Genomic DNA, 144,179 nt, shown 5'->3' on the forward strand with positions numbered 1-144,179 from the left:
TCTCGGAGAGCGCACAGAGGATGTTTATTCAAATTGTACCAGGGACTTCAGGTTTTTTTTCTCTCTTTCATTGGATGTGGACATCATAGAGTCATAGAGGTTTACAACATGGAAACAGGCTCTTCCCCCCAACTTGTCCATGCCACCCTTTTTTTTAAAACCCTAAGCTAATCCGCATTTGGCCCATATCCCTCTATACCCATCATACCCATCTAACTGTCTAAATGCTTCTTAAAAGACAAAATTGTACCCACCTCTACTACTACCTCTGGCAGCTTGTTCCAGACACTCACCACCCTCTGTGTGAAAAAATTGCCCCTCTGGACACTTTTGTATCTCTCCCCTCTCACCTTAAACCTATGCCCTCTAGTTTTAGACTCCCCTACTTTTGGGAAAAGATATTGACTATCTAACTGATCTGTGCCCCTCATTATTTTATAAACCTCTATAAGATCACCCCTCAGCCTCCTGCGCTCCAGCGAAAAAAGTCCCAGCCTCTCCTTATAACTCAAACCATCAAGTCCCAGTAGCATCCTGGTAAATCTTTTCTGCACTCTTTTTAGTTTAATAATATTCTTTCTATAATAGGGTGACCAGAACTGCACACAGTATTCCAAGTGTGGCCTTACCAATGTCTTGTACAACTTCAACAAGATGTCCCAACTCCTGTATTCAATGTTCTGACTGATGAAACCAAGCATGCCAAATGCCTTCCTCACCACTCTGTCCACCTGTGGCTCCACTTTCAAGGAGCTATGAACATGTACCCTGAGATCACTTTGTTCTGTCACTCTCGCCAACCATTGTCTGAGTAAGTCCTGCCCTGGTTCAATCTGCCAAAATGCATCACCTCGCATTTGTCTAAATTAAACTCCATCTGCCATTCGTCAGCCCACTGGCCCAATTGATCAAGATCCCATTACAATCAGGGATAACTTTCTTCACTGTCCACTATGTCATCAATCTTGGTGTCATCTGCAAACTTACTAACTATGCCTCCTATATTCTCATCCAAATCATTAATATAAATGACAAATAACAGTGGACCCAGCACTGATCCCTGAGGCACACCGCTGCTCACAGGCCTCCAGTTTGGAAAACAACCCTTTACAATCACCTGTCTTCTGTCAAGAAGCCAATTTTGTATACATTTAGATACCTCAGCCTGGATCCCATGAGATTTAACTTTATGCAACAACCTACCATGCGGTACCTTGTCAAAGGCCTTGCTAAAGTCCATGTAGACAACATCAATTGCACTGCCCTCATCTACCTTCTTGGTTACCCCTTCAAAAAACTCAATCATATTTGTGAGACATGATTTTCCACTCACAAAGCCATGATGACTGTCCCTAATCAATCCTTGTGTCTCTAAATGCCTGTAGATCCTGTCTCTCAAAATACCTTCCAACAACTTACCCACCACAGATGTGAGGCTCACTGGCCTGTAGTTCCCAGGCTTTTCCCTGCAGCCCTTTTCAAACAAAGGCACAACATTTGCCACTCTCCAATCTTCAGGCACCTCACCCGTGATTGATGATCCAAATATCTCGGCTAGGGGACCCGCAATTTCCTCCCTAGCCTCCCACAATGTCCTGGGATACACTTCATCAGGTCCCGGGGATTTATCTACCTTGATGCGCCTTAAGACATCCAGCACCTCCTTCTCTGAGTATTTGTTGCCCATCCCTAATTGGCCTTGAACTGAGTGTCGCATTTAGCCATTTCAGGAGCAGTTAAGAGTCAACCACATTGCCTTAGCTCTGATTTGATTTGATTTGATTTTATCATTGTCATATGTATTAGTACAGTAAGAAGTCTCACAACACCAGGTTAAAGTCCAACAGGTTTATTTGGTAGCAAAAGCCATTAGCTTTTGGAGCGCTGCTCCTTCGTCAGATAAGTGGGAGTTCTGTTCATAAACTCCCACTTACCTGACGAAGGAGCAGCGCTCCGAAAGCTAGTGGCTTTTGCTACCAAATAAACCTGTTGGACTTTAACCTGGTGTTGTGAGACTTCTTACTGTGTTTATCCCAGTCCAACGCCAGCATCTCCACATCATACGTATTAGTATCCAGTGAAAAGTATTGTTTCTTGCACGCTGTACAGACAAAGCATACCGTTCATAGAGAAGGAAAGGAGAGAGTGCAGAATGTAGTGTTACAGTCATAGCTAGGGTGTAGAGAAAGATCAACTTAATGCAAGGTAGGTCCATTTAAAAGTCTGACGGCAGCAGGGAAGAAGCTGTTCTTGAGTCGGCTGGTACGTGACCTCAGACTTTTGTCTCTCTGGAGTCAAATACAGGCCAGACCAGGTAAGGATGGCGGATTCCCTCCTGCTGCAGGTCATGGATGAGTGAGATGGATTTTTACAACAACTTAATGATAGTTTAACAGTCACCATTACTGAATGCAAATTTCACCAGCTGTCATGGTAGGATTTGACCTGTGTCCCCAGAGCATTAGCCTGGGCCTCCTATTCAAACATGAAAGGCTTTGATGTTGCTTCATAGGACAGGTGCTGAGGGGATGTTTCCCCTCGCAGGGGAATCTAGAATCATAGAATCTTACAGTGCAGAAGGAGGCCGTTCGGCCCATCGAGTCTGCACCGACCACAATCCCACCCAGGCCCTATCCCCATAACCCCATGCATTTACCGTAACTAGTCCCCCTAGGGGGCAATTTAGCACGGCCAATCCACGTAATGCGCACATCTTTGGACTGTGGGAGGAAACCGGAGCACCCGGGGGAAACCCACGCAGACACGGGGATTACGTGCAGACTCCACACAGACAGTGACCCAAGCCGGGAATTGAACCCGGGTCCCTGGTGCTGTGAGGCAGCAGCGCTAACCACTGTGCTACCGTGCCTGCCCCAGTTGAAACAAGACTTCAGTACTTTCATACTCCACTCCCCCTTCCAACAAAGGACAACATTCCATTTGTTTTCCTAATACTTGCTGTGCCTGCGTGCAGCTGACCTTCCGGTGATTTATGTATGTGGGCAGCCAGGTCTCCTCTCTGTACCACGGCATGTTGCAATCACTCTCCATTGAAGTAATTTTCCATTCTTCTATCCTTGCCAACAAAGTGGACAACCTCACATTTTTCCCAAACCAGCCTCCCATCCATTGACTCTGTCTACGCTTCCCGCTGCCTCGGAAAAGCAGCCAGCATAATCAAGGACCCCACGCAACCCGGACATTCTCTCTTCCACCTTCTTCCGTCGGGAAAAAGATACAAAAGTCTTGACACCATATATCAACTGACTCAAGAACAGCTTCTTCCCTGCTGCTATCAGACTTTTGAATGGATCTACTATATACTAAACTGATCATTCTCTACACCCTAGCTGTGACCGTAACACTACATTCTGCACTGTCTCCTTTCCTTCTCCCCTATGTACTCTATGAATGGTATGCTTGTCTGTATAGCGCGCAAGAAACAATACTTTTCACTGTATACTAATCCACGTGACAATAATAAATCAAATCAAATCCAGTCTGCCAAATTGGTGCGGACTCACTGAACCAATCTATATTCCTCCACAGACTCTCTGTGCGGGATTTTCCAGCCACACTCACCCCAAAACCGGAAAATCCCTCCCGATGTCAGTGGATCTTTGCACGGTCCTTGTCCCGCCCGTAACAATTCCTGTGGCAAGCGAGACGGGAAAATTCAGCCCTCTGTGTCATAGATCATAGAATCTTACAATGCAGAAGGAGGCCATTTGGCCCATCGGGTCTACAATCCCAACCAGGCCCTATCCCCTTAACCCCATACATTTACCCTAGCTAGTCCTCCTGACACTAAGGGGCACTTTAGCATGGCCAAGCCACTTAACCTGCACATCTTTGGACTGTGGGAGGAAACTGGAGCACCCGGAGGAAACCCACCCAGACACGGGGAGAATGTGCAAACTCCACACCGACAGTGACCCAAGCTGGAAATCGAACCCAGGTCCCCGGTGCTGTGAGGCAGCAGTGCTAACCACTGTGCCACCGTGTCGTCCTCACAACCTGCTTTCAAAGTAAAGTTTATTTATTAGTCACAAGTAAGGCTTACATTAACACTGCAATGAAGTTACTGTGAAATTCCCCTAGTCGTCACACTTCAGTGCCTGTTTGGGTCAATGCACCCTAACCAGCAGGTCTTTCGGACTGTGGGAGGAAACCGGAGCACCCGGAGGAAACCCACGCAGACACGGGGAGAATATGCAGACTCCACACAGACAGTGACCCAAGCCGTGAATCGAACCAGGGTCCCTGGCGCTGTGGGTCAGCAGTGCTAACCCACTGTGCCACCGTGCCGCCCCTCATGTGCCCCAGCAGCAGAATAATGCACCGTGCGTTCCATGGGGTAATGCTTCTATCTGCATGGAACGCCACATCCTCTATCCTATTGTATGTGATGTCAGTGAGACATGTGTCTCTGATCAAAGAATGTCCTACAATGGATTTGGTGGAAGTGGGAGAGACATCGAAAAATCAACTAAATTAGGTTTCTGCCACTGAAAAGGTCTGTGCAAATATGAGAGCTTCGTCAGAACCTATTAAACTATTCAGTGGCTGGTATAATAGCTTTTAAAAGATTTTGCAATTGTGCACATTTCATTTTCATAACAGCACAATTTGCATTTTGTTTGATCTGCTATTCTCAAGTGCACTAAATTAAAACAAAACAGGCTGGACTAGCACCAGTCCCAAAGGACGCCTCCCACTCTCTCTCCCTCTTGGGTCTCATTCGCTTCCTCGGTAACAAGCTGGACAAATGCAAGTCAACACGGAGGGCAACGCGCTCTCTCCACACAGCTTCCCATTCGCGCCTAGTACTTGTGGATGTTACTTGCCATTTATCAGCCCAAATCTGAATGTTGCCAGGTCTTGCTGCATATGGACATGGACGGAATCAAATCCGGGTCCCCGCCTCACAGCGCCAGGGACCCAGGTCCGATTCCAGCCTTGGATGACTGTCTGTGCGGAGTTTGTACGTTCTCCCCGTGTCTGCGTGGGTTTCCTCCGGATGCTCCGATTTCCTCCCACAGTCCAAAGATGTGCAGGTTAGGTGCATTGGCCGTGCTAAGTTGCCCCTTAGTGTCAATTAAAGTAAAGTTTATTTATTAGTCACAAGTAAGGCTTACATTAACATTGAAGTTACTGTGAAATTCCCCGAGTTGCCACACTCTGACACCTGTTCGGGTCAATGCACCTAACCAGCACCTCTTTCAGACTGTGGGAGGAAAGCAGAGCACCCGGAGGGAAACCCACGCAGACACGGGGAGAACGTGTAAACTCCACACAGACAGTGACCCAAGCTGGGAATCGAACCCAAGTCCCTGGCGCTGTGAGGCAGCAGTGCTAACCCACTGTGCCACCGTGTCAGGGGATTAACAGGGTAAATGCGTGGGGTTACAGGAATAGGGCCTGGGTGGGATTGTGATCGGTGCAGACTCAATGGGCTGAATGGCCTCCTTCTGTGCTGTGGGGATTCTATGATTCTATGTCTGTGGCACTGTAGCAGGCAGGGCACACATCCCTCTACAGTGCCCCTTGCTCCTTTATTTTTCAATATTTGTTCCTGGGAGGTAACAGAGTCAGCCCATTCCTCACTGCCCTTTAGAAGGCAAGCTGCCTTCTTTTACACCCACACCTGCAAATTAATATTTGATGGGCATTTGTGTCTAAGTAATGAACGGAAACAGTGGAGTAAGTCACCCACTGTGGTGAGTGCTTATAACTACACTGCATTAAAAAGTGGATTACATTGGGATATCTTTGAACTTGTATAGTGTTTGAATTGATACTTGAAACTTGTCCATCTGATGTTCTAAGTGTAATTTTACAAGATGTAAATTTGAAATTTAAAGTTTAAAGGGAACCCCTCTTTGTTCCCAGTTTGATACGATGCGGAGATGCCGGCGTTGGACTGGGGTGGGCACATTAAGAAGTCTCACAACGCCAGGTTAAAGTCCGACAGGTTTATTTGGTATCACGAGCTTTCGGAGCGCTGCTCCTTCATCAGGTGAATGGCTAGTTTGTGAAACTTGTTTGACACAACTTGCGTGGCTCACTCGGCCATTTCACAGGGCGGTTAAGAGTCAACCACGTTGCTGTGGATCCGGAACCACACGTCGGCCAGACCAGGTAAGGACAGCAGATTCCCATCCCTGAGGAGTTATGATAATTAGCAATGAGGTTAGTATTTCAGATTTATTAATTGAAAGTAAACCGCTCCCCCGGCCCCCCCCCCCCCCCAGCTTTATGGTGGGAGTTGAACCCACCGCTTTGGGGCACTGATCCAGGATTACTCGTCAACATTACAAGAGCGGCACGGCGGCACAGTGGTTGGCACTGCTGCCTCATGGCGCCAGGGACCTGAGTTCAAGAACAGCAATCGAGGACGACCCTCAGAGGCAGCACTGAGGGAGTGCTGCACTGTCAGAGGTCGTGTCATTTGGATGGTTCATTAGGCTCCGTCTGCTCACTCAGCTGGATATAAAAGATTTTTAAACAAACCAAAGAAGAACGTACAGGGTAAATGGTAGGACTCTGAGGAGTGCAGTTGAACAGAGGGATCTGGGAATACAGGTACAGAATTCCCTAAAAGTGACGTCACAGGTGGATAGGGTCGTAAAGAGTGCCTTTGGTACATTGGCCTTTATAAATCGGAGTATCGAGTATAAGAGTTGGAGTGTTATGGTATGGTTATATAAGGCATTGGTGAGGCCGAATTTGGAGTATTGTGTACAGTTTTGGTCACCTAGTTACAGGAAGGATGTAAATAAGGTTGAAAGAGTGCAGAGAAGGTTCACAAGGATGTTGCCGGGACTTGAGAAGCTGAGTTACAGAGAGAGATTGAATAGGTTGGGACTTTATTCCCTGGAGCGTAGAAGAATGATGGGAGATTTGATAGAGGTGTATAAGATTTTGATGGGTATAGATAGAGTGAATGCAAGCAGGCTTTTTCCGCTGAGGCTAGGGGAGAAAAAAATCAGAGGGCATGGGTTAAGGGTGAAAGGAGAAAAGTTTAAAGGGAATATTAGTGGGGGGGGGGGCTTCTTCACGCAGAGAGTGGTGGGAGTGTGGAATGAGCTGCCGGATAAAGTGGTAAATGCGGGGTCACTTTTAACATTTAAGAAAAACTTGGATGGGTTCATGGATGAGAGGGGTGTGGAGGGATATGATCCAAGTGCAGGTCAGTGGGACTAGGCAAAAAATGGTTCGGCACAGACAAGAAGGGCCAAAAGGCCTCTTTCTGAGCTGTAATTTTCTATGGTTCTATTTCAAAGCATTTTATCAAAAGACGTTTAAAGTTTATTTATTAATCACAAGTAACACTGCAATGAAGTTACTGTGAAATTCCCCTAGTCGCCACACTCCGGCGCCTGTTTGGGTCAATGAACCCTAACCAGCACGTCCTTCAGACTATGGGAGGAAACCGGAGCACCCGGGGGAAACCCACGCAGACACGAGGAGAACGTGCAGACTCCACACAGACAGTGACCCAAGCCGGGAATCGAACCCGGGTCCCTGAGGCTGTGAGGCAGCAGTGCGAACCACTGTGCCCGGGAACAGGAGTTCTCCTTGGTATCCTGCCCAATATTTATTCTTCAAACGACATAACACATGAGCATCATCCCATTGCCAGTGCTTTTCACAAACTAGCTGCCACGTTTCCTACATTTCAACAGCGACTACATTTCAAAAAGGACTTCATCGGGTCTGAAGTGCTTTGGAATGTCCTGAGGTTGTGCAAGACGCTTTATAAATGCATGTTTTCCATATTTTTATCTTTGCAATGTTTTTGTGGTAGGTGTTGAGATGCTATCAGGGGAGGCAATGACCTTGTGGTATAATCGCTAGACAATTAATCCAGGAACTCAGCTAATGTTCTGGGGACCCGGGTTCGAATCCCGCCACGGCAGATGGTGAATTCAAGAAAAAAAAATTCTGGAATTAAGAATCTACTGATGACCATGAAACCATTGTCGATTGTCGGAAAAACCCATCTGGTTCACTAATGTCCTTTAGGGAAGGAAATCTGCCGTCCTTACCCGGTCTGGCCTACATGTGACTCCAGAGCAACAGCAATGTGGTTGACTCTCAACTGCCCTCCAAGGGCAACTAGGGATGGGTAATAAATGCTGACCCAGCCAGCGACGCCCATGTTCCACGGACGAATAAAAAAAAAAATCTATATCCATATGCAAATCCTTTCGTTGCAAGAGGAACTTTCGACCCATCCCAAAAGCTAAGCCGGAGGAGCATTCCAGGGGAGGACTCATTGTACAAGGGCTGTCAGAGGCAGTGGGCTTGATGGGCCGAATGGGCACCATTCACTCATCACATCTTGTCCCAGGCTTCACCGTGTTTGAACAGTTGTCAGACATGGATGGCAGTGTGAGAGAGAGAGAGAGCGAGGGCTTGGACAAGGAAGGTATAACACTCCTGGAAGCAGTTAAGGCACCATCTGGGGCGGTTCGGTGAAGAAGGAATTCATACCCAACAGCTGTTGACTTATGTAAGTATTTTGCAAACTAGGAGTGCAGCTGGTCTCACCAATGTGCAATTGATCATATTATGGGCTAACAAATGAGCTTTTACATAACGCTAACAGAGAACAGCACAGTGAATGAAGACTGAACACCTACCTACCATGTTATTCATTATCATACTGGCTGGTGGCATATTGGAAAGAGGATTGTACTCTCGATGCTGTTATTTCTACGTGAGGCTCATACCTCCATTACAGAGTGAATTAGACACACAGAAACTAGGAGCAGGAGGAGGCCATTTGGCCCTTCGAGCCTGCCCTGCCATTCAATATGGCTGATCCTCTATCCCAACACCACACCCCCCTCCTCTCCCCACACCCCTTCGCAGTCTAGAAATCTCTCTGTTTCCTTCCTAAATATATTTAGTGACTTGGACTCCACAGTCCTCTGTGGTAGAAAATTCCACAGGTTCACCACCCTCTGAATGAAGAAGTTTCTCCTCATCTCAGTCCTAAATGCCCAATCCTCTATCCTGAGACAGTGCTGCCTTGTTCTGGACCATTAACCCACCTTGTTCTAGACTTCCAACCAGAGAGACAACATCCCTGCATCCAGTCTGTCCAGCCCTGTCAGAATTTTATATGTTTCAATGAGATCCCCCTCTCATTCTTCTGAACTCCAGTGAATACAGGCCCAGTTGACCCAAACTCTCCTCATCTGACAATCCTGCAATCCCAGGGTTATTTTATTGTACAATATACAGCAATGTTAAACAGGGACACAATATTATAATATAATTTCAGTTGATCTTACATGACATTGTTTAAAGTAAAGTTTATTTATTTACCAGTCACAAGTAGGCTTACATTAACACTGCAATGAAGTTACTGTGAAAATCCCCCAGTCGCCACACTCCGGCACCTGTTCGGGTACACTGAGGGTGAATTTAGCACGGCCAATGCACCCTAACCAGCACGTCTTTCAGACTGTGGGAGGAAACCCATGCAGACGCGGGGAGAATGTGCAAACTCCTCACAGACATTGACCCAAGCCGGGAATCGAACCCGGGCCCCTAGCACTGTGAGGCAGCAGTGCCAACCACTGTGCCACCGTGCCGCCGCATGGTTTGTGGTCTGAAGCAAAATTGTGATGCGAAAGTCTGTTGAGTTGACTGGGGTCTCAGGTATCAGCTGGAGAGACCCCCCCCCCTGCCCTGCATCACCTCTTTTCAGAAAGGCCCATTGCACCTTATATCACTCGGCCACTGGGGGGGTCTTTGCACAGGATCAAAGGATCTCTGAAGGAAATAATCATCAACTTCAGGAGGCGTAGTGGAGGGCACGCCCCTGTCTAGATCAATGGGGACGAAGTGGAAATGGTTGAGAACTTCAACTTTCTAGGTGTCCCGATCACCAACAACCTGTCCTGGTCCCCCCATGCCGACACTATAGTTAAGAAAGCCCACCAACGCCTCTACTTTCTCAGGAGGCTAAGGAAATTTGGCATGTCAGCTACAACTCTCACCAACTTTTACAGATGCATCATAGAAAGCATCTTTTCTGGGTGTATCACAACTTGGTATGGCTCCTGCTCTGTCCAAGACTGCAAGAAACTACAAAGGGTCGTGAACGTAGCCCAGTCCATCACGCAAACCAGCCTCACATCCAATGACTCTGTCTACACTTCCCGCAGCCTCGGCAAAGCAGCCAGCATAATCAAGGACCGCTCACACCCCGGGTATACTCTATTCCACCTTCTTCCCTTGGGAAAAAGATATAAAAGTCTGAGGTCATGTACCAACTGACTCAAGAACAGCTTCTTCCCTGCCGCCATCAGTCTTTTGAATGGACCTACCATATATTAAGTTGATCTTTTTCTACATCCTAGCTATGACTGTAACACTTTATTCTCCTTTCCTTTATAGGAACATAGAATCCTACAGTGCAGAAGGAGGACATTCGGCCCATCGAGTCTGCACTGCTCACAATCCCACCCAGGCCCTATCCTCTTCATCCCATGCATTTACCTTGGCTAGCCCCCCCTTACACTAAGGGACAATTTAGCATGGCCAATCCACCTAAACCGCACATTTTTGGGCTGTGGGAGGAAACCAGAGCATCTGGAGGAAACCCACGCAGACACGGGGAGAACGTGCAAACTCCACGCAGACAGTGACCCAAGCCAGGAATCGAACCCGAGTCCTTGGTGCTGTGAGGCAGCAGTGCCAACCACTGTGCCACCGTGGCCATCCACCGTGTCTCTGTGTCCTAAACTAGCTGCCCCTTTTCATTGTCAAAGTGCGAGAACTGTCACGACTGTCGCTAGGTTTAACTTTGATCTTTTCTTCTTCCAGGGTAACCAGATCACATGGGCCTGTTTCCAGGCAGGGGCGGTTTAGGATGGTCATCATCTGCCCTGACCAGAACATTATGTTTCACTTTAAGTTAAAGGTAACATTTTAAAACATAACCTTCTTGCAAAGTCATAAGATATAGGAGCAGAATTAGGCCATTCGGCCCATCGAGTCTGCTCTGCCATTCAATCATGGCTGATATTTTTCTCATCCCCATTCCTCTGCCTTTTCCCCATAACCCCTGACCCCCTTATCAATCAAGAACCTATCTATCTCTGTCTTAAAGACACTCAATGACCCGGCCTCCACAGCCTTCTGCGGCAAAGAGTTCCACACATTCACCAATCTCTGGCTGAAGAAATTCCTCCTCATCTCTGTTTTAAAGGATCGTCCCTTTAGCCTGAGGTTGTGCCCTCTGGTTCTAGTCCAGCGTCTATAACATTTTAAAATATGTTTTAGTACATTAAAGGTGCTACACAAATGCAAGTCATTGCAGTTGTATACATGACATTGCATATCCCTCCATCCATACTTACACAGGAATGCTATATCTCTAGCAGACTGGATATTAACGTCTCCTGGAATGATTAAGGCTGGAATGTTACGGCCAGTCATTCCGGTGGGATTTTCCCATCCCGCTGCGGTGAACAGAGATTCGGCTGGGCGCCAAATTCTCCGACCTCGCTGCAGTGGGAGCGTGGTGTGATTGGCCGGTAAGATCGTGCCCCCATCACATCATTTTCCGACGTATTGTGTCCTTCCTCAGATCAGCACAAAAATACACCCGAAACATTTCACATCCAACACCAGGTAGACCGGCTCTGCGGAAAATAAGTTAAACCCCGGATAAAACAAAATGAGGTGAAAACAACTGGTGCCATCGGCTGGATGGTGGGATTCTCCAGGTACACCACAGACCCTCACCATCTGTCAGAACTATCACAAATACCCCACGATATAAGGTAAAGGGAAATGACATAGAAGCTCATTATATCACTAATCTTCCCGTTTAAATAATACAGACTGGCTGGTTTATTTATACAGCTCTGAGCTTCTCCTAACTGAGTCTTTGTGTGTGTAGGTTTGTCTGTGTGTATGCTTGTGCGTGCATGTGTGTGTGTGTGTGTGCATGTTTGTGTGTGTCTATCTGTGTGTGTGCCTGTCTGAGTGCATGTCAGTTTGGTCTTTGTGTGTCTGTCTGTGTCTCTCTGTATCTATCTGTTTCTGTCTGTGTCTCTCTGTGTCCGTGTGTCTCTCTGTGTCTATCTGTATCCGTGTGTCTCTCTGTGTCTGCGTGTCACTCTGTGTCTCTGTATGTCTCTCTGTGTCTGTCTGCATCTGTGTGTCTCTCTGTGTCTCTCTGTGTCTGTCTGTCTCTTTGTCTGTCTGTGTCTCTGTGTCTCTCTGTGTCTGTGTGTTTCTGCGTGTGTCTCTGTGTCTGTCTGTGTCTGTGTCTCTGTGTGTCTCTCTGTGTCTGTGTGTCTCTGTGTGTCTCTCTGTGTCTGTGTGTCTCTGTGTGTCTCTCTGTGTCTGTGTGTCTGTGTGTCTGTGTGTCTCTCTGTGTCTGTGTCTCTGTGTGTGTCTCTGTGTCTGTGTGTCTCTGTGTCTGTGTGTCTCTGTGTCTGTGTGTCTCTGTGTGTGTCTCTGTGTCTGTCTGTGTCTGTGTGTCTGAGCAGAATTGGACTTTACTGTGATGATTTATCCCATCGATAGTCCGTGTGTGTAAGACACATGCTCACATACAAAGTTTGACCTTCTGGTCATCATTGTCTTTAGGAGAGAGGAAGGGGGGGAAATTGGAGGTGGGGGTGAGAGGGGAGGGGTGGCCAGAATGTTACTTACTCTGTACCCTCTAATTGGCCACCTGAGATAGCAAATGTACTGAGAGCACAACACAGTCTGGGGTTCAAACCCGTGACATCCCCGCGCTGTGTGTCTCTACTCCAGACTTGTGAACTCGGAGGTACAGAGTTACTTTGGGGTGAGGTTGTAGATGGATGTGGACCACATTCTCTTCGTCTGGTCACTCTGTAACTGCAGCTGGACATTCAGCTTCTCCGTTCCTCTTTACTTCCTCCTTTTTCAAAAAAGATCCCTGAAAATGCCCGAAAATCTACACTCCGGTATGGATTGGCCCAGAAATCTCCAGTTACAGTCAGTGGGCAGGAGATGTCAGCAAGACGGTGATAGACACAGACAGACACAGACAGACACAGAGAGACACACAGACACAGAGAGATACAGAGAGACACAGACAGACACAGAGACACAGACAGACACAGAGAGATACAGAGACACAAACAGACACAGAGACACACAGACACACAGACACAGACAGACACAGAGAGACACACAGACACACACAGAGACACAGACAGACACAGAGAGATACAGAGAGATACAGAGAGACACACAGACACAGACAGACACAGAAAGATACAGAGAGATACAGAGAGACACACAGACACAGACAGACACAGAGAGATACACAGACACAGATAGATACAGAGAGACACACAGACACAGAGAGACACACAGACACAGATAGACACAGAGACACAGACAGACACAGAGACACAGACAGACACAGAGAGATACAGAGGCACAAACAGACATAGAGACACAGAGAGACACACAGACACAGACAGACACAGAGAGACACACAGACACACATGCACACACACAAACACACACACACATACACAGAAAGACGCACATACACAGACAGACCTACACATACAAATAGACACACTCTCACAATGGGTTACACTCAATGGGTTACATTCCCACAGTGAATACAAGAGTTGGGAAATCCTGTTGCAGCTATATAAAACCTTGGTTAGGCCGCATTTGGAGCATTGAGTGCAGTTCTGGTCACCACACTACTAGATGGATGTGGAAGCTTTGGAGAGAGTGCAAAGAAGGTTCACCAGGATGTTGCCTGGTCTCAAGTGTGTTGGCTATGAGGAGAGGTTGACTAAACTAGGATTGTTTTCACTGGAAAGACGGAGGCTGAGGGGAGACGTGATAGAGGATCTACAAAATTATTAAAGGCATAGACAGGATGGAAAGTCAGAAACTTTTTCCAAGGATGGAAGTGTCAATTACAAGGAGGCTCAGGTTCCAGGCGAGGGGGGAAAGTTTAAGGGAGATGTATGGGGGATGTTTTTCACGTAGAGAGTGGTGGGTGCCTGGAATGCGCTGCCAAAGGAGGTGGTGGAAGCAGGCACATTAGCAACATTTAAGAGGCATCTGGATGGGTACATGAATAGGGAGGGAATAGAGGGATACGGACTGTGTAAGGGCAGGAGGATGTTTCTTTAGTTTAGTTAGGGCATCATGATTGGTACAGGCTTGGAGGGTCGAAGGGCCTGCTCCTGTGCTGTACTCTTCAAACACACACGTACAAACACACTCGGAAAAACACACGCGCAACCACACACAGACGCAAACACACACACACAAACACACATGCACAAACATACACAAAAAACACACACACACGCAAAAACACACATGCAAAAACACACACAAAAACACACACACACAAAAACACACGCACAAAAACAAACATGCACACAAAAAACACACACATGCAAAAACACACATGCAAACACACATGCAAAAATACACACAAGCAAGCAGCCACACGCAAAAACACGCACAAACACACGTACATGCAAATACACACAAAAAACACACATGCAAAAACACACACAAGCAAGCATACCCACGCAAAAACATACATGCAAGCGCACACACACAAAAACACACACATGCAAAAACACACAAACACACACAACTGATTTACAGTTCCCAGTTAATGTCTGCAGAGGTCCCTTTGAATTTTAATCAATTTTTTTGTGAACATTTCTCGGAATGCCTCAATCTATGCATGTTGCTGGCCTCATCAGCCACTCCGCTACAGAACTGATTCAATGGGAAATGAAGACGGCGATGGTAGAGTCTCACGGATGTCAGGCATTCAGGGGTTAAACAGCGACGTAAGGATCAGGACATCTTCACTGCTCCCTGATTGGGGCTGGCAGCTAGTGTAATTGTGCCATCTAGTGGCAGAAGCTTATTCTGTGCCCACCAGTCGCCGCCAAGGCGCATCCATTTCTGCTCAGTGTTTTAATTAATGTGTTTGCTTTAAGTGACTTTAACAAATTCTCAGTGTGATGTTTTCTGTCTGCGTAACCAGTACCCGGAGCAGATATTCAATTAGCTTCTCCAGGAAGGGAAAGTCAGACTGAAAAGCCCATTTGTTCTGTACGAGCCCCCTTCGATTTCCGAAACCTTGGAGTGCCTCGGGTTAGAACTGGCGACACAAAAACTGGAGGGTCAAGTGCTGATGGTGCCATGCATCAGAAAATGAGCACATTCCCCTGGGGGAGTCATCGTCGCCACAACCGCCTCCCCCACCCCAACCGCCTCCCCCACCACAGCCGCCTCCCAGCCACATTCACAATCACAGCTCTGTGCACAGTATAGATCTATGGAGAATGGGCAAAGCAAGCCGCCTTTACTTGATCATTTAGAACCTGCTGCCTCCGAAGGTGGTGGAAGCGGAGACAGATCGATGATTTCAAAAGGGTGGCACAGTGGTTAGCACTGCTGCCTCACAGCGCCAGGGACCCGGGTTCAATCCCGGCTTTGAGTCACAGTCTGTGCGGAGCCTGCGCGTTCTCCCCGTGTCTGCGTGGGTTTCCTCCGGGTGCTCCTGTTTCCTCCCACAGTCCAAAGATTGCGGGTTAGGTTGATTGGCCAGGTTAAAAATTGCCCCTTAGAGTCCTGAGATGCGTAGGTTAGAGGGATTAGCAGGTAAATATGTGGGTGTAGGACCTGGGTGGGATTGTGGTCAGTGCAGACTCGATGGGCCGAATGGCCTCCTCCTGCACTGTAGGGTTTCTATTTCTATTTCTATTTCCGAAAGACGTGCTGGTTAGGTTGATTGGCCGTGCTAAATTGACCCTTAGTGTCAGGGGGGATTAGCAAGATAAATGCATGGGGTTACGGAGATAGGACCTGGGTGGGATTGTTGTCGGTGCAGACTCGATGGGCCGAATGGCCTCTTCCTGCACTGTAGGGATTCTATGATTCTATGAAATTGGATGGGTGCATAAAGGAAATAACTTTGGGGGAGATTGAGGGCGGGGGTGGGGATGGAGGGGGTGGTTGTGTGTTGGGTGACTGGACTGGTACTAGTATTTTGCCATGAGTTCTCACACTCACCGGACCTTTCAGTCTGACCTGCTCCCAAGCCACTGGTTCTGTGATCGATTACTGGGAAACGCGACATGACACACAGGCCGGAATGTCCAGCCAATCACACCGACGGGATGTTCCCATCCCGCTGCAGTAAACGGAGACCTGGCTGGGCGCAGCGGGAGGGTGGCGGGAATGGCCGTAGGCACGCGCCCATCATCTCTGGATGTCCCAAACAGCAAGTGGTGGCACAGTAGTACCGTCACTAGGCTGGCGAGCCAGTGTAACGATCTGGGGCCCCGGGTACAAATCCCACCACAGCAACGTAGTGAAATCTGAATCCAAAAACATCTGAAATTAATGGGTTAGTTTTATGGATGACCTTTGTCCCGGGTCATTCATCTGACATTCTGCTCTGAGGTTGACTCTTAGCAAGTCACCCAGTTGAAGGCATTTCCCATGAAGGAAGTACTTCTGAAGTGTTTGGCAGGTCTGGTATTGTCTGATGAAGGCTCACATAGAAACATATAGACACAGAAGATAGGAGCAGGAGGAGGCCATTCGGCCCTTCGAACCTGCTCCGCCATTCATCACGATCATGGCTGATCATCCAACTCAATAGCCTAATCCTGCTTTCTCCCCATAACCTTTGATCCCATTCGCCCCAAGTGCTATATCCAGCCGCCTCTTGAATACAGTCAACGTTTTGGCATCAACTACTTCCTGTGGTAATGAATTCCACAGGCTCACCACTCTTTGGGTGAAGAAATGTCTCCTCATCTCCATCCTAAATGGTCTACCCCGAATCCTCAGACTGTGACCCCTGGTACTAGACTCCCCACCATCGGGAATATCCTCCCTGCATCTACCCTGTCTAGTCACAATCCCAAACTCTTGCTTCTCTCTGCATGCTGAGCATTGCCTGTTTTTCTAACCGGATCCAATTTTTGAATTGCAATCACTGTTGTAGCTAGGAAATTCAGCAGCTAATTTGTGCACAGCAAGATCCCACAAATTTAATTTGATTTGATTTATTATTGTCACATGTATTAACACACAGTGAAAAGAATTGTTTCTTGCGCGCTGTACAGACAACGCGTACCGTTCATAGAGAAGGAAAGGAGAGAGTGCAGAATGTAGCGATCAGATAATTTTTTTTTGGGGTGTTGTTTATGGATTAAGTATTGGCCAGGGCTCCCCTGCTCTTCCTCAAAATACTGCCGTGGACTCTTTTACATCCACCTGAAAGGCAAATGGATCATCAGCTTAACATCTTGTCTAAAAGATAGCACCTTCCAGTTTTTAGGTGTCCAGATCATCAACAACCTGTCCTGGTCCCCCCCATGCCGACACTATAGTTAAGAAAGCCCATTAACGCCTCTACTTTCTCAGAAGACTCAGGAAATTTGACATGTCAGCTACGACTCTCACCAACTTTTACAGATGGACCATAGACAGCATTCTTTCTGGTTGTATCACAGTTGGTATGGCTCCTGCTCTGCCCAAGATCGCAAAAAAATAAAAAGGGTCGTGAATGTAGCCCAGTCCATCACGCAAACCAGCCTCCCATCCATCGACTCTGTCAACACTTCCCGCTGCCTCGGCAAAGCAGCCAGCATAATTGAGGACCCCGCGCACCCCGGACATTCGCTCTTCCACTTTCTTCCATCGGGAAAAAGATACAAAAGTCTGAGGGCACGTACCAACTGACTCAAGGACAGCTTCTTCCCTGCTGCTGTCAGACTTTTGAATGGACCTACCTCACATTAAGTTGATCTTTCTCTACACCCTAGCTATGACTGTAACACTACATTCTGCACTCTCTCTTTTCCTTCTCTATGTACAGTATGCTTTGTCTGTATGGCGCACAAGAAACAATACTTTGCACTGTATACTAATACATGTGACAATAATAAATCAAATCAACATTCATCAATGTAGCACTCCCTTAGTACGGCGTTGGAGTGTCACCGTTGATTTCTTTGTTGTTGCAATACTCTGGAGTGTAATGGCGTCTCACAGATGTGGGGTTTGCAGGAGTCAAGTTTAGCAGGAAGGATGAGGATATTGTGCTGGAGTGAGATTGAAACTCACTACCTTGTAGCTCTGAAGTGAGAATGCTCCCAGCTGTGGGCCCAGGGTGATTGCCTCTGCAACATATCTTCCTTGTCAGGAGCTTTACTGTGTGCATGGCGTGACAAGCTCAGATCCCAGTGCCAAACACTTCCAGGTAATTCATGCCTAGTCATCATTTTTATTCCCCTCCATTTCCTGTCCATTTGAACAGTTGGTGAGTGAGAGTTTGCCCATCAACAGGCTGACAGGGAGAGAAACAGAACTGGACCAGCCATGTCAATACTGCGGCTACAAGAGCAGGCCAGAAGCTAGGAAAACTGCGGCGAGTAACTCACCTCCTGACTCCCCATAAGCCTGTCCACCATCTACAAGCCTGTCCACAAATCAGGAGTGCGGTGGAATACTCCCCACTTGCCTGGATGGGTGCAGTTCCAACAACACTCAAGAAGATCGACACCATCCAGGAAAAAGCAGCCCCGCTTGATTGTTACCCCTTCCACAAACATCCACACCCCCACCATCAACGCATAGCAACAGCCGTGTGTACCATCTAGAAGATGCACTGCAGGAACTCAGCAAGGCTCCTTAGGTGCGTGGACTGCGGCGCTCACTGCCACCTTCTCAGGGGCAATTAGGGCAACAAAACAGGCCGGCACGGTCGGTTAGCACTGCTGCCTCATTGCGCCAGGGACCGGGGTTCAATTCCCGGCTTGGGCCACTGTCTGTGCAGAGTCTACACATTCTCCTCATGTCTGCGTGGGTTTCCTCCGGGTGCTCTGGTTTCCTCCCACAGTCCAAAGATGAGCGGGTTAGGTGGATTGGCAGGGCTAAATTGCCCCTTAGTGCGAGAGGGACTGGCTAGAGTAAATGCATGGGGTTACAGGGATAGGGGCTGGGTGGGGGTTGTGGTCGGTGCAGAATCGATGGGCTGGATGGCCTCCTTCTGCACTGTAGGGGTTCTATTCTATGATTCTATGAATGCTGGTGCTCAGATCCCATGAAAGAATATAGAAAAGGAGATGAATCCCAGATATACCAGCACCCAAACACAGTGTTACAACAAAGTAATGCCCAATTTTACTACAGTATTCCAGCATTAGTTAGAGTGGACAACTGGTTCAGACCATGTTTATTGACAATTCGTGGATTAAAACATTTTAAGCTGGGGTGTGAATTGTGCATCGAATTTCATGCAGCTTATCACATTTACTGGCCTCGCAAATTTACTCAATAACATCCATTAGATGGAAATTCTGAGGCACTAATTAATTAGTGAGATGGAGCTGTTCAGAAAATTGCACCAATTCTAACTCCAGTTTCCATTATGTTTAAAGAGCTTTGATTGTAGCGGCTTTTAAGGAGAATCAGTCTGCTATTAAGCAAATAAGTCTGATTACGTGAGATGGCACTGAGCTGAGGAAGATTAAAGAAAAGGGGAAACATCTTTTGGTGGCTCGGTTTACCCAGGTGGCACGGCCGCACACCAGGACACTGCTCCAACTAACTGCGGCATGGAGTGGCAAGGGGATTGCCTACTCCAGTTGCCATGTAGCGAGTTGCCAATCTCAACCAGGGGGCACTTACAGAGAGGGTTGGAATAGGTCAAGACCGACTGGTTGCGTATGGCTCATCTGCACTCCCAGGTGGCTGCCATGTGAGTGATAGAGGTCAAAGAGTAATTGCCTCAACTGACTGGGTTCTATATAATGTAATCACGTATGGTGCATAAGGAGGCCATTCGGCCCATCAGGTCTGCACTGACCACAATCCCACCCAGGCCCTATCCCCATAACCCCATGCATTTACCCTAGCTAGTCCCCCTGACACTAAGGGGCAAGTTAGCACGGCCAATCCGCCTAACCCGCACATCTTTGGACTGTGGGAGGAAACCGGAGCACCCGGAGGAAACCCATTTCCTGTTCCTGCAGACACGGGGAGAACGTGCAAACTCCACACAGACAGTGACCCAAGCAGGGAATCGAACCCTGGTCCCTGGCGCTGTGAGGCGGCAGTGCTAACCACTGTGCCACCCTCCTAGAAAATATCTGGGAAATATTTTGTGAAGGCTAAAGGGAGGTGGCACGACCACAGCAGATGTTACTTGCTGAGTGAGCCAAATCCCAGAGGGAAACTTGTTTTACTGATCATAACCTTTTTTTACTCTATTTTGAAATAAAGGAGGAAAAGCTACTGATTCCAGAAGTATAGAATGCCAGTTTCACCATCAGGATTTTAAACATTAAAAGATTTATTAACAAGAAGAAAAAAACTGAAGCACAGTAGCACAATGATTAGCACTGTTGCCTCACAGGGCCAGGGATCCGGGTTCAATTCCGGCCTCGGGTCACTGTCTGTGTGAAGTTTGCACGTTCTCCCCATGTCTGCATGGGTTTCCTCCGGGTGCTCCGGTTTCCTCCCACATTCCAAAGATGTGTGGGTTAGGTTGATTGGCCGTGCTAAATTGCACCTTAGTATCAGGGGGACTAGCAGGATAAATATGTGGAGTTACGGGGATAGGGCTTGGGTGGGATTGTTGTCAGTGCAGGCTCGATGGGCCGAATGGCCTCCTTCTGCACTGTAGGGAATCTATGATTTTATGATAAGATTAAATTAAAACAGTCCTACAAAACATTCCCCCAAAAACCCATTTATTCAGAACACTCAAGTAAACACTCTCTTGGCAACAACTTCAAATAGATTTTTAACAATAAAAATCCAGCAATACTACCCAAGGCAAACGTGCTGTTACATTACAAATGGTATATCATACAACTCCTCAAATATTTCCACTCTGCTGTGGAAATCCAAGGAATGAACATCTTTCTGAAGCAAAAATCTTTCCAGCCTGACTGGGTGTTTCAGTTTTCACACCTTCTCTTAGCGCAGGGCTGTGCTCAGGAAATCTTCCCCCACATCAATCACAACAACTCAGCTCAACATCTTTCCTTAAATATCCACTTCCCCTTCCACCTCAGATTCCATTGTCCTCCTGTCTCCTCTTTGGAACCCAAAGATGTGCGGGTTAGGTTGATTGGCTAGGTTAAAAATTGCCCCTTAGAGTCCTGAGATGTGTAGATTAGCGGGTAAATATGTGGGGGTAGGGCCTGGGTGGGATTGTGGTCGGTGCAGACTCGATGGGCCGAATGGCCTCCTTCTGCACTGTAGGGTTTCTATGATTTCTATGATTCTAACTTTTCCAAAATAGAAAAATCCTTCATGTTGCTCCCACGTTCGGGTCAAATAAAATTTAAAGAACTTCCCCTGTTTACTTATGAAACCTTTGTAAGTTGTAAAAGTCTCGTAAACACCTCTTTGAAACTTAACAGCCGAAAAGCCAAGTCCCTACCTATCCCCTAATGCAAACTTTTATAGCCCAGCCTATTTACTTGTAAAATTAACTTCACCAAATGCACGCATCCAGCACCTTTACCCCTTTATCTCTCAACTCTCACAGACAAGCTGTCTCTATTAACCTTCCCCCAGTTTAATTGACCCGGAACACACACATACAGACTTCTATTCAGGATACCACCATATTCCCAAAATATATACTTTATAAAAAATATCCTCAGAGGGAGCTAAGAGAAATTATGATTTGATTTGCTTTATTATTGTCACATGTATTAGTATACAGTGAAAAGTATTGTTTCTCGCGCGCTATACAGACAAAGCACACCGTTCATAGAGAAGGAAAGGAGAGAGTGCAGAATGTAGTGTTACAGTCATAGCTAGGGTGTAGAGAAAGATCAACTTAATATATGATAGGTCCATTCAAAGATCTGATGGCAGCAGAGGCGGAGCTGTTTTTGAGTCGGTTGGTACGTGACCTCAGACTTTTGTATCTTTTTCCCGAAGGAAGAAGGTGGAAGAGAGAATGTCCGGGGTACGTGGGCTCCTTAATTATGCTGACTGCTTTACCGAGGCAGTGGGAGATGCAGACAGAGTCTGGTTTAAATGATGGACTGGGCTTCGTCCACGACCCTTTGTAGTTTCTTGTGGTCTTGGACAGTGCAGGGGCCATACCAAGCTGTGATATAACCAGAAAGAATGCTTTCTAGGACACATCTGTAGAAGTTGGTCAGAGTTGTAGCGGACATGCCATATTTCCTTAGTCTTCTGAGAAAGTAGAGGCGTTGGTGGGCTTTCTTAACCATAATTTTGGCATGAGGGAACCAGAATAGGATGTTGGTGATCTGAACACTAAAAACTTGAAGTTCTCAACCCTTTCTACTTCGTCCCCATTGATGTAGACAGGGGCATGCCCTCCACTATACTTCCTGAAGTCGATGACTATCTCCTTCATTTTGTTGACATTGAGGGAGAGATTATTGTCATCGCACCAGTTCACCAGATTCTCTATCTCATTCCTGTACTCTGTCTCGTCATTGTTTGAGATCCGACCCCCACTACGATGGTGTCATCAGCAAACTTGAAAATCGAATTGGAGGGGAATTTGGCCGCACAGTCATAGGTGTATAAGGAGTATAGTTGGGGGCTGAGAACACAGCCTTGTGGGGCACCGGTGTTGAGGATGATCGTGGAGGAGGTGTTGTTGCCTATTCTTACTGACTGTGGTCTGTTGGTCAGGAAGTCTAGGATCCAGTTGCAGAGGGAGGTGCCGAGGCCCAGGCTACGAAGTTTGGAGATGAGTTTCGTGGGAATAATGGTGCTGAAGGCTGAGCTGTCGTCAATAAATAGGAGTCTGACATAGGTCTGACATACGGTGCATGTCTGGATTTTATTTCCTCGCTTTGTAACAGATTTCACCGTCCTCAGCTAACATCATACTGTGCAATCAGATATCTTAATGTGCATTCTTTATAATCCGTCAAGTTTTATTTTCAAAATCCAGTTGAACTCCGATGGCTTTGCTCATGGTTAGTGTGCAGCCTGGAGAACAACCTCTCATATTTTTGTTATATTTATTCTTGCATTCCAGCGAGGTAAAACTGCTACCCAAAGTTAAAGTTTATTTATTAGTCACAAGTAGGCTTACATTAACGCCTCAATGAAGTTACTGTGAAAATTTGATTTGATTTATTATTGTCACATGTATTAGTATACCGTGAAAAGAATTGTTTCTTGCGCGCTATACAAAGCATACAGTTCATAGAGAAGGAAAGGAGAGAGTGCAGAATGTAGTGTTACAGTCATAGCTAGGGTGTAGAGAAAGATCAACTTAATGCAAGGTAGGTCCATTCAAAAGTCTGACAGCAGCAGGGAAGAAGCTGTTCTTGAGTCGTTTGGTACGTGACCTCAGACTTTTGTATCTTTTTCCCGATGGAAGAAGGTGGAAGAGAGAATGTCCGGGGTGCGTGGGGTTCTTAATTATACTGGCTGCTTTGCCGAGGCAGCGGGAAGCGTAGACAGAGTCAATGGATGGGAGGCTGGTTTGCGTGATGGATTGGGCTACATTCATGACCTTTTGTAGTTCCTTGCGGTCTTGGGCAGAGCAGGAGCCCATACCAAGCTGTGATACAACCAGAAAGAATGCTTTCTATGGTGCATCTGTAAAAGCTGGTAACAGTCGTAACTGACATGCCAAATCTTCCCCTGGTTGCCACACTCCGGTGCCTGTTCGGGTACACTGAGGCAGAATTTAGCACGGTCAATGCATCTAACCAGCACGTCTTTCAGACTGTGGGAAGGAACCAGGCAGACAGGGGGAGAACGTACAGACTCTGTACAGACAGTGACCCAAGCCGGGAATCGAACCCGGGTCCCTGGCGCTATGAGGCAGCAGTGCTAACCATTGTGCCACCGTGCCACCCATAATACATGCAGAATAAGTGAACAAAAACATTTTTATACTGGCTAAACAAAAAGGAATGCACAGGTTCCACCTTCTGGCCAATGTAAACAGTAAAAGCAATGTGTATTGATATTGCTGCTTTAATGCAGAAAAGTCTCCTCAGGCACTCATTGTGATGCAATAGATCAAACTAAAATCCATTTCCTAGGAGATGCTGCAATTAGTTTCCATATATTGTAGAACATCTTTCTATTCTCATTTGAGTGCCAACTTTACAATTAATAATTTACAATGAAATTTGCTATGTAAACTTGTCACACTGTAATTACACCTTTTGCCAGTGGTGGAGCTGTAGATCCTCAGTTTTTGCATCTCCGGGTTCCTATCAAAATGAATGCTGGAGCAGGCTCGAAGGGCCGAATGGTCTCCCCCTGCTTCGATTTTCTATGTTTCCATGCGCAATCCAATGCTATTTCATCATTTCTCAATTTGCTGTAATTTTTAATGATAATAAACAAAATAAAAACACACTCAGGAAGTAACCTTAAAACAGGGACTGAATTAAACCTGTGCCTTTGGGTCCGTTATACCCTGAGCTCCACCCCCACTGAAGGCGACACTCAGTGTTGACTCCCTGTGAGCCAAGAGAAAGGAGGTCAATTAATTTATTATGTTTAAAGTTAAAACTTTTTATTTATTAGTCACAAGTAAGGTTTACATTAACACTACAATGAAGTTATTGTGAAATTTTCCTAGTCGCCACACTCCGGCACCTGTTTGGGTCAATACACCTAATCAGCACGTCTTTAGACTATGGGAGAAAACAGAGCAGCCGGAGGAAACCCACACAGACATGGGGAGAACATGCAAACTCCACACAGACAATAGACCAAGCCAGGAATCGAACCCAGGTCCCTGATGCTGTGAGGCAGCAGTGCTAACCACTGTGCCACCTGCTAGTTCAGTAAAGCATAGAATGTTGACACTCAGGATTACCATTTTATTGTTGTGAGCTGCTCAGTTCAGATTCACAATGCTGTCTGGTTCGGGGTGGACAGCTACAGGACTTGGTATCCCCATCATCAACAAACCCCAGTTAGGAAAGAAATGCCCAGTAGCGGCCCCTATGGGAAGTATGCAGTAATGACACTAACTTTCTGAATCTCACAGAATGTACTAGATGATAAGAATCCCTACAGTGCAGATGGAGGCCATTCGGCCCATCAAGCCTGCACCAACTTTCTGACAGAGCATCCTACCCAGGCCCCCTCCTCCACCCTATCCCCGTAACACCCACACATTTCCCATGGCTAATCCCCCTAACCTTCACATTTTGGGACTCCAAGGGGCAGTTTAGCATGGCCAATCCACCCAACCTGCATATATTTGGACTCGAATGGCAGTACTGATCAGCTACCTGGGGCGGAACAATGGAACAACAGTTAACATTGCTGCCTCACAGCTCCAGGGACCCGGGTTCAGTTCCTGCCTTGGGTGACTGTCTGTGCGGAGTTTGCACATTCTCCCCGCGTCTGCGTGGGTTTCCTCCGGGTGTTGCAGTTTCCTCCTACACTCCAAAGATGTGCAGGTTAAGTGGATTGGCCATGCTAAATTGCCCCTTAGTCTCCCAAGATGTGTAGGTTAGGGGGATTAGCCATGGTAAATGTGTGGGCTTACAAGGATAGGGCGGGGGAAGAGGGCCTGGGTAAATTACTCCAGAGAGTCAGTGCAGCCTTGGTGAGCTGAATGGCCTTTTCTGTACTGCAGGAATTCTCTGACTCTATTCCAGTTTTAAATCAATTATAGTGCATGAGAAATAATACTTTTCACTGTATCCCAATGCATGTGACAATAATAAAACAAATAATCGCTACAGTACAGAAAGAGGCCATTCGGCCCATCGAGTCTGCACCGACCACAATCCCACCCAGGCCCTACCCCCATATCCCTACATATTTACCCAGTAATCCCTCTAACCTACACATCTCAGGACACTAAGGGCAATTTTAGCATGGCCAATCAACCTAACCCGCACATCTTTGGACTGTGGGAGGAAACCAGAGGAACCTGGAGGAAACCCACGCAGACACAAGGAGAATGTGCAAACTCCACACAGACAGTGGCCCAAGCCGGGAATCGAACCCAGGTCCCTGGAGCTGTGAAGCAGCAGTGCTAACCACTGTGCTACTGTGATGCCCTTTTGAGATTCCTGTTCTCCCACAAACCTCTGAAACATCGTTGGGAAAAAGATACAAAAGTCTGAGGACACGTACCAACCGACTCAAGAACAGCTTTTTCCCTGCTGCCATCAGACTTTTGAATGACCTACATTATATTAAGCTGATCTTTCTCGACACCCTAGCTATGACTGTAACACTACATTTGCACCCTTGCCTTTCCTTCTCCCCTATGTACTCTATGAACGGTATGCTTTGTCTGTATATCACGTAAGAAACAATACTTTTCACTGTTGCCCCAATATATGAGACAATAATAAATCAAATCAAATCAGATGGTGAAATTTGAATTCAATAAAAAAATCTGGAATTAAAAGTCTACTGATGACCATGAAACCATTGTCCACTGTCGTAAAAACCCACCTGGTTCACTGATGACCTTTAGGTTAGGAAATCTGCCGTCCTTACCCGGTCTGGCCTACATGTGACTCCAGAGCCACAGCAATGTGGTTGGCGCTCAACTGCCCTCAGGGATGGGCAGTAAATGCTGGCCCAGCCAGCGACACCCATGTCCCAAGAACAGGTAAGAAAAAATGGGAGCAATTTCCCAAACGCAAAATGTCTGATGTGGAGATGCCGGCGTTGGACTGGGGTGGGCACAGTAAGTAGTCTCACAACACCAGGTTAAACTCCAACAGGTTTTTTTGGTAGCACGAGCTTTCAGAGTGTCGCTCCTTCATCAGGTGAGTGCAGAATGTCTGGGCATAACTGATTCCACTCCACATCTGAGAGACAGGTAACAGGGCACTCTTACTGACAATTACAGATGGTCCCAAAATGTGATACGTTTATTTTAATCACGATTACTCAAGTTGCTATTTTTAAACAGCAAGCACACTGTACCAGAACTTAACAGCTGCATGGGGTTCTATGTCTCTCAACAGGATAGTAAGAAGTCTCACAACACCAGGTTAAAGTCCAACAGGTTTATTTGGTAGCAAATACCATAAGCTTTCGGAGCGCTGCTCCTTCGTCAGATGGAGTGGTCTCTGTTCTCAAACAGGGCACAGACACAGAAATCAAATTACAGAATACTGATTAGAATGCAAATCTCTACAGCCAGCCAGGTCTTAAATGTACAGACAATGTACAGACATGACTTTAACCTGGTGTTGTGAGACTTCTTACTGTGCTTACCCCAGTCCAACGCCGGCATCTCCACATCATCTCAACAGGATTCCAGGGCTACTGTACCAGACTGGGCAGTTAGAGTAGTCATACTGAGTGTTGCCTCAACTTTTTGCCTGTGCCTTCTGTGTCTCTGTTGGGAAGGGTTGAGGGGAGGACACCAGGAGGGAAAAATAAGGTGGGGGGGGGGGGGGACAAGAACATTTTCAACCTCATTTATTGTCCACACACCTGATCCAGGGGTTAAATTCCAGTCAGTGGACTCGGTGTCCCGTTGTGCCCTGGTGTCCTCCCCAGTCACACCAAATAGTTCATTGTGCCATTCCGATCCCAGCCTAAAAGACAGCTTGGCTTTCTCCGCCGATGTGTAGCTCACTCAATACAATCAATCCCCTGCCACTTTCCACAGTGACAGGAACCGATTTAAAACCCGAAGTCTAATCTGGCCTCTGTAAAATCTGTTAATTGTTTTTCTGTTTAGTTTGCAATGCGGAATGATTAAGCAGGCGTGTGCACAAAGGAGGGTAAAAGCGATTATCAGGAGGCTCTGCGGGGAGCCGCGAAGATTTATTGTTGTCGTTCAATGAGTTTTTTGCTGGCTGACGGAATCTCGAATGCTCGACCTGTCCTCTCAATAACCCTTTCCATCCCTCCGCTCCCCCCAAACCGGCATCGAAACACCACATGAAGCAGCTCCAACTGCTCACTTCAGTGACCTCCTTCCATAATTCTTATCATCTAGGTGGGTAACCTCCACCTGCCCGAGAGACCTCTAACTAGTGACCACACACTAGGAAAAGGGCAAGCGAGGTAAATGGAAGGTAAAAGGAGACTCGGTAGTGAAAAGGGCCAGGGGGTTTAAAAAAAGAACAGCTGGAGTTGCTGAACTATATATTTTGGCCGTTCTAACACAAGGGGCAGCAAGTGGAACACCTCAGGATAATCTGTCAACAAGTTGATCACATATACAAGCCACGCTCCTTCACTCCCTGTCATCCTCTTCCTAATAAACATTCAAAAGTCACCCCCCCCCACCGTCCAAAATGAATATAACTGAAGTCTCACAAGCAAATCAAATGGCTGTTTTGTCCACTGGTTCTTACTTTTCATACACCAATGGGACGTGGGTGTCGCTGACTAGGCCAGCATTCATGACTCACTTCCAAATGCCCTTGAGAAGGGGGTGATGGGTCGCCGCCTTGAACTGCTGCAGTCCGTGTGGTGCAGGTACACTCACTGTGCTGTTAGGATGGGATTCCAGGAATTGTACCCAGCCACGATGAAGGAATGATGATATCTGTCCAAGGCAGGATGCTGCGTGATTTGGAGGGGAACTTGAAAATGGTGTCCCCATGCATCTGCTGCCCTTGTTTTTCTAGGCAGTCGAGATCACGAGCTTGGAAGGTGTTGACAAAGGAACATAGAAACCCTACAGTGCAGAAGGAGGCCATTCGGCCCATCGAGTCTGTACTGACCACAATCCCACCCAGGCCCTACCCCCACATATTTTACCCGCTAATCCCTCTAACCTACTCTAAGGGACAATTTTTAACCTGGCCAATCAACCTAACCCGCACATCTTTGGACTTTTGAACCTTGTCAGGTAGCGCACTGCTGCCACTGTGCATTGGTGATAGAGGGAATGAATGTTTAGGGTGGGCCACTGATGAAGCAGGCTGCTTTGTCCTGGAAGGTGTTGAGCTTTTTTAAATTTAACTTTTATTTATTAGTCACATGTATTAGTATACAGTGAAAAGTATTGTTTCTTGCATGCTATACAGACAAAGCATACCGTTCATGAGAGAATGCAGAATGTAGTGTTACAGTCATAGCTAGGGAGTAGAGAAAGATTAACTTAATGTGAGGTAGGTCCATTGAAGTCTGATGGCAGCAGGGAAGAAGCTGTTCTTGAGTTGGTTGGTACGTGTCCTCAGACTTTTGTATCTTTTTCCCAACGGAAGAGAGAATGTCTGGGGTCCTCGATTATGCTGGCTGCTTTCCCAAGTCAGCGGGAAGTGTAGACAGAGTCAATGGATGGGAGGCTGGTTTACGTGATGGACTGGGCTTCGCACACGGCCCTTTGTAGTTTCTTGCAGTCTTGGAGATTGAGTGTTGTTGGAGCTGCACTCAACCAGGCAAGTGGAGAATATTCAATCACATCCCTGACTTGTACCTTGTTGATGGTGGACAGGCTTTGGGAGGTGAGTTACTTGAGAATGCTCCTGTAGCTGGTCTAGTTTAGTTTCTGATCAATAGCAACCGCAGGGGGTGGATTTCAGAGATCTTAATGCCATTGAATGTCAATGTCGAACATTAGCAAGGGGAAATATTTCTACAATCTAGGCCAACAACCAGCAGCTTTGGAGGTGGACCTACCCATTCAGTAACCCAGGTGGACCCGGCGGACGGACCCAATCTCCGCCTTTCTCAAGATGCACCATTAAACACAACTGGGCTGCCTTCATGTAGCTGCACTTGTGTTGTCGGTACGGAGATTACTTGATAGTCACTTTGTTTAGAAACAAAGCTCTCATCCAGCTGAGAGAGACAGAGACAGAGAGCTGCAATCTGTTCAAGAGGCTACTCACAAACACTTCTCCCCATGAACAATCACTCCACCTCAGAATAATCAACATCAAACTTGGAGCAAGCTTTAAATTGGTCAGGGGAAAGAGGAGAAAAGGATGCCATCTGAACGGACAGGTATTTATGTAAAGAGATACATTCAGGCCCACGATTCAAGGTCAGATCAGAAGCGCTTTTGGTTTCAGGCAGATCAGAACTTAAAAAGACAAACACAAAAGGAGATAGCGTCCGATATTTTTTGTGTTCACCCATTGCCCGCCGGAACAGAGCAGAGTCAGCAAAATGGAAAAGGGCAGAAGAGGGATTCGGCTGCACAATTCATCCAGTTAGGGATCGGATGAAGTGATCATTCTTGCTCACCAAGTGGCCACTCAAACAGTCGAACATTAGCAAGGGGAAATATTTCTACAACCGAGGACAACAAGCAGCAGCTTTGGAAGTGGACTTTGCCCATTCAGTAACCCAGGTCATTGAGAAACACGTGACTCCCCAGTTCTTAAGCTTCCAGCAGGAAAAAAAGAATGGTGGCACAGTGGTTAACACTGCTGCCTCACAGCATCAGGGACCTGGGTTCAATTTCCAGCTTGGGTGACTGTCATAGAGGTTTACAGCATGGAAACAGGCCCTTTGCCCCAACTTGTCTATGCCACTCTTTTTCTAACCACTAAGCTAGCCACAATTGCCCACGTTTGGCCCATATCCCTCTATAAGATGAGACGTCAAGGCTCAGTTAGGGCGCTTGAGAGTTACAAGTTAGCCAGGGCGGACCTAAAGAGAGAGCTAAGAAGAGCCAGGAGGGGACATGAGAAGTCTTTGGCAGGTAGGATCAAGGAAAATCCTAAAGCTTTCTATACGTATGTCAGGAATAAAAGAATAACTAGGGTAGGATTAGGGCCAGTCAAGGACAGTAGTGGGAAGTTGTGCGTGGAGTCCGAAGAGATAGGAGAGGCACTAAATGAATATTTTTCGTCAGTATTCACACAGGAAAAAGACAATGTTGTTGAGGAGAATACGGAGATACAGGCTATTAGACTAGACGGGATTGAGGTTAATAAGGAGGTGGTGCTAGCAATTCTGGAAAGTGTGAAAATAAATAAGTCCCCTGGGCCAGATGGGATTTATCTTAGGATTCTCTGGGAGGCTAGAGAAGAGATTGCAGAGCCTTTGGCTTTGATCTTTATGTCGTCATTGTCTACAGGAATAGTGCCAGAAGACTGGAGGATAGCAAATGCTGTCCCCTTGTTCAAGAAGGGGAGTAGAGACAACCCTGGTAATTATAGACCAGTGTGGCTTACTTCTGTTGTGGGCAAAGTTTTGGAAAGGATTATAAGAGATAGGATTTATAATCATCTAGAAAGGAATAATTTGATTAGGGATAGTCAATACGGTTTTGTGAAGAGCAGGTCGTGCCTCACAAACCTTATTGAGTTCCTTGAGAAGGTGACCAAAGAGGTGGATAAGGGTAAAACAGTTGGTGTGGTGTATATGGATTTCAATAAAGCGTTTGATAAGGTTCCCCATGGTAAGCTATTGCAGAAAATACGGAGGCATGGGATTGAGGGTGATTTAGCGGTTTGGATCAGAAATTGGCTAGCTGTAAGAAGACAGAGGGTAAGAAGGTTGATGGGAAATGTTCATCCTGGAGTTCAGTTACTAGTGGTGTACCGCAAGGATCTGTTTTGGGGCCACTGCTGTTTGTCATTTTATAAATGACCTGGATGAGGGCGTAGAAGGATGGGTTAGTAAATTTGTGGATGACACTAAAGTCGGTGGAGTTGTGGACAGTGCGGAAGGATGTTGCAGGTTACAGAGGGACATAGATAAGCTGCAGAGCTGGGCTGAGAGGTGGCAAATGGAGTTTAATGCGGAAAAGTGTGAGGTGATTCACTTTGGAAGGAGTAACAGGAATACAGAGTACTGGGCTAATGGTAAGATACTTGGTAGTGTGGATGAGCAGAGAGATCTTGGTGTCCATGTGCATAGATCTCTGAAAGTTGGCACCCAGGTTGATAGGGTTGTTAAGGCGGCGTACGGTGTGTTCGCTTTTATTGGTAGAGGGGTTGAGTTTCGGAGCCATGAGGTCATGTTGCAGCTGTACTAAACTCTGGTGCGGCCGCACTTGGAGTATTGCATACAGTTCTGGTCGCCACATTATAGGAAGGATGTGGAAGCACTGGAAAGGGTGCAGAGGAGATTTACCAGGATGTTGCCTGGTATGGTGGGAAGGTCTTATGAAGAAAGGCTGAGGGACTTGAGGCTGTTTTAGTTAGAAAGAAGGTTAAGAGGTGACTTAATAGAGGCATACAAGATGATCAGAGGATTAGATAAGGTGGACAGTGAGAGCCTTTTTCCTCAGATGGTGATGGCCAGCCCAGCCTTCACCTCCAGGAGTTGGCACAGGAAAGTCAGAGGAACCAGGCGAGTCTCAAAGTCATTCCACCTGCTCTAGTTAAGAGCTCCCTACCTTCCCCTCTCCCTATTGAAGGCATCAAGGGTAAGAGTTTTTGACTGATGGGTGAGGAGATATACAATACAAGAGAGCAAAGGTGGGAGAAGCAGAAATGAGTGAAAGAAGACTAGGACATGTTGGTCTACTCACACTAGCAGCAAAAGGAGCGTTGCAACAATCTGAAGCTGCTCAACTTGACTTAAATTATAAAAGATGATCATGTTAAGTTTAATGAAAGGTTAATATGGGTCCCTCACCACAGATGTAGCCAGGCCCGAGTATTTCCAGGTTTTATTTAAGCAGAGCCTTTGCTTTTGTTAAAAAAAAGCAAGGAGAAATACATTTTTCACAATGTGAATATACTCTTGAATAGGCACAGGCCTTACAGTAAATAATCAGCCATTAGACTCTATTTACATGGGTACAATGGGTATAGAGGGATAGAATTATAGAATCCCACAGTGCAGAAAGAGACCATTCGGCCCATCGAGTCTGCACCAACCACAATCCCACCCACGCCCTATCCACATATCCCTACATATTTAACCACTAACCCCTCTAACCAATGCATCCCGGGACACTAAGGGGCAATTTAGAATGGCCAATCAACCTAGCCCGCACATCTTTGGGCTGTGGGAGGAAACCGGAGCACCTGGAGGAAACCCACGCAGACACGAGGAGAATGTGCAAACTCCACACAGACAGTGACCCGAGCCAGGATTCGAACCCAGGTCCCTGGAGCTGTGGAGCAGCAGTGCTAACCACTGTGCCACTGTGCCGTGGATATGGGCCAAATGCGGGCAATTGGGATTAGCTTAGGGGTTTTAAAAAAAGGGTGACATGGACAGCTTGGGCCGAAGGGCCTGTGTCCATGCTGTAAACCTCTATGACTCTAGAATAGGGACTACAATTCCAAAGCATTTCATTGGCTGTAAAAGTGCTTTAGGAAGTCAAGAGTGTGAAAGGTGGTATATAAATGCAAGTATACCAAATTGAATATGAAAAAATATGGATACTAAAACCAAATGCAGCCCAGGCCTATTAGCAGACAGGGCCAAACTGCAGTTAAAAATTGGCAACGGGACTTAGACCGGCTATGCAAATTGGGTAGAAACATGAAACAGTGCTGGGAAATGTAAAGCATTACACACTGAATGAAAATAAATGTCTGAATTCAATTCATTGTGTATCTGACATACTTTGGAAACGCCTGGGGCTAGTGAAAGACTTGTCACTTACAATATCTGAGCGAACGTGAAGCAAATAAAAAGACAGGACAGAATGCTGGGATAATGCAGCCAGAACAAGATAATACAAACATGCCGATTATGCTAAGGTTTTTCAACGTGCGCGCCAGACCTCAGCAACTATTTGCTCTTGGTCTTGCCATGGAGGATGTAAATGCACTGAAGGTGATCATGAAGATGAGCTCGCGTGAAGGGAAATGGGACGACGGAGGAATTACTAGAAAAGCAAAAACACAAGGAAGCTTACGAGGGGCTAGAGAAATTGTTTTGAGTGAATACATCTCAGTACATCACATTAAATTGGGATAAGATGGAGCCAGAATATCGCAAAGGTTAGCTGGACAAGAGAGCTAAAATTTGAGGAAGCGACTGGCAGGCATTAAGGCGATTAACAAAGGTGGGAACGAGAGGCGAGGTGAACTGTGGTATTTGAGAATGCATGAATACGGATCGACAGTTGTGCACATCTCCAGAACAAGCAAGAGCTACCCATCATTGGCAATTATTGTATACAAGGCACGCACTTTTTTGGTCACCTCACAAGCTGCAAGTAGTGGTCCTCTTGAAAGACCCCAAGGTGTATGTCACATGTTAAGAAAATAATCAAGAAGGTTAATGGAATGCTGGCTCTTATGTTTAGAAGACTGGAATACAAGGACACAGGAGTCATGCTGCAGCTATACAAAACCCTGGTTAGACCACAAGAACCTTGAGCACCACACCTCAGGAAGGCCTTGGAGGGAGTGCAGCGTAGGTTTACAAGAATGATACCTGGACTTCAGGGGTTAAGCTGTGAGGAGAGATTAGACAAATTAGACTTGTTTACTCTAGAATTTAGAAGGCTAAGTGGTGATCTGATCGAAATCTTCAAGATACTAACATGAAAAGACAGGGTAGATGAAGATAAACTATTTCCACTGGGTGGTTGAAGATTCTGGAACTAGGCGGCATAGTCTAAAAACTGGGGCCAGACCATTCAGAAGAGATGTTCGGAAGCACTTCCACACACACGGTGGTAGAAGTTTGGAACTCTCTTTCACAAATGGCAGTTGATGCTAGATCGGTTGCTATCTTTAAATGACATTCTTAAGTAAAGGTATTAAGGGATATGGGCCAAAGGTAGGTAATGTGGAGTTAGGCCATAGATCAACCATGATTTCATTGTATGGCAGAAATGATTCATAGAATCCCTACAGTGCAGAAGGAGGCCATTCGGCTCATCGAGTCTGTATCAACCACAATCCCACCCAGATCCTATTCCCGTAACCCCACACATTTACCCTGCTAATCCCCCTGACACTAAGGGGCAATTTAGCATGACCAATCAACCTAACTTGCACATCTTTGGACTGTGGGAGGAAATCGGAGCAAACCCACGCAGACAAGGGGAGAATGTGCAGACTCCACACAGACGGTGACTCAAGGCCAGAATTGAACCTGGGGCCCTGGCGCTGAGAGGCAGCAATGCTAATCATTGTGCCACCGTAGGCTGAATGGCCTACTCCTGTGCCTAATACCTGCGGGAGACCCCCGAAAGGAGCTCCATAAGCAGGTAATCTGTTTCCAGTGATAGGTATCGGAGGGTGGAATGTTAGCCAAGAGACCGTGGAACTCTTAAATGAGTGGCCTGGGACCACTGATATCCTCCAAAATGATCCAGGAATGGGGGATCTGATCTGAGCAAGAGCATTTCAGACAGCAACGCACTCCCTCTGTGTTGCACTGATGTCACCTTGGATTATGAAGTTGGGCTCGAACCCACAATCTTAAAGCGAGAGTGCCACGAAGCTGCAAAATAAGCCAGTAGCAAGACACACAAGAAATCAAAGTGGGCAAACAGACCAGGGTCCCAACTTGCACTCCCAAAACGGAACCAAAAATGACAAAGACACAAGATTTGTGAGAAGCTCCAAATTATAATTAAAAAAAAAACCACCACACAAGCTGAGTTCTGTCAGTTATTCTTGATACTTTTTACAGGTCTGTACAACCGAGTAGCAAAGAGTTCATTGATCGCAATATCATTCCATTCAAGTAATCTAGCAAAACTATTCTGTACAATGACAATTAAGTTTGTTGTTTCTTAAATACCAAATTGATCAGACATGACTTAACCGAGTGACAATCACTTACCAATTAGATTCCATAATTTTGAAAAAGTTCCCTTTATGTACTCCAGTGAGATCTTACAAAATATTAATACAGTGACTTATATACACATCCGCACAGCTAGCAAATGATTGAATTACAATGCAGTGCAAAATGAGTTTAGAAAAGGGCCTCAGGCTGCAGATTAATAGTTTTCTATCCACTGCGCATGTCCTTTCTCCACCAGGATTCGGTTTATAAACAGGACCTTGAGAGAGGAGGGGGAAGAAAGAGCAAGATTTTAGCATTCTCCATAGTGGACACACTCATGCAGTTCTCTAGGAGCACACAGCTTGGCTCAACTTAATGATCTGAATCAATTCAACATCCTGAACATGGCTGTGCTGCACCAGTTGCGACTCAGTTGGTTGCCTCTGGGGTCACAAGGTTCTGGGTTCAAGTCCCACTCCAGGGACTGAGCACAAACATCAAGGTAGACACTCCCGTGAGAAACCGAGAGGGGTGGCATTGAACTTTTAGATGAGAGGTGAAGGGATATAAAGTTTATTTATTAGCATCACAAGTAAGGCTTACATTAACACTGCAATGAAGTTACTGTGAAATTCCCCTAGTTGCCACAGTCCGGCGCCTGTTCAGGTCAATGCACCCTAACCAGCACATCTTTCAGAACGTGGGAGAAAACCGGAGCACCCGGAGGAAACCCACGCAGACACGGGGAGAATGTGCAAACTCCACACAGACCCTAAGCTGGGAATCGAACCCGGGTCCCTGGCGCTGTGAAGCAGCAGTGCTAACCACTGTGCCACCATGCCACTCCTGGTAAATCGGAGGACATGGGCAAGAGATATTCTTGGTAACATTTCAAGGATGGCCTTGGACTATTTTACATCACACCGGGTGCCATGCAGCGTTCGAAATATCAATTTCAAACCCAGTTTGTGGACCTTAAACCTCAGCAACCCAAAACAAATCCTAGAGTAACCCTTTTGGCTTTAGATAAAGACCATGGGTTGATTTGGGAAACAAAGAGCAGGTTCATCCAGAAGAGGGGCCTGGTCAATGCTAAACATAGTGTGTATTCTGTCATTAAGACAGCCACTAATCCAGAGAGGTGGGGAAAAGGGAAAATGGACAGCACTGTGGCCAATCATACAAATTCCAAGTCAAATTGCTTCAGATAACTGAGAAAGTTCATAGCAATATCCAATTCCATCATCTAGACTGACGGAGATTTTATTTAAAAAAGCTAATGTCGTCTTCTGAAAAGGTTAGCTGCGAGGTTCTTGACTTACCTCCTCACCAACAATACTCCACAGATGTATTAGAGGCACACCACTGTTGTCATAACCAGTAACCTGAAAAGAGGTTCGATACAACAGTGAACAAACTGCATCGGCACAAAACATTGGTTAATCAAAATTATAAGGAGAGGCTGAATAGACTGAGACTTTTTTCTCTGGAGCCTAGAAGGCTGAGGGGTGGATCTTATAGAGATCTATAAAATAATGAGGGGCTTAGATCAGCTAGATAGTCAACACCTTTTCCCAAAGGTAGGGGAGTCTAAAACTAGAGGGCATAAGTTTAAGGTGAGAGGGGAGAGATACAAAAGGGTCCAGAGGGGCAATTTTTTCACACAGAGGGTGGTGAGTGTCTGGAACAAGCTGCCAGAGGTAGTAGTACAGGCGGGTACAATTTTGTCTTTTAAAAAGCATTTAGACAGTTACATGGGTAAGATGGATATAGAGGGATATGGGCCAAATGCAGGCAATTGGGACTAGCTGCAGGGTTTAAAAAGGGCGGCATGGACAAGTTGGGCCGAAAGGCCTGTTTCCATGCTGTAAACCTCTGACTCTATAAAATTAAACTGTCACAAATTTCTCCCTTTCAAATTAATAGCAGCAGATACCTGGGAACACCACCACCTGGAGGTTCCCCTCTAAGCCACATGTCACCCTGACTTGGAAATATGTCGCTGTTCCTTCACTGTCACTGGGTCAAACTCCTGAAACTCCATCCCGAACAGCACTGTGGGTGTACCTACACCACATGGGCTGCAGCGGGTTCAAGGCAGCAGCTCACCACCACCTTCTGGAGGGTAATAATTGCTGGCCGAGCCAGCAACACGCACAGTTCATAAAAATGAATGTTAAGAAATTCGCATTGGGTTAGTTTCTTTGTTAATACGAGTACCGGCACTCAAGACGTTATTCAGTCAGGAGCAACAAGCGTTGAAGGTATTTTATTAGGGGTGGGGGAAGCGTGCTAAATCATACCATATAAACATTTCAACACACACACACACTTGATTTCTCTAGACAGCCAAGAAACTTGGCCAGCAACAGTACTCCCACTACTCTGCTTACATAAGGTAAGGAAGTAGGCCATTCAGCCCCTCAGGCTTGCTCTACCATTCAACAAGAGCATGGCTCATCTGACTGCAGCCTCAACTCCACCTTCCTGCCAGCCCCCTCCCCATAACCCCAGGCACCCTTGTCAATCAAAACTAACTCCGCCTCAAATCCATTCGATGATCCAGTCTCTACTGCTCGCTGGGAAAGAGAATTCCAAAGACTAACAATCCTCAAAAAAAAAATCCTCTTCTTCTCCATCATAAATGTGAGGCCCCTTACCGTTGAACTTTGTCCTCGAGTACTAGATTCTCTCTCCCACAGGAGGAAGCGCCCCCTCAGCATCTACCCAGTAAGGACCCCTCAGAATGCTGCAGTAATATACCCCAGAAGAAATGAATGAGCCTCTTAGTGGGGAATAATTGGCGCAATTTTGTTGATCTCACCAACAGCCACGTGGGCATGAGACCATTCAGGTGCAGGGGTTTTGCTGTCATGTCTAACAATGTCCTCCCTTCGATCCCATGAAAGACAAACAAAATTGTTGGAACGTGTTCTTAGGAAGAGTAGGCCTTTCAGTCCCTTCCTGTTGTACTAATTAGTTCATGGTTGAGCTACACCTCAACACACTAATCTTGGGTTCCAGACCCCTCAGTAGCCTAACCCAACAAGGAAAAACCATCACCCTCAGCTTTTTACAATTTAATTCCGATCTGAACAGCTGGAGAGTCTTCCTGATTTCCACTGCCGAGTGAGAGGAAGTGATTCCTGACATCACCTCTGAGGAGCCTCGCTCTAACTTTAAGGCCATGCTCCCTTTTCTGGACCAGACGAAATAAGTTTTGCTCAATCTACCCTATCAAATCAATGAAGTAAAAACTCCCCAAGTGATGTTACCCCTTCCCAGCACGGAGAAAGAGGGGCCAATTCCAATGGTCCTATGGCCGCCCTGGCTGAAACCAGCCACCTCAGCATTGGACAGGAATTGAGCTGGACATCATCTGCACTCTACATTTGTAGAGTGAGCAGTCAGGGCAAGGTGAGAGAATGAAGGTCTACCTTGTTGGCCTCGTTCTTCATCCATCCTCGTTCTGAGGGTTGGCCACACCATGAACCATCTTTCTCCTCCGATTTCCCGTTGCTCGCACTGCCTGTCCTATAGAGGCCAGTCCTCGTTCTGATTTTATCCACCCGCACCATTTTGGATCTTCCCTGTGCAGGTTTTCCAAACACTTCCCCACACCCCCCCCCCCCCGCCCCTGTCCACATCAGGTATCTAAACTATCTGAGCTTCTATACTATAACTGCCTCAAACAGGTTCCTCTGAACACCAGCTTTCTCCAGCTCCCACTCGTTTGTTCATTTTGCTGTCCATGACAGTGTAACGTCCATCTGAGTTCTTTCATTTCAAATGCTCTTACTCAAGCCTCGTCACTGCTCTCGATGTAGATATTACAGCCGTACATTGCCACTGCCACAAGGGCTTTCCAAAGACAAGTTTTCGGTGTGGCTACTTCATCATCTTTTAAATTTGTTGACAATACCTTGACCCCTTGCTACGTTGAATACGAATTTCTTTGATAGGATCTGCACGTGCACCTTGCAGGTGATGATTTACTGGATAAAAGTGACTTGAGGACCTGGCTCACATGGATGTGCAGGTGCAACCACTCAAACTCCCCAGTGTTCACCTCTGTCCTGACTCTACCCAATGAGAGCAATTCCTGCTGAGAATTTTCAGTTATATTTTCCCCCACAACCAAGTTTGTAACCCAAAGCACCAGGTGAAATTAACCTCACAAACAGAAGCAGAAAAGGAGTCGAGTGACTAGAGGGTAAAAGATGAGGAGAGATATCAGTCTTTCAAGTGCCGAATCCGGAACTGAGTGATGGAATGATTAAGATAAAAGGCCCCACATGAGTGAATCATAAGCAATCTCAATAGAACCCAATGGGCTTGTAACTAGGGGAGGTCTTGTGGTATTAACACTCGTCTATTAATCCAGAAACTCAGCTAATGTTCTGGGGACCCGGGTTCAAATCCCACCACGACAGATGGTGAAATTTGAATTCAATAAAAAAAATATCTGGAATTAAAAATTTACTGATGATCATGAAACCATTGTTGATTGTCAGATAAACCCATCTGGTTCACTAATGTCCTTTAGGGAAGGAAATCTGCCGTCCTTACCTGGTCTGGCCTACATGTGACTCCAGAGCCACAGCAATGTGGTTGACACTCAAATGTGCTCAGGCAACTAGGGATGGGCAATGAATGCTGGCCAGCCAGCGACGCCCATGTCCCATGAATAAAAATAATATAACTGCCCCTAATTCAGAGCTGCCTGGCAATTAGAATGGTCTGTCAATGGGCCACCTCAAGGCACATTGGCTATGGAGCGCCTGACGTTGTGTCGAACCAGGATATCAGTGTGAAAAAAAACTGGAAACTTTTCTCACCCACAACACGAGCTACTCACAGACAAGCACAAAAAAAACCACACGCCTGAAGAGTTAGTAACCACCATCTCCCAAGCACATCATACCTGGGCAAGCAAAGCAGCTCCTCGCGTCATTTCATCCATTGCTGTGTTTGCTTCTTCAGAGAAATGGTCCTCACCTGTCAAGGGTTACAAAGAACACAGTGTTTAATCTGTAAGATACAGATTTCATGAATGGCCTGATAGTACAGTTTGGAATGCATGGCAAGGATCACTTACCTGGAAGAGGCATTATATTGTCTAACAGGACCTCAGTCCCTTGGAACGGTAGTGATACAAAATCAGATCTGTTGATATATTAAAAAAATGTTCAGACAAGTAGCAAGTATAGGAATGACAGTGAGCGCACAACTGGCATTCCTCCAGCATCCCAAATGCAAGTTCTTAAGGAAGTGCTTAGTAAGATTTACATTCCACAGCTGCACTGTGTTTGCTGACAAACTGGTCGGTGTCCTAGCTGTGTGAGGGACAATTCCTCCAATAATACAATTTCTTTAGCCGCTGGTGTTGCTGAGAGGGCAAGCACCCCCCGCAAGCTCCCCCAGGATTCACCACTCTGCCACCCTCCCTCTCCAAGACTCTTGTCCTCACATTCACAGCTACCCCTTCAGAAACATCATATTCTAACCTCATTGCACTCAGTCCCAGACCGGGCTCTCTCCAAGGAGCCCCTTGTACATCTACTTCAGTGAAAAAAATTAAGACCTTCAAACTCCCAATTTGCTATCCATTCAGCACAATGATTTGCCCAGCCAGCCACTCCCTCAACTCCACCTTCCCTTACCCCTTGTCGCTGAGGTTTCAAACACTTCAATCACTGTTCTCCCATTCCCGATGCACTGAAATGTCCCGACCATCATCATAAATCACAACCTCTGCATTTGTAATTCCTGACCCTTTACCCCCCCCTCACTCTGCAGTATTCCTGCCACGACCCAGCGCACCAGGACTGCCCTTGCTTGGTTCTAACTTGCCCGTCCAATCGTGGCCCAGGCAGCCCCAGCAACGACTTTGCCTTCCCGTTTAGTTAGCTTTGGAATTTCTCCCTGAGAATTGTGGGACCTCTCTCCTCCTGCTTCCCAAAGCAAATGCAATATTTCCCATTGAAGTTCACTCAAAAGAAGAAATGTTCTCCTGCACTGAGACCAAGTCGGGTCATCCTTTCTACTCTGATGGTATTAACACTCAGGAGTACCCTGGGGCACAAACAGTTGGTGGAGCTCAGCCGCCTACTCTACTCACGATGTGGAGTTGCTGGCATTGGACTGGGGTCTATACTATACTGGAGACTATACTCCTTATACATCTATGACTGTGTGGCCAAATTCCCCATCAACTCCATTTGCAGGTTTGCTGATGACACCACCGTAGTGGGTCAGATCTCAAACAATGACGAGACAGAGTACAGGAATGAGATAGAGAATCTGGTGATCTGGTGCAGCAACAATAATCTCTCCCTCAATGTCAACAAAACGAAGGAGATGGTCATCAACTTCAGGAAACGTAAAGGAGAACATGCCCCTATCTACGTCAACAGGGACTAAGTAGAAAGGGTCGAGAGCTTCACATTTTTAGATGGCCAGATCACCAACCTGTCCTGGTCCCCCCATGCCGACACTATAGTTAAGAAAGCCCACTAATGCCTTACTGGCTCAGAAGACTAAGGAAATTTGGCATGTCAGCTATGATCCTCACCAACGTTTACAGATGCACCATAGAAAGCATTCTTTCTGGTTGTATCACAGCTTGGCATGGCTCCTGCTCTGCTCAAGACTGCAAGGAACTACAAAAGGTTGTGAATGTATTCCAATCCATCACGCAAACCAGCCTCCCATCCATTGACTCCGTCAACATTTCCTGCTGCCTCGGGAAAGCAGCCAGCATAATTAAGGACCGCATGCACTGCGGACATAGTCTCTTCTATCTTCTTCCGTTCAGGAAGATACAAAAGTCTGAGGTGACGTACCAACTGACTCGAGGACAGCTTTTTTTCCCCCCTGCTGCCATCAGACTTTTGAATGGACCTACCTCGCACTAAGCTGATCTTTCTCTACACCCTAGCTATGACTGTAACTACATTCTGCACTCTCTCCTTTCCTTCTCTATGAACGGTATGCTTTGGCTGTATAGTGCTCAAGAAACAGTACTTTTCACTGTATACTAATACATGTGACAATAATAAATCAAATCAAAATTGCAAAAGCCTGGATCAGAGGCGCCAAGTTGCCGATGCAGCCTGTGATCACTTTCCTGGGTCAGGCAGTTCTGGAGCACTATCCAGACTGCTTAAAGTCTCACAATCTACCATTTACATTGGAGATGCTGTAGGGCACAAAAGACTCTTCCTTAACTGTTGGCAGGCAGAGAGATGGTGTCCATATTGGGCATGTGATCTTCAAGTTTATGGCAGGCATTCCTTAGCTCAAAAAAAATCCCCATAGAAAGTGAAGCACCTACGTTCCACATGAGGCTAGTTAACAGAAGCACCCACCTCGCCCTAAAGGGAAATGATTCTATCTAATTAGGTCCATCACTGGGGAGGCAGCGGTGTAGTGATATTGCTGCTGGCCCAGTAATCCAAAAATCCAGGATAATGCTCTGGGGCCCGGGGCTTGAATCCCAATTTGAATTCAATAAAAACCTGGAATTAAAAGTCTAACGATGAACATGAGGCCATTGTCGACTGTCATAAAAATCCATCTGGTTCACTCGTGTCCTTTAGGGAAGAAAATCTGCCGCCCTTACCGGGTCTGGCCTACACGTGACTCCAGAGCCAAAGCAATGTGGTTGGCTTTTGAATGCCGTCTGAAATGGCCCAGCAGTTCCAAGGGCAATTAGGGATGAACATTAAATGCAACGCCCACAGCCCCATGACTTTAAGCAGCTAATTCACGAGCTTGGAAATTCCAAGTTTTCTACGCTGGTTTACCTCGAGTTAAATTAAAGTGTTAAGAGGAGCAGGTAAGTCACCTGATTTGCCGTAGTGCTTCAATTTTAACTCGTTCATAGCCACCGTAATCAACATATCGGATTTCAACTTCATTCGTCTCTTCAAAATAGGCGACAACTTGCGCCCGCCACCAGGCGCCATCCACTGCAGGAGCTGCACAGATTATTCCAACTGCAGGAGTGAAAAGAAGCATGACAAATTCTTTTTTGCAGCTAAAGATAAACATTTTTCTCTGTGGTACTGGACTAAAACTAGAAGGCTGCGAGTTCAAATCCCACCTTGGAAAGTCGCAAGGCCGAATGTAATGAGGCTGGTAATTTGTCAACTATCAGAAACAGTGCTCGTCAAAATCCAACCATGCCAGATTATAGCATAGAAAGAGGCCATTCAGCCAACTGGTCCATTCGGGCCTTTATGCTTCATACCAGCCTTCTCCCATCAGAGTTCACCCAAATCCAACATAGAAGAGAATCTCTATCTGATCTGGGTGCAATTAGTGCCACACCAGATGGCTGCCCCAAGGCTTTCTGAATTGGATGAAGACCTTGATGTACCAGGTCACCATCCAGCAGACTACAATATGGTTAGGACTACACCAGCAGTAACACGTTCAATTTTGGACACACCTCACGAAGGATATGGAGGGAGTGCAGCATAGATTTGCCAGAATAGCACATAATAACTCCTAAGGTTCAAGTAGAGAGATTAGGCAGACTAGAAATATATTCCCTGGAATTTTGAAGGTTAAGAGGCTATCCATTTGGAGTCTATCTATCTATCTATCTATCCTATCTCCCTGGAGTGTTGGGGGGTGCGGGCATAGTCTAAAAATTACAGCTACACCTTTCAGCAGTGGGATTAGGAGGTACGAAGGGTGGTAGAAGTTTGGAACTCTTTCACAATCAGTAAGTGATCAATTGTTGATTTTAAAATCAGAGATCAGTAATATTTTTCTTCGCTGAAGTGGAGAGATGTATGGGGCAATGGCAAGGATATGGAGTTAGGTTTCAAATCAGCCATGATCTCACTGAATGGTGGAACAGGTTCAAGGGGCAGATAGGCCTCCTCCTGTTCCTATGCCAACAAGTGACAGACAACAAGTCTTGCCTCATCAGCACTGCTCACATTAGGTTCCAAGTTCTATTGCTAAGTGACTGACAAAACAAAACCCTCCAGACTTAAGATATTCCCTAATCAAAATTAGTTAGATTCAACCAGAAATGAAACTGGGGTTCCTGCTGCACAACAGTCACTCCACACGGCGTGGTCACACAAACTGGGAGCATCCCCAGGTCAACTGGCCAGGTGCAGCAACAAGTGGTGTATCATAATTGGTCTCAGAACCACATTTAAGTGCAGACAAAAGGGAACGAGATGTATAATCTATGACAAGCGTTTGCTAGAGCATGTGCTCACATACTCGGGTATTTGCCTCGTGTTGAGGACAACTCATACTTTCTGCGTTCTAGCCTAAATGCAGATTAATTCATTAGTTAAGGGCGAGAAACACTTAACTTCTAAAGGCGGCGTTAGTGTTGGGATTCCTGGCTGAGAGTAAAGCAGGAACATTTGTTGATCCATATTGCGTAGGACATGGCATGTAGGGTGCGTATGCTGCTGTACAAACATGTGCCCAGCATTGACGATATTCACCACCAGCACATCAACAGTCACACCGTCGGGAAGCATGAGCTGTGGATGACAAAAAAGAATATTACAATTGGACGCGTGATAGAGTAGAATCCCTGCAGTGCAGAAGGAGGCCATTCAGCCCATCCAGCCTGCACCAACAACGCCACCCAGGCCCTATCCCTGCAACCCCACATATTTACTCTGTCAATCACCCTGACACTAAGGAGCGAATGAGCATGGCCAATCAACCTAACCCGCACATTTTTGGAGCGTGGGAGGAAAACGGAGCACCCAGAGGAAACCCACCCAGACACGAGGGGGGGGGAGAATGTACAAACTCCACACAGTCACCTGAAGCCGGATTTGAACCCAGCCCCCTGGCACTGGTGAGGCAGCAGTGTTAACCATTGTGCTGCTAATGGGAAGACAAAAAAATTGCAGGTCAATCTGGAGTGTTTACACATCTCTGAACAGGTTTTCATAGAAACCCTACAGTACAGAAAGAGGCCATTCGGCCCATCGAGTCTGCACCGACCACAATCCCACCCAGGCCCTACCCCCATAACCCTACATATTTTACCCACTAATCCACGCATCCCAGGACACTCGGGGGCAATTTTAGCACGGCCAATCAACCTAACCCGCACATCTTTGGACTGTGGGAGGAAACCGGAGCACCCGGAGGAAACCCACGCAGACACGAGGAGAATGTGCAAACTCCACACAGGCAGTGACCCAAGCCGGGAATCGGTTTTAGATCCAGTCCTTCAGACTAGGCAAGCAAGTTTTCACCAACTTAAACCGACAGTCTTTTTTTGGATATATAAAGTACCCAATAATTCACTCAACAAGTGACCTTCAAAAAAGCTGTGGCACAGCAAGAGACCTTTTAACATTGCACATCTGAGACAGTCCCCTGCTAAGGAGCTCTTTAGATTGTCCATCACTAAGCGATGACATTTATTTGTCTTGCCTGGTACAGATTTTAAGTGTTTTCATTGCGTAACCAATTTCAGATTGTTATTGACTGTAATGCTATAGAAATTAATCAAAACAAGTGCTCTAAAATTAGGTGAGTTAAGTGTTTTTAAACTCAGTCACCTTGTTTGACAAGCTTTCTGTCAAGTACATTCTTCCATTCCTTGTGATTGCACCCAAAAAATTTACTTCTTCACACTCCCTGCACAATGTAATTGCAACTTGTCACCGGGCCTGGAAGCCCCTTGCTGAGCTCCTGCGATGGGTTCATGGTTATTGCAGCGTCATTCCCTTCACAGCGGCAATTTTCTGTTCTGATTTTGACAAATTCCCACCACTCTCCCCCTCCCCTGCAAATTCCCACCCCTTGAATCCTTGCACAGAAGCCACAGGGTTGCAGATTTACGGTTCATTTTGTATTGCAGGCTATCACCATAGCGTCAACAGTGCTAGACTCTCCGTTCCACTAACCTAGGTCCTTCTCAAATCGTTAAGTCATCACTTAGCAGACACCCAATTTTGGGACAGATAGCAAATTCAGATAAGGTACCCTATTCCCAAGTCATTGTCTATTTGTGGATACACAAACACTGACCAGAGGCTGATCAAATTTATTGGTTTTGCTAATCCGCACAACATTAATACCCCCCCCCCACCCAGAAGCAGCAAAGATTAGCTTAAATCTAGCACAGACTTGAATTTTTGGAACAACCCTTGTGAAAGCAGGGAGGTTATGATTGAGCTGAATAAAACACTTGCTAGACCAGAGCTAGAGTGCGCAGTTCTGGTCGGCACACTGTAGGAGCGATGTCATTGCACAAGAGAGGGTGCAGAGGAGATTCATCAGGATATTGCCTGGGTTGGAGTGGTTCAGCTATGAAGAGGGGCTGGCTAGGCTGGGGTTGTTATTCTTGGAGCAGAGAAGGCTGAGGAGGGATTCTGATTGAGGTATACAAATTTATAAGGGACATAGATAGGAAGGAACTTTTCCCCTCAGTAGAGGGGTCAATAAAAAGGGGGGAAAGATTTAAGGGAAGTGGGCAGGAGATTTGGAGGAGACTTTTTCACCCAGATGATGGGAATCTGAAAATCTCTGCCTGAAAGCGTGATAGAGGGGGGAACCCTCAATTTTTAAAAAGCATTTAGATGAGCATTTAAAATGCCATAGCGTACAAGTCTACGGACAAGTGCTGAAAAGGGGAATTAAAATAGATAGGTGCTTGATGTGTGGCACAGACCCGATGGACCAAACGGCCTCTTTGCTGTAAAATTGTGTTATATCTTATGTCACTTGTGATAAACCTGCCACACATACAAACATATATGTGTTTATTTAAGTCACTTTATTGAAGTGTATCAAGCACAACTTAGCTTTAACAAATCCATGCTGTTTATACTCAAAATGATCTCACTTTTAAATGTTCACTTGAATCAGGTTGGGGTTCTGTTCTCTAGGAAAGAGGGACAGGGAAATGACCTGCTAGAGATCTTCAAGATAACGAAAGGGTTTGGTAGAATAGGCCATAGAGCTGACTTTCCCAACTGCTGGGGACACCAGGACTAGCACCCGAAACATAGGATAATCAGTAACAATTCCAATTGGGGATTCAGGAGAAACTACTTTGCCCAGAGGTGACGAGAACATGGAACTCACTACCACAAGGAGTGGGTGAGGCAAATAGTAAAAAAGGTAAAGTCGCCACAGTCCCAGATGACCATAGGCAGCTCTCCCCTTTGAGGGGGGAGAGCTGACTGGTGGTGATTTGGGTGGCACAGTGCTTAGCATTGCTGCCTCACAGCCCTGGAGACCCGGGTTCGATTTCTGGCTTGGGTCGCTGTCTGTCTGTGCGGAGTCTGCACATTCTCCCTGTGTCTGCGTGGGTTTTCTCCAGATGCTCCGGTTTCCTCCCACAGTCCGAAAGACTGGTTAGGTGCATTGGCCATGCTAAATTCTCCCTCAGTGTACCCGAACAGGCGCCAGAGTGTGGCGACTAGGAGATTTTCACAGTAACTTCATTGCAGTGTTAATGTAAGCCTACTTGTGACAATAATAAACTGAGGGTCACCACACCTCGGGCGAGGGGCAAGATTGAGAAGGGGGGGGGCCTTCATGGATAAGCTCAGCTGGTACAGGAATTGAACCCATGCTGTTGGCATCGCTCTGCATCACTAACCGGCTGTCCAGCCAACCAAGCTTTTTGGGTCAGCTGAGAGGTTTCTATGCTGTAGACACTTGGCACCATGAATCGAGCTAGCCTAAAAACGAGACACTAATTTGGTCCTGTTTCTTGAATAGGGTTCCATCCAGCCTTCCGGACTGAAATAGGGACATTTGAGGATCAAATTTTTGTAATCAGAATCTCACAGCTGACACCAAGAACCAGCCAAAATGACAATTGGGGTTTTTTTTTTAAAAAAGATGTCAAAGTCATCAGGAGTCAAAACACAAATCTGAAAGGACAGCACGACAATCCCCTGAGTGCTGCCAGAGCTAAACATGACAACGGAGCCTTTTATTGTATAACCATAGCAAAAAAAACACGCATAACCAATGTTCTGCTGTCAACAACACAACGCTTACCCATGAAGTTATGGGTAATGAAGGTAATGTCAAAGGAGGAGGAGGGGGGACATAGAGATTCCGGAGATCCAGTTCCTTAAACTTCTTTCCGATCAGGTTAAGTGCTTTATCTACCTGCTGTTGATTACCTGTTCAGGAAGAGTAAGAAAGACAGTTGAGTTTAAATCCTTCTTCTAAATAAAGTGAATCATGTCCTCAGGATATCCGAAACCGCTTTAGAAACTAATGAATTACTTGTGGAAGTCTAGACAAAAGGCAGAAGCCACAGCCAGTTGACACAGGGCAAAGACTCCAAAAATGAATGAGCAGAGCTGGGTTTTGTGCCGACGCGGGGGAATGTTAGCTCAGACGCTGCAACAATGCCCCGTCTCCACTCTGAACAGTTCCAGATCCTCCGCACCCTTGCCCAGCAAACAAACCGGGTTGGGAGTCCCACCCGAAGGACGGCACCTCTGACAACACAGCAGCTTGAACCATCAGCTTAGATCACGTGCTCAACTCCGCAGCGGGCTTCCAATCGCCGGACACCCGGCTCCGCTGGGGCAAACTGATACTTCAGTTAGACCTCGATATAAAATAACCCTCAAATCCGCTCAGAGCAGGAAATCCTGCCAGGATGTTGAGGATTGTTAAATTTGCGAACCTATCGTTGTGGCACAATGTTAAGAATGAGACTTTTATATTAGCTGGTTGCAGATCTCCAGACACTTTATTGTACTGATGTTTGCCAAGCATGACAAGTATTAGGCCTTGGAACTTCAGGCCGCAGCCTTGTGCTTTCTTGAGTGTAATAATATAGGTTTGAAAACAGCTAATAGTACTTCTGGGTATTTATAAATCTATTAAATGGACAACATTGTGAGCTGCTGTCAATTATGAATTGCTGAAGCATAGAACTCAAGTGATTTGGGTGAGCTGGTGGGTGATATCCAAAACAGATGGTTTATCATACTGCTTTCTGATAACACTAACTAGTCTGGCTCAATGAAAAAGAAAGAAGTACAATCTTAGGATTTTAAAAATTACAATATAAAAATGTAAGCTGTTAGGCATGAGAATGTACATGTTTTCAATAAGTCATCACCCTGTATAACAAGATAGGTTAATAAAGAAACTAGAAGGAGTAGCCCGTTCGGCCCATCGAGCCTGCTCTGCTATTCATTATCATGGCTGGTCACCAAATTCAATATCCTGAGTCCCCACTTCCCCCCCATATCCATTGATCCCTTTAGTCCCAAGAGCTAGAGAAACATAGGTATATACATTTAAATATACATGTTTAAAAAGAGCTGGACAGGTTAATGAAAAACAAGTTTATGGAGCAAGGTGGATTTTAGGGGTTAAATGATATCCAAGAGCAATGTGATCTCCTTGGACAAGCTCGAATGCTCCTGCCCCCAAGTGGTTCCCCAGTCCCAGGAGATCATGTGACCATTGTCAGGACCTGGTGATAAGATGGAAAATAATAAGAGATTCAATAGTTGACTCTGTGTTCTGGTGGCTGTAGCTTTGAAAGGAAAATGAGCTATTATTTTAAGGCAAAAAAGGGACAAATTGCCCAAGTTGATAGAACTAGGGCTTTGATATGCAGATTAGCATTTCACCAATGGGCTGCACGGTGACACAGGGGTTAGCACTGCTGTCTCAACGCCAGGGTGTGACTCACCTGAAGAAGGGGCTTAAGGCTCCGAAAGCTTGTGGCTTTTGCTACCAAATAAACCTGTTGGACTTTAACCTGTTGTTGTTAAAACTTCTTACTGTGTCAACGCCAGGGGACCCAGGTTCAATTCCCAACTTGCTTCACTGCCTGTGCGGAGTCTGCACATTCTCCCAGTGATTCCTCCGGGCGCTCCAATTTCCTCCCACAGTCTGAAAGACGTGCTGGTTAGGGTGCTTTGGCCGTGCTAAATTCTCCCTCAGTGAACCCGAACAGGCGCTGGAGTGTGGCGACTAGGGGATTTTCACAGTAACTTCATTGCAAGCCTACTTGTGACACTAATGAATGAACTTAAGTTTAAGCGCTTACCGAAGGCAGCTTTGGCAACAATGAAAGATGGGGGTAGATTCACATGTAAATTCAAAAAAGCCATGTAATAAAGGTAATTACAGGTGACATCTAAGGAAGTCCGTTCATATAAAGGAGGTTCAAAAAGAAATACAGCATATCAGGCAAATTCACCCGATGCAGCGAGTTGATTTTGAGATTGCAGGCCAGAGAGGCAGGAAGATATGCTCACTTCCAAGTTCTGTCTGGAGAGCGCCTGCTTTGAGAAACCAGTTGTCTCTATTCTAAAGCGGAAGCAACCCCAACAGATCTTGCTGCCCAGTGTGGTAACTATTGCTGGACGTTCTCAGTTTAAAATCCATGGGATGTTGCTTGGGGGTGCCACCTGAATGTAGGAAACACAGCAACCAATTTGCACACAGCAAGCTCCCACAAACAGCAATATGATAAATAACTAGGTAACCTGTTTGATATTAGCTGAGCGATAAACGTTGGCCACAACGTTGGGGACATGGGTTTTTTTTATGTGCACCTGAATGCATACTGGTAATATCTCAGCCAAAGGACAGTACTGCCAACAGTGCAGCACTCCCTCGGGTACTGCAATTAAAAGCTAGGTCATCGACTCGAGTTCTTGGAGTGGGGCTTCTCAAGCTGACTCGAAAAAGCTCGAGTGCTGCTCACCAAGCCACGGCTGGTATCTTGGGAAGCAAGTCAGTTTCGCAATCTGCACACCTGGGCAAATTTGAGACACAAAGCCAGCGTGCTTTAAACTTGCTGCTGACCTACCTTCTATATGACAGATCTGGAAATCTTGAGTGTAAGGCAGTGTCGATATGTAAATCTTGGCACCAGAAGTCTGCTTCAAGAAGCTCACATATCTCCCTTGTCTGCCGATTAACCGTCCGACCAAATGCTGGGAAGAGAAATACAACAGGGGCACAAATTAGGAATTGTGAGAAGGACATGCTGCCCTGGAGAAATACCATTAAAAAAACTGAGATATTCTTTAAATCAGGGCAACTTGAATTTCATCACACTGCGGAATTGGTGTTTTCCCCCCTCACCTTTATTTCACAAACACCTTCGCTGACGTTCCACTGAAGTTGTGCAAAAGGAGGAGGCCATTTGGCCTATTGACTCTGCAGTCACTGATAGAGCATTCCATCTAGTCCCACTCCCCTGCCTCCGTGTCGCCGGAGCGTGGCAACCAGGGGATTTTCACAGTAACTTCATTGCAGTGTGAATGTGAGCCTATTGTGACTAATAAATAAAAACTTTACTGTCTCCATAACCTTGCACATTCTTTCCTTTCGGATAATCAAATTTCCCTTTGAATACCTCAAAAGAACCTGCCTCCGCTAACCCGCTCAGGAAGCTTGTTCCACATTCCAACCATCCTCTGGGTGAAATTCTTTCTCCCTACCATTTTTACTCCTTTTGCCAATTATTTTGAATCTGTGCCCTCTAGTTCTTGATTTACCCTGTCTGGACAGGGTAAGTAGTTCCTCACTATTTACCCTGTCCAGACCCCTCAGGATCCTGAATACCTCTCTCAAGTCTCCTCTCAACCTTCTTTTCTCCAAGGAAAACAGTCCCAACCTCTCCAATCCACCCTCATAGCTGCAGCCCTTCATCCCTGGAATTAGTCACGTGAATCTCCTCTCCTTCACATCCTTCCTCAAGTATGATGTGCAGATGCCGGTGTTGGACCGGGGTGGACGCAGTTAAAAGTCTCACAACACCAGGTTAAAGTCCAACAGGTTTATTTGGAATCACGAGCTTTCGGAGCACTGCCCCTTCATCAGGTGAGTCAACCTCTAAGCAGTGTCACCACTCACCTGATGAAGGAGCAGCGCTCCGAAAACTCGTGATTCCAAATAAACCTGTTGGACTTTAACCTGCTATTATGAGACTTCCTACTGTTCCTCAAGTATGGCGCCCAAAACTGGATGCCGTATTCCAGATGAGGCCTATCTGGTGTCTAACTAGTAAGGGGAATCATTTACAAATTTCCTTCAAGTTTCAGCCCTTGCATCCCTTAATTACAGACTGGCAGCATTCAACTCATATGCACAGGTTTCCGATTAAGCCTTTTCATCTAGCTCCTGTCCAGGTACGCAACACCTACAGAAAGTGGCAACTGGTTATTTGCATTCTGATAAGCTTGATCCTCATTTCCTCACCTCAAAAAAAAACATTTTATCCACAGAATCCCTATAGTGCAAAAGGCCATTCAGCCCATCAAGTCAGAACAAACTTTCTGAAAGAGCATTTTACCCAGGCACATCCTCCCAGCCCTATTCCCAAAATCCTGCGTGTTTTATCACGGCCAATCCACCTAACCTACACATCTTTGGACTATGGGAGGAAACAGGAGCACCCGGAGGAACACAGATACGGGGAGAATGTACAAACTCCACACAAGACAGTCACTCAAGGCCAGAATCGAACCCGGGTCCTTGGCGCTGAGTGGCAGCAGTGCTAACCACTGTGCCACCGTATCGGCCTCATCACGAACTAAAGCTGAACTCGCCTCTTGGAAAATTCCTGTCCTTTCCCTCGTTAGGCTAGTTTAAAAACATGCTCACAATTGTCGCCTCTAACCAGTGTCACCAGTCCAACTACAGAATGATTCAGAAAGGTACTTGCAATAGCGACCATCTACCACAAGGTGACCTCAGTGTCTCTTCAAAACACTCAGTGAAGTCTGGACCAACAACCACAGATATAACAAAGACTATAAACCAACTAACTTCTAGAAATATAGCCGAGGGCTCACTTCATGAAGTGGGCTAAATGCCAACAAGTGCAATTCCCTCCAGTTGAATATTCTGTTACACTGCAGAAGGCAATTCCCCCTACCGCCCCAGACAAACCTCAAACCTGTGTAGCTTGTCCTGCATAACGTGTAAACTAGGGACAGATTCCATTCCCAACAAACTCCCACACTAAACATTTCTCAGTCTTACCTTTGGTACTTGTATCTCCCAGATGGTGAGTTCAGTTTTATCTGATGTAGTGTTCAAAGCAGCCCCATCCTTGCTCTGACCATCCACTCCTCCCGCAGTGCATCCACTATCATTCGAATCCATACTATTTACATCAGAACCTAGCAAATTCATGAGAAGAAAACCCTTAAATCAGCAATGGAAGCAAGTACTTGGCACAATCGGCAATCTAGCGCATGTTTCAATACTTCCGTAACAGTTTAAAACATTGCAACAATGAGCGCAGCAAAGTGAAGTATCGGATTGAGCTCCAAGTTCCTTTATGGGATCGACTGGTAGAAGTAGTTTCAGTAAAGGGATTACTGAACTCCCTGTCTTCTTACACAGGAAGGTGGAGAAGTCAGGGTTTAGCTTCTGATTACTACCTGATGTCAGCAGTTAGGTGATGGTGCAAGGGTACTGAGCAAGGACTCTGGGTCTGCACTCGATGGAGTTCAGGATGAGGGAAGGAGATCATTGAAACTTGCAGAATACGGAGAGGCCAAGATAGAGTGGACGTGGGGAAGATGCTTCCATTAGTAGGAGAGACTCGCATCCGAGGGCACAGCCTCAGAATAAAGGGACGACCCTTTAGAACCGAGGTGAGGAGGAATTCTTCAGTCAGAGGGTGGTGAATCTGCGGAATTCATTGCCACAGAAGGCTGTGGAGGCCAGGTCATTGAGTGTATTTAAGACAGAGATAAGTTCTTGGTAAGGAAATCAAAAGTTATGGGGAAAAGGCAGGAGAATGGGGGTCGAGAAACATTTTAGCCACGATCAAATGGCGGAGTAGACTTGATGGGTTGAATGGCCTCATTCTGTTCCTATCTCTTCTGGTCTTTACAGAGTCTAGGTGGAGACACACAAAACTATATTGCTAGCCAGAATCTCTTCCACACGGAAAATCACAGCTACAAGTACCAACTACACAGCAACCTTTATAGAGAATGACATTACATTGTGGGTGTAGCTGTGACTGAAGGATCGCTGAGCTTAGACCTGGCAAGTCACAATCAACACCCCCGGCAGATGAGCTAACCCAGCTGTGCAAATCAGTGGATGATCCTGAAGAGGTAAACCACCACCTAAGGAGGATGATTCAGGTCACACTCCCAGGCGCCCCCCCCCTATTCATATGCTGCCCCAGTCAGAATCAGTAGGAACATTGCTGTCAAACTCACTCCCCATATCAGGTTCTTGATCAGCATAGGGCAGGTGGAAGGAAGTAAGCGCTAGTCAACTTTGTATCTGGTATGACAATCGCCAAGGATTACAGTTAAGATACAGAATGGCGAGATCCAAGTGATACCTAATCGAGGGGTCAAATGGTATACTTATGATCCAAGATGTCCAATGAGAGGATTCCAGACGATGGGTGCTAAGAGCAATAGGAAGCCAGCAAGCCTTATTCTGCCTCACATTGCAGGCACCTAGGTTCGATTCCCAGCTTGGGGTCACTATCTGTGCAGACTCTGCTCTCCCCGTGTCTACATGGATTTCCTCTGGGTTCTCGGGTTTCCTCCCAGAAAGACGCGCTAGTTAGGTGATTGGCCATGCTAAATTCTGTGTACCTGAACAGGCACCGGAGTGTGGCGACTAGGGGATTTTCACAGTAACTTCATTGCAGTGTTAATGTAGGCCTACTTCTGACACCAATAAATAGCAACTTGGTCCCAGACAACCAGCTTTGCGGCCCAAACCAATCTCCTGGGGCTGGCCGACATCTTTTACTCTCAGCTGGGGGTCTGGCTCTCAGAGGGTGATCGGGGGCAACACTCCGAATAGCTGAACAAAGCTGGACAGTCCAAAGCTGCCAATACCATTTTGCGACAGTTCCTCTGAAGGCATCACAATAACGCACAGATGGATGCCAATTAAAGAACTACCAGGGCTAGGGGAACACTTGGATGTCCTAACAGGTAAGAGCCCACCTCACTCTCAAATGTTACCACCTGCGTAATCAGTAAACACTGATTTAGGAGATGGAACAAGAGGGATGCAGCCCCCTTCTCTACCCCCCTCCCCCCAACACTGCTCCACAACAGGGCAAGTTAAACATAGAAACAGCTCTGTAGTCACGTTGGGCTACAGAATGGGTGGCACAGTGGTTAGCACTGCTGCCTCAGCGCCAGGGACCCGGGTTCGATTCCCGGCTTGGGTCACTGTCTGCGTGGAGTTGGCACGTTCTTCCCGTGTCTGCGTGGGTTTCCTCCTGTTTCCTCCCACAGTCATGCTGGTTAGGTGCATTGGCCATGCTAAATTCCCCCTCAGTGTACCCGAACAGCCGTCGGAGTGTGGCGATTAGGGGAATTTCACAGTAGCTTCATTGCAGTGTTAATATAAGCCTACTTGCGACACTAATAAACTTCAAACTAAACTTCAAACATTTGACTCGAAACCTTAACTGTTTCTCTCTCCACAAATGCTGCCAGACCTGCTGAGTTTATCCAGCACTGTTTTTATTTAAGTTATGGAACCTGTTGTGTTGCATTATTAATTTACAGCAGCATGCCTTTCCAAGGAAGTGAAAAATGTCCACACGATTTAACCGATATCCCACATGAAGGGGAGGTGTTGATGTAGGTTTGTGAATTGAAGGACCACCAAACAACAACAAAAAATTCAATCTTTTGCTGGCGTATCACAACTCAACTGTTTGTGATTTATATAAATGATCTGGAAGGTGGTGTAACTGGGGTGATCAGTAAGTTTGCGGACGACACAAAATTGGCTGGACTTGCAGATAGTGAGGAACATTGTCAGAGGCTACAGAAGGATATAGATAGGCTGGAAATTTGGGCAAAGAAATGGCAGATGGAGTTCAATCCAGATAAATGCGAAGTGATGCATTTTGGTGGAGCTAATGTAGGGGGGAGCTATACAATAAATGGCAGAACCATAAAAGGTGTAGATACGCAGAGGGACCTGGGTGTGCAAGTCCACAGATCCTTGAAGGTGACGTTACAGGTGGAGAAGGTGGTGAAGAAGGCATATGGCATGTTTGCCTTTATAGGACGGGGCATAGAGTATAAAAGTTGGGGTCTGATGTTGCAGATGTATAGAACGTTGGTTCGGCCGCATTTGGAATACTGCGTCCAGTTCTGGTCGCCACACTACCAGAAGGATGTGGAGGCTTTAGAGAGAGTGCAGAGGAGGTTTACCAGGATGTTGCCTGGTATGGAGGGGCTTAGTTATGAGGAGAGATTGGGTAAACTGGGGTTGTTCTCACTGTAAAGACGGAGGATGAGGGGAGGCCTAATAGAGGTGTATAAAATTATGAAAGGCATAGATAGGGTGAACGGTGGGAAACTTTTTCCCAGGTCGGTGGTGACGTTCACGAGGGGTCATAGGTTCAAGGTGAAGGGGGGGGGGGGGTGGGGGTGGTTTAACACAGATATCAGAAGGACGCATTTTACACAGAAGGTGGTGGGAGCCTGGAATGTGCTGCCAGGCAAGGTGGTGGAGGCGGACACACTGGGAACGTTTAAGACTTATCTAGATAGCCACATGAACAGAGTGGGAATGGAGGGATACAAAAGAATGGTCTAGTTTGGACCAGGGAGCGGCGCAGGCTTGGAGGGCCGAAAGGCCTGTTCCTGTGCTGTATTGTTCTTTGTTCAACAAAACTGGTAAAATACAGTTGGTCTGTGTCACGTCATCTGCAGTTAGAGAACTTGTAGCTTAATTTGCTCTACAGATCTGACCAATTGATTCAAATAATCAATTAGAAGCTAATACAATGAATTCCAGAAAAAGTGCTTTAACGAACACTACCTTCCTGCTAGTCCCAGTGGATGAACTCAGCATTAATGACCAATATTAATCTCACAAGCTTCAATTGAACATTTGCCCCGTTGGATCAGAATCTCAATGGGTGACACGACAAAACAAATTGAGCATCGAAAGCTGGCAGGCAAGTCGATGTAAATCGGGTCCGATTCACCACAGGACTTTGTTGCTTTGCTAAGAAAGGTCTAATTAAAGTTTATTTATCAGTGTCACAAGTAGGCTTACATTAACAGTGTGATTAAGTTATTGCGAAAATCGCCTTGTCGCCACACTCGTGTGTCTGTTCAGGTACACAGAAAGAATTTAGCATGGCCGATGCACCTAACCAGTACGTCTTTCGGACTGTGGGAGGAAACCCACACAGACACAGGGAGAACGTGCAGACTCTGCACAGACAGTGACCCAAGCTGGGAATTGAACCCAAGTCCCTGGTGCCGTGAGGCAGCAGTGCTAACCACTGTGCCTAATTAAACAGATTTTAAATGTAACTTTGGGTTTATTCACTCACAGGATATGGGCCTCACTTGTACTGTCCATGCCCAGTTGCCCTGAAGGTGAGCTTCCTTCTTGAACTGCTGCAGTCTGTGTGTGTGTGTATGTGTGTGTAGGTACACGCACAGTGCAGCTGGGAGAGGAGTTCCAGGATTTTGTTCCAACGACAATGAAGGAATGGCAATATATTCCCAAGTCAGGATAGTGCGTGACTTCAGGAACTTGCGGGTGGAGGTGCTCCCATGCATATGCTGCCTTAGACCTGAGGTGGAAGAGGTCACTGGTTTGGAAGACACTTGGCAAGTTTCTGCAGTGTATTTTCTAGCTGGTACACACTGCTGCCGCTGTGCGTCAGTGGTGGAAGGGACTCCAATCAAGTGGGCTGCCTTGCCCTGGATGGTGTAGCGCTGAGTGTTGTTGGAACTGCGCTCATCCAGGCAAGCGGAGAGTATTCCATCACACTCTTGACTTGTGCCTTGTAGGTGGTGGACAGGTTTGGGGAGACAGGAGGAGAGTTACACTCAGAATTCCCAGTCTTTGACCTGCTCACGGAGCCGGTGTGTGTGCGTGTCTGATCTAGTTAAGTCTCTGATCAATGGTGACTCCTGGGACAAAAACAGGAAATGCTGGAAAATATCAGGTCTGGCAGCATCTGCCGAGACAGAATAGACAGAGGGTCATCCAAATGCGAAACGTCAGCTTTATTCTCTCGCATTAGATACTGTCAGACCTGCTGAGATTTTCCAGCATTTTCTGATTTTTGTTTCAGATTCCAGAATCCATGGTATTTTGCTTTTACCTTAGTGACTCCGAGGATGTTGATGGGGGAGCGTGATGAATACCATGGGGAGATGGTTACTGTCTGGCACAAATCTTTCCAATCAGCCCAAATCTGAATGTTGTCCGGGTTGTGTTGCACATGGAACAGACTGGTTCAGAATATGAGGAGAGGGAACTAAGTGCTCCAGTGATTCATTTAATCAATTGTGTTCTTACACTGCAGTGTTTGGAAATAGGATTAAAGTCCACTCATTTTTCTTTCTGCCTGAAGTCAGTTTACTGAGCTGCACAGTCACTTTAGGATTACAATGCAGCCACACTAAAGGCAAGATCTGTTGTGCATGGTACCTTACAGATTGCATGGCCACACAGTAAGGCAAACACCATCTGGGACGCTGGCCCATCCTGCAGTGATGATGTTCTGGGAACAAAGGAGACTGCCCCCAATATTCATTCCCCATTGTACTCCAGCCAGCAAGGTGGTGCGGCTAATTCTAAAGGGCAAATTCTCACCTCTGTACCACAGCCAGATGCTGTCAGGGCCTACAGCCTATACTATATTCCATCTCAGCGGTTTCCCCAGAGTGAAGGGAACTGGCTAAGATAAAGGGGACCCGAGGCAAAGCCAAGATGGACCATCCATTTTGAACACCTGCAAACACTGTAGCCTTGCCCATGGCACTTCAGGCTGCCTTCCCGCATCATCGATGTGGATGTGCATGGAACCTCCCCTTCCCATTAGTGACTCGGGTGTCTGCTGTCATTCACAGCCAGAATGCGGCAGGACTGCAGAGCTGGAATCCAATTTCTTACTTGTGGGATTACTTAGCTGTCTATCACATGCTGTTTCAGTCAGCAAGCACAGACCAGTGGTCTAGCTCACCAGGTTCGCACCCCATTTATAGGCATACCCCGTGTTGCTCCCAGCATGCTCTTTTCACTCCTCATTGAGCCAGAGTTGCTCTCTTGCTTTGATGACAATGGTAAGAGTGAAGGATACACTGGGCCATGAGGTTACAGATTGGGGTTGATTGCTAGATCTGCTCTGAATCTATTCCATAGTGGTAGTGTCATAATAAAAGAACAAAGAAAATTACAGCACAGGAACAGGCCCTTCGGCCCTCCATGTCTGCCCCGACCATGCTGCCTGACTGAACTAAAATCCCCAACCCTTCTGGGGACCATATCCCTCTATTCCCATCCTATTCATGTATTTGTCAAGACACCCCTTAAAAGTCACTACCGTATCTGCTTCCACTACCTCCCCCGGCAGCGAGTTCCAGGCACCCACCACCCTCTGTGTAAAAAATCTGCCTCGTATATCTCCTTTAAACCTTGCCCCTCGCACCTTAAACCTGTGCCCCCTAGTAATTGACTCTTCCACCCTGGGAAAAAGCTTCTGACTATCCACTCTGTCCATGCCTCTCATAATCTTGTAGACTTCTATCAGGTCTCCCCTCAACCTCCGCCGTGCCAGTGAGAACAAACCCAAGTTTCTCCAACCTCTCCTCATAGCTAATGCCCTCCATACCAGGCAACATCCTGGTAAATCTTTTCTGCACCCTCTCCAAAGCCTCCACATCCTTCTGGTAGTGTGGCAACCAGAATTGAATACTATATTCCAAGTGCGGCCTAAGGTTCTATAAAGCTGCAACATGACTTGCCAATTTTTAACTCAAGCATGTCGTATATGCCTCTTTGACTACCTTCTCCACCTGCATTGCCACTTTCAGTGACCTGTGTACCTATACACCCAGATCCCTTTGCCTATCAATACTCTTAAGGGAGGTCATGATGGAGGATACCCTCAGTGAGACGAGGGGACTTTGACTCTATGAGTCTGTGCTGCTCAATATCGCCATGGAGCTGCATCTGCAACAGGTAGATTGGCGAGAAGGTCAAGTAGTGTTCAGTACCTGCTGTGGAGCTAATCTGGCAGATATGCCCCTTTAGACCATGGCCACGTCTGACAGTAGTGATACTCCCAAGTCACTCTTGATGATGGACATAGAGGACCCCCACCCAGAGTACAATCCTGCCCTCGGTACTACTTCCATACGGATGAGTATAAGCGCGTGGTAATCAGCTGGAGATTTCCTTGACCTGCTGCATTGAGATTTGCTGGAGTCTGGTGTTGGTGTTGAACACTGCCACATTTGGTGTCCGTCTAGCAGCGGGGAACGGCACACACAGGGAGAGTGCAGAGGAATCTGCAAAATGGCTGAAGGGTATGATTCTGGGAGTACGACTATGTCAGGCTGTTGATTCATTAGTCTGCGGGGCAGCTCCTTTGATTTGGGTGTTAACGAAATGAGAATTTGCGGTAGAACGCGGGAATTAAGTGCGCCATGAATTGACAAGCGTACACCAATTCCTCACCTTTATGTACCAAGACTGGGAGACAGTGGGAGAATCTCAGATTCTGTGGGCGGCACAGTGGCTAGCACTGCTGCCACTCAGCACCAGGGACGATTCTCGGCTTGGACCACTGCCTGTGTGGAGTTTGCACGTTCTCCCAGTGTCTGCGTGGGTTTTCCCTGGGTGCACCTGTTTCTTCCCAGAGTCGAAAGATGTGCGGATTAGGTGGATTGGCCATGCCAAATTGCCCCCAAGTGTCAGGGGGACGAGGCAGGGTAAATGCCTGACGTTATGGGGGTAGGGCCTGGGTGGGATTGTGGTCGGTGCAGACTCGATGGGCCTAATGGCCTCCTTCTGCACTGCAGAATTTGATGATAATCTTATGATCTCCTCAAACCGAAAGGGAATTAAAAAACATTTCAACCCAACACCGTGTAACAACATGCTGGGTTCATGAGCAGCAATAGCAGAAACCACACAGCCGCTCGCTTGTCTGGCTCAAGTTTCTGCTGTGAAAGTACTCCGAGGCATTAGTGCTTTACATTAGTGGTGGTGGAGTGAATTCTTATCTGACAATCAGTTTAGCTGCTAGAAGTCAAAGTTAAATCTTCATTTTGACTGGGGGGTGGATAAGTGGCTGCGACATTGCCTCTATCTTTGCAATGGTGCCATTCCCAAAAAGGTTCATGTTTGTGGGTAACACCCCCCACCCCCAATACGGCTCAGTTTGCAAACCCCTTTGCACTACCCGACACTCTGTTTATATATTGCAGAGTTATTGTCATTTTACCTCCAGAATGATCAAACTCCATTTCAAGCAGCAACTGGGCATTCCCGTCAGCACCTTCTTCTGCTCGCCCACCATTGGCGTACGTCAACTTAGTCCCCTGATGCCCCTGAGGTCTATGCCTGTGGCTTGGTTCCTGCTCAAAGGAACTTTCTCCAGTCACAGAGTTATGTTGTGCATCTGTTTCCTGATTCTCTAGGGTACGTGTCACCACGGCGTGCAACTGGTCCTCTCCTTCCACCCCATCCGAGTGGCAGACACTGCAGTCAGAATCCTCCGCTGTTGCATTCAACTCCTGTGGAGGAAAGGTTGCAGCAGGTTGTAGCTCCTCTGTGAAGGTCTGACTCTTGTCCCTGTGTACAGCTTTAATACATTCCCTTGGGTCACTCGCTTTCGTACCAGATTCTCTCTGCACCGTTTTAGGCTCCATATGCTTTTCCTCACAGCTCAGCTCAGAGTTAACTTTGGTCACCACGCAATTATTCAATGAATCTTCATGGTTTATTAGTCTGTGCAAAGTTGCGCCACTTTCTGGTAGTTCCTCCCCACCAGCCCCATCTTCCGAATGGCAGCCGGAGTCCTCTGCTGTCAGCTTGGCTTCTTCCAAAGACTTTCTGGACACAATGGAAGAAGGAAGCTCGGCCTTGAACTGGTGTCGGTCGTGCTCACAATCCAATTTGTTAAAATCTCCGACCGCCCTCTCTTTCGGGAGTACGTTCTTCTGGGCGATATCTGTCTCCGACATCAAATGCTTCTCTTCAGCGACCTGCCTCACTTCACCACCTACTTGCTCACCGTCCTGGACATCTTCAACTTTAGACAATACAGGCATATCCACAGTGGGAGTCACCAACTTGCTTCCTACCGCTCCGACGCTGCACACTCCTCCTGCACAGAGATCAAGTTGTGAAGAGAAGAGTTCCTGCTTCGCTGCGGTTATGACCTCGGAGATCAAACCAGCAGCTGCCTCCTCAATCTCATCCAGGTCAACACTTTTTTCAACCAAATCTGCGGGCAAGCCATTTTTGGTGAAAGTAGTATCTTTCTGAGCTTGGCTTTCCTGCTCCGATTCTTGGCGAAGACCAGTCGGAATCAAAAACGGGCTGGTGCTTACGTTGCCGAGTGCGGTCTTGAAGCACGGGGGCTCTGACAGGTTGCCTGCGTTTTCTCCCTCCGGCTCGGGCCTTTCCATGGTATGGTGATCGGACACCGGCTGCTCGCTTTCAGTAGAAGCAGCTGAACTGAGGTTAGGTAAAACGTCATCATTGTCCTCTCCCGCTTCCAGCTTAACGGAGGAATTCGGAATAGGGAAAGGAACAGGAGGTTTGGCCAGGTTGCAGACTGAAGGCTGCCGGGTCTCCGAGGGGTCAGTGCTGATTTTATCCATCATTTGATGGAGGTAACCTTCCTTCTCCATCTTGGGCGATGTCTGGAGGGGACCTTGAACATTGGACATGAATAGAACTTCTGGAGATCGGGGCGAAGGGTCCAGAAGAACCTTTCGCGCATCCTTCTCCATATTAGTATCCAGGCCATCCATCAATAGGCATGAACTGCTCACAGGTACGTCCGGTGGCTCTGAACATTCAACCTGTAGAGCCGGCACCAATTCCGATGGCTTGCCTACACTCTCATCATGGTTTCTCTCTCTGGCATTTGTTAATTCAGCCGTTGTATTAACATTCTGATGTTCCTCTGTAGCCGCATGGTGATCTCCTCCGGCTTTGGTGACCGGTTCGGGGGTAGTGGTGAGCTTCGCTTTGTCGTGGTTGCTTTCTCGACCTCTCTTTCGCGTGACATACCACCACCAACCAATGAGGGCCAACACCCCAGGGAGAGTATAAGGGAAGATGGTACGGAATCTCAGAGCCATCGTGCGGTCTCGTCACGCATCTGAAAAATAAACATTTGTAATCTGTCAAAACATGGCGATTGTTCACAACTATGCAGCATTGTATTATAGGCTGATTGTAAATTTTATACACAGCACTGGACTGATATGGAGATTCGAATTCAATTAAACCTACATGGGGGATAAAACGGATCTAGCATGTTAGGGCAACTTGCCTCGTTGCCCTCCACTGACAGCCTACAAGAGTCAATTTTCTTTTTTGGAATAGAGTTGGGGGAGTGGGGGATTAAATTGCAGCCATTTGCTAGTTACCCTGTGCCAAGCCCAAAAATAGCCGACCATTGCACTGCTAAAGCCACTGGAGAGAACAATGGGTAAAAAGACAAAATCCATAGAGACAGACATTTTACTTAATCTTGCCCCATCATGGCTGCTCGAACATAGCTTGGTCTAAACACCAAGGATGGGTAACTTCAGTAGTTGCCTAATAAAGTCATTTGTCACTGAACAATAGGATTCCCTGCCAACTGGCTCCCTGCCCTTTATGAGCAGAGCTGACAAGAGGAGCTACAAGGTTACTGAGTACAGTGCTGTGCAGCCACTCCAACAACTCAATGAGCATAAACGTCAGTAACAATTTGCTAGGAAGATCCTCTGAAATAGACAAGTTTCTTTTTGGAAATGGTGCAGAGGGGGTTTTTGGATTCATCAGAACCAGTTAAGATTTTTATTTTGACGTGCATTTTCACAGGTGTGCAAGGGGAGTGGGTCTGAAATAAGAAGCTCTCCAAGGTCCCCTTACACAAACTAATTGGGACATTCAACAATCCACTAACCTAACTGCAGAAAACCAGTTTTGCATCATTGCTCACAGGTAGTCTGGAACACAACTGAGTCTAACCTAACTCACGCAGGCAAGCTTGATTGTATAAATAGCCTTTTGCCCATTGATCCTGCAATGGATAAATGGCACACTCCAGGTTAACAACTACTTCCCGAAGTTTGCCACCCATAACAGGATGTTCACAGAAAAACCCCAGGTCAAAGGCAGGAAAAATATCTTTTGGGTAGGATCCAAGTTGAGTTTGAAAAGCTACGCTTTAATTCACTTTAGTTCACTTGGATCTGCATTGCTGGAGCCCTCTCAGACAATGAGGTAATGTTTACACTCAAGTTAAACAAAATAGTTCCAGTTCTGACAAAAACTAAAAGGGAATGAACCGAAGCAAGCCAAGAAATGTTAAATAACTGCAAACAGTTCAGGTTCAGGAGGACTATTCCATGCAATGAAGGGAAAACCGAAACAAGTTCCTCCAGTAAATACGAACGGTCATTTAGATAAGGAAGCTCCTTTGTCACTCTATGCTAAGATGGCTCACAGCGGAATAGCACACTTCAAATACTGCCATTGGGAGTGGGATTTTTAAAAATATAAATATACACCCAAAAGTGTCCGAGCTGTGGCTGTCTCCTCGATGAGTACCATTTTCCCTCCCAGAGTACTATCTACAGACAGGACAGTCTGCTCACATTAAGGACAGGCTGCTAAGGGAGGTTCCAAATTCCTGCAATGACCTATAACTGTAGCTCCACTCCATAAAGTTTTAATATTACTGCTGCAACAAGCCACCTATTGGTCCAAACCATCACCTATTTGTCATTGGGTGTTTTTATACTTTGCTTATTGCCATTCCAAAATTCAATGTGCAATATGTAGAATCTCAGAATCCCTGCAGTGCAGGAGGAGGCCATTCAGCCCATTGAGTTTGCACTGACTCTCCAAAAGAGCATCTTACTCAGGCCCATTGTCCTGCCCTATCCCCGTAACCCCATGCATTCACCACGGCCAATCCACCTGACCTACACATCTCTGGACTGCGGGAGGAAACCCACACAAACACAGAGAATGCGCAAACTCCAAACAGACGGTGACCCAAGGCTAAAATCGAACACAGGTCCCTGGCGCTGAGAGACAGCAGTGCTGACTACTCTGCCAGAGTGTTGCTTGCTCCATCTTATCTATTGCCTGCAAAAACCTTTGGAAACGCATTACGCAAATTCTTTGCATTCAGTTAATGCAGCATAATCTCGGTACAAAGGAAAACGAATAAGAGGCAGTTACTCTCCTGAAAGACCCGCGACTGGGAGAGAACACCAGTTGCTTGAAAAACAAAAGGACAGCGTCACTCAAAATAGTACAAGTAAAATTTAATAGCCATGGGTTATATATCCTGGAATCCATACACAGCTCAACACCTGCACTGGGTTGTTAAAGGAGGGTGGAAAATTTCAAGTATGCACAGCCCTCTCCTCTCAAATAATGGAGAAACAGCAACGCAACTCTCATCAATCCCTGAGTTCACATGAACACTGACCCAAAATCTTTAAAGTAACAGATATCAGATAAAAGGAGTCATTAGGGTTTATTGCTTGAGCTTGTTCTGTTCTGTTATTTCACTTACACTAAAGAGGTTCAAGTTTATACGTGTGGAATGAAGGTCGAGTCATACCTTAATGCTCCCAATAGCTCGTTGGAATTACAGTAAAACTGGCTCAAGAGGAGCTTTCCACACCAAATCAGCAGCTAAATTAAACAGAGGAAAACCAGTGAAATGTTCCAGTGCAGCAAGAGACCATTCAGTCCATCATGCCTGCGCCAGTCAAAGGGAAAAGACACTAGCCACTCATTTTAATCCCAGCACCTGGCCCATAGCCTTGCAGGTTAGAGCTCTTCAGATACAGATCCAGGTACCGTTAAAATGAGTTGAGCATTTCAGCCTCAACTATCAGCGGAGGCAGTGAATTCAAGATGCCAGCAGCATGCCCTTCTAATCCTTTTATGTCCTAGAAAATTGACCATTGACCCCTCATCTGCAGAAATCTGCCGCAAGCTCAGGATCTCCCTCCTCCTCAAACCTCCCCGACTCTCGACCCTCCTTTTAAGATGCCCTTCAAAACCTCTGAGCAAGCTTTTGGTCGTCTGCCCAAATAGCTTGTGTGCCTCAAGTGTTACATAACCTTCCTGTGAAGGCTTCGGGCTGTTTTAACTATTTTAAAAGGTGCGACAGCAATAAAAATGGTTATTGTAGATGCTACGCTCAGACAACGTTGCTTGGCTGAAAGACCAGAACAGCTTGAAAGGACACAAAATGGAGGACATTGGGGTGCACTGTAATCTGTTGTCCAACCACATCGATGGATTCCCCACCACCCTCCTTAAGTCAGAACCAATGACTAGTAATGTTGGTCTGCCTGGGTACCGATCATACTAAACTCCATTCTTTGGGCCATACAGAAAGGGGAACATTGAATTAGACTACTACACCTCAGCTGATATTAAACTTCCCTTGTGTGGGTTAAAGTCCCACCCTGGAACTGGAGCACAAATCCAGACAAGCACTAGTATCGCACCCCCCTTTGTGCTACAGTGGAGATGCCACTCATTGGGTGGGACTTTAAAACTGAGACCCTGTCCTTCCTGTAAAAGCCCCCATGACACTAGCAGATCTCCCCATTTCTTTTGGCCCAATGACCCTCCCTCAAATACTCTGAGTGACTAGGTAAACAACACACTGATCATTCACAGGCTGTGCGTGTGAACACTGATCATCTGCATTTACCTATATGGATAACCGGATCTCAAAAGTAAAGACAGCTCATTGGGTGAACAGTGCCTTGGGAACATGAACACGTGGCACAGTGTAAATGCAAGTTCTCTGTTCCTTAGCCCACTTGGTGCCCTTGATCGCGGCTCGTGAGTCCAGGTTAATATTTCATCCGAGGAGAACAGTTTGAAACATTAATGGGAACCCTCACATGCTCAGTCCCAAGACAGTCAGCAATACTCTGGGCAGCAAGCTAAAAAAGGACACACATTCCTTTCCCTTAAAGGAGAGACACACAGCATTGCTGGGCTGTAGCAGATGACAAGTGCTTAGGGGACAGGTTGCACAGTTTTACACATTGCTACCAAATTTAAAAAGCATCCTCACCCCCACCCACATGGTTTAACCCTTTTGCTATCATCGTTTCAAGAGCCAAAATTGCATTTTTAAATTTGCACTTAGAGACTGCTTTGCGACAGTATTTATCAGTAAGTTTATGTCTGCACTCATCCAAAGTGTTCTGAAGGAAAGCAACAGCCCATGGTCTTTAGATGGGATTTAATGGGATTGAGGGCTATAGATAGGCCTAGAGGTAGGGATATGATCAGCGCAACTTGTGGGCCGAAGGGCCTGTTTGTGCTGTGGCTTTCTATGTTCTATGGTCCAGTGCGCTTGAGTTTACAAGACTGAAAACACCGGGAAAGTACTGTCTTTACAAGTTTGTGGTATATTGCAAGCCAACCTTAAGATGCTAGGATAATCCCAGTGCTCGGTGACTGAAGGCACTTCCTATATCACTGCATCGTGGAGGAAAATTGCTTTCAGTTTGAGACGCACACTCACACAGCCCTCAAAATCGGGTGACTGTGTAGCTAGCCACCATCTGCGGTGACAGCCCTCACTGGAAGAATGAGTTACCCCTCTCAGCTTTCAAAGAGCCCCACTGGCTGTTGCTAGGTAAAGTAACATTCAGGCGCTGCATCACAAAGCCAAACGTGTATAGTGTGGTGTACATTTAAATACAGGGAGCATCAGACTACGGTGTGACACAAGGTGGCTATACTTCAAGAGCCAGTTCCTGGAAAATTGAGAAAGATTTAGTCACTGAAACACTATAAACTCCACCAGGTCAAAGGAGGAGACAAAAGAATAAAGCACATGCAGTTAATTCATTATAAATGTTGTAACCCATGTCACTTGCAAAAGGACAGGGTTGGAAGCAAACATTCTGCACCACACAAGTCTTAAGATTAAGAGACTGTAATTAATAGAAAAGGACGGTAAGGTCGGGTTTTAAGATCCCTTGACTAACAAGCTCGGCAAATAATGGTCCAAGTAAATACATTTAGACTGATTGCACATTGGTGAAAGTGACCCGAATTCGCAAACGATATCAGGGTCTAAACACAGGATTTGTTACCCCAGAGTGTCAGATCAAACAGCTAATTAACCTTGCGCTTTATCAAAGGAGAAAAACAGCACAGTATTCAAAGCACACAACAGGTCCATCAAGTTTGATGGCTTTGGGCGCCAGTCATTGTTCAGTGAGTGGCACTCTCACCCCAGCCAGAGTTCAGACCCCATTTCAAAGACGTCAACACTAAATCCAGGTTGACACTTCAGCGCAATACCAAGGGAGCACCACACTGAGGCCTACCCAGGCCTCATTTGCCCTCTGGGGTGGATGCCAAAAAAAACACCCCAAGGGCACTATTTCAAAGTCGGCTTCAGAATTAATTTACATCTAGCTGCTTGAGCCACCCAGCATCACCGAGAAATACACTTGAGGTGAGAGAAGCAGGGACCCATTATAGCCAACAGCACCCAAAAAAATTACCTTATCAAATTGCTTCCTGTGGGAGCTTGCTGTGCACAAATAGCCTGTTGCAATTCTTACATTGAAACAGTGACTAGGCTTCCAAACAGTACTTCACAGGCTGCAAAGCACTTTGGGATGTCACAAAGCCCAAAGATGTGCAGGTTGCAGGTTAGGTGGATTGGCCATGCTAAATTGCCCCTTAGTGTCCCAAGATGTGTAGGTTAGGGGGACTAATGGAGCAAATATGTGGGATTACAGGGATAGAGCCTGGGTAAAATGCTCTGTCAAGAGAATTAATACAGGCTTGACGGACCGAAAGGCCTCCTTCTGCATTGCAGGGATTCTACGATTGGCCCTTTATGAAAGCAACACTTTTTTTCTGTTATGACTAAAGACCTACAACCAAAGGTTGAAAAGAAAGATTTATTTTAGTTAAAAGGTTTGCCAGAGCAGTACATGTACAAAACCTTTTTTGCCAGTGTTGACAGGAGCTCTGCTCTGTATTTCTAATGTGTTTTTCTTTGTAAAACGTACAATGCTCAGGGTGTAAATCCCTAGGAAGCAGCTAGCAAACTGCAACTAACCCAAACTGCGAGGGAACTAAACATTAAACAGGTGGATTAGTGCTGCATTAAGTTCACTTCACAGCGAAGTCTCACCAGACAAGGCAGCTCAAGATGAGACACTTCACAATAATATCAGACAGAACAGTGTTGAAATAATTTACTTCTTATTGATCAGGCTCCAAGCTTATAGCAATATAGTCACTAATTTTAGCAAGCCATTTAGCAAAGGGAGAACACACGGAGGAGGAGAGAACGAAAAAGGAGGGAGAGAAGGGAAAAATATTTTTTTCAGTGGCACTTTGTTTTTCTCCTGTTGCAATAAGTATTTCGTGGCACTTTTGGTGTTTCAAGGAGAATTTTTAAAAATGGGAAATGATGCACCGATGCCTAGTGCCTGCATTAACAGAGACAGAGGGGAAATCCCTAATCTCTCTCAGCTTAAACCTCAACAGTGCTCTGCACTGCAGCCGCTAGTTGTCCACTGTATTCAGTCCTAGGCACCTCACCTTTAGAAGGATACACTGGCCTTGGAGGGGGTGCATTGCATAGGATAGGAACAGGAGTACGCCAATCAGCCCATCACACCTGTTCCGCCATTCAATTAGATCACGACAGGTTCACCAGAATGACACCAGAGCTAAAAAAAAGATTAAATAATGATGACGAGTTGCTTGGGTTTGTAAACCCGAGAGTACAGAAGATTAAGGGACAATTCAATTGAACAGTTTGTGATTAAAGGATGTATGGGTGTAGAGAGGGAAACTGTTTCCTCTGGTGGGAGAGATCAGGACAAGGAGGTATAACCTTCAAATCAGAGCCATTCAGTGGTGACCTCTTCACCAAAAGTACTAGAAACCTGGATTTATTCGCAGAAGGCTGTTGAGGTTGGGAAGTCAATGAAAAAACATCAAAAACCAAGATCCGTCAGGTGAAAGGGATTGAAAGGCTTATTTTTTAATTGCCCATCCTTAATCGCTCTTGAATTGAGTGGCTTGCTAGGCCATTGGAGGGAGCAGTCGGAAGTCAACCACATTTTGCTGTGTGTCTGGAGTCACATGTAGGCCAGACCAGGTAAGGACAGCAGATTTCTTTCCCTAAAAGGACATTAGTGAACCAGATGGGTTTTCACGACGACAGTTTCATTGGTCACTGATATCAATGAAACTAGCTTTCAGTTCCAGATTTCGTTCATGAAATTGAAGATTCAGCCAGCTGCAGGGTGGGATTTGAACCTGTGTGCCTAATGCTGGTGAACCTGTCGTGATCTAATTGAATGGCGGAACGGGTGAGATGGGCGTATTCCTGTTCCTATGCACTGCACCTCTTCCAAGGCCAGTGTCCTGACCAGCCCAGTAATTTGAGCACTATGCCACCATCTCCACTGATGCCCTAGAGGAGAAAAGAGGAGCCAAACTGGCTCGAGGAGCTAAATGGTCTACTGTTAGATCAGTCACTAAGATTGAGTTAAGGGAAGTTTGTGTGTGCCATCATTTTTAATTGTACAATAAAACTGAAGAGGTGACACGAACAGGCCTGGTTTAATGCTCCGAGATCTCTGTGGCACAGTGGCGACACAGATTTAAAAGTCCTCGGAGCAAGAGATCATGCCAGCAAACTTTTGCTCAGCATGCTGCTGTGACTCGTCCAAGGCAACTTGCTGGCAACAGTCCTGAGGGAGAGCATGGGGAATGGCCACTGACGGGGAGGTTGGCAGGATAGATGACTGCAGCACAGTTCATAGCAGATAAACTGTGTTTTCATAAAGCAATGAAAACACTTGTAAAAAGGACCAAAAAGTATTACCAAGTGACGTTCATGTCTGAGGGAGCAAACTCTAAATTCCTCCAGCAAGGATCAAAAGATGCTATAATTAGTAACGCTGGGGGGTTTAGACAATCCAGCAACACATCCATAACTCAGTGCCGTGAGGAGACAGCGTGCACATACACACACTATTTAAAATTCTAAAACAGTGAACAAAGTGCTGTCAAGAACAAGCAAGTATATAAATAGTAGGTGGTGCTTTAAGCAAACAACATAATCAGGAAGAGTGAAGAAATTCAAACCAATCACAGTAACTTCATTGCAGTGTTAATGCAAGCCTACTTATGACACTAAGAGCGGCACGATGGCACAGTGGGTTAGCACTGTTGCCTCAGCGCCAGGGACCCAGGTTCGATTCCTGGCTCGGGTCACTGTCTGTGTGGAGTTTGCACGTTCTCCCTGTGTCTGCGTGGGTTTCCTCCGGGTGCTCCGGCTTCTTCCCACACTCTAAAAGGTGTGTGGATTAGCCATGCTGAATTGCCCGTCAGGGGGACTAGCTAGGGTAAATGCATGGGGTTATGGAGATAGGGCCTGGGTGGGATTGTGGTCAGCGCAGACTTGATGGTCCCAATGGCCTCCTTCTGCACTGTAGGGATTCTATGATTCCACTAATAAAGTATAAACTTACACTTTTGGGGCAGTACAGGGGCTGAGTAGACAGATCAATTACCTCCTTTATGCTATATTGTACACATGTAATATATAATCTGCCATTGATGTGATGGTATAATCAGGATATTGCAGCTAGCTGGGACACTGAACAAAAACACAGCACCATCCACACCCGGCTGCTGAGGGGAATTGTAGGGCATTTTAAAAAGCAATCAACACACAGCTACATCACTGTGAACTCTGAAAACTGATTCTCAAAACTAAAATCTTACTTCTGGTGCTATCTGTTAAGATTTGAATCAGCCAATGAAGGAGAATTGGGGGTGAGTGAACAGATTACTGACTCCAACCAGATCAAAGGCAAGTGAGATCTCATTTGGACTCTTCATTCCTCTTGTTGGACAGGTGGACACCATTTAATTTATAAATAAATATAACCAGTTAATTGCAAAGCCTCAAACACCACCCGGATAAATTAGCTTCAATCAACAGAAGTACTGAAAATCAAACCACAACCAGCTACTGGTGCAACAGGTACAAGACTTGGCTAATGCCAGCTGTAATCTCAATGAGATAAACACACAAGTGTACAGTACTCTCTGCTGGGTGGTAGCCAGCCCCTTAATACATCAACAGCTATAACTGAGTAAATACAGACTCTCACTTGGTTACAAAGTCTATTATTGTGGCTGTAATCTTGTTGCAATCATGAACAGAGTTTAATTTTTTTTTAAAAAAAGAACCGTACGGCTCGACAGATCTACAACAGCACCTCCACGGGGAACCTTGGCTCGAATGAAAATCCCCAACAGAAACGGCAATCCACCTTTTTCTCAGTTCCTACAAGGTTTATCATGCATTTCCCAGTACTTCATGTTGAGACCTTTATTTCACATTTTAAATCTGTATTTCCTCCCCTCCCCGCCCCTTACACCAGAGGGAATTACAAAGACCATTTGTCCGGGCCTTCCACTGCAATGGTTTCACCTGTGTCACTCCAACCCATGCAGATATTTAGGATAAGCAGAGATAGTGTGCATATTAACCGGACAGCACTTGCTTATGTAACTTCACTGTAGAGAGAGAGAGAGAGAGAGTGTGTCTAGCTGGCCAACCCAATTTGAATACGTCAACTGTCTGTAATTGATATCTGTGGGGTTGGCCACACAGAAACACATTCAAAGAATAATCGATTGCAGTATGCTGCTCTGTATTGCATGATGTGGAGATGCCGGCGTTGGACTGGGGTGAACATGGTAAGAAGTCTCACAATACCAGGTTAAAAAGGCATTTCCACTCCATCTGACGAAGGAGCAGTGCTCCGAAAGCTTATGGTATTTGCTACCAAATAAACCTGTTGGTGTTGTGAGACTTCTTACTGTATTGCATGAGCAGGGCAAAACCCCCTGGCTGTCTAACCACCTCACATTCAGTTTGGGCGATTCACATTCACCACTCCAACCAAACGAACAATACCGGCGTGACAGGCCGTCAACAGGTTTAAGGAGCCTAGCTGTCATCTTCAGAAATTATAAGAGTCGGAAGTCCCACGACACCAGGTTAAAGTCCAGCAGGTTCATTTGGTATCACGAGCTTTCGGAGCGCTGCTCCTTCACCCACTCCTTGTCCACTCCACCTGATGGAAGGAGCAGAGCTCCAAAAGCTCACGATTCCAAATGAACCTGTTGGGACCTTAACCTGGTGTTCTGCGACTTCTTACTGTGCCCACCCCAGTCCAACGCCAGCATCTCCACATTCAGAAACGATGGGATAAAATCCAGCTTTGACAAGTTGCTCAGGCCACACTTACGGAGTCTGACTTCCTCCCTTGTTTAGAGAAACCGGTTTAAACTAGAAAGTTCACACCCGGATGTCAGAGCTCCCTTTTACACTATTCTGTCACGCGACAGGCATCCTGACTATTTCAGATGGGAACCCTCAGGCCACGCAGATACTACTAGAAGGACGCGAGGCTAGCACTGAGAGACACAGCTGGGTCTGTCTGACTTACTGCTGCAGTCAGTCCTCAAGTAAGGAGTAAGTGTTGATACAGTCCAGGTTATTACGTATTGTTTTGGAAGCAGAGAAGGCGGAGGAAAAGAAGTAGTTAAGTGCCTTTTGTTACCTCATCACTGCACACTAAACTCCAGAGCCAACTACAACAGAATTGCAAAAGTGCCAGTCTGCACAAAAAAACATAACCCAGCCAGATCTGGACCCAAGAGGAGAGGATGGGTGGGCAGACTGAGGGAATAAATTCCTTGTGTGTGAATTAAGTGACCACCAAACAGCCAACCTGCCATGGTTCAGCCTTAACAAGGGACAGTAAAGAGAGATTCACAAACTGGCAACCCCCATCGTGCAAGTACAAATGGAAGAGGTGGAATGTATGATGGGCAAGCAGTAGCCTTATGTCAGTTTTCTAAGTTTTAAAGTGTCACAAGTAAGCTTACATTAACACTGGAATGAAGTTACGGTGAAAATCCACTGGTCGCCACACTCCAGCGCCTGGGCGGCACGGTAGCACAGTGGTTAGCACTGCTGCTTCACAGCTCCAGGGCCCTGAGTTCGATTCCCGGCTCGGGTCACTGTCTGTGTGGAGTTTGCACGTTCTCCTCGTGTCTGCGTGGGTTTCCTCCGGGTGCTCCGGTTTCCTCCCACAGTCCAAAGATGTGCGGGTTAGGTTGATTGGCCAGGTTAAAAATTGCCCCTTAGAGTCCTGAGATGCGTAGGTTAGAGGGATTAGCGGGTAAATATGTAGGGGTAGGGCCTGGGTGGGATTGTGGTCGGTGCAGACTCGATGGGCCGAATGGCCTCCTTCTGCACTGTAGGGTTTCTATGATTCTATGATTTCAGTTACACTGAGGGAGAATTGAGCACGGCCAATGCACCCTAACCAGCACGTCTTTCCGACTGTGGGAGAAACTGGAACACCCGGAGGAAACCCACACAGACACGAAGCGAACGTGCAGACTCCGCACAGACAGTAACCCAAACCGGGAATCGAACACGGGTCCCTGGCACTGTGAGGCAGCAGTGCTAATCACCGTGCCTTGTGCTCTAAGTCAAAGAACAATGGGGTAAATTGCAGCACCAAGTACACAGAGCATCCAACCGGCCAGACTTTCATTAGCGGTTAAAAAAAAAATCAACAGAACTACCAGGGCGCTTGTTAAAATAAGTGAACAACTACCAGATTGGCCAGTATGTAGACTTCACTTCAGGGGCTGAGCAGGAAAGCTTTGTGAACAATGCAACTGCAACTCAGACACGCAAACTGGAAGAGGTCAGTGGAATAGCGGATGCTGGAGAGATGAGTTTTGTTTTTAAATAGAGTTCAATATCAGGGCAGTGAATCAAGCTGAAATAGGATCACTGAGGGTCGCCTGAAGCACTTCTTGCTCCAGGCAGGGGCACAAGTGCACATGAAGGTCACCTTCCAAGGGAAGAGCTGCATTCTCCCACCTCTCTGCCTGACTTGATCTGTCTGGCTTCAGACAATTAGAGAACATAGCAGTCTGAATTGCAACAACGACCCTGGGAAGCTTTTGAAAGTGTCACGGCCAAAAATGGCACTGCAAAATGTAGACAGCACGGCCGTGTGATGTCAATTGCTGAAGGCAGCAGAAAGGACTAACGCAGCAGGAAAGGGGAATTTCATTTGAGATTGTTGTAAACTCCAAAGTATTTCAATCTAGCTGAATTTTAAACAGTGTTATTTAGAAAAGAAAAATCACTGATTGGGGCCCAGCATTAGGCCCGAGTCTGGCAGCACACTTTGGGAAGTTGTCAGGGTCGGAGGTGAACGCCACCAGGATTATTGGATTTGAGTTATACCTAGAAATACGAGAGAAGCTAGGAGTCGCTCGACTTCAAGCCAGGTGGCACAGTGGTTAGCACTGGTGCCTCACAGCACCAGGAACCCGGATTCAATTCCGGCCTCGGGTGACTGTGTGTGGAGTTTGCATGTTCTCCCCATGTCTGCGTGGGTTTCCTCTGGGTGCTCCGGTTTCCTCCAACAATCCAAAGATGTGCAGGTTTGGAGGATTGGCCATGCTAAATTGCCCCTTAGTGTCCCATGATGGGTAGATTAGGGGGATTAGCGGGGTAAATACATGGGGTTACGGGGATAGGATCTGGGTGATCTCTGTTTTGGGGGGGGGGGGGGGAAATTGGTGCAGACTCGATGGGCTGAGTGGCCCTCTTCTACAGTGGGGAATCTATGAGTGGGGCAGGCCCATATTTATACAGAGTCATGAACTGTTTTGATGGAATGTGAAGGAATAAACTGCTTTCAGGGGCAGAAAGGTCAATGACCAGAGGGCAAGGATTAAAAAAGGGAAAGCAGCAGGAGAGGCAGGAGGTGGAAAATAATTTCTTTTAAAAATACGCAGAGTTCAATCTGGATACACTGCATGAATGGATAGTAGAAGCAGGTTTGCCCACTAACTTCCCGAATGGAAATTAAAGATTTGAAGGGAGAAAAAGTGCGGGAGCACTGAGAAGGTTAGAGGAATAATTTGGACAGCATTACAAGCGAGCTGAGGTAAGAAGGGCCAAATGGCCTCCTTCAGCATCATTCTACAATTGTTCCACTAGTACCACCTTCACCTGTTCACAACCATGTTTAAGACATCATGTAGCACAGGAAAATGAAGTGCTCCGATAATGAAATTATTTTCCCTCTTTAAAAACTAAAACCAGACTGTACAGAAAGCCCTGTGTTACCGGGGCTGTGAGGTTTGCCATTAGATGCTACTGAACCTCCAATTAAAAGTTCTGCACAGTAAGAACTTAACAGTGGAGGCAAACTCAATAGGGTCTTTTAAGAGACTCCTGGATGAGTACATGGGACTTAATAGGATGGAGGGTTATAGGTAGGCCTACTTGTGGGGCCGAAAGGCCTGCTTTTGTGCTGTAGTTTTTCTATGTTCTATCCCTCTGGATCCAAACACCGAGGCACACCTTGTACACTTTACATATCGCTTCAAATAATTGATTCTCATTTTCTGACACCTTTCTCCCTCAAAAAGATAGTCCCATCTGAGGACATTTGAACACGCTTATCAACTATGTAAAGGCGAGAGAGAGGGAGCAGAAAAGACTGGTGCATGCTTCTAGGGGCAAGGAGCTTTTTAGTTACACGGACAGATCGGGACTGCTCCCCTTAGAAAATTAAAGTTTCTGGGGAGATTTGATAAATTCAAATTCACAAGAGGTCTAGAGAGTAAATTGAGAAACTGTTCCTGTTGGCTGCAGGATAGAGAACTATAGGATATAGGACACATACAAGGTAAGATGGGGAAAAGCTTCTTTTACACAGCGAGTGGTTGGGATTCACAATGTACTTCGGTTGTGCCTGGGGGAAGAGGGTAGATTCAACCGAGGCTCTCAGAGAATTGGGGTTGTGGTACCTGAAAAGAAGAACAAATCACAGGGCTACAGGGAAAAGGCAGAAGGAGTGGGACCAACTGAGCCGAGCTTGCAGAGAATCAACAGACAATGGGCTGAATGGCCTCCTTTTACACCGTAACCAATGGTTCTACAAGAATCAAAGAGAAAGAAATATGGTTGATTGCTTTGCTAATATAGGCTATCAACTTGGCCAGTTAACTGGCTAATACAGGTATATGCTGGAACGTAGGCTTTTACTGCAAGGAGTCACTTTGAAGTCACCATAATGTGTGCCAAGACACTTGAAGCTGGATATTGGCGACGCTAATGAACACAAGTTTAAGTGGAGTTGGTTCAATAAATTGCAATGTTTTCACCCTTGGTACATTAAATCTGGTTAATGTTTAAAAACCTTAAAAGTACAACTGAAGTACGTTTGATCTAAGAGTCCAAACTGCCTCTCTTCCCCAATAATTCCATCACAACTCCATCTTATTGCGTCCATCTTATTTCCTCACAGTCAAGGTGTAGGTTCCACCCCACTGCCAATCCCAGTCTCGTTCCAAGTTGGCCATCGCCATAGCAGTGGGTCGCACTAAACCGACCTCAACACCAAAGTTATCGAGACGACACCATGTAAACTCCCAAGACTCTACTTCCCAAGTTCCCTACTGCAAATGCAACACTGAGCTCAACTGTAATGACCTCCACACAATCCCATAGCATGTCAGAAATCAATACTGACATTTACATAGCCCTTTTATGACCAACAGGTGTTACTGCCACTAAAGTATTTTTTGAAACAAAAACAGAATTAGCCGAAAAATCTCAGCAGGTCTGACAGCATCTGTGGAGAGAGAATAGAGCCAACGTTTCGAGTCTGGATGACCTTTTGTCAGAGCTTTGTTCATCTCCACATCATAGCTATTCTCTCTCCACAGAGGCTGTCAGACTGCTGAGACTTTCCAGCATTTTCTCTTTTTGTTTCAGATTCTAGCATCCGCAGTAATTTGCATTCATAAAAGTGTTTTTTTTTAAAGTGTTGTCAGTGTTGTAAAAGCCAGCACACAGGAATGGCCATTTTAGCACAAGTGACAACCCTATGGAAAATGAAGTCATCCAAGACTTTGCCTATCAATTGTACCAGGGTAGGTTGTTCCAATTTAACGTGCCCGTGGATGATCATGTGCACACATGAAATGAAAGATTTTGAGGCCATTTTGTGAAGCTCCAATCTGCTTTTCATTCAAACTTGGCTTGCAGTAATTAAAACTGCAGTTACTTACCTTCACCATCTCATGCAGCTGCCAGATGCAGCCAATTTTTAAACCTCACTAGCCGCTGCCCGGCAGTCTGGACTCTGGTTTCAAACGGGTTTATACTACATCACCGTGGATCACCTCGGCGACTCGATTCAAGAAGCAACCCAACCTGATGAGGTGGCCACCTCCACTCTTGCCAACTGCCCTACCTGGAGCCAGTTTGGTCAGATCCTGCTGCGCAGAGCCCCTTGCCACTAAACCCACAACCTCAGCAGGTCACAAGGATCTCCGCTCATGTGGGAAATGATGGGGTTAAATTCCGTATTGTAGGACTGGGAGAGAGGAAGTATGGGAGAATATGAAACGCCAGGAATTTCAAGTCATCCTAAACAAATGACCACAGTAAAATCAATCTTCTGATAAAATCTGCCTTGATGTAGACATGAATAACCACCCCGATGATTGTCCATGCAGGAATATAAAGCATTTCAGTGCTGGCCACTCTGGGCCTTCAAGCAAGTTAAAAATGTGCACACAGATTAGAATTGGCTTTGAGGGGAACACTTTCTCACCGGATCTTCTCAGTTTTAATGTGATCGGGTCCTCTTTCAGAATCAGATGGTGGCAATCCTTGCAGAAGGTCACAGCCTCTGGGCAATGACAGGGATCTCAAACTGAAAAATCCGTGAGGCAAAGTGAAGTTACTCAATGAGCATGACTGCCTCCTGCTGGAAACGTGCGCAGAGCCAAGACTCAATGTCAGAGCTGCAATGTGCCAAGTCTCACATGTTGTGCACTGTAAAGGACTATGTTTTTTTCCCCTCGCCTAGATTATAATCTCAATTGTAATTGCAAGTGTAATCTGCGGGAAGTGATTTGTAGATCACCAAGTCCACACATGAATAGAGAATTGCCATACTGAGGAAATGCTGCACTGTCACAAGTACTCTTCTCAACCGATCCATCACAGCCATCCTTTGAGGGCAAGGGTCCCATCATGGCATTGTGTGTGAAAGAAAGTTCTGCCCCAAATTCATTCCTCAACTACTGCAAGACAGATGAACTAATATACCAATAGGATACATCAACACCACGAACAAGTTATCTGATCATTATCACATTGCTGTGTGCAAATTGGCTTTCACAGATTCTTTTCTTACAAAAAGTTACTTCAAAAAGTAAAGTGCGTTGAGGCAGACAGTGGCTGTGAGAGGTGCTTTATAAATTCAGTTCAGTTCTGTCTTTTGAACTGTATGTGTGTGTGTGTACGATGCACTTCTGTCGCAGGTGTAACCTCTAACCTCCCCACAAGGAGAAAGACAATTTTCATAGAATCCCTACAGTGCAGAAGGAGGCCATCTGGCCCATCAAGCCTGCATGATAACAATCCCACCCATGGCATGGTGGCACAGTGGTTAGCAGTACTGCGTCAGTGCCAGGGACCCAGGTTCAATTCTAGCCTTGAGTAACTGTCTCTTTGGAGTTTGCACATTCTCCCTGTCTAAATGGGTTTCCTCCGGTTTCCTCCCACATGGTAAATTGCCCGAGTATTAGGGGGATTATCAGGGTAGATACGTGAGGCTATGGGCATAGGGGCTGGGTGGGATTTTTTTTTTTGAAACCCTACAGTGCAGAAGGAGGCCATTCGGCCCATCGAGTCTGCACCGACCACAATCCCACCCAGACCCTACCCCCACATATTTACCCGCTAATCCCTCTAACCTACGCATCCCAGGACTCTAAGGGGAAATTTTTAATCTGGCCAATCAACCTAACCCGCACATCTTTGGACTGTGGGAGGAAACCGGAGCACCCGGAGGAAACCCACGCAGACACGAGGAGAATGTGCAAACTCCACACAGACAGTGACCCGAGCCGGGAATCGAACCTGGGACGCTTTGTTGTGGCGTTCGTGGTGTTGAAGGATAAATATTGGAAAGGACACAATGTTTCTTGGGATCTTTTAGATTCACCCAGTTTAAAGTCTTATCTGAAGGACGACACTTCCGACAGTGCAGTGCTCCCTCAGTACCGCACCAAAGTGGCAGTCTTGATATCTGTGCTCAGGTCCTTGAGTGGGACCTGAACCCAGGACCTTGCGATTCAAGAGGTGAATGCGTTACCCACAGAGCCATAGGCAGAGGGGCATCAGGTTAAGATTTCACCCCAGACAGTGCAGCACTCATTCAGCACTGCAATGGACTATACCAGCCTCTGTTTTTGCATGAGGGTTGGAGTGGGACTTGAACCCAGAACCTTGCGATTCAGAGGAGAGGGAGCTATTCACCAAGTCACGGCTGACATGACTCCTTAGACTTGAAGAGAAACACCCTAGAATACAAAGTGGACTGCCTAGAAGTTATCTCCTGCAAAATATAATTGATAATAGGAGCCAAAGGGACATTTTACTCAGTGAAATGGTTTCCTATGCACATTAAGTTACTTTAGCATTACTGAGCTGGCAGCATACTCATGTAGATTTATATAGCTCCATGACTTGCCTTACAGCTGGGAGTGCTGACTTCTGTCAGGTGAGCTTTGATTCAAAGTTTCAGTAGTTTTTATAATTAGCACTTTATGCAGAGTTACTCTGGCAGCGCACCAGCATTTACCACTAGTCTTTGCAATCCTAAACCCAGCGTGTCTAAGCGAAGGAGTGTTACTACATATAGTCACGGTGCTTCTGGCTGAGGGAAGCCGGGATTCCCTGGTAAATTGCTTATCTTTTAAAATAAAAGCTTCTTCAACCTAACCCAATCTCAACACAAGCTTCTCATTTTAAAAAATTTACACACTGCTGTTCACAACCAGATGTCTTAAAGCTCTCCACAGCCAATGAAGCTCTTTGGGGAGGTAGTCGCTATAATGAGTTAATTTGCCAAGAAACTCCCCCAAACTGCAATGCAACAATCGCCAGACAATTCATGGAATCTCAGAATCCCTACAGTGCAGGAGGCCATTCAGTCCATCGAGTTAGCGCCGACCCTTTGAGAGAGCATCTTACCCAGGCCCTCCCCCTCCCACCCCCATCCTATCCCCGTAATCTCTAGCATTTACCCTGCTAATCCCCTAATTTGGGACACTAAGGGGCAATTTAGCATGGCCAATCCTCATAACCTGCACATCTTTGGATTTATGATGCCGAGCGAGGGTGAAATATCGGTTAGGACATCAGGAATAATATCCTTGGCCCTTTGATGAGATAATGCCACAGTAGTTTTTGCACCCAAGCAGACTGAGGGGGCCTCATTCAAGAGACAGCATCTCTGACAGTGCTGAGTTCCCTCAGTACTGGACAGTAGTGTCAGTTGTGACATTTGTGCTCAAGCCCGAGTTTGGGGTCTTGAACCCAGAACCATAGCATCTCTACAGTGCTGAAGCCATTCAGTCCATCGAGTTTGCACCAACTCTATCTGACAGAGTACCTTACCCCAAGCCTTTCCCCAACCCTAAACCCACGCATTTACCATGGCTAAGCTATATAACCTGCACATCTTTGGACTGTGGGAGGAATGATGTGGCGATGCCGGCGTTGAGACTTCTTACTGTGGGAGGAAACCAGAGCGCCCGGAGGAAACCCACACAGATATGGGAAAAATGTGCAAACTCCACACAGACAGTAACCCGAGGCAAGGATAACCCAGCGCAGAGGAAGCAGCGCAAACCACTGTGCCACCATGCCTTGCGATTCAGAGGCGAACATGTTAACCACTGTGTCACGACTGACCACAAGCGAAAGGTTGAGTTGGAAGCTCAACAGTTTTAAACCCGACTGGCTTGGTTAGCAAAGGATATTGTCTGCGGTTTCCGAGGTGACAGAGAAGAGATATCACACAAACCTCAAACTAGAAATGTAATAAGTACCTTGTGAAAAGCTCAACGGAGGCTTATTTTATCCACAGCTGCCCCTCTCTCCCCCAACACCCATCTTTAAAAGAATTCTGAACACTTTTGGTAAATAATTCAAAAGATTCAGAGTGCACCTGTGCATGACGGTGAGCAGATGTTAGAAGGAAAGCAATTTAAAATGTAGATTTGATATCCAGGCAACTTTCTTCTCCAGTCCCTCCCCCCAACTCAAGTTTCCAATTCTGTCAGAAATAGACTACACATTTATACAAAAGGGTTTGCTATTTGTATTAACAAGTTATTTTCTAGTCATTAGAACCATCTTCAGTCAAACGGCTTCCCTGTCAATGTGAGAATTCATACACAGAAAATAGAAGTAGGAGTAGGCCATTCGGCCCTTTGAGGCTATTTTGCCATTCATTTTGATCATCGCTGATCAAATTAAATATCCTGATCCCATCTTCCCCCCATATCCTTTGATCCCTTTAGCCCCAAGAGCTATATCTATTTTTTTCTTGAAATCACACAACATTTTGGCCTCAACTACTTTGTGATAGTAAATTCCATAGATTCACCACTCTCTGGGTGAAGAAATTTCTCCTCACCTCAGTCCAACAAAGGTTTACCCCTTATCCTCAAACTATGACCCCTAGTTCTGTACGCCCTCACCACCAGGAACATTCTTTCTGAATCCTCCCTGTCTATTCTTGCTAGAATTTTATAAGTTTCTATGAGATCCCCTCTCACTCTTCCAAACTCCACTGAATACAATCTTAACCGACTTAGTCTCTCCTGATGACAGACCTGCCATCCCAGGAATCAGCCTGGTAAACCTTTGCTGCACTCCCTCTATAGCAAGGGCATCCTTGTTCAGATAAGAACACCAAGACTGCACACAATACTCCAGGTTTGACCTCACCAATGCACTACACAATTGCAGTAAAACATCCCTATTCCTATACTCAAATCCCCTCGCTATGAAGGCCAACATACTATTTGCCTTCTTCACTGCCCGCTGTACCTGCGCACTTACTTCATTATTAATTCACGTGATATGCTTGTGCAAGTGGGTTTTCCCCAACCCAAGACTGCACAGGTTTGGGTGAGAGATGCCAATAATCCTAGCTGAACCTAAGCCCGGTCTTGTCAAACACTCATGCGCACAAACTTTGAAGCAGCAATCCATTGCACAGCAACAGGAACGTAAGCAGATTCCTTTGCCTGTTCCAGCCCAGTCTCATTTGCGGCAATTCTCCCCCCCTCAACACTCAATGACACAGGAATCAGTGTGTCACAGTGCTATACTCCAGCACATTTAGCCAGTGCTACATCAAATGAGCCAAGAATCCCCTCCAGCAGTAGGGATCAAGAAAGATACCAACACAAAGTCTTGTTAAATGATCTGTCCCCTTAGGACAGAGAAACTAGCATGTCTAGCAACGGCTGGTAAAATGGCAGGTAGCAGAGTAAGAGGCAGATAAAGGAATCCATCGACAGTTTAAGCAGTAGAACAGGGAAAAGATTTGAAACACCACAAAGATGTCGGCTGCCTTCAAGGACCATGGAAGTTGGAGAGTAATGGCTGTCGATCTTGTAAAGCAAGGCACCTGAGAAAAATCACCGTGGCTTCTGCAACTTATGCAAAGCCCCCCTTCAGTTCAGAGTCAATCTTCGCGGGGCAAGGGAGGACAGAATTTACCAGAAGCACAAGAGGCTGGCAGCAGCAACCCAGGGGTGGAACCAGGTTAGATTAGCATTACTCCACAATGAAGCAATGGCAGAGGAATCCTGAGCAGTGCATTAGTATTACTTGTACATGGCTCAAAATACTTGACCCAATGTCTGGAACAAAGAGAATGTACAGTTGTTCTGCTCAAACGTATCATGCTTTAAGTGGACTTTTGAAAACTCAACCACAATTATCCTTCATGGAATTCACGATCTTCCATCAAATCCCTACAGTACAGAAAGAGGCCCATCGAATCTGCACCAACTCTCTGAAAGAACATCCTACCCTGGCCCACCCCCCCATCGCTGTAACCCCACACACTTACCCTGCTAATTCCCCTAACCTATGCATCTTTCAACACTAAGGAGCAATTTAGCATGGCCAATCCACCCACCTGCATATCTTTGGAGCATGAGGGGAAACTGGAGCACCAAGAGTAAACCCACACAGGGATAACATGCAAACTCCTCAGACAGTCACCCAAGGCCAGAACTGAAGCCTGGCGTTGTGGGGCAGCAGAGCTAACCACTGTGCCGCCCTTCAGTCTGCTTCGATTGGAATGCAGATGCAATTGGCTTCCCAGATGAAGGAGAGGGGGGAAAAAGAAGGGACAGGTTCTCTAGCAACTTTATCCCCATTGATCCCATGGAGAATGAGGTTTGATCTGAATAGCAGGGTGTGGTCGTGGTGAGTTGCAAAACTGGGGGAGGAGAGAGAGAAAATGAATGGAAGCCAATTGAATCATAACCACTTATAGCGAACTGTTCAAACAAGCCACGAGCATGTCTGCTGTCCACATGATCTCTTCACTTGGGAGTAGGAAATACCTTAACCCAGGTCACTGTGGAGAGTCAGATGGGAAACAGACAAGGGCAAGTTTGAGGGTTAGAATAGAATTATAGAATTCCTACAGTACAGGAAGCGGCCATTTGGCCCATCGGGTCTGTACTGACCACAATCCCATCCAGGCTCTATTCCTGTAACCCCACACATTTACCCTGCTAATCCCCCACATTTACCCTGCTAATCCCCCTGACACTAGGGTCAATTTATCATGGCCAATCAACCTACTCCACATCTTTGGACTGTGGGAGGAAACCAGAGCACCCAGAGGAAACCCACGCAGACACAGGGAGAATGTGCAAATTCTGCACAATGATCTGAGGCCAGAATTAAATCCAGATGCCTGGCGCTGTGAGGCAGCAGTGCTAACCACTGTGCTGCCAGTGGCACAATGGTTCTGGTACAATTGGCTTCATGGGGCCTGTCCAAAGCTTTGGTCTACACAAGACACGAAGTCCCATCATGGATTCTCAGGGCTACATATAAATTTTAAATCCATATTTTAATTTGCACCTCAGTTGTTGGCATTAATAAATAATAAAACTTTTGATTTACATAATGAGGTGAGAGAACAGCCTCATTCTATACATCATTTCTCAGCTTATTGAGTGAGACAGGCTTATACTCTCACAGATTGACAGGGTAGGTGCCAAAAGATCACTTCCCCTGGTTGGACAGCCCAGCAACTGCTGTCAGGCTTTGGCTACGGGGTCAGCCATTTAGGGCCAGGGTGAGGAGAAATTTCTTTGCGTTGTGAATCTTTGGAATTCTCTACCCCAGAGAGCTGTGAATTCTCGCTCATTCAGCACATTCAAGAGCGAGAGAGACAGATTTTTGCACAACAGGGGAATCGGGGAATATAGCAGGAAAAAGTGGAGCCATGATCTAATTGAATGGGAGAGCAGACTCAAGGGGCCGAATGGCCTACTTCAGTTATTACCTGTCTTCAAACCCACAAATTTAAAATACAAAGTCAGAACTGAGTAGACAGAGTTTCAAGGACAGCTGACTGCAAACATCAGCAAGGAATCCAATGAAGATTCTCACATACCATCCTCATAGAAAAACCTTGTTCCCTTGGATGCAGTCTAAGGAATGAGGCTTAAATGCGAACTGTAAAATAGTGGGAAATATAAATATGGGGGAGGTATACGTGACAACTGGAATTGGTCAGATTTCTCAGAGTTGATATCAATCATGAAAAGCTTTACAGTAGATCTGATTGTAATAACCAGACCAGAAGGCAACTCTAAGGCATTCTCTCCCCCCCAACGATCAAGGTCAATGCTGCTCTTTACCCACTATCACTTGGACTTTCCAACAAGTGTCAGTTGCAAGTAACTTATCCAATTTTCCTTTATCTAGCCAAGCTGTCAATTCTACCATTCCCACTGCTGCCCAGGTTTAATCAGGTGGAATGATCCAGATCCACCTGTTCCAATATCACAGTCAGAATATCTATCCATTTACCAATTAGATAGTTGGTACCGCCCCATTCCCCCCCCCCCCCCCCCCCCCAACAATGTTGGTAGCATTGAAAGTTTAGTGAAAGACTATTTCAGCAGGAGACAGTGACTGAGTGGTATTGTCACTGGGCTAGCAATCCAGAGGCCCCGGTTAATGCTCTGGGAACATGGATTCAAATCCTATGAAAGCCGGTGGAATTTAATTTATAAAATCAATAAACCTGGAACTGAAAGCTGCTCTTGAGGAATGGTGTAAGAAGTCTAACAACACCAGGTTAAAGTCCAACAGGTTTATTTGGTAGCAAAAGGCTTTTGCTACCAAATAAACCTGTTAAACATAAGAACATAAGAAATAGGGGCAGGAGTAGGCCATCTAGCCCCTCGAGCCTGCCCCGCCATTCAATAAGATCATGGCTGATCTGAAGTGGATCAGTTCCACTTACCCACCTGATCCCTATAACCCCTAATTCCCTTACCGATCAGGAATCCATCTATCCGTGATTTAAACATATTCAATGAGGTAGCCTCCACCACTTCAGTGGGCAGAGAATTCCAGAGATTCACCACCCTCTGAGAGAAGAAGTTCCTCCTCAACTCTGTCCTAAACTGACCCCCCTTTATTTTGAGGCTGTGCCCTCTAGTTCTAGTTTCCTTTCTAAGTGGAACGAATCTCTCCACCTCTACCCTATCCAGCCCCTTCATTATCTTATAGGTCTCTATAAGATCCCCCCTCAGCCTTCTAAATTCCAACGAATACAAACCCAATCTGCTCAGTCTCTCCTCATAATCAACACCCCTCGTCTCTGGTATCAACCTGGTGAATCTTCTCTGCACTCCCTCCAAGGCCAATATATCCTTCCGCAAATAAGGGGACCAATACTGCACACAGTATTCCAGCTGCGGCCTCACCAATGCCCTGTACAGATGCAGCAAGACATCTCCGCTTTTATATTCTATCCCCCTTACGATATAGGCCAACATCCCATTTGCCTTCTTGATCACCTGTTGCACCTGTAGACTGGGTTTTTGCGTCTCATGCACAAGGAACCCCAGGTCCCTTTTCACAGTAGCATGTTGTAATTTTTTCCATTTAAATAATAATCCAATTTGCTATTATTTCTTCCAAAGTGAATAAACTCGCATTTGTTAACGTTATACTCCATCTGCCAGATCCTCGCCCACTCACTCAGCCTGTCCAAATCTCTGTTGGACTTTAACCTGGTGTTGTTAGACTTCTTACTGTGTTTACCCCAGTCCAACGCCGGCATCGCCACATCTTGAGGAATGGTGACCATGGAACTATTTTGTTATAAAAACTCATTTGATTCATTCGTGTTCTTTCGCAAAGTTAAATCTGCCGCCCTTACTTGGACTGGCCTACATTTGACTCCAGAGCTATAGCAATATAGTCAACTCCGAAATGACCTAGCAAGGTACCCAGTTCAAGGGCAGTTAGGGATAGGAATAAATGCTAACCCTACCAGTGACACTCGCATCCCTGAAAGAATTTGAAAATCCCAATGGATTTATGTTCTCCACTAGGTAAAATTTATCATTCATAATTTCAGTTTGGAATTCAGGAGAAACTTTACTCGGAGTGGTTAGTGAGGGATTCACTGCCACATAGAGCACTGGAGGTAAATAACAGGGAAGTGTACAAGGAGAAATCAGGTGGATTGGGACATAATGGGAGCAGGCTGGTGTAGAGCATAAACACTAGCATAGACTAGTTGGGCCCCATTTGAGCTTAAAAAACCAAGTAGCAAAAAATAAGTGCAGGTTTTGAGGATGAGGCAGAACTTGCTTTGGGCGATGCAACTGCCAAAGATGGATGTGCGAGATATACGGTGGTGTTTGTAAAACAACACACCTGTTTGTGTAGTGTGGCCAGTATTAAACCAACTCACAAAGGAATCCCAGAATTGGAAACCAAGTGGGCAGGTCAGTGGCCTGAACTCCAATTTACCTGCCATCTCATAAACAATGCCCATATTTGTTCAACCCAGCAGTCTCTGATGCTCAGTCTTTGCCTCAGCCACTGCAGCATTTAGAAATATTACAGGTCAAGGTGGCATCTGTAAGAATCCGTTTCAAAATTTGCAAAGTTAATTTATTGGTGTTACAAGTAGGCTTGCATTAACACCGCAATGAAGTTACTGTGAAAATCCCCTAGTCGCCACACTCCAGTGCCTGTTCGGGTACACTGATTGAGAATTTAGCATGGCCAATGCATGTTTGTCAGACAATGGGAGGAAGCCAGAGCACCCAGGGAAAACCCACGCAGACATGGGGAGAACATGCAAACTCCACACAGACAGTGACCCAAGCTGGGAACCGAATCCAGGTCCCTGACGCTGTCAGGCAGCAATGCGAATCACTGTGCCGCCATGCCACCCTTAAGCATACTACACTTAGAATGTCAGTCCCAACCCCATCCCCCCCGCCCCCCCAACCCCCAAAGCAAAAGCCGCTTTTGAATGCTCGTGTGTTACTAGGTAGATGTCAGAGGTTAATTCTTCCCTGGCCAGAAATGTTAAGTTACCAGCCTATAATTATCCAGATTACTCGGTCACCTTTAAGGATGCGAATTGGCTAATCTTCAGCTCGGCTGCACACATCCACACTCAATGCAACTAATGGGGGCATTTATCTGCTCTCTCATCCCCTCAGTATCCAAGGATCCATCACAGAACTTGAATTCACTTAATGGCTATGACCAAAATTAATTGTATGTGGAGGTGTCAAATGTTACAGGATTTGGGGAGGGAGAGGGGCAAGGGGGAATTACAATTCACCTAAAAAGGCATTCACTTCTGAGTTTTGTGCTGATCGTACCTGACATCCACTGTAGCCCTGGTACTCATTAATCACCATGCCACTCTGACAATGTAAAACATCTTTCAACACTAAAAACCCTCGCATTGGAGGGAAGCAAAAATAATGCAGGCAGCATGCCAATGAGGGAGATATTCGACACGGGAAACGGAGTAAAGCTCAGCTCAAGAGTGCATTAAAAAAGGGGAAAGTGGGAAGGAGAGGGGGGAATTCCCGAGACAGGGGCTACTAAGACGAGGGCAGGAGACGTAGAGGTGACAAAGTGAAATTACTGCGTAATTCTGCACTTGCTCCAATTGACAACAGGAACAGGAGGGGGAGGGGGAGGGAGGAGGGGGAGAGAATGACAGGTCCCACCCCCAGCAGTGCGCTATTCACACATGCTTCTTGTGCTGAATAGGAAAAGCACCCAAAATAACCACTTCTGCAACCCGATCATCTGAGACAAGTCTCTCTCTGCGGAATAAGTTCTGTTAAAAATAAATATGGGTTCAGGACCACCCAAGCCTTACCACATCTCCACCACAGTCTACTCAAGGTAGGCATTATATTCAATTTAAACTTCCTCTTCATACAGTCCAATTTGGGGGTACCTCTAATTTAGAATTTGTCTCTCCCCACCCTGACAATAATACAAATCAAGTCTGTGCAATTCATAAACTTGATTACAAGTTTATCTGAAGACAGAATAAGCAGGCACACTTGGGTTGGAATTACAAGAATTAGTCTATGCTTCAAATTAGTCCCGTCCCTAGCAGCACAATACAGCAAAGCCACGGAGGTGTAGGGAGGGGTGAAATTCACTTCCACATCACCGCACAGTATATATTCTTCTTAAGGGCAGCACTGGCACCCTGGGAGCCCACTCTTTGAAAGGGAAAGTGGTGTCGTGGCAAGGTCACTGGGCTAGTAATCTAGACGCCCAGGCTAAAGCTCTGGGGCATGGGTTCAAATCCCACCATAGCAGCTGGAGTTTATATTCGACTAGTAAATTGGAATTGAAAGCCAGTCTCAGTAATGGTGACCATGAAACTATCTTTGATTGTTGTAAAAACCCACCTAGTTCACTAATGTCCCTTTAGGGAAGGAAATCTGCCGTCCTTACCCAGTCTGGCCTACATGTGACTCCAGATCACAGCAATGTGGTTGGCTCTTAATGCTCCCAGGGATGGGTAATAAATGCTGCCCAGCCAGTGACACCCACATCCCAGAAATGGCCTCGCAAGTCACTCAGTTCAAGAGCAATGAGGGATGGGTAACTAATGCTGGCCTTGTCAGCAACACCCACATCCCACAAAAGACATTTGAGAGATTTTCCTCACTTCAGAATACCTACACCAAGAACACAACTAATCTCACTTTGCAATTGTGCCCAGCATTTAGCAGCCACACCCAGAACCTCATCACAACAGAAAACACATCCAGCCACAAACAGCTAATCGAAACATAGATCAGATATAGCGGCATAAAATTGGCACGTACGGAGTTAAATGCTTATTAAACTGTCTAAAGTAGCCAGACTGCTTAATAAGTTATAAACAGTACCTAAGTCATTGACTTCTGTGGTGATGTCCAAAGACTGGGCCAACATCCCCTGTAATTGTTTGGGGAGTGCATGGATTTAAGTGTGGGTCACTTTAAATCTTTTTTTGCACAGTTGTACGCACACAATGATTTAAGGGACCTGGTTTGTATAGGGACCTGGTGCAGTAAAGGGAACATTGATGGATGTCAATTAACTGGTACAAGTGTGTGCTCCAGCCATTGGGACAGGGGCGCTGGCGGGAGAGAGGCCCTCCCCAGCCATTGGGATGGGGTGCCAGTTTCCTTCCTGTAACGCTATTATTCTGCCAGCAATGAATGCTGCCAATCCCCGTAAATCGGTGTCCTCTGGTTCTCAAGTCTTTGGGCCAATGGGTACAATTTCTCTCCATCTATTCTATTCAGAAGCATGATTTTTTTTTTTTAAAAAAGGATCAAATTCCCTCTTCGAGAGAAACCCCAGCTTCTCCCGTCCACCACACAATGATCGAGTTACAGAAGTTTAAAGTGACCTTTGTGGCAACAATTGTGTTATATTGTCCAGTGATTAAATCGGGGGAGCCTCCCACCATGAAAGAGTTTCCAAGGAAAAGTAGATGGCACAAACAGCGTGGCAAAGCCAACTCACACCCATATAGAAACAGCAAGGCTGGCACCTCAACCACCTCATTTCAACGCAACAGTAATTTTACGCTGGTTAATATTCCAGTCAGTAGCTGCCGCTTTGATGGAGACACCTCTTTGAACACAGTTTACTCGAGTGGCTAACCTTTCAAATTGTCACTTTTTGTTTCTGCAGGACTTTATCAAAGTGCTGTTGACACTTCCTCAATGGATGGAAGTAAGTCATTTCAAATACAGGCAATTCAAAGAGGAGGCAAGGACATTTACACATCTGAGCAAAAAGCAAAATCATACTGAAGAGAAATTATCACTTCAAGGGCGATTGGAAAAAGGATTCCGCTTCAAGAATCAATTTCCCCATTGCGGAAGCCTGGCAATCTTTCATATGTGGAGATGCCGGCATTGGACTGGGGTAAACACAGTAAGGAGTCTAACAACACCAGGTTAAAGTCCAACAGGTTTATTTGGTAGCATTGGACTTTAACCTGGTGTTGTTAGACTCCTTACAATCTTTCATATTCCAGCCGTTCTCACTAATCTCATGGCTTGTCCTGATCAGATACCGGGATCAGTAATTAACCCCCCACCCCTCCAAGCTGCTGGGAGACATCAAGGGCCAATCACAACACCATCATTTCTACGGCCGCGTACAAAGCACTTTCGGCAACTTCATCCTCACTGCCCTATCCTCCCCCAATGCTTGGCAACCATGATCTGAAGCTTGTACAGCTTCCATTATTGATGGTTTACAATTAGAGGGTAGGTTATTTGTAAACCACGTGACATTTTACCCAGTGGTCCCCAGCTTGGCACAGTGACAGTAGTTGACACTGCTGCCTCAGCGCCAGGGACCCAGGTTCGATTCCAGCCTCGGGTCACTGTCTGTGTGAAATTTACACGTTTTCCCCGTGTCTGTGTGGGTTTCCTCCAGGTGCTCCGGTTTCCTCCCACATTCCAAAGATGTGCAGGTTAGGTGGATTGGCCATGGAAAATTACCCCTCAGTGTCTCAGGATGGGTAGGTTAGAGGGACTAGTGGGATAAATACGTACAGCTATGGGGATAGGGCCTGGGTGGGGTGCTCTGTCAGAGAGCCAGTGCAAACTCGATGGGCCGAACGGTCTCCTTCTTCACTGCAGGGATTCTATTCTATGCTATCCATCGAGGTCCTGGGATTGTCAGCCATGCACATTTGGTAGTTCTGGTGACTGAGCCCCAACTTGTGGGTTCAATTCTCACTGCAAGAATATATAATGCAATTTACAGGGTGCTGGAATGCTACACTGCCAAAGGTACTGTCTTTCAAGTGAGATGTTAAACTGAGGCCTTATCTGTCTCTTAGGTAGGCACAAAAGATCCTACACTCAGGTCCCTCTGCTCCTGCTCGTCCTTTTATGTCGCAGTGTCTCTATCAAAATGAAGCACTGCACATTCCTCCGCATTAAACTTCATCTGCCATCCGTCTGCTCATTCCACCAATCTGTGTATGCCCTTTCAAAGTTCCTCCTCTCAGTTCACAATGCTTCCAAGTTTCATATCAACTGCAAGTTATGCCCTGTACGCCAAGGTCCAGGTCATTAATATGCATCAGGAAAAGCAAAGGTCCCAACCCCCGGGGAACCCCCCTACAAATCTTCCTCCAGCCCAGAAAATGTTAATTAGCCACAGCTCGGTTTCCTATCACTCAACCTGTTTCAATACCATATTGCTACTGTCTCTTTTATGCTATAAGCTACAACCTTGCTCACAAGACTGCTGTGTGGCACCATAATCAAATGTCTTTTGGAAATCCATGTATATCATATCAACAGCATTACCCTCAACAACCCTCTGGTACCTCTTCAAAAATAACTCCCAACAAAACACAATTTGCCTATAATAAATCCATGCTGGGTTTCTTTAATTAACCTACATTTGTCCATGTGTCATTGTATCCCAAAATTGTTTCTAGAAACTTCACCACCACTGAAATTAAACTGACTGGCCTGTAGTTACTGGGATTAGCTTGTTGTTAGAGCAAGGGTGCGACACTTGCAATTCTCCAGCCCTCTGGCACCGCCCGAATCTCAGGAAGATTGAAAAATGATGGCCAGTGCCTCCAGTTTCCACCCTCACTTCCCTCAGTATCCTTAGAGCCAGGTGCCAGTGCTTATCAACCTCAAGTAGCAGCAGCTTATCCAATATCTACTTGTTAATTTTACACTAAGGTTAATGGTTAATGCTTTGACAAAGGGTCATCTGGACTCGAAACGTCAGCTCCTTTCTCTTCTTACAGATGCTGCCAGACCTGCTGAGATTTTCCAGTGTTCTCTCTTTTGGTTGTTAATTTTAAACCCTTCTGGAATTACCACTCTTTTTTTTAGTTTATTTGTGTCACAAATAGGCTTACATTAACACTGCAATGAAGTTGCTGTGAAAATCCCCCAGTCGCCACACTCCGGTGCCTGTGCGGGTACACTGAGGGAGAATTTAGCATGGGCAACACACCCAACCAGCACAGCTTTCATACTGTGGGAGGAAACCAGAGCAGACACGGAGAGAACGTGCAGACTCCACACAAACAGTGACCCAAGCCAGGAATCGAACCCTGGTGCTGTGAGGCAGCATTGCTAACCACTGTGCCATTCTCTTAGATCTGCCACCAGCAATCCTGGAGCACAATCTAAAAACCACATCCTGAGCTGGGCAAGACATCTGGAACAGTCAAGGCTGGTTCTAGCCATGGCATTCAAATTCCATCAGTACCACGTGTGTCGGTACAGTTGAGCATTCGCCCAAGTCTCTGATCACGGATATGACTCAAACAATTTGCATGTTAAATTAAGTTTTCTTGCTCTCCAGGCAAGAGATCAAGTCCAGGCACCCAGTGCCAACATCAAGCACAGACTGTTATAGCGTATGCCACACTTAACCCTGCCCCAAATATTCCTCATTCCCAACTAAGTGTGTGCCTTACTTCAGCTGTTGTGACTTTTCCTCATTCCCAACCATCCTATGTTCTGAATGCTGGCTAGAGCATAAATAGGGACTGTTGTGCATCATAACTTCCAGTTCATCGGGTAGTGGACGTTTGCCTATAATCAAGACAGCTCAAACTCAAGATTCTTATAGACAGCACATTCAACGGTTAAACTTCACCAGCTGTCACTAACCACTGCCAAAACATAGCCATAGGAAGGCCCCAGTAACTTCATTGCTTACTGACCATCTTCTAGAACACCTGACATACAAGGATCTCAAATAGAGTTTCTTGTTGCTTTCTCCTTTCCAAACTGTCCGGCAGCACCACCCTGAGCTTGGAGCCCACGTGTTTTGTCCAGCAAATCAACAAGACCCACCACATATTCCCTTAATCCATGCCCAATAAACCTCGGACTTTTATGCACTTACTCTTCCTGTCCGCTAATAGCAGCCAGCATGGCAACTGGTTCACCTCCATTCCTTCCCAGTCTCAATGCCATTTCCTATCTCTTCAGTTACTCTCCAAAAACGACAATATTGATCCAAAAGCCCTGGTGTCTGCATCAGACCCTGCAACAAGTCCAATTCGCCAGTCAACCCTGGCTGCCATTTAAAATTCAGCGTTTGGAAACAGCACAAGCTCCTGCCTTCCATTTTCAACCTTTCAGTCTGATGATATTGACCTCCCAAACTGTGACACCTCCTTCACCCAACATTAGCAGCTCAGGGCTTGGTGACCAAAGTTGTACTCTGGAACCCCACCCCCCCCTTCCCGAAACACACCCTCCTTGGGTTCAGCATTTTTGTTATTCTCCTCTCCCACCAAAACCCATCACCGTGTGATGCCTTCTTTCACTGAAGGCCTGTAACCCACAGAAACAACCAGTGAACTTCCAAAATACCCTTTCACAACAGCGAGAGAAATGAACATTGCTAGTTCGCCACACATGAAATATTTCTATACCGCTGCTAAAAAGATGCCCCTCCCCCCTCAAAATAAAACTGGTTTCAACTCCCCATATGCAGAAAATAAACAGAAGTTGGAATGCAATTGCATATAAACAGAGAATGCCAGCCATGCTTATCCTGTCCTCTTGCATTCGCTCACTCACACACACTCCCTACACCCAGCCAGCCGTTCCGATGCTTGTTCTAATCTAAAGTCACCCCAGGTTGGGAACATTAAAATGTCACAATGAAGTCGTGTTTGCACAGAAACAAGGTTGACTTATTTTGGGAGCGGCACCAGCAACACAGAACTGATAAGAAAAGGGCATCAGAAAGGTAGCCCATTTTAAGATGGAACACCATCAGTAGTTACAGCAGTGATTTCAACACCAAGCAAGGGTCAAGATCCTTTGGAGGTTACTTCAGATTCAACCAAATGCCCACTTGTAATAACAAAATCAAACCAGACAAACTTGTGCAATGAAACATTTCAAAAAACGACTGAAGAGGATATTACAAATCTTAGCTGAGGCTGAAGCTGTGATTTCCAATCCAATGTTTCCACCCACAATATTGTTATTTCAAATATTTTCTTTTTTGGCTAAAATGGTTTCAAAAAAGAAAAAAGTTACACCATCTCCAGATGACCCTTAACGCTACTTGTCACTGCATCCCTGATCATTTGAAGTCATTCTTGCACTTTGAAAGAAAAGGCTAAAGCTGAAATCAAAGCAAATTACAATAGGTGCAGAGTAATGTCTGCAACAAGTCTCTCGGTGTCACAAAGTGCAGATCAGGACACAGGCAGCGTGACTGACATGCCCTGTGCCAGAAAACACATGGCCCAATCAGTGACTGACTTGAATGTGGAATTGGGAATCTCACACATACAACTGAGAGGCAACACAGAGAGACAAGACTTTAACGCACTGTCTGTCTGTGTGCATGTGTCTGAGTGTGAGAGCGCGAGTGCGTGTCCGAGTGTGAGAGCGCGAGTGCGTGTCCGAGTGTGAGAGCGCGAGTGCGTGTCCGAGTGTGAGAGCGCGAGTGCGTGTCCGAGTGTGAGAGCGCGAGTGCGTGTCCGAGTGTGAGAGCGCGAGTGCGTGTCCGAGTGTGAGAGCGCGTGTGCGTGTCCGAGTGTGAGAGCGCGAGTGCGTGTCCGAGTGTGAGAGCGCGAGTGCGTGTCCGAGTGTGAGAGCGCGAGTGCGTGTCCGAGTGTGAGAGCGCGAGTGCGTGTCCGAGTGTGAGAGCGCGAGTGCGTGTCCGAGTGTGAGAGCGCGAGTGCGTGTCCGAGTGTGAGAGCGCGAGTGCGTGTCCGAGTGTGAGAGCGCGAGTGCGTGTCCGAGTGTGAGAGCGCGAGTGCGTGTCCGAGTGTGAGAGCGCGAGTGCGTGTCCGAGTGTGAGAGCGCGAGTGCGTGTCCGAGTGTGAGAGCGCGAGTGCGTGTCCGAGTGTGAGAGCGCGAGTGCGTGTCCGGGTGTGAGAGCGCGAGTGCGTGTCCGGGTGTGAGAGCGCGAGTGCGTGTCCGGGTGTGAGAGCGCGAGTGCGTGTCCGAGTGTGAGAGCGCGAGTGCGTGTCCGAGTGTGAGAGCGCGAGTGCGTGTCCGAGTGTGAGAGCGCGAGTGCGTGTCCGAGTGTGAGAGCGCGAGTGCGTGTCCGAGTGTGAGAGCGCGAGTGCGTGTCCGAGTGTGAGAGCGCGAGTGCGTGTCCGAGTGTGAGAGCGCGAGTGCGTGTCCGAGTGTGAGAGCGCGAGTGCGTGTCCGAGTGTGAGAGCGCGAGTGCGTGTCCGAGTGTGAGAGCGCGAGTGCGTGTCCGAGTGTGAGAGCGCGAGTGCGTGTCCGAGTGTGAGAGCGCGAGTGCGTGTCCGAGTGTGAGAGCGCGAGTGCGTGTCCGAGTGTGAGAGCGCGAGTGCGTGTCCGAGTGTGAGAGCGCGAGTGCGTGTCCGAGTGTGAGAGCGCGAGTGCGTGTCCGAGTGTGAGAGCGCGAGTGCGTGTCCGAGTGTGAGAGCGCGAGTGCGTGTCCGAGTGTGAGAGCGCGAGTGCGTGTCCGAGTGTGAGAGCGCGAGTGCGTGTCCGAGTGTGAGAGCGCGAGTGCGTGTCCGAGTGTGAGAGCGCGAGTGCGTGTCCGAGTGTGAGAGCGCGAGTGCGTGTCCGAGTGTGAGAGCGCGAGTGCGTGTCCGAGTGTGAGAGCGCGAGTGCGTGTCCGAGTGTGAGAGCGCGAGTGCGTGTCCGAGTGTGAGAGCGCGAGTGCGTGTCCGAGTGTGAGAGCGCGAGTGCGTGTCCGAGTGTGAGAGCGCGAGTGCGTGTCCGAGTGTGAGAGCGCGAGTGCGTGTCCGAGTGTGACAGCGCGAGTGCGTGTCCGAGTGTGACAGCGCGAGTGCGTGTCCGAGTGTGAGAGCGCGAGTGCGTGTCCGAGTGTGAGAGCGCGAGTGCGTGTCCGAGTGTGAGAGCGCGAGTCCGTGTCCGAGTGTGAGAGAGCGAGTGCGTGTCCGAGTGTGAGAGCGAGTGCGTGTCCGAGTGTGAGAGCGAGTGCGTGTCCGAGTGTGAGAGCGAGTGCGTGCATCTGAGTGTGAGTGCGTGCATCTGAGTGTGAGTGCGTGCATCTGAGTGTGAGTGCGTGCATCTGAGTGTGAGTGCGTGCATCTGAGTGTGAGTGCGTGCATCTGAGTGTGAGTGCGTGCATCTGAGTGTGAGTGCGTGCATCTGAGTGTGAGTGCGTGCATCTGAGTGTGAGTGCGTGCATCTGAGTGTGAGTGCGTGCATCTGAGTGTGAGTGCGTGCGGGCATCTGAGTGTGAGAGCGAGTGCGTGTCCGAGTGTGAGAGCGAGTGCGTGCATCTGAGTGTGAGTGCGTGCATCTGAGTGTGAGTGCGGCGTGCATCTGAGTGTGAGTGCGTGCGTGCATCTGAGTGTGAGTGCGTGCGTGCACCTGAGTGTGAGTGCGTGCGTGCACCTGAGTGTGAGTGTGTGCACCTGAGTGTGAGTGCGTGCATCTGAGTGTGAGTGCGTGCATCTGAGTGTGAGTGCGTGCATGCATCTGAGTGTGTGCGCGTGCATGCATCTGAGTGTGTGCGTGTGTCAGGGTAAGTGCATGTGTGTCAGTGTCTGAGTGAGTGCGTGTCAGTGAGGGTCTCGAGTGCATGTGTCAGCGTGTCTTAGTGAGTGAGTGTGCGTATCCGAGTGTGAGTGCTTGTCCGCATCCGAGTGTGAGTGCTTGTCCGCATCCGAGTGTGAGTGCTTGTCCGCATCCGAGTGTGAGTGCTTGTCCGCAACCGAGTGCGAGTGAGTGCGCGCATCCGAGTGCGAGTGAGTGCGCGCATCCGAGTGCGAGTGCTTGTCCGCATCCGAGTGAGTGCGCGCGTGCGAGTGCTTGTCCGCATCCGAGTGCGAGTGAGTGCGCGCATCCGAGTGCGCGCATCCGAGTGCGAGTGAGTGCTTGTCCGCATCCGAGTGCGAGTGAGTGCGCGCATCCGAGTGCGAGTGCTTGCGCGCATCCGAGTGCGAGTGAGTGCGCGCATCCGAGTGCGAGTGAGTGCGCGCATCCGAGTGCGAGTGAGTGCGCGCATCCGAGTGCGAGCGAGTGCGCGCATCCGAGTGCGAGTGAGTGCGCGCATCCGAGTGCGAGCGAGTGCGCGCATCCGAGTGCGAGCGAGTGCGCGCATCCGAGTGCGAGCGAGTGCGCGCATCCGAATGCGAGCGAGTGCGCGCATCCGAGTGCGCGCATCCGAGTGCGAGTGAGTGCGCGCATCCGAGTGCGAGTGAGTGCGCGCATCCGAGTGCGAGTGAGTGCGCGCATCCGAGTGCGAGTGAGTGCGCGCATCCGAGTGCGAGTGAGTGCGTGCATCCGAGTGCGAGTGAGTGCGCGCATCCGAGTGCGAGTGAGTGCGCGCATCTGAGTGCGAGTGCATGCGTGCATCCGAGTGTGAGTGCGCATCTGATTGTGAGTGGGCGTGCATCTGAATGTGTGCATGTGTCAGTGTAAGTGCGTGTGTCAGTGTGTCTGTGTGTACACATCTGTGTGTGTGTGTACATCTGAGTGTGAGGGCATGTGTCAGTGTCTGAGTGCGTGTCAGTGTGTGCATCTGAGTGAGTGCGTAAATCCGAGTGTGTCAGTATGTGAGTGCACATGTCAGTGTGCGTGAGTATCTGAGTGTGAGTATGTGAGTGAGTGTGTCAGTATGAGTGAGAGTGCATGTGACTGTGGTTGAGAGGTTCTATAATCTGCCCAGTAACAGCAGTCAGTGAAATACAAACTCTACGAGGGAGACAGGCGGTTATTTTTGAGACACCGTCCAGTCAGAGTGAAGCCAATCTCAGAGTTGATCTTTTCTGTGTGAAGCTGCGAGCTCTGACCTTCCCGCAATGATGTTAGAGACTGGGTTTGTTCTCTCTCTATTCCTGTCAGCATTGAGCCGCCTCTCCCCCCGCGCGCTCTGACAGCCTCCACCCCACCCCCGCCCCCCCCCCCGGTGAAGGTGAACAGCGGCCGCCCAGTGACCTCCACCGCCGGCCCGGATAGTGTCGGTGCAGCCAGGCGGCCCAGCCTCCCTCCAAGCCCGGCCTCAAGGCCGCCGCTTCTCCCGCAGCCCGGCTCCCCGCCGCTCCGCCCGACCTTGGGCTCAGCCGTGTCGCGGGTCACTGGGGGGAGGGAGCGGGACAGCCCGGCCTGCGGGCGGCTCTCCGGGTTCCAGTGAGGGGGGGGGGGAAGCCGCAGTGAGAGGGAGGGGAGCGGGTTAAATTGGATCCCCCCTCCTCTCCACAAGGGGCAGCAGCTACAGGCCGGTAGGTCTCAAACAGGAGCACCAGCTGAAACACTCACTCGGGGACGCCGGCTTCGGTGGGTGTGTGAGGGGGGCGGCAGGCCGCTGCTCAGGCCCGAGGCGGCAGTGTCCGTGTCCAGGCCGCTCCGTCCGCAAGCTCCCGGCGCCGCCACACGTGTTCCCAACGCTCACCGCGCGCACGCCAGCTCCCGCGAGAACCCCGCCTCAGGCCCCACCCCGCGAGATCTCAGCGCCAAGCCCCGCCCACCGAGCCCCCTTCATCACGCCGCGCTCCTCCAGCCCCGCCCACTGTCGCTAGCCCCGCCCACCGCCCGCTGAGCCCCCTTCAGGGCTCTTCCAGCCCGGCCCACTGTCGCCTGCCCCCGCCCATCACGTCCAGCCCCGCCCATCACTTCCAGCCCCGCCCACTGTCGTCAGCTCCGCCCACCGCCGGCTGAGCCCCCATCATCACGCCGCGCTCCTCCAGCCCCGCCCACTGTCGCCAACTCCGCCCACCGTCGCCAACTCCGCCCACCATGTCCAGCCCTGCCCAACACCTCCCGAGAGCTCTACGTAGCCCCGCCCATCCGACCCCAGCCCCGCCCACCACCTCCAGCCATGCCCACGGTGCTGCTCTCCTGGGCCACACTCAGTGTCTTAGGCTCCTCCCCCCAGAGCCCGGGCACCGCCCTCTGCCCCGCCCACCGCCCTCTGCACCGCCCTCTGCCCCGCCCACCACGCTACTCTCCTCAGGCCCCGCCCATCTGCTCCAGCCCTTTGATTTGATTTATTATTGTCACATGTATTAACATACAGTGAAAAGTATTGTTTCTTGAGCGCCATACAGACAAAGCATACCGTTCATAGAGAAGGAAATGAGAGAGTGCAGAATGTAGTGTTACAGTCATAGCTAGGGTGTAGAGAAAGATCAACTTAATGCAAGGTAAGTCCATTCAAAAGTCTGACAGCAGCAGGGAAGAAGCTGTTCTCGAGTCGGTTGATACATGACCTCAAACTTTTGTATCTTTTTCCCGACGGAAGAAGGTGGAAGAGAGAATATCCGGGGTGCGTGGGGTCCTTAATTATGCTGGCTGCTTTGCCGAGGCAGCGGGAAGTGTCGACAGAGCCAATGGATGGGAGGCTGGTTTGCGCGATGGATTGGGCTACATTCATGACCTTTTGTAGTTCCTTGCGGTCTTGGGCAGAGCAGGAGCCGTACAAGCTGTGATACAACCAGAAAGAATGCTTTCTATGGTGCATCTGTAAAAGTTGGTGAGAGTCATAGCTGACATGCCGAATTTCCTTAGTCTTCTGAGAAAGTAGAGTCGTTGGTGGGCTTTCTTAACCATAGTGTCGGCATGGGAGGACCAGGACAGGCTGTTGGTGATCTGGACACCTAAAAACCTAAAGCTCTCGACCATTTCTACTTTGTTCCCTTTGATGTAGACAGGGGCATGTTCTCCTTTACGCTTCCTGAAGTCGATGACAATCTCCTTTGTTTTGTTGACATTGAGGGAGAGATTATTGTTGCCGCACCGGTTCACCAGATTATCTATCTCATTCCTGCACTCTGTCTCGTCATTGTTTGAGATCTGACCCACTACAATGGTGTCGTCAGCAAACTTGAAAATCGAATTGGAGGGGAATTTGGCCACACAGTCATAGGTGTTTAAAGAGTATAGTAGTGGGCTGAGAACACAGCCTTGTGGGGCACCGGTGTTAAGGATGATCGTGGAGGAGATGTTGTTGCCTATCCTCACTGATTGTGGTCTGTGAGTTAGGAAGTTCAGGATCCAGTCACAGAGGGACTGGATCCTGACTGCCCCTCTACCCAGGCCCTGCCCTCTCAGCCTGGGCCCCACCCAGTCTGCCCTCCTGCCCTTCCCCCTTCTGCCCCACCATCTTCTGCCCCAGGCCCACCATACCCCCTTCAACCCTGCCCCTTCTGGCCCAGGTCCTGCCCTCTCAGCCCGGGCCCTGTTCCTCCAGCTCTGCCCCAGGCCCTGCCCCCTATGCCCCAGGGCCCACCCCATCAGCAGGTGTCCTCTCCCACTGGGCTGAGCTTCCTCACCTGGGGCAGAGTTGCTGCTTCACTCAAGGTGTCTGTTATTGTTCCTAACTGGACAAGTGGACCCCGAAACCCCCTGCACAATCTATCAACATCAGTTTGAAATCACATCTTAAAGGAGCAATGATTGCGGTCAATATATTCATTAAAAAGATGGTTTCGGAGCGAGGCGGCTTCTTGCGAGCTGTCCCCAGCACACCTTCAAAATCTATCCTTTACTCTTGTGGTCCAAAAATATTGGCTGTAAATTGAGAGAGGGGAGTGTGCATTGGTGTCCTTGTGCACCAGTCGCTGAAGGTAAGCATGCAGGTGCAGCAGGCGGTAAAGAAGGCTAATGGCATGTTGGCCTACTTTGCGAGAGGTTTCGAGTACAGGAGCAGGGATGAGTTGTTGCAATTATACAGGGCCTTGGTGAGGCCACACCTAGAATATTGTGTGCAGTTTTGGTCTCCTTTTCTGAGATAGGATGTTCTTGCCCTCGAGGGAGCGCAGCAAAGGTTTACCAGGCTGATTCCGGGGATGGCGGGACTGATGTATGAGGAGAGATTGACTGGGTTGGGATTGTTTTCACTGGAGTTCAGATGAATGAGGGGGGATCTCATAGAGACTTATAAAATTCTAACAGGACTAGACAGGGTAGATGCAGGGAGGATGTTCCCGATGGTGGGGGAGTCCAGAACCAGGGGTCACAGTCTGAGGATTCAGGGTCGACCATTGAGGACGGAGTTGCGGAGACATTTCTTCACCCAAAGAGTGGTGAGTCTGTGGAATTCATTACCACAGGAAGTAGTTGATGTCAAAACATTGAATGTATTCAAGAGACGGCTGGATATAGCACTTGGGGCGAATGGGATCAAAGGTTATGGGGAAAAAGCAGGATTAGGCCATTGAGTTGGATGATCAACCATGATTGTAGTGAATGGCAGAGTAGGCTCAAAGGGCCGAATGGCCTCCTCCTGTTCCTATCTTCTATGTCTATGCCTATGTCTACTTGGAGACATAGGGTCTAGCATGAAGGAGGAACTGAAGAAAATCCTTACTAGTCAGGAAATTGTATTGGGCTAATTGCTGGGATTAAAATCCGATAAATCCCCAGGGCATGATGCTCTGTATCCCAGAGTGCTCAAGGAAGTGGTCCTAGAAATAGTCGATTCCTTGGAGATCATTTTCCAGCATTCTATAGACTCTGGAAGAGTTCCAGTGGATTGGAGGGTAGCTAATGTAACCCCACTTTATAAAAAAGAAGGGAGAGAGAAAGTGGGGAATTATAACCTGACATCGGTGATGGGGAAAATGCTGGAGTTAATTACTAACGATGTAATAACTGAGCATTTGGAAAGAGGTGACAGGATTGATCCAAGTCAGCATGGACTCACTAAAGGGAAATTGTGCTTGACAAATCTTCTGGAACTTTTTGAGGATTTGACCAGTAGAGTGGACAAGGGTGAACCAGTGGATGTTGTGTATCTGGACTTTCAAAATGCTTTTGACAAGGTCCCACACAAGAGATTGGTGAGCAAAATTAAAGCTCATGGTATTTGGGGGGGGGGGGGGGGTAATGTATTGATGTGGATAGAGAACTGGTTGGCAGACAGGAAGCAGAGGGTGGGCATAAACAGATCCTTTTCAGAGTTACAGGCAATACCTAGTGGGGTACTGCAGTGTTCAGTGCTGGGACCCCAGCTATTCACAATATACATTAATGATTTGGACAAAGGCATTGAATGCAGTATCTCCAAATTTGCAGATGACATTAAGCTGGATGGCAGTGTGTGCTGTGGGGAGGATGCTAAGAGGCTGCAGGGTGACTTGGACAGGCTGGCTGAGTGGGCAAACACTTGGCAAATACAATATAATGTGGATAAATGTGAGGTTATCCACTTTGGTGGCAAAAATAGGAAGGGGGATTATTGTCTGAAAGGTGGCAGTTTAGGAAAAGGGGAAGTGCAACATGGCCTGGGTGTCATGGTGGAACAATCACTGAAGGTTGGCGTGCAGGTACAGTAGGCGGTGAGGAAAGCCAATGGCATGTTGGCCTTCATAACAAGAGGATTTGAGTATAGGAGTAAGGATGTCTTGCTGCAGTTACACTGGGCCTTGGTGAGGCCACACCTTGAGTATTGTGTGTAGTTTTGGTCTCCTAATCTGAGGAAGGACATTCTTGCTATTGAGGGAGTCCAGTGAAGGTTCGCCAGACTGATTCCCGGAACGGCAGGACTGACATATGAAGAGAGACTGGATCGACTGAGCTCGCACTCACTGGAATTTAGAAGAATAAGAGGGAATCTCATAGAAACATATAAAATCCTGATGGGACTGGACAGGCTAGATGTGGGAAGAATGTTCCCTATGTTTGGGAAGTCCAGAACTAGCGGTCACAGTCTAAGAATAAGGGGTAAACCATTCAGGACTGAGATGAGGAAGAACGTCTTCACTCAGAGAGTTGTGAACCTGTGGAATTCTCTACCACAGAAAGCTGTTGGGGGTCAGTTTGTTAGATATGATCAAGAGGGAGCTGGACATGGCCCTTGTGGCTAAAGGGATCAAGGGGTACGGAGAGAAAGCGGGAATGGGATACTGAAAGTGCATGATCAGCCATGATCGTATTGAAGCGTGGTGCAGTCTCAAAGGGCTGAATGGCCTACTGCTGCACCTATTTTCTATGTTTACACTACACTCTGCACCCTCTCCTTTCCTTCTCCCCTATATACTCTATGAACGGTATGTTTTGTCTGTATAGTGTGCAAAAAATAATACTTTTCACTGTATCCCAATACATGTGACAATGATAAATCAAATCAAACCAAGAATTAAATAAAATTCAGGTATGGAAACAACACATTCCTGATTTCCAATATTTTTGTTTTGTTTATTTATTATTGTCACAAGTAAGGCTTACATTAACACTGCAATGAAGTTACTGTGAAAATCCCCGAGTTGCCACACTACGGCGCCTGTTCGGGTACACTGAGGGAGAATTTAGCAACTAATGCACCTAATCTGCACATCTTTCGGACTGTGGGAGGAAACCGGAGCACCCGGAGGAAACCCACACAGACACGGGGAGAACGTGCAGACTCCGTACAGACAGTGACCCAAGCCGGGAATCGAACCCGGGTCCCTGGCACTGCAGTGCTAACCACTGTGCCACCGTGCCGCCCTTAGTCACCTTACTGGTTACATCAGTACAGAAACAGGCCATTCAACCCATTATGTCCAGGCCAGTGTTTCGCTGAGCCAGACCCTTCTCTCACACATCATCTAATCCTGTTGATTTATCCTTCTATTCCCTTTCTCTTCGTTTGCTTATCCAGTTTCTCCGTAACAGTCAACATTCCCATTCCGTATTCCTGTCTTTAACTGACAGGGTCGCTGGTTCTGGGTCTGGAGCTGATTTTTCAAACCTCTCCATGCACACGCATCCCGCACCGCCCCCCCACCAAACCACCCACCCACCCCTCCCCCCCACCAAACCACCCACCCACCCCTCCCCCCCACCAACCCAATCATCTACGTTTAAAATAAAAAGCAAAATATTGCAGATGCTGGAATCTGAAACAAAAACAGATGTCTGACAGCGTCTGTGGAGAGAGAATAGAGCCAACGTTTCAAGTCTGGATAACCCTTCATCAGGGCTTTTAAAGTAACTTGTTGACAGATAGTAATTTTTTTTTAGCAGGTCCTTTGGCCAACTTGTCCATGCCGCCCAGTTTTTGCCACAGAGGGCGGCACGGTGGCACAGTGGTTAGCGTTGCTGCCTCACAGCTTGGGTCACTGTCTGTGTGGAGTCTGCATGTTCTCCCTGTGTCTGCGTGGGTTTCCTCCCACAGTCCAAAGATGTGCGGGTTAGGTGGATCGGCCATGCTAAATTGCCCCTTATTGTCGGGGGGACTAGCTAGGGTAAATACATGGGGTTACGGGGATAGAGCCTGGGTGGGATTGTGGTCAGTACAGGCTCGATGGGCTGAATGACCTCCTTCTGCACTGTAGGATTCTATGATTCTAAGCTAGTCCCAATTGCCCGCGTTTGGCCCATATCCCTCTATACCCATCTTACCCATGTAACTGTCTAAATGCTTTTTAAAAGACAAAATTGTACCCACCTCTACTACTGGTATATATACTATTTCCTGGTGTACAAAATGAAAGGCAGTCATCTTTGGTTATAAAACACTCAGATCACTTCACTAGTCTAATTTACCCTGGGCGATTTTACCCTCCTTAAACCATTGGCACCGAGGCTCACTTTCCAATTACAACCAGTCACCTCACATCACAAATGCTTGTACAGCACATCATTAGAGAGGCAAATAGAGTGTTGGCCTTTATCGCAAGTGGGGTGGAGAATAAAAGTAGGGAGGTCTTGCTGCAATAGATTATAAAAGGTTCAGAGGAGAGGTGATAAAGTAAATAAGGGAAACAAAGAGAGAGCATGAAAAGAGATCGGCAGTTAACATAAAAGGGAAATCCAAAGTAAAAGCAGATTACAGCGGATGCTGGAATCGGAAACAAAAACAGAAAACGCTGGAAAATCTCAGCAGGTCTGACAGCGTCTGGTGGAGAGAGAATAGAGCCAACGTTTCGAGTCTGGATGACCAAATCCAAAGTCTTCTGTCGGTATATAAATATTAAAAGGATGGTTAGAGGGTCAATTAGGGACCAAAAGGGGGATTTACACACGGAGGGGGCATAACTGAGGCATAACTGGGGGCACAAGGGGGCACAACTGAGGTATAAATCGGCCTTTAGCAAGGAGGAAGATGATGTCCAGACAATGGCGCAAAAGGAGGTAATTCAGACACTAGGAGATTGAAGGTAGATAAGGAGGACGTAGTGGACAGACTATCTTTACTTAGCGGGCAGCACAGTGGTCAACACTGCCGCCTCACAGCACCAAGGACATTAGGTAAAGGTACAAAAACAGAAAATGCCGGAAAATCTCAGCAGCTCCGACAGCATCTGTAGGGAGAAGGCACTGACAAAGGGTCATCTCGACTCGAAACGTTGGCTCTATTCTCTCCCCGGAGATGCTGTCGGACCCGCTGGGATTTTCCAGCATTTTCTGCTCTTGTACCTTTACTTAATGTTGCTAAGACATTGAGACTGGAGACACCCAAGGATACTGAGAAATCACTGAGGGGCACTGGCCATCATTTTTCAGTCTTTCTGAGGCTCAGGGGAAGTGCCAGAGGACTGGAGAATTGCAAACATTACTCCCCTGTTCACAAAGTGGTACAAACATAAGCCCATCGACTACAGGCCTGTCAGTTTAACTCCAGGGGTAGTGAAACTTCTGGAAAGAATAATTCAGGACAATATTAATAGTCACATGGATGAATGTGGGTTAGTTAAGGCAAACCAGTATGGATTTCCTAAGGGAAAATTGTGCTCAATTAACTAGGTGGAGTTTTATGAAGAGGCAACAAAGAGGGTAGATGAGGACAACACGGTTGATGTAGTGTACATGGACTACCAAAAAGCATTTGATACAGTACCACACCACAGATTTGTGAACAATGTTATAGCTCCTGGAATAACTTAGACAGCAGCAACATGGACACAAAATTGGCTCAGTGACAGGACACTACTGTTAAGAAAGCCCACCAAAGCCTCTACTTTCTCAGAAGACTAAGGAAATTTGGCATGTCAGCTATGATTCTCACCAACTTTTACACATGCACCATAGAAAGCATCCTTTCTGGTTGTATCACAGCTTGGTGTGGCTTCTGCTCTTTAACAAAATGGTGTTCTCTCGATTCATACAAATAATCAGCAGTTATAGTTAATTACGGCAAATGAGAATTGAGCAACGTTCGAATCCTTCATACACAGTCCACCAATCATAGCATAACTTTTTGCCCTTTCTTATCCAATAGAAAACCATCTCCTTCATTAGCGTAATATGTCAACATATCTTGTTTTTTGGTATTTGTCATGGTAACTTGTCTTTGTTTCATCCTGTGGCCAAGCCCTGGGAATGCAGTGTTTATGAAACTGACACAAGGTTAGATTAGTCTCTTATCCCGAGTACACAAGCGCTGGCCTCATTGAAGGCCTTGTTTGCGAATAAACATTTTCCATTACTTGACAGAGTTATTTGTCATAACTTAATTTCCACAATTGTTATAACTTAATTTCCACAGCAGAGGGATCTGGGTGTATATGTGGATAAATCACTGAAGGTGGCATGACTGGTGGAGAGAGGAGGTTAATAAAGCAAACAGTCCCCTAGACTTTATTAATAGGGTGTAAGGTTCAAGAGCAAGGAGATTACTGGGAATGGAGGGATACAAACGATTGGTCTAGTTGGACCAAGGAGCGGCACAGGCTTGGAGGGCCGAAGGGCCTGTTTCCTGTGCTGTACTGTTCTTTGTTCTTTGTATATTTGTGGCCTCAGCTGAAATATTGCATCTTGTTCTGGGTGCTGCGCTTTGGGAAGGATGTGAAGGTGTTTGAGAGAGTGCAGAAAATCTTCTTGAATAATTCCCAGGGATGAGGAACTTTGTTATGAAGATAGATTGGAGATGCTGGGACTGTTTTCCTTGGGGAAGAGGAGGCTGAAAGGAGATTTGCTAAAGTTATTCAGAATCACATGGAGTCAGGACAGAGTAGATACAGTGACACAATGGTTAGTACTGCTACCTCACAGTGCCAGGGACCCAGCTTCGATTCCAGCCTCGGGTCGCTGTCTGTGTGGAGTTTGCACATTCTCCCTGTGTCTGGGGGGGTTTCCTCCGGGTGCTCCGGTTTCCTCCCACACTCCAAAGATGTGCGGGTTAGGTGGATTGGCCATGCTAAATTGTCCCTTAGTGTCAGGGGAACTAGTAGGGTAAATGTGTGGGGTTACGGGGATAGGGCTCGGGTGGGATTGTTGTCGGTGCAGACTCGATGGGCTGAATGGCCTCCTTCTGCACTGTAGGGATTCTATGATCCAAGGAATTTGAGAATTATGGGGAAGGGGGGATAGGCAGGAAAATGGAATTGAGGTCACAACTATGATCTTATTGAATGGCACAGCAGGCTCGAGGGGCCGAATGGCCTACAACTGGTCATCTCTCTGATCACAATAGGACACTAAATGGTAGCTTTATTTCCTCTGCCATCAAGGCAAACCTTTTTTGCTTGTTTGTATAAATAATGGAGCTGTATCATTTCCATCAGAACGCACCATTCGATCCGTTTCTGCAGGAAACCATTCCAGTGACAGTGATGTGCTGTTGTTTCAGATCACTAAACACATTGTGAGCAAAGGGGTAAGACTCCTTTAGGACCGTCAAGCTCCAGAAATCAATTTCAGTGAGATTATCGGATACAATTGACAGGAGGACAAAATGAGAGAGAGAAATTAATTCAACATCAGAAAAGGACTTTAGTTTTGAGAGTTCGGCAAGCATTGCAATATGGTCAACCGGCATCATCCTCACCAAAAATACCATTGCCTTCAGAAATCATAGAATCCCTACAGTGCAGAAGGAGGCCATTCGGCCCATCGAGTCTGCACCAACAACAATCCCACCCAGGCCCCATCCTTGTAACCCAGATATTTACCCCGCTAATCCCTCTAACCTATGTATCCCGAGACACTAAGGGACAATTTACAAAGAACAAAGAAAATTACAGTACAGGAACAGGCCCTTCGGCCCTCCAAGTCTGTACTGAGCATGTTGCCTGGTTGATCTAAAACTCCCTACACTTTCAGGGACCATATCCCTCCATTCCCATCCTATTCATGTATTTGGCAAGACGCCCCTTAAAACTCACTATCGTATCTGCTTCCACCACCTCCCCCGGCAGCGAGTTCCAGGCACCCACCACTCTCTGTGTAAAAAAGCTTGCCTCGTACATCTCCTTTAAACCTTGCCCCTCGCACCTTAAACCTGTGCCCCCTAGTAATTGACTCTTCCACCCTTGGAAAAAGCTTCTGACTGTCCACTCTGTCCATGCCCCTCATAATCTTTAGCATGGCCAATGCACCTAACCCACACATGTTTGTACTGTGGGAGGAAACCGGAGCACCCGGAGGAAACCCACGCAGGCATGGGGAGAATGTGCAAACACCACACAGACAGTGATCCAAGTTGGGAATTGAACCCGGGTCCCTGGTGCTGTGAGGCAGCATTGCTAACCACTGTGCCACCGTGCCACACATCGATGTCCAAGATTGTACACATCTTGTCCTGGGCAGGAAGGTATTGCCCCTTTTAAAATAATTGCTTGCTGTCTCTTTTCAACAGCAGTTAGTTACAAAACTGAATGCATCTCCCGCATTTCGATACATGGTTCAAGATGCTCCATCTTGTGGTAGAGGTGTGTAATGGCATGTGTCTGGTTGTGTGGCACAGACTGATGCTGATTCCCGAATAAAGAATGACATGCCTTACCCACAGACACTCACAAATTCCAGCTCATATGTTAGTGATTTAAAGAGAGAATTGTTTACATACTCGGTTGCTGGGTTAGTTAACCTCAGTTTCCAAACACGGTGGCACAGTGGTTAGCACTGCGAGCTCAGCGCCAGGGACCCGGGTTCGATTCCCGGCTTGGGTCACTGTCTGTGTGGAGTCTGCACGTTCTCCCCGTGTCTGCATGGGTTTCCTCCAGGTGCTCCGGTTTCCTCCCACACTGCAAACGATGTGCTGGTTAGGTGCTAAATTCTCCCTCAGTGTACCCGAACAGGTGCCGGAGTGTGGCGACTAGGGGATTTTCACAGTAACCTCATTTCAGGGTAATTGTAAGCCTACTTGTGACACTAATAAATAAACTAAACTACTCTCTTCCACCTTCTTCTGTCGGGATAAAGATATAAAAGATCATGTACCAACCGACTCAAAAACGACTTCTTCCCTGCTGCCATCAGACTTTTGGATGGACTTACCATATTGAATCATAGCATCCTTACATTGCAGGAGGAGGCCATTCAGCCCATCGAGCCTGCACTGGCAACAATCCCACCCAGGCCCTATCCCCGTAACCCCGAGTATTTTACCCACTCGTCTCCCTGACACTTAGTGGCAATTTAGCAGCTAACCTGCACATTTTCCGGACTGTGGGAGGAAACTAGAGTATCCGTAGGAAACCCACGCAGACACGGGGAGAACGTGCAAATGCCGCACAGACAGTGACCCAAGTCGGTAATCAAACCCAGGTCCCTGGTGCTGTGAGACAGCAGTGCTAACCACCGTGCCACCCACAGCCCTCAGCCTATATACTAAGCTGATCTTTCTCTGCACCCTATCTGTGACTGTAACATGCTACTCTGCACCCTCTCCTTTCCTTCTCCCCATGTACTCTATGAATGGTATGCTTTGTCTATATAACCCACAAAACAATATTTTTGACTGTATCCCAATACATGTGACAATAATAAATCAAACCAAATACTGATGGGAAGTGTAGAGAAGAAGTTAGCATCAGGCTCAACAACTTACCACCCCCTTAAGTGTTAGCAGGCTATAGCATTGCCTTGAGAGGTATCACAAGCCAACAGCTACTTTGTCAAGTTGCCAGAGGGTGATGGGCACTGGCGGGATTGTCGCTGAGGTCACAGTAAGTGTCTTTAAGCAGAAGGGAGGGGAGGGAAAGGGAGGAGGAGGAGGAGGAAGGAGTGAAAACCATCAGCAGGATGAGTCAGTGAGGTTGGTGGCCAGCGGTGAAGTGAGTACGGTCATATGTCCTGTGGAGGATTACGCATTAACTCTGTAAGCAGGGTCTCAATGTGCTGCCTCCATCACGTACAGTCTGACTGTGCTAATGGGCTCTGTAAATACAATATCAATCCACCAGCTGTGCACCGCACGCAATTGTGCATTTCCATCCCGGACAGATCTTTCAGAAACTCCTACCATTTGTTAACATCTACTCTGCCATTACGTGAAGAGGAGATTTTGCCTGGTCAACTGTGTTTAGTTCAGCTAACAGCTGCTCGTTCATTATCACAAGAGCATGGCGTATCGATTAGTGTAATAAAAGCAAAATACTGCGGATGCTGGAAATCTGAAATATCTTTTACATTGATTAGTGTGCTCAGTTATTGAGATTAATGCTGATCATATGAACTATTCCTTTATATATTTTCCAATCATGAAGCCTGTACCCATCCTCTCAAAATAATTATTAACAGGATTATGACTGACTTGAAATATTGTATCCCTTTAGCAGCATAAAGACCAACTTTTCATTGTTATTCCAGGACTCTTCTTTATTTATTTCTAACATTTATTTATTTATTAGTCATAAGTCGGCTTACGTCCACACTGTAATGAAGTTACTGTGAAAATCCCCTAGTCGCCACACTCCGACGCCTGTTCGGGTACACTGAGGGAGAATTTAGCACGGCCAATGCACCCTAACCAGCACGCCTTTCAGACTGTGGGAGGAAACTGGAGCACCCGGAGGAAACCCACGCAAACAACATGCAAACTCCCCACAGACAGTGACCAAGGCCGGAATCGAATCTGTGTCCCTGGCGCTGTGAGGCAGCAGTGCTAACCACCGTGCTACCTTCTGTCTCTGTACTGAGTCTAGTCTTTGTCCAAGTTCTGGAATGATACGCCATTTGGCCATCGTGCCAGTCCTGGCTATTCGTCATTTGTTTTGCTACTTGTTCGAATACCCCTGATTGATTCCTTGTGCAATCCCTCAATTATAGTTCATCTTAGGCAGTTATTGGTGGAATTTTATTTTACTCTATCAGTCATGTCCCCTCTTTTTCTGAAGACATCGACTCCTCGCTGGGATACGCTTCCGTCTTTTCTCAGTTTGATGCTGTCGTACCCGACAATTCTCTGGAGAAAGTACAGAGGAGATTTTTATGAATGTGGCCAGGGCTTGAAACTTGCAGCTATGAGGAGAGACTGCACGGGTTAGGCTTGTTTTCCTTAGACCAGAGGAGGCTGAGGGGGAACCTCATTAAAGTGTACAACCTTATGAGGGGCCTGGGCAGAGTAGAATCATAGAAACCCTACAGTGCAGAAGGAGGCCATTCAGCCCATCGAGTCTGCACCGACCACAATCCCACCCAGGCCCTACCCCCACATATTTACCCGCTAATCCCTCTAACCTACGCATCTCAGGACTCTAAGGGGCAATTTTTAACCTGGCCAATCAACCTAACCCGCACATCTTTGGACTGTGGGAGGAAACCGGAGCACCCGGAGGAAACCCACGCAGACACGAGGAGAATGTGCAAACTCCACACAGACAGTGACCCGAGCCGGGAATCGAACAAGACAGGAAAGATTTGTTTCCCCCTAGCTGAGGGGTCAGTAACCAGGGGACAGAGATTTAAGGTGATTGGTAGAAGGATTAGAGGTGACATGAAGAAAATCTTTTTCATCCAGAGGGTGGTGTGTCTGGACTTTGGGGCCTGAATTGGGTGATTGAGGCCAGAATGCTCAACTCACTTAAAAGCTATTGGGTCTTCATCTGAAATGCTGGAGGCCGCAAGGCTTCAGACCGGGTGCTGGTAAGCGGGATTAAAATGGACAGTTAGTTTCTTTTTTATCTCTCTTTCATGGCTGGCGCAGACACGATGGGCGGAATGGCCTCTTTCTGTGCTGTAACTTTTCCATGCTTCTACCTTGTTCTTTGTCACTTTCAAGTTCGTCTTTTGGACCGTGAGATTGGGTGTGCCCCTCCCCCCCACCCCACCCCACCTAGCCTTTTAAAAATATTTATTCTTTCATGGCACGAGCGTCACTGGCCAGCATTTGTTGCCCATCCCTAGTTGCCCTCGAACTGAATGTCCCGCTCGACCATTTCAGAGGGCAGTTAACAGTCAACCACATTGCTGTGGCTCTGGAGTCACATGTAGGCCAGACCGGGTAAGGACGGCAGATTTCCTTCCCTAAAGGGCATTAGTGAACCAGATGGGTTTTTACAACAATTGATGATAGTTTCATGGTCAACATTATTAAGACTGGTTTTCAATTCCGGATTTAATTAATTGAATTTAAATTCCACCAGTAGAGATTCGAACCTGTGTCTCCAGAGCATTAGCCTGAGCTTCAGTCAAGTGACACTTTGCCACCATCCCCCAAACCCTGTGAACAAATTTGCCTAATATCACCATGTGGAAGTATAACTTACTGTTACTGGCTGCTGCCCAGATCTCAGGAGCATGGTGGTACAAAGGCACAAACATTGCAAAACCAGGATCAACGAGGGTAGCTCAGTTGACGTAGTCTATATGTATTTTAACAAGGCTTTTGACTAAAAGTTGCTTCATAGAATCCCTACAGTGCAGAAGGAGGCCATTCGGCCCATCGAGTCTGCACCGACCGCAATCCCACCCAGGCCCTACCCCCACATATTTTACCCACTAATCCCTCTAACCTACGCATCTCAGGACTCTAAGGGGCAATTTTTAACCTGGCCAATCAACCTAACCCGCACATCTTTGGACTGTGGGAGGAAACCGGAGCACCCGGAGGAAACCCACGCAGACACGAGGAGAATGTGCAAACTCCACACAGACAGTGACCCGAGCCGGGAATCGAACCCAGGACCCTGGAGCTGTGAAGCAGCAGTGCTACCCACTGTGCTACCGTGCCGCCCATATGGCAGAATGGTCAGAAAAGAACCCGTGGAATCCAGGAGAAAGTGGCGAGTTGGGTCCAAAATTGGCTCAGTGGCAGGAAGCAGAATTGAAAGGCCGGTTCTCCAGGCTGGGGCTCCGCAGGGCTCAGTACCGGCTCTCTGGCTTTGTGTCAATGATTTAGACTACAATGTCGGGGGCAGATACAAAGATTGTGCATGTTGTTGATGATGAGGGAGAAATCTGTATATCGCAGGAAGACATCAATGGTCTATTCAGGGGACAAAAAAGTGGCGAATAGAATGTGATCTGGAGAAGTGTGAGGTGATGCATTTGGGAGGACAAGTGTGGCATTGAAATACACAACAAATGGAAGAGAGGGCCCTTAGAGTGCATATCTATAAATCCCTGAAGGTAGGACAGGTTTTGGGGCAGTACAGTGGGACAGTGGTTAGCACTACTGCCTCACAGTGCAAATGACCCGGGTTAAATTCCGGCCTCAGGTCACTGTCTGTGGGGAGTTTGCACGTTCTCCCCGTGTCTGCGTGGGTTTCCTCCCACAGTCCAAAGATGTGCGGGTTAGGTGGATTGACCGTGCTAAATTGACCCTTAAGCCGGTATTTTACCATCACACCCGCCCCGGGTGTGATGGTAAAATACCGGCCTTAATGTCAGGGGACTAGCAGCGTAAATTCGTGGGGTTATGGGGATAGGGTGTGTGTGGGATTGTGGTCGGTGCAGACTCGATGGGCTGAATGGCCTCCTTCTGCACTATAGGGATTCTCTGATTCTAACAAAGGTGATTAGAAGGCATACCCATGAACAGAAAAAGTATGGAATATAGGAGCAGGGAGGTTATGCAGGGCTATGGGCCAGGTGCTGGAAGGTGGGCGGCACGGTAGCACAGTGGTGGGCGGCACGGTAGCACAGTGGTGGGCGGCACGGTAGCACAGTGGTTAGCACTGCTGCTTCACAGCTCCAGGGACCTGGGTTCGATTCCTGGCTTGGGTCACTGTCTGTGTGGAGTTTGCACATTCTCCTCGTGTCTGCATGGGTTTCCTCCGGGTGCTCCGGTTTCCTCCCACAGTCCAAAGATGTGCGGGTTAGGTTGATTGGCTATGCTAAAATTGGGTAAATATGTAGGGATGTGGGGGTAGGGCCTGGGTGGGATTGTGGTCGGTGCAGACTTGATGGGCCGAATGGCCTCTTTCTGTACTGTAGGGTTTCTATGATTTCTATGAAGATAGGCAGCTAGATTTTATTTTTCCTTTTTCAGCCACGCAGACACAATGGGCTGAATGCCCTCTTTCTGTGCTGTAATTTTTCTCTGGTTCTAACTGTATGGAACACTAGTTAGGCCACAGCTAGAGTACAGTAACATAGAGGTTTACAGCATGGAAACAGGCCCTTCGGCCCAACTTGTCAATGCCACCCAGTTTTTGGTGGGAAACAGTTATAAGTAACAGTTCTGGTCACATTACAGGAAGGATGCAGTTGCACTCGCATCAGTGTGAGTCCGGAGATTTATGAGGATGTTGTCAGGACTGGAGGAATTTAGCTATGAAGAAAGATTACATTTGCTGGAATTGTTGCTGGGAGGCTTGTTACACATATACAAAATAATGAGGGGTCTAGTCAATGGGTAGGAAAGACCAACTTCCCCCGGAATGAAGTTAATAACAAAAGGGCATAAATTTAAAGGAATTGGTAAAAAAGTTGTGAATATTTTCATTTCGGTCGGTGGGGGCTCAAATTCACCGACCATACAATAAATGGCACAGTCATCGGGAGTATAGAAACACAGAGGGACCTAGGTGTGCAAGTCCACAAATCCTTGAAGGTGGCAACACAGGTGGAGAAGGTGGTGAAGAAGGCATATGGTATGCTTGCCTTTATAGGACGGGGTATAGAGTATAAAAGCTGGAGTCTGATGATGCAGCTGTATAGAACGCTGGTTAGGCCACATTTGGAGTACTGCGTCCAGTTCTGGTCGCCGCACTACCAGAAGGACGTGGAGGCATTGGAGAGAGTGCAGAGAAGGTTTACCAGGATGTTGCCTGGTATGGAGGGTCTGAGCTATGAGGAGAGATTGGGTAGACTGGGGTTGTTCTCCTTGGAAAGACGGAGAATGAGGGTATACAAGATTATGAAGGGTATAGATAGGGTGAACAGTGGGAAGCTTTTTCCCAGGTCGGAGGTGACGATCACGAGGGGTCACGGGCTCAAGCTGAGAGGGGCGAAGTATAACTCAGACATCAGAGGGACGTTTTTTACACAGAGGGTGGTGGGGGCCTGGAATGCGCTGCCAAGTAGGGTGGTGGAGGCAGGCACGCTGACATCGTTTAAGACTTACCTGGATAGTCACATGAGCAGCCTGGGAATGGAGGGATACAAACGATTGGTCTCGTTGGACCAAGGAGCGGCACAGGCTTGGAGGGCCGAAGGGCCTGTTTCCTGTGCTGTACTGTTCTTTGTTCTTTGTTCTTTGACCAAAAGGGTGTCAGATGCACAAACATTTGGATAAGCTGTTGAAATACCACAACCTGCAAGGTTATGGAACAAGAGCTGGGAAGTGGGATTGGTTTGGATAGCTCTAGATAGACAGCCAGCAAGGTCAGAGTGGGCCGAATGGCTTCCTTCTGTGGCACAAGGTTCAATGATCTCATGAGACGAGAGACATTAAGTGCACAGTTTGGGAAATAAAGGATAAATGTTAAATTAACCACAGTGGTTAGCACTGCTGCCTTACAGTGTCAGGAACCTGGGTTCGATTCTAGCCTTGGATGACTGTCTGTGGGGAGCTGGCACGTTCTCCCCGTGTCTGCGTGGGTTTCCTCCGGGTGTTCCGGTTTCCTCCCACACTCCAAAGATGTACGGGCTAGATTGGCCATGCGAAAATTAAAAGAACGCAAAGCAAATGCATGTGTGACAATGCTAATGTAAAAGTCACTACGTGGTTAAAATTAATTATTTAATCCTTTTCTTATTTACACATATTGGGGTCCAAGGACATAGGCACAGTCATGATCTCTGCTACTGCAGATATCTGGACTAATAATATAGAGTGAGCACAAATCTCACCATGGCAATTTAAGAATTTGAATTAAGTTTAAATTTTAAAATATAGTATAAGTAAGTGACGTTCAAACTTTCTTATCCTTGCAAAAACCTAATGAGTTCACGAATAACCTTGAGGGAAATAATTCAGCTGTCTTTACCCAGTCTGGCCTCCAGGTGGATTCTTAACTGCCCTAGCGGGCACTTGTTTGTGTAACTCCCTTGTGAAAGGCCCCATCTCCCCTTTCAGGTCGATGTTAAAGTTTCTATGGAACTATTGGACCTCTGGAACTATGGAACCAGGATGTTGCCTGGTATGGAGGGTATTGGCTATGAGGAGAGATTGAATAAACTGGGATGGTTCTCCCTGGAAAGACGGAGGCTGAGGGGGCGACCGGATAGAAGTTTATAAAATTACGAGGGGCATAGATAGGGTGAACAGTTGGAAGCTTTTTCCCAGGGCAGAAATGACAATTACAAAGGGGGCACAAGTTCAAGATAAGGGGGGAAAGGTTCAGTGGAGATGTGCGGGGGAGGTTTTTTACGCAGAGGGCGGTGGGGGCCTGGAATGCGCTGCCAAGTGAGGCGGTGGAGGCAGTTACATTAGCCACATTTAAAACTTATCTTGATTGGCATATGAACAAACGGGGAATGGAAGGATATAAGCGGTTAGTTTAGATAGGTAAACATGATCAGCGCAGGCTTGGAGGGCCGAAGGGCCTGTTCCTGTGCTGTACTGTTCTTTGTTCTATTTTAAACGACTTCTCCTTCTACTCTGAACAACATTTATCCCTTAATCAACATCAAAAAAAATGTCCTATTCATCTGCTTAATTATTACTCACAGGGCGTTTCCTAAAACAAATTAGCTGCTGCATTTCCTACATCACATCACATCAGTCACTATACTCCAAAGGGTACTTCATAAAATCAGAATGTCTTGCCGTTGAGAAAGGCACTGTATAAACACAAAGCTTTCTTTTGCTTTATACTCCCGTGGCAACACTTAAAGATCACGTGGTTATAGCCACTTGAGGTGTCAACTATTGCTCATGGAGCCATTTTCCAGAGGAAAAGTTTATTTATTATGAGTCACAAATAGGCTTACATTAACACTGCAACGAGAGACAAGGCCTTTAGGACAGGGAGAAAATAAAATGCAAAAAAGAGACTGTTTTTGATGGAATCGGAGGATTCGTACAATTCCAGGGTTCCAGCAATTCCCAAAGGGATAACATAACCAAAGGATTCAGGTAACATTGTCCCAGGCTTGGTCTCTTAAGAGGGAAAAGATTAAAAGTCTATTGGTTTTTTTCTTGAGATATTATAATAGTTGGTGGTGCATTTGGCAGAGAACAAGATTCAGAAATCTTTTTCTGCTGTACAATGGATGCTGGAATTGTACAGACTGGTTTACAGATACAGTCCTGTAACCACAATGTCAGATGCTAGAAGATACACTACCATTCTTCTGGTATCTCAACCCTTCAATCATTGCAAACTTTATTTTAAATAACCCTAACCTGGGAAATGAAATGATTCTTATCTGTACCTTTTCAATACGTCCTCTTTGCCATTTATTACCCAGGATTCAGAGATAACGATGATTCAGGGACGCAGCACCAATCATTGACTGATTTATATTCAAATAGTGAGCCTCATCTTGTTTTGACCGTAGGGGTGCTGTATGAAGTTGGTTTGGCAGGAGTCCTTAAGAATTCTGGAAATTTTAATACTCTGTAGGACATTCTCTTGGTACTACTGAACCCTTGACCGCAGCTAGGGTGAAGCAAGCAAACGTTGCATGCATCAGAGTAGTTGAATTCTCAACGGTTGCATTTCTATTCCCCCCCCACCCGCCCCCCTCCCCCTCCCCCGAGTGTCTCATTCATAACATCATCCTAATGAAATTATGCTGCGCAGTCTCTGTGGCATTAATGTCCTTTCTATTATGTAGAACCGATAACTTGTGGGAGGCAATGGCCTAGTGGTATTTTCACTCGACTATTAATCCAGAAACTCAGCTAATATTCTGGGGACCCGGATTCGAATCCTGCCACGGCAGATGATGGAATTTGAATTGAATTTTAAAAATCTGGAATTAAGAATCTACTGATGACCATGAAACCATTGTCGATTGTCGAAAAACCCATCAGGTTCACTTTAGGGAAGGAAATCTGCCGTCCTTACCTGGCCTGGCCTACATGTGACTCCAGAGCCACAGCAATGTGGTTGACTCTCAACTGCCCTCGGGCAATGAGGGGAGGCGGTGGCCTAGTGGTAATTATTGCTCGACTATTAATCTAGAAACTCAGCTAACGTTCTGGGGACCCGGGTTCGAATCCCGTCACGGCAGCTGATGGAATTTGAATTCAATAAAAAATATCTGGAATTAAGAATCTACTGATGACCATGAAACCATTGTTGATTTATTAGTCACGGGTAGGCTTACATTAACACTGCAATGAAGTTACTGTGAAAATCCCCTAGTCGCCATACTCCGGCGCCTGTTCGGGTACACTAAGGGAGAATTTAGCATGGCCAATGCACCTAACTAGCACATCTTTGGGCTGTGGGAGGAAACTGGAGCACCCAGAGGAAACCCACGCAGACACGGGGAGAATGTGCAAACTCCACACAACGTCCCAAGCTGGGAATCAAACCCGAGTCCCTGGCACACTGACGCCCCATTGGGGGCACTCTCATTCTGTTCTTCTTCCTGAATCTCTTCACATTTCTCCACACTAAACTGTATGTGTAAATATCATGTATAAAAACATTAAGACTAGTCTTAAGGTACTGTATCTGAATGCACAAACCATTTGCAATAAGATAGATGAATTAGCTGCGCAAATTGGTATACATGGGTACGATATGATTGTGGAGACATGGCTGCAGGGTGACCAAGGCTGGGATTGAATATCCATGGGCACGAGATATTTAGGAAGGTCAGGCAAAAAGAAAAAGGAGGTAGGGCGGCATTGTTAGTTACGGATGAAATCAGTGCAACAGTGAAAAACGATATTGGCTCAGAAAAACTAGATGTAGAATGAGTCTGGGTGTGACTAAGAAACAGCGCTGAAAACATAAGTGGGAGTTGTCTACAGGCCTCCAAACAGTGGTTGCAAGGTAGGGGATGGCATTAAACATGACTTTACTCAACATATAGATTGGACAAATGAAATTATCAACACTGTGGCAGATGAATTCTTGGAGAGTGAACAAGATTTTTTTTAGACCAGTATGTCAAAGAACCAACTAGGGAACATGCCATCTTTTATTTGGCATTATGCTATGAGAAAGAGTTAATAAATAACCTTGTTGTGAGGAGTGCTTTAGGAAACAGTGACCATAACATGATAGAATTTTTCATCAGGATGGAAAGTGAAGAAGTATAATCTGAAACCAGGATCCTAAATCTAAACTGTGCTCAGTTCTGGTCGCCTCATTACAGGATGTAGAAATTATTGAAAGGGTGCAGAGAAGATTTACAAGGATGTTGCCTGGATTGGGTGGCATGCCTTATGAGGATAGGTTGAGGGAGCTTGATCTTTTCTCCTTGGAGAGACGAAGGGTGAGAGGTGACTTGGTAGAGGTGTATAAGATGTTGAGAGGTATAGATTGGGTGGATTCTCTGAGGCTTTTTCCCAGGGCTGAAATGGCTGCTACGAGAGGACACAGGTTTAAGGTGCTGGGGAGTAGGTACAGAGGAGATGGCAGGGGTATGTTTTTCACTCAGAGGGTGGTGGGCGAGTGGAATCGGCTGCCGTCAATGGTAGTGGAGGCAAAATCGAAAGGATCTTTTAAGAGACTTCTGGATGAGTACATGGGACTTAATAGGATTGAGGGTTATAGGTAGGCCTATATGTAGGCCTAGGTAGATAGGGACATGACCGGCGCAACTTGTGGGCCGAAGGGCCTGTTTGTGTTGTAGTTTTTCTATGTTCTATGTTCTTGAAACTACGAGGGAATGAGGTGCGAGTTGGCCAAGATAGATTGGGGAACTTCATTGAAATGCATGATGGTGGTTAGGCAATGGTTAATATTTAAGGAACGAATGGATCCATTGCAATAGTTATACATTTCTTTCTGGCGCAAAAACAAAACAAAAGAAGTGGCCTAACCGTGGCTTAGAAAATAAATTAATGATAGCATTAGATCCAAAGAGGAGTCAGAGAAAGTTGCTAGAAAAAGTAGCAAGCCTGGGGATGAAAGGGCTGATGCATGAGGAGAGATTAAACAGTTTGGGTTCGTACTCGCTGGAGTTTACAAGGATGAGAGGGGATCTGATCGAGGTTTATAAAAGTTTAAAAGGGATTTATAAAGTAAATGTAGACCAAATGTTTTCTCTTATGGGGCAATCTTCAACAAGAGGTCACAGATATAGGTTGAGAGGTGGTAGATTTAAAACTGAGATGAGGAGGAACTACTTCTGGCAGAGGGTGATGAATTTGTGGAACTCGCTGCCCCAGAGAGCGGTGGAGTCTGAATCATTGAATAGTTTTGAGATAGTTAGATACATTTCTCATAAATGTATCTATCTGGGGCGGCACGGTAGCACAGTGGTTAGCACTGCTGCTTCACGGCTCCAGGGACCTGGGTTCGATTCCTGGCTTGGGTCGCTGTCTGTGTGGAGTTTGCACGTTCTCTTCGTGTCTGCGTGGGTTTCCTCTGGGTGCTCCGGTTTCCTCCGACAGTCCAAAGATGTGCAGGCTAGGTCGATTGGCTATGCTAAAATTGCCCCTTAGTGTCCTGAGATGCGTAGGTTAGAGGGATTAGCGGGTAAATATGTGGGGGTAGGGCCTGGGTGGGATTGTGGTTGTGGTCGGTGCAGACTCGATGGGCCCAATGGCCTCTTTCTGCACTGCAGGGTTTCTATAATTCTATGAAAAAAAGGGATATGAGGAACAGGTGGGGAGGTGGATTTGAGACCAGGGAGAGATCAGCCATGATCTGATTGAATGGCGGAGCAGGCTCGAAGGGCTGAATTTGTCTACTTCTGCTCCTAATTCCTATGTAAGCCTGAGGGTTGGGAGAAGTGCTGTATTCAGCAAAGGAGGACAAAGAGATTGTCTAAGAGGGGAAACTAGAGTATGGGAGTAAATTTGCAAGTGACATAAAAGCAGACTGTAAAAGCTTCTATAAATATATAAAAAGCAAAAGATTGGTGAAGACAAACATAGGTGTCTGACAGTCCAGAACAGAATTTATAATAGAGAACAAGGAAATGGCAGAGCAAATAAATCACTACTTCAGGTCTGTCTTCACAGAAGACACAAATAACTTCCCAGGAATGCTAAGGAATCTTGAGTCTGGTGAGCAGAGTTGAAGGAAATTACTTCACTAGAAAAATAGTGTTGGAGAAAATAATAGGACTGAAAGTGGATAAATCCGCAGGGGTTGAGAATCTACATCCCAGGGTATTAAAGGAGGTGGCCATGGAAGCAGTGGGTGCTTTGGTTATCATCTTCCAAAATTCTGTAGATTCTGGAACATTCCTAGCAGATTGGAGGATGGAAAACATAACGCCGCTATTTAAAAAGTGAAGGAGAGAGGAAACGGGGAGATACAGACCGGTTAGCCTAGCATCAGCAGTGGGGAAAATGTTAGGGTTTATTATAAAGGATGCAATAGCAGAACACTTCAAAAACATCAAAGGGATTAGGCAAAGTCAACATGGATTTATGAAAGGGAAATCATGTTTGATAAACCTACTGGGATTTTTTGAAGATTTGTGCGTGCAGGTCCACAGTACCCTAAAAAGGTGGCCAAGGTGATGAAGAAGACAGATAGCATGCTTGCCTTCATCAGCCGCGTTCATCGAGTATAAGAGTTGGGAAATCATGTTGCGGCTATATAACACCGTGGTTAGACCGCATTTGGAGTATTATGTGCAGTTCTGGTCACCATATTATCAAAAGGACATGGAAGCTTTGGAGAGAGTGCAAAGGTTCACCAGGATGTTGCCTGGTCTCGAGGGTGTTGGCTATGAGGAGAGGTTGAATAAACTAGGATTGTTTTTACTGGAAAGATGAATGCTGAGGGGAGACCTGATAGAGGTCTACAAAATTATGAGGGGCATAGACAGGGTGGAGAGTCAGAGGCTTTTTCCCAGGGTGGAAGTGTCAATTACAAGGGGGCACAGGTTTAAGGTGAGAGGGGGAAAGTTTGCGTGAGACGTGTGGGGGAAGTTTTTCACAGAGCGATGGGTGCCTGGAACACTGCTACAGGAAGTGATGGAAGCAGGCACATTAGCAACATTTACGAGGCATCTGGATGGGTCCGTGAATAGAGAGGGAATAGAGGGATACGGACCGAGTAAGGGCAGATGTTTTTTTTTCAGTTTAGTTAGGGCATCATGATCGGCACGGGTGTGGAGGGCTGTAGGGCCTGTTCCTGCGCTGTACTTTTCTTCGTTCTTTCATGTAACTAGTAGAATAGATAAGGGTGAACTAGTGGATGTGGTGCATTTGGATTTTCAGCAACGTTTTTACAATATTCACATAAGAGGTTAGTGTGAAAAATAAAGTGCATGGGATTGGAGGCAATAGATTGACACGGATAGACAATTGGTTAGCAGATTAGGAAACATAGAGTTGGAATAAACAGACCTTTTTTCAAAGTGGCAGGCAGTGACTAATGGGGTCCCATAGGGATCAGTGCTGGACCCCAGCTGCAGCTGTGCATGGAGGTTCTAGGAAGGAAGTGATTGCACTAGAAAGGGTGTGGAGGAGATTCACCAGGATATTGCCTGGGCTTCATTTCTAGGAAGAGAGGCTGGTTGGGCTGGGGTTGTTTTCCTCAGAGCAGAGAAGGCTGAGGGGGGAACCTCACTGCGGTGTACACATTTCTGAGGGACATAGATAGGGTAGATAGGTAAAAACCTTTCCCCCTTAGTAGTGGGGTCAATAACCGGGGGCTTGGATTTAAGACAAGGGACAGGAGCTTTGGAGGGGATGTGGTGGGAATCTGGAACTCTCTGCCTGAAAGAGTGATGCAGGTGGGACCCTCACAACATTTAAGAAGCATTTAGATAAACACTTGAAACACCCTAGCATACAAGGCTACAGACTTAAAGCTGGAAGGTAAGATTAGGATAGATTGGTGATTGATAATTGGTGCAGACCTGATGGGCCAAAGGGCCTCTTTTTGTGCTATGATTCTCTATGACTCTGCATCAATGATTTGGACCAGGAACCAAAAGTAATATTTCCAAGTTTGCCAATGATACAAAACTAGGTGGGAAGGTGAGTGGTAAGGAAGAAGCTTCAAAGTGATTTAGAGAAGTTGAGAGAGTGGACAAGTACATGTCAGATACAGCATAATGTGGATAAATATGGCTATCCAATTCAGATGGAGAAACAGAATGGCAGAGTATTATTGAAATGGTTAGGAATTGTTGCTGTCCAAAGGGACCTAGGTATCCTCGTACACTAGTCACTGAAAGCAAGCATGCAGGTGCAACAAGTGGTTCGGAAGGCAAATGGTAGGTTTTCCTTCATTGCAAGAGGATCCGAGTACAGGGGCAAGGATGTCTTACTGCAGCTGTACAGGGCCTTAGTGAGATCACATCTGCAGCATTGTGTGCAGTTTTGGTCTCCTTATTGAAAAAGGGATATACTTGCCATTGAGAGAGTGCAGCGAAGGTTCACCGGACTGATTCCTGCGATAACAGGATTGTCATATGATTGGGTCGACTGGGCCTGTATTCACTGTAATTTAGAAGAACGAGGGGAGATCTAATTGAAAAGTATAGAATTCTGACAGGGCTGGACAGACTGGATACAGGGGAAGCCATTTTAGAACTGGAATGAGCAATTTCCTCACTCAGAGGGTAGTGAACCTGGGGAATTCTTTAGCACAGAAGGCTGGGGAGGCCAAATCACTGAATATATTTAAGGAGGAAATATCCAGACTCTAAGGGTGTCAAGGGTATGCGGAGAACATATGGCGTTGAGATAGAGCATCAGCCATGATCATGTTGAATGGTGGAGCAGACTTGAAGGGCCGAATGGCCTACACCTGCTCCTATTTTCGATGTAACTGTCACCTGCCTGCTCATTCTGCCCAGTTGTACATGACTTCCTGAAGTCTTTTGTAGTCTATTTGCTCACATGGTGTCATAAAACATTTTACTGTGATGAGTAGTAATCACAGTAAAAGTCTCACAACACCAGGTTAAAGTCCAACAGGTTTATTTGGTAGCAAATACCATAAGCTTTCGGAGCGCTGCCCCTTCGTCAGATGGAGTGAAAATCTGTTCTCCAACAGTGCACAGAGACACAGAAATCAAGTTACAGAATACTAATTAGAATGCAAATCTCTACAGCCAGCCAGGTCTTAAAGGTACAGATAATGTGGGTGGAGGGAACATTAAACACAGGTTAAAGAGATGTGTATTGTCTCCAGACAGAACAGCTAGTAAGATACTGCAAGATCAGGGGGAAAGCTGTGGGGGGTTACTGATAATGTGACATAAATCCAACATCCCGGTTTAGGCCGTCCTCATGTGCCTTTAAGACCTGGCTGGCTGTAGAGATTTGCATTCTAATTAATATTCAGTAACTTGATTTCTGTGTCTCTGTGCACTGTTGGAGAACAGATTTTCACTCCATCTGACGAAGGGGCAGTGCTCCGAAAGCTTATGGTATTTGCTACCAAATAAACCTGTTGGACTTTAACCTGGTGTTGTGAGACTTCTTACTGTGCTTACCCCAGTCCAACGCCGACATCTCCACATCATGAGGAGTAATGCCATGGGAGATCTGTCTCTATAGAGGGATATGGGCCAAACGTGCGGGCAGCTGGGACTAGCTTAGGGGTTTATTAAAAGAAAGGGTGGTATGAACAAATTGGGCTGAAGGGCCTGCTTCCATGCTGTAAACCTCTATGACCTGTTTGCACACACTGCTTGTATATCAAAAGCGCCAGTGTACCAGCTAACAAATCATTCAATTTCAGTCATAAATCAGCTCACATAATTTGGCACACAAACGGGAGAAAACAGTAGTCCAGAGATTATAAATGCAGGATGTGCTGGGAAGATCAAACTTCATTTTAATGCCTCAGTGTCCCATTTCCTCATCAGTTTCCCATATCTTAAATAAACACTGGTCTAAGTACACACAGTGCATTTAGAGGATTGCCTTTGACAGAACAAATAAATGATTAACTGGGGAGTTAAAAGCCTTTAACTCCAACAGATATTTAGAGAGTTCTCAGATTTACCCGGTTGATATGCAGGTTGTGGGCAAGTGGCAAAGGAATACTCTTAACTTTACAGTGCATAATTGTGCTACCTGAAAATCAGATAAGATTTGTTTTATAAATCTAATCTTTGGATACAATACATAAATAATTAACGTGGGACAAGGTCACATGGTGAGTGCAGCATGGCTTGCAAGGAATAGGTGTCTTTGGACTTTTGGTCTCCAAGGTTGGGAAGGGTTTTCTTCACGTCATTTCTGGATCTGCAGACTATTGGATACTAATTGATTACTACAATTGGGTAACAACTCGATATTCTTGTTCATGGAACTATCTGGCTGGCTGGCAGAAGGTGAAATTGAGGGGGTTACAGTCTTCTTTCATCTAGCAACTTGTGATCCTAAAAATACTTGTATTCTAATGGCAGTTCCTCTTTCCTTTTTAGAATCATCGCTAGATTTTAGAGGAATCAGGCTAGTGGGGTAATAAGGTTCCTTGTCAATACCGACAAATGACAAAACAGTTTCAAGTACAACATGTCACTGGGCTTCCTGCATTGGATCTACTTTTCAAACAGGTTTATTTATTAGTGTCACAAGTACGCTCACATTAACACTGCAATGAAGTTACTGTGAAAATCTCCCTAGTTGCCAGACTCCGGTGCGTGTTCGGGTACACCGAGGAAGAATTTAAAGTTTATTTATTATTAATGTGGGCGGCACGGTGGCTAGCACTGCTGCCTCTCAGTTCCAGGGACCCGGGTTCGATTCCCGGCTTAGATCACTGTCTGTGCGGAGTTTGCACATTCTCCCCGTGTTTGCATGGGTTTCCTCCGGGTGCTCCGGTTTCCTCCCACAGTCCAAAGATGTGCATTTAGGTTGATTGGCTATGCTAAATTGCCCCTTAGTGTCCCGGGATGCATAGGTTAGAGGGATTAGCGGGGTAAATATGTGGGGTGCTGGGGATAGGGTGGGATTGTTGTCGGTGCAGACTCGATGGGCCGAATGGCCTCCTCCCGCACTGTAGTGTTTCTATGATACTACATAAGGCATACAGTAACACAGCAATGAAGTTATGTGAAATTCCCCTAGTCAGCACACTCCGGCACCTGTTCGGGTCAATGCATTAACCAGCACGTCTTTCAGACTGTGGGAGGAAACTGGAGCACCCGGAGGCAACCCATGCAGACACGGGAAGAACATGCAAACTTCGCACAGACAATGATCCAAGCCGGGAATCGAACCCAGGTCCCTGGCGCTGTGAGGCAGCAGTGCTAACCGCTGTGCCATTTAGCACGGCCAACGGACCTAACCAGCACCTTTCTCGGTCATAAGGTCAGTAGGTCGTAATGGGACATGGCGTTTGAGAATTATACTTCTTTGCTGAAGATATTTTAGCTGATGAGACTTGTAAGCAATAAAACACTGTTTCCTTTTTGCCTCTTTTAATGACATAAAATGCAACGGAAGGGAAGAGAGAAGTTAACATTACTGACACTAGAATAATCAAATTTTGTTATGTTATACATGTACAGCAACTAACTGCTTTACAAAAAGCAAAATAATACAATATATCATCACATGTATTTACAGTGTAGTAAATATACCTTTGTCAATTTTACACAAAAACTATTTACAAATGAATGTACTGCAGTTTAAAAAAAATCTGTGGCCAACACTAGCAGTGACTTCTTACAGTAAGGTCTGTTGCATAACATTGACTGAGAGAAACACCTTTGATTTGTAAATCATGTGCACATCGGTGTGTGTGTGTCTGTGCATGTGTATGTATGAGACAGAGAAAGAGAGACCCAGAAACAAAATCCAAGACAGTGATATTAACCTCAAGTCCGCTGCCCTGGGTTCATCAGCATTCAACTGTGAAGAGCACTGTCTCTAGGGCACCATCCTTGAGACCACACTGAAATGTATTGTTAATTGCACAAGATATCGTTGCTGTTTCATTTTTTGTGTGTGACATAATGGCGGCTACACAATTGTGCCTAAAGGAGTCACATTTGCTCAATACCACAAATTTAATACTAACGTTTCTTGTTGTTGTTGTGATAATTATCTATTTTGGCAAAGTTCTTGCATATCATATTTTTAATTCATAGTTTTTCCAGGACTGTAAACAAATATAAAAAAAAGACAACGTCTTTGTTATTTGTGGAATCAGTATAATAAATGCAATGGTTCTGTACATTTTCTATGGTTGCTGTAATGGACTTAACTTGTGTGTGTGGTAAATGTGCTTTAAACATGGTGGTTGGTTATTGTACCTACAGCTTAAAGGTTTCTTTTTCGAAACACAGGGGAGTTCTCCTCAGAGCAAAAAAAAATCACCAACGGACGTGATTAATTCCTACCCATTAAGCCACTTTCGTAGATCGCTGAAAAGTGCACAAACAGCAAAGCACTTATCATTATCGTATAAAAGGCAAATAAGGTAGAACCATCCTTTCTGCAATTAATGGCTATTAACAGTGTTGATAAGAATTTCAGTGCCTTTATCTCTTCCCCACCTCCAACCCCAAATAAAATGACAGATAATCAAAAACAAAAATACTTCTTTCTCTTGAAACTTCATGTTCTGTGAATAAGAACCATTTTCCAGAAACACTGCAGAAAATACTGGCTGCATGGGAACAAGAAAATCATTGGATCGCAGGGCAACCTTCAGCTGTTAATCACCAGGCAGCAGATGCGGCAGGAACAGAGACGTTTTCTTTGGGGAAGGGGCGGGGGCGGGGGGGGGGGGGGGGGGGGGTGGGTGAGTGGGGGGCAGAGGGTGGTGGTGGGGTTCGCCTGGGCGAAGCCCAACAAGACTCGATGGGGTCAGTCACACAACACTTCACACAATCTTTTTGATGCTGGGGCGCTTGAAACTGCCAGCACTGCGCTGCTTCTGCACTTGGCTTGCGGAGCCGTGACGGATTCTCCCGCTGTTGGTGTGCCCCGATGTAGGCGAGAGCTCCACATTCTCTTTATCGATTCCTGGAAAGTCACAGAAAAAAAACGCACGGCGAATGTTACTCACTTAAAAAGAACGTGTTGCATGTTTTTAAAAAAATGGCAAAATATCAGGGGTCACGAAGAGTGCCCCCAAGACTCAGCACAATACCAAAAATAGCAGCTACAAGACTGGCAGTCAAGTGTGGACCCTTCACCCCCGGGACGTTTTAGCTGTACCCGTGTCCTCCTCCCCAACAGACAGAACAAGACAATCAGGATATGCCATCCAGGACCACAGACTATGCACTGAAGATTTGCTTACAACTTAGAACTCAGCAACTCTCAGCCAGAGAGTAATGAATCCGTGGAACTCTTTGCCGCAGAAGGCTGTGGAGGCCAGGTCATTGAGTGTCTTAAGACAGAGATAGATAGGTTCTTGATTAATAAGGGGGTCAGGGGTTATGCGGAAAAGGCAGGAGAATGGGAATGAGAAAAATATCAGCCATGATTGATTGGCGGAGCAGACTCGATGGGCCGAGTGGCCTAATTTTGCTCCTATGTCTTATGGTCTTACTGGCCAATGCAGCCTAACCAGCACGTCTTTCGGACTGTGGGAGGAAACTGGTGCACCTGGAGGAAACCCTCGCAGACACGGGGAGAACGTGCAGACTCCACACTGACAGTGACCCAAGCCGGGAATTGAATCTGGGTCCCTGGCGCTGTGAGGCAGCCGTGCTAACCACTGTGCCGGCATTGAAAATGGCAAAATACCCCCCAGTGTCAACACTTTTTAATCTAATTGTGTGGAGTTTTTTTTTGTTTTATACTTTTCCAATTCAATCAAATCAAATCCAATTCAGAGTCTCAACAAGTTGAGACATTTCAGATCCAGGCTGACAAGACAGGACGGGAGACCAAAACCACCCTGTCCTGGGCCTGATCTACATGAGTCAAGCTGATTGGAGAAGGGGGAGGATCCTCCTCCAAGACTTGAGCTCATTGGCATCTTAGCCAAAAGGCCGAGATGCCGCTTTTAAAAATTGCTTCATATGAAACATATGAAGCCTCAGCGTAACCTAATGACCTCAACCAAGTGCAGGCGATCCATACTACACTTGATCTTAGCCAAAAGGTTCCGAGAATTGTGTGGAGTTGGTTGAATGTGCCTCAATTCTGAGCTGCTGAGAGTCCACTACCTCAAATCTAATGTTCTCGTTTCCAGCTCATCCTCCCTCTCTCTCCTGAAGGTGATGATTTGCACCTGCAACCCTCTGCTACTTTACTCGGGGACGTTTGATACCAGCTCCCTGCTTGCAGCTTTGAAGCTCAGAGAAAGCCAAACAGACTTGCAATTTCTTTAGATCTAAAGATAAATAGCACAATAGGATTATGAATCACTGAAACATAGGCTAATCCATACTGGTTCTAGACTTCACCTGCGTAACCTGATAGGCTGTGCTAAAGGTTCTTCATGCAGGAGCACAGACAGTGAAAGGCGGCAGGCTATCTGACTGTGGAGGGATGGACACAATGTCCTCACACACAATTTCTCAACAAGGGTCACTAATAATGATGCGGGTTAAGGGCCTTCCATTGCCAGGAGGCCAACAGCTGCCTTTGATTAAACACATGATTTTAGCCAAAAAAAGGGAAGTTCTGCCAATTCAGCTACCTAATTTATTATATATATATATATATATATTAGAAAAAGGCTCCCGACAGCAATTCTTGATACATTGAGTTAATGACTTGCTGTAAACAAATGCCCTCGTCTTGTCCTCCTAGCCCCAGGTGGGACATGAGGCTGCATCAAATAAAGTGGTCAGTTAGAAATTGCAATACTTTTGTAAAGCGTCTGTGTGTAGACCTGCTATTTAATGTGGGGATGGGATATATTTATATATGTCAAAGTGTTCAATTAAGAGCAACTAATTCATTAGCATTAATACACCCGTTATGCAAAGGGGTCAAGTCTGAGAGAGATCTGGGAGTACAGGTCCACAGATCCTTAAAAGTGGCAGCACAGGTGGTGAAGGAAGCACATGGCGTGCTTGCCTTCATCGGACGGAGCATTGAGGTATAAAAGTTGGCAAATTATGTTGCAGTTATATAAAACGTTGGTTAGGCCACATTTGGAACACTGTGTCCAATTCTGGTCACCACACTACCAGAAGGATGTGGAGGCTTTGGAGAGAGTACAGAAATGGTTTACCAGGATATGGAGAGATTGAATAAACAGGGGTTGTTCTCCCGGGAAAGACAGAGGCTGTGAGGCGACCCAATAGAAGTTTATTAAATTATGAGGGGCGTAGATATGGTGAACAGTTGGTAGCTTTTTCCCAAGGCAGAAATGATAATTACAAGGGAATACAAGTTCAAGATGAGGAGAGAAAGGTTCATTGGAGATGTGCGGGGGAAGGTTTTTTTTACACACAGGGTGGTGGGGGCCTGGAATGCACTGCCAAGTGAGGTGGTTGAGGAAAACACATTCGTGACATTTTAAATTTATCTGGATAGACGCTTGAACAGACGGGGAATAGAGGGATCTAGGCGGTTGGTCTAGATAGGACAACGTGATCGGCGCAGGCTTGGTGAGCTGATAGGCCTGTTCCTGAACTGCACTGTTCTTTGTTATGGAGGAAGAGAAAGAAAAACCACGGGCCTCTTATGTTGAGACTTTAGTCATTATGGCAACGCACAATTACTTTGATAACTAACCCCCAAAATGACAGGTTGATAATGGGATGACTTGGCTTTTTGAAGGCACAGCAGATGGTGGCTCTTTCAGCTGAACTGCTAAAATATTAACATAGCAGCAAGACCAAACAGAATTGCTATTTAACCTATACGGAACTGGCATTGAGCCCAGATTCAAACAAAGAACAATGCTGACTTGTCCCGTACACCCATGTTTTGAATGGGAATCAAACATAAAGATAGACAGAATCATGGTAGATTAAAACAAAAGCATAAACACGTGTGAAAAAGTCCTTTCTGAGGAGAGCTGCACAAAGTATTTCAAGTATCACTCCTTTGCCTTGTATTTTTTCAGAAATGAACTCAAATACTTAGCTTGCAACTTATATGGCCTCTTCAATACCTGTTGCTAATTTTAGTAATTTAAAAGACATCCATTTATCGAATGCTTTCCGTGACCACTGGACTTCTAATCATGCTCATGAACATTTTGAGGAGGGTTACTGTCATTAGGTAGGGAGGAGATGCATATGCGCTTAATTATATATTTTTATTTTCAGATCTCTCTGTTCCTGTATCCTATTTAATCTCCTATCCTCCGAGCAACAAGTGGCCTCATTAACTCTCCTGCCAAGATGAATCACACTCACTCCACTAGATTGTGTTTCATTCGCCATTTATCCACCCACTTTGCCTGTCTGTCTGTGTTCCCCTGAGTGTTTTGATGCCGTTTGACATACTTTCCCATACTCCAGCCTGGAGGTTTTGAAACAAATGGCTCCGGGGTGACTGTAACCCATGAAGGCTCTGTCGGGAGCTGCACCCCAACATGTTAAGGCGCTGTGCGTTTCATTTGTAACATCACACACTTCCTGCCACTCCCGCCCACACATACAAACCTAATCAGAGCGATTAACAGTTTACCAGATTTCAATGCTGTATAGTTTAAAGCCTTAAAAATGCACACAATTAAATTATAACAAATTCATCTCTCACTTATCCTTCCAGGCAAAAGCACTGGGAAGGAAGCATGTTAAAGAGCTGAAAGCTCCCTTATTTTGTAAAAATCATACAACATTAAAAAGCATATAAATAGATTAAAAATGGCAATATGGGTTATTTGGATATCTTAGTTGGTATTTCCCATTTTGACCACTCACACTGCCACAGGTTGTATGTAGCAATTTATTTGCTCTTGTATTTAATAATTTAACCGTGGCCAAAAGAAAATTGAAAAATAGAAATATAAAGAGAAAATGTCTAAAATAACCAGCAGGACTGGCAGCACCTGTGGAGGGAGACACGGTTAAAGTTTCAGGTTGGTGACCTTTCATCAACTTTTAAGTTTATTTATTATTGTCACAAGTAGGCTTACATTAACACTGCAATGAAGTTACTGTGAAAATCCCCTAGTCGCCACACTCTGGCTCCTGCTCGGGTAACACTGAGGGAGAATTTAGCACGGCCAATGCGCCCTAACCAGCACGCCTTTTCGGACTGTGGGAGGAAACCGGAGCACCCGGAGGAAACCCACGCAGACACGGGGAGAACGTGCAGACTCCGCACAGACAGTGACCCAAGCCGGGAATCGAACCTGGGGGGGGTCCCTGGCGCAGTGAGGCAGCAGCACTAACCACCGTGCCGCCCTGCATGATCCATTAAATTCTGTTTCTCCCTCCATAGACACTACCTGACCTACTGAGGAATTCCAGAAGTTTCTGTTTTATTGGCTGAGATTTTTAGCCTGCCCAGTATGTTGCAATTGAAAGTTGGCCATAATCCCATGTAACTGATATCTGAAAAGGCGAGACACTCATTGTGACACCTGAAGTAGTTCACTTTACATCGGCTTTTACCCTCATTGGAAAGCAAGCTTGATGCAGAACAGGAAGAAAAAAAAAATCACCAATTAAAGTGGGGTTTCGCCCCCCCCCTCTTCCCAAACCCCGGAAATGGCTTCCCCGGAATTACAACTTATGCAAACTCATCCGAAAGGCAGGCCTGTGTTAATAAATGTTTGCACTTCATACAAAAATTAAAAAAAAAAGTACCTTTGGAATAGATTGTCTGTATGAAAACTGCTGATTTAGAGCAAGGTAGAGAAGCTTCATGGAAACAAAGTGAGAGAGAAAAAAAAGCGAATGGTGATGAGAATGAAAGAATATTTTGGACAAACATTTAAATTGTCACATCCCTTGGCCACCACTGACCAACCCATAATATTTCTCATTCGAACCTGCTGATCCACTGTAAATGTGTAATGTTGTGTGCCCGGGGCAAGTTGGATAAAGAACAAAGAGGCACTTAGAATCCTACAGTGCAGAAGGAGGCCATTTGGCCCATCAAGTCTGCACTGACCACAATCCCACCCAGGCCCTATCCCCATGAATTTACCCTAGCTAGTCCCCCTGACACTAAGGGGCAATTTAGCATGGCCAATCCACCTAACCCACACATCTTTGGAGTGTGGGAGGAAACCAGAGCACCCGGAGGAAACCCATGCAGACATTTGACATTAGCTACACACTCTCAGTGGATATTACAATAGATTTGTGTTCTACATTTGGAGAGAGTGTACCTTTTCCATCAAGGGTTTTAGACAAAAACCTAAAGCATAGTTACTTGAGGATTGGCTTTGTGCCCTCTTTGCAATTTAATTAGTTAGTCATTTTCATGAAGAATTTAAATGGTGGCTAGCTGAGCATCAACATCTGGGGAAAAACGCCCACTGAAGATTAAGTCAATTCTTCTCAGGGCCCACTCTCTAAAGTTGCTACCTCATTCATTTCTGTTATCGCTAGATTGGACTACGCACTCCTGGTTGGTCTACCACATTTGACCCTCTGTCAACTTGAGGTCATCCAAAAACCCGCTGCTCGTGGTTAAACTTGTGCCGGGTCCTGTTTGTCCATCACCCCTATGCTCACTGAACTACAATGGTTCCTGGCCAAAATTCTCATTCTTATTTACAAATCCTTCCAGACCCACAGTCCTCCAAGATGTCCGCACTCTTTTTGAATCCGGCCTCATGAGCATCCCCGATTTTAATTAAGCTCTGGAATTCTCTCCTGACACCACTCCGCACCCAGGGTGACCAATTTTCACGGGGGGGGGGGGAAGGGACATTTCGGCATGGGAGATCATATGACGGGGGGGGGGGGGGGGGGGGGGGGGCAGGGGCTTCATTTGGGGGCTGGACACCCATCTAAAATATGGGGCAGTCCCATAAAATCCAGGATGGATGGTCATCCTGCCAAACCTCCACCCCGCTTTCCTCATTTAGGACACTCCTTAAAACCTAACATAGGAACACAGGGCCTGGGAGGAGTAGGCCATTCAGCCTTTTGAGCCTGCTCCACTATTCAGTAAGACCGTAACTGACCTGGTTATGGCCTGAACTCTATTTTCCTGTCTGTTCCCCTCAATAACCCCTGACTCCCTTGTCTATCAGATATATGGCAAACTTGGCCTTGAATAGATCCAATGACCTAGCCTCCATTGCTTTCTAGGACATGAATTCCTCAGACTAATGAGAAAAAAGTTTTCCTTATCTCGGTCTTAAAGGGGAGACTCCTGGTTCTAATCTCCCCCAAGAGTGGGAACACCCTCCCATCATCCAGTCTATAATGTCCCTTCAGGAACTTGTATAGTCCAATAAGATCACCTCGCAATCTTCTAAACTCTGATGGGTATGGGGCCAACCAATCAACCTTTCTTCATGGGATAAGCCCTTCATCCCAGGAATGAGTCAAGGAAACCTTCTCTGTACTGCTTCTAACAGAGTTATATATATTTTCAAACAAGGAAGCCAAAACTGTACACCGTATTCCAGATGTAGTCTCACCAACGCCCTTGTAGAGCTGCAGTAAAACTTACCGACTTTGATATTCCACTGCTCTCGCAATAAACACCAACATTGCATTTGCCATCCCCAATCACCTGCATTCTCATCTTTTGCAATATCTCTTTGAACAAACATTTGGTCATCTAACCTAATAGCTGTGTGTGTGTCTTGGGGTGTTTTATATGCTCCTGTGAAGTGCATTGGCATGTTTTATTACATTAAACATGCAACATAATTTACTGTTTAGTCAGTTGGCAATACCCCTGAAGGAGAGGGCTTTCTTCAATATCATAGAATCCCCACAGTGCAGAAGGAGGCCATTCGGCCAATCGAGCCTGCACTGACCACAATCCCACCCAGGCCCTATTCCCGTAACCCCACATATTTACTCTGCTAATCCCCCTGACACTAGGGTCAATTTACCCACCCTGCACATCTTTGGACTATGGGAGGAAACCGGAGCACCTGGAGGAAACCCATGCAGACATGGGGAGAATGTGCAAACTCCACACTGACAGTGACCCGAGCCAGGAATCGAAGCCGGGTCCCTGGCGCTGTGAGGCAGCAGTGCTGACCACTGTGCTAGATTTGGTAAACAGGTAACCATCCTGAATACACTGCCTAAAAGGGTGATGGAAGCAGATTCTCAAGAACTTTCCAAAGAGAACCGGATAAATACTTGATGGGTGAAAAATTAAAATTTGTAATTTAAATTAGAGATTAAAAGCCACTTCTTTTAAGACCCTAGGATGAGACCATCAGGTCCGGGTGGGGGGCAGTCATCAGCTTTTAGATCTAATAATTTTCCCAGTAGCATTTTCCTAGTGATTACTTTAAGTTCCTCCCTCCCTTTCGCCTCTTGATTTTGAACTATTCTTGGGATTTTTTTGTATCACCCATCATAAGACCATAAAACATAAGAGCAGAATTAGGCCACTCGGCCCATCGAGTCTGCTCCGCCATTCAATCATGGCTGATATTTTTCTCATCCCCATTCCCCTGCCTTTTCCCCATAACCCCTGACCCCCTTGTTAATCAAGAACCTATTTATCTCTGTCTTAAAGACACTCAATGACCCGGCCTCCACAGCCTTCTGCGGCAAAGAGTTCCACAGATTCACCACTCTCTGGCTGAAGAAATTCCTCCCCATCTCGGTTTTAAAGGATCGTCCCTTTAGCCTGAGGTTGCACCCTCTGGTTCTAGTTTTTCCCTACTAGTGGAAACATCTTCTCCACGTCCACTCTATCCAGGCCTCACAGTTTCCTGAAATTTTCAATAAGATCCCCCCCTCATCCTTCTAAACTCCAACGAGTACAGACTCAGAGTCCTCAATTGTTCCTCATACGACAAGCTCTTCATTCCAGGGATCAGTGGACCCACAGTGAAGACAATCACAAAATCTCTGTTCAACACTTCCACCATTTCCTTGCTTCCCATTAATAATTCCCAGGTTTCACTTCCAAGGGGCCAATGCTCACTTTAGTTACTCTTATTTTTATTTATTTGTAGAAACTCTGACAATCTGCTTTTATATTGCTAACTAACTTCCACTTGTACCCTAATTTCTCCCACCTTTATTCTTTGGGGTTCTAAAATCTGTCCAATCTACTGGCCTGCCACTCAGCTTGGCACACCGCACACTTTTTATTTCAATGCGAAACTGTTCTTAACTTCTTTAGTTAGCCAATGGATGGTACATCCTTTTCATAATGGAATACAGCTTAGCTGAGATTTATGAAATATCCCTAAATATCAGCCACTGCTTCTATACTGTCCCATCTTTTAACCTACTTTCCCAATTCACTTCAGCCAACTCTGTCTTCATGCTCTTGTGATTGTTTTTATTTATGTTTAAGACACTAGTTTTAGACCCACAATTCTTACCTTCAAACTGAATGGAAATGCTATCATGTTATGATCACTATTGCCCAGAGGCTACATTACAATGTGGCCCTGCTTCATTGCATATTACTGGGTCTAAAATAGCCTGTTGCTTGGTTGATACTGGAATGTACTGCTCTAAGAAACTGTCCCGAAAACACTATGAACTCATCTTCCAGGCTACTTTTGTCAATCTGTTTCATCCGATCTATGTAATGATTGAAATCACCACAATTATTGCAGTATCATTCTTATAAGTCCCCATTATTACTTCCTGTATACTCAGTCCTGGAGAGCAAGAGAGGGTATTAATGGGGTAGCTTTCAGGTCATTCCAATTATAAGCTAAGCTTGGATCAGGGTACACTATTTACACGGAGGCTGGCAAAGCCAAAATGGAGAAAAATTGAGCTTGAAGGTAACAAAAAAATATGGAAGCTATTAACAGCAGCGGCACGGTGGCACAGTGGCTAGCACTGCTGCTTCACAGCTCCAGGGTCCCGGGTTCGATTCCCGGTTCGGGTCACTGTCTGTGTGGAGTTTGCACATTCTCCTCGTGTCTGCGTGGGTTTCCTCCGGGTGCTCAGGTTTCCTCCCACAGTCCAAAGATGTGCAGGTTAGGTTGATTGGCCAGGTTAAAAATTGCCCCTTAGAATCCTAAAAAAAAATGGGCAGGTTAGAGGGATTAGCGGGTAAATATGTGGGGGTAGGGCTTGTGGTCGGTGCAGACTCGATGGGCCGAATGGCCTCCTTCTGCACTGTAGGGTTTCTATGATTCTATGATAAAGGTGAGTGATATTATGGAGTAAAATGAACAGTTCAGCCTGTTGGTCCCTTATTATACAGTGTGGTATCTTTACCGAATAGGACACAAGGAAAATTGAAAGAATTCATCTCACAATTAATCCATTTATGGCTTTAAACATTCTGATGTGAAGGCAAAAAACATTTATCACGTTTGCCACAGGATACTAGCAATAAATTAAATGCACCAAGTCATTTTTTTCACATTACAGATTCTCAAAAGTGCAGGGCACTACTAATGGCATCCGAGCATCCTTCTGATTCTGGCGCACAATGCCACAAGCTTCACTCTGCCTATATGCAAGTGGTCTGCGACCAGCAACTTAAAGCCATGTCGCTCAATGTAGACTATCTGGGCAGCGGTGGAAATCCTTCTGGGACCATTGGCAATCCTGCTGCAGTCCTGTGGTCCCAGCCAGTTTGCGTTACCCCAATGTCGTTTACTCAAAAATGAATGATTCCCCGCTCCCACAATCTTCTCCTTTACTTCACCAGGTGACAATGAACATCAATGGTTACTCAAGCACCGCTCATGTAGAGATAATTTGCTCCTTAACTGGGCATAGAATCATAGAAACCCTACAGTGCAGAAAGAGGCCATTTGGCCCATCAAGTCCGCAATGACCACAATCCCACCCAGGCCCTACCCCCATATCCTTACATACTTACTCACTAATCCCTCTAACCTACGCATCTCAGGACACTAAGGGGCATTTTTATTTTAGCATGGCCAATCAACCTAACCTGCACATCTTTGGACTGTGGGAGGAAACCGGAGCACCCGGAGGAAACCCACGCAGACACGGGGAGAATGTGCAAACTCCACACAGACAGTGACCCAAGCCGGGAATCGAACCCAGGTCCCTGGAGCTTTGAAGCAACAGTGCTAACCACTGTGTTACCGTGCCGCCCATGTTTCCAACAGGGTCCACTGGGTTGCAGAAAGGTGCCCTGGATTTTTTCAAACTTGAGTTCTGAAAGTATCACATCATAGAACAATATAGCAGGAGGCCATTTAGCCCATCATGTTGACCTAATTAAACCCAATCCCCTACTCTTGTTCGATAGCCTTGTAATTCAATCCCCTCAAGTTTAGATTTCCAAAATTACTATTGAATCTGCTTTCACCTCCCTGTCAAGCCAGTGCTGGTGAGTAGATCAGCGATGAGGTGAGTAAACTAACTCAGCACAAAATTGGAAATTAAATCTACTATTTTCTATCTTTACCTCACCAGGTATTGGCTTACTCAATGAGAAACCAGACTTTCCTAAATGGATATGACTTCAAAAGGGCCTTTGATACTGCTTACCTGGGGCCAAAACCTACCAAAGCTACCGCAAAAAACAGATGCTGAGAGAGATATGGACTTAGTGGATGGGAGCTTGGGTTGGGATGTTGATTACAATGAGGCCCAGTTTGTTTGTGAGATAATGTAACAGTAGATTGACATCTAGAAAACAAAGATACAGTCTACCATAAATCCATACTAAACTGAAGCATACTCTAATGATCAATAATTTTTGCTAATTAGAAACTATAGGCCACTGAGGGCATTACAGATTGCCCGCACTATAGTTTTCACCTGTACCAGGTATTTCCACCAGAGGGCCTCAAGTGGGGCATTGTTGGTGATCGTCTATACTCTAGTCATTGACAGCAGCACAAGCGCAGAGGAGACGAGAGGGAGAAACAAAGCAAAACGAGAGAAAAATTCAGTGCATGCATAATCAAAAAGGAAGAGGTTAACACGTTAAAAATTAAATACAACGCAAAATGAAAATATGCCGACAAAAATCAAATATTAGCTTAAATGGAATTTTTTAAAAGTTGCAAAATTCGAGAGAGGTGCTGCCACGGATAAGTCACTTCGGAATCTATCTTGGGCTGGATCTCCGCACCCCGGCTTTGCCAAGTTCAGAGCATGACTCTCAACCGTTCCAGCTGAGGTTTGATGCTCAGAATGACCCTCCATTTTGAAAGCAGCCCCAACCTGTGCCCATATACAGAGCTAGTTTAGAGATTGTGATGGACAATTTAGAACTATTGGGGCACCTTGTCACAACACTTCAGTTGTGCTGAGTAAGGAGGGTTAATTAGGTGCCAAGAGGGAGAGAGTTTTATAGACACTGGCATTTGAATTTCGCCATTGGTTAAAAATCTTATCAAAACAGAAAAAGTGATGCTATTTAAAACAGTGTGTACAATGTGCATAAACAGAACACAAAACAACCATCAGCCAGCAAAAACAAAAACATTTACATCAAAATCAATATAAAGGTTTCAGTATATTCACTTCTCGGCCTTTTGGCTAAGATCAAGCGTCGGATTAAGCCCAAGACGGGGGCAATGCCTCATCTTGCCACCTTGGATCTTGTTTGTCTCTCTTGAAGGGACCATGAATTGGATTTTGAATTTGGTTTTTGGAGCAAGCAAGGAATGGATTTGAGTTTGCCTGGTCCACTCTGAGCATTGGTTTTGTAACTTTAAAGTTGGAGTAAAAATAAAGAGGTTTTAATGTATTCATTGGATCCACAGTGTATATTCTCCCCTCTGCATACACCAGTTTAGAACCAGCAAGGGTGCAAATCTTAAAGGAGTGGAGATACATATAAAGGACCACCACTGGAAGTTGTGAATAGTATGCTGATGCAATTGGTGTTATTGAAAGACAAAGCCCGATTATTGATGTACCAGAAGGCAGGGGATCAATTCAAGGCATGTTCAAATGAACAGAGGGAACCGTCACTCACCTGGGGTATGCTGAGTGGTTGCCAGTGAGGTCATGGAATTGGAGAGGTTTAAGTTGGCAGTAATGCTAAGCTGACTTTGGACAGGAGGTGGGTAGGGAGAGGTTGGTGTGCGCAGAGATTCCTCAGCAGATTCTTCATCTATTCCAGGCAAATACGTGTCTATCAACGCATCCAGGAACTTCACTATCAGCTCTGCGTAGTCTGGGATCTGCGTTTGCTGTCCAAGAGGATGAAGATTTTAGAAATGATTTGCAAGTTAAATGTTCCAAGGAGGGTGCAAATGACATTCCAAGGCTCATATATTCAAAGAAGCTCAAACATAAGAAGGTTTAAAGGATGAGAGAAAGTCTACAGGGATAGTATTGTTTCCTCAAAACAATTCCTCCATTGTATATTGAGGGGAAATGACAAGATTAAAAACATTGAGTTTTAAAATGAAACCGAAATTTCCATTACATCATGTTTCCTTGACTCTAGGCTGATCAGGCGATGTCTCCAACAGGCAAACATTCTGAAGCAGCTCCAGTAAATGGAGAGGAGGTAGGGAGTGCGATTTGGAACCAGTCCGTACACAGCCACCTGACCCCAGGAAAGCATACTGACTAGAGACGCTACAGCACAAATCCAATCATATTCACAACATGATGTTAATCGACATATTCTTTTACAAAATACATTATCTGGTCATTGTCGCACTGCCGTTTGTGGAAGCTTGCTACGTGCAAACTGGCTTCTGTGTTTCCTACATTACAAATGCTTCAAAAAGTATTTAATTGGCCGTTGAGCAGTTTGGGACATCCCGAGATAATGAGACACAATATCTAAATGGAAATCGGTCAACAAAACATTAATTTGTGCGACCAAAAGAGAAAATGCTGGAAAATCTCAGCAGGTCTGGCATCATCTGTAAGGAGAGAAAAGAGCTGACATTTTGAAGCTTTGACAAAGGGTCATCTGGACTTGAAACGTCAGCTCTTTTCTCTCCTTACAGATGCTGCCAGACCTGCTGAGATTTTCCAGCATTTTCTCTTTTGGTTTCAGATTCCAGCATCTGCAGTAATTTGCTTTTTTTAATTTGTGCTAAACATCCCATTCATCACATTTCATTTAAAACCATCCCAACTGCACTGAAAATCATAGGATAGAATCATAGAATCCCTACGGTGCAGGAGGAGGCCATTCAGCCCATTGAGCCTGCACTGATAACAATCCCACCCAGGCCCTATCCCCGTAAACCCCTACTAGTGTCAGGGGGATTAAGGGGCAATTTAGCATGGCCAATCCATCCAACTGGCACATCTTTGGAGTGTGGGAGGAAACCGGAGCACCCGGTGGAAACCCATGCAGACACGGGGAGAACGTGCAAATTCTATGCAGTCACCCGAAGCCGGAATTGAACCCGGGCGCTTTGAAGCAGCAGTGCCACTGTGCCGCCATGCCACCCTATAATACTGAAAAATACTGAAGCGAATAGGCAGGGGTATTAAATTGTCAAGTCTCGCATTTCAGTTTAAACATGGTGCATAATTCAGTGTAAATTAGATAACACAAAATGGCTCAAAATTATTTCAGTCTCACCTTGGAAAATGACCCGGCAAATCTCCAAAGCCCATTGAAACCAAAACCTGAAATTTGGGGAAAGACAGGAAAACTACAATCAAAGTCTGAAAAATTTCAAAGACAACTTGAGAATCAAAGTGCATCACGGATTAGAGTGCTCGCTTCATTAACCTCAAGGAATCACAACAATGTTCCTTCTGATTCAGACTAACTTCAAGCAATAAAGTGAATTACACTGTGAAAACATCAAATCATTTCTGTGGCATGAAATTATATTTGGGTTGACTAATCACTTGCCAATTCGCAACGAACGTGACAAACATTAATAAATAAATAAAACCTGCACAAAAAAAATTCATTTTCTACAGTGCACTGGGCTCGATTCCTGCATTTCTGAGGGGTTTTGAAATCTGTGGCTATGATTTGGCCCACACAAGGCTGTCATAAGTTTATAACTTAAGATGCTCTCGCAAAGATGGTGCAGTATCCTCCCAAAGCCCCGTTTCACTGC

The 144,179-nt window shown here is 46.4% G+C and overlaps 2 protein-coding genes across 2 annotated transcripts in view; both read right to left on the bottom strand.

The window, feature by feature from the left end:
- Nucleotides 1-32,505: 32,505 nt before the first annotated feature.
- akap1b (A kinase (PRKA) anchor protein 1b) lies at nucleotides 32,506-100,529 on the bottom strand. The gene is made up of 11 exons (XM_078224712.1): nucleotides 100,372-100,529; nucleotides 61,832-63,721; nucleotides 53,605-53,744; nucleotides 51,422-51,548; nucleotides 48,628-48,755; nucleotides 44,949-45,128; nucleotides 43,457-43,605; nucleotides 40,706-40,773; nucleotides 40,532-40,605; nucleotides 36,930-36,992; nucleotides 32,506-35,884 (listed from the first exon to the last, which is right to left on the bottom strand). Exons 2-11 carry the CDS (start codon nucleotides 63,699-63,701, stop codon nucleotides 35,822-35,824), a joined length of 2,862 nt encoding a protein of 953 aa, XP_078080838.1. The 5' UTR covers nucleotides 63,702-63,721; nucleotides 100,372-100,529; the 3' UTR covers nucleotides 32,506-35,821.
- A 28,092-nt stretch (nucleotides 100,530-128,621) lies between these two features.
- LOC144501241 (neurofibromin-like) overlaps nucleotides 128,622-144,179 on the bottom strand; it is a 23,255-nt gene continuing 7,697 nt past the window's right edge. Inside the window, exons 5-8 of the mRNA XM_078224714.1 lie at nucleotides 143,687-143,733; nucleotides 142,109-142,325; nucleotides 134,881-134,934; nucleotides 128,622-130,174 (exon numbers count right to left, since the gene is read on the bottom strand). Of these exons, the coding sequence (XP_078080840.1) occupies nucleotides 130,032-130,174; nucleotides 134,881-134,934; nucleotides 142,109-142,325; nucleotides 143,687-143,733 (461 nt within the window). The 3' untranslated portion in view covers nucleotides 128,622-130,031. The remainder of the gene's footprint in view (nucleotides 130,175-134,880; nucleotides 134,935-142,108; nucleotides 142,326-143,686; nucleotides 143,734-144,179) is intronic.

Source organism: Mustelus asterias, chromosome 12 (assembly GCF_964213995.1).
Source record: "Mustelus asterias chromosome 12, sMusAst1.hap1.1, whole genome shotgun sequence".
In the NCBI taxonomy this organism is placed as follows: Eukaryota; Metazoa; Chordata; class Chondrichthyes; order Carcharhiniformes; family Triakidae; genus Mustelus; species Mustelus asterias.

Coding starts and splice junctions, on each gene's coding strand:
- akap1b (XM_078224712.1), bottom strand. CDS start 63,701: ATGGCTCTGAGATTCCGTACCATCTTCCCTTATACTCTCCCTGGGGTG. Junction 48,756..51,421: donor CCAGATCTGTCATATAGAAG/GTAGGTCAGCAG, acceptor CTTCCTGAACAG/GTAATCAACAGCAGGTAGAT. Junction 35,885..36,929: donor GGAGTATTGTTGGTGAGGAG/GTAAGTCAAGAA, acceptor TCCTCTCTCAAG/GTCCTGTTTATAAACCGAAT.